The sequence below is a fragment of the Leptodactylus fuscus genome, chromosome 6 (assembly GCF_031893055.1).
Source record: "Leptodactylus fuscus isolate aLepFus1 chromosome 6, aLepFus1.hap2, whole genome shotgun sequence".
NCBI classification, from domain to species: Eukaryota; Metazoa; Chordata; class Amphibia; order Anura; family Leptodactylidae; genus Leptodactylus; species Leptodactylus fuscus.
The window spans coordinates 86,180,371-86,324,549 of record NC_134270.1 but is presented as its reverse complement, the minus strand read 5'-3'; the positions used below and the strand labels follow the sequence as shown (position 1 = coordinate 86,324,549).

The following is a 144,179-nucleotide window of genomic DNA, read 5'->3' as shown; positions in this document are numbered from 1 at the left end:
ATCCGTGTATTTGTATTTTATGCAGTCTGGGGTCTGACCAGTGACCCCGGGCTGCTAGGAACCCTTAATACCTGGTTGATCCTGCCAAGATCCGAGGAAGTCAGCCTATGCGTTTGCATAGGCTGACTTCCTCTATAGACTGCAGTACACGTGTCCTAGAGGAACATACTAAAAAGTAAAAAAAAAAAAAAATGTTGAAAAAAAAAGTGAACTGTTTGAAAAAAAATTGAATAAATAAATAAATAAAGCCCCAAATTCCCCTTTCCTATATAAAAGGAATTACATAAACAGAAAACCCTAAAAGTTAATAAAAACAATACATATTTGTTATTGCTGCTTCTGTAACAATCCATACAATAAGACTGAAACATTGTTTAACCAAAACGGTGACCATCAGGAAAAAAAAAGGAAAAAAAAACGATAAAGATTTTTTGGCCATCCCATCTTACAAACAAAAGTCATATGTCCCCCAAAACAGTACTAAGAAAAAGCACAGGTCACGCACAAAAAAAAAAAATCTGTCAACCAACTCTGCCATCCGAAAAATAAAAATGTTACGCATCTCAGAAGATGCTGATGCAAAAATAATTGATTGATGTTCCCAAAAAGGTTTTTGCTCTGCAAAATTAGCAAGACATAAAAAATAATAAACATTAGTTATCGCCGTAATCGTCCCAACCCACAGAATAAATAAATAAATAAATAAATAAATGTTGTTTATGCTGTGCATTGAATGGCAAAAAATTTAAAAGGTGAAAAACTATGCCAGAATTGCTGGGTTTTTTTTTTTTTTAATACACCAATAAAGAGTTAATAAAATTTAGCCAATAAGTTTTAGGAACCACAAAATGTGGTCATTACAAAATGCAGAAATCATTAGGACGTAACTACCGAAGGAAGCATGAGACAAATGCAAAAATGTATATAAAAAGTATGAAAAATATTTATTGATTACCAAACAGTTAAAAAAAAATCACAGCGAGACATACAAAAATAACTCACTAAAAATAGTGAGTAGACACATAAATCAACCCACTGGAAGTGCAGTACAGTTCCTAGTCATAGGTAAATGCTAGAGTATCTCTGCGCCAAAACATGTGCATATATAACACTCAAACCAGGGAATATAACAATAACAACTAGCCAGCTAAACAACTAGCTAGTTAAATAGCAACATCATATACCAAAAATTGCCTACCCAGAGACATGGTAAAATAGTGTGCAATAGAGTCCACTGCACAGCACCGATGGGAGTAAACTGCCTGATACGCGTTTCGCCTAGGATGGCTTCATCAGGACATAACTGCCTGTGGCAGGAAGGGAATGTATACGTTGTGCCAGTGTATATCAGGATACACTGTCTGGTGAGTTCTTTGGTCTTCACAATGCTGTTTGTTCACTAGTGTTCTATAGCAAACCACTGAGGCCTTCACACAACAGGTGTACTAAATTACACACAACTGGACTCTATTAACTAATTAAGTGACTTCTAAAGGCAATTGATTGCACTGAATTTTATTTAGGGGCATCAGATGCTACGTCACAGACATGCTTTCAGAGGAATTTCTGGTCAAACACATGGTGTTGTGCATTTTCTCATAGCATGGCCATTTTTGTTCCTCTAAAGTAAATCACCAAAATTGAACAAGTTGGAATATTTGGGATGATCTTGGCTCATTACGAACCTATTCGCTCATCTATATTTACCACTAACATGAAGTACAACGTGTTACTAATATAAAGAGTTCTCAAAATCACTTGAGTAAGTTAACGTATCTCATAGGTATTGCAACATAAAGTGACATATGTCAGTTTTAAAAAATGGAGAAGTGACCTTACGGTGGTTTTTGGCCATGTCCTTAAGGGCATCATTACTAAACATGCCCACCCTGCATTCAGTTCATCTGACTTGGAAGTGTGAGGATCAACTGACATTGGGAGGATACAATCACACTGCTCAGGGAGATGAGCTGAATGCAGGATGGGTGTGTTTAGTGATGATGCAGCAGTGCACAATAATAGAAAAAAAACTCCACCAAGATCCTCATTTGAATAAAGAATAAAAGTGCTTTTTTTCACACATCCCTGGGGCTCTGAAACTCAAGAAAGGTATGTTTTTTATTCAGCTAATAGCATCTACAGACCTATGGGAGCGGTTAGTAGCTGGGGGCAATGATAGACTCCCTTTTAAGTTGTCAGTGGAATGATAACATTTACTTTATTATCAGGATCCTATCATACAAACCCTTTTTTTTCTGACTACCACATCGGAATAGCCTTAAGAAAGAAAGATTATGAATGATAATCTGTTTTCCCTTAGCCCAAACAGCAGCACAACTGGGGTATTCCTGCCCCTAATGAGCTGTTAGGACAGGTGGAATTTTTAATTACCTAACAGCTTTTGACCCCTATAAGAGGCCGGAAGACATGCTCCTCCCTTGTGTTAGTAACAAGTATGATATACAGAGAGCAATTTATGCCAAGAGCTACACACACATACACAAAATCTGTACAACAGTACCTCCTAGGGAGGGAGCCTTGTGCTGCTGTTTGGGCTAAGGGAAAACAGATTATCATTCATAATCTTTCTTTCCCCCTACGCCCAACAGAAGCACAACTGGGGATTTAGCAAGTATTGTTTCCCCTAGGGCGGGTCCTACTGGCAAGCTGATGCCAAGACGGAGTGCCCAAATGCTGTAGCATCGGCCGTACGCCAGTCCAATCTGTAGTGTTTGGCAAAAGTCAGCTGTGAGCTCCATGAGGCTGCAGCACATATCTGGTCTAGAGAGAGGAACCGTGTCTCTGCCCATGATGTCGCCACTGCTCGGGTGGCATGGGCTCGTAAGAAATCTGGAACAGGAAGATTCTGGGCCCGAAGGGAACAGCTGATAGCTTCTCTGATCCATCTCGACAGGGTTACCTTTGATGCTTTAGCGCCTCTATTGTGGCCAAACACATTAACCAGAAGATTCTCTGATCTTCGGAATGGTGCTGTACGGTCTAGGTAAATACGTAGTGCTCTTACCAGATCCAGTGTGTGTAGCTTCTCCTCCTGCTCCGTAGCAGGAGAGGGAAAGAAGCCCGGTAGGGTGATCACTTGGTTGGTGTTCTGAAGTGTTGGTACCTTTGGCAAAAATCCCGGAACGAACCTTAGCTGTACCCTGTCAGGGAAGAAGGTTATGAAAGGTTTGGAGGCCGTTAGGGCCTGCAATTCGCCAACCCTCTTGGCGGAGGTTATTGCCAGCAGGAAAGTCACCTTAAATGACAGGTACTTCCAGTCCACTTCAGTTAATGGTTCGAAGGGGGGCACACATAGCCCTTGTAGAACCGCGGCCAGGTCTCACCTGGGGGCGGAGCCTGGCAGCCCCCCTAAGGAACTGTTTGACAAGAGGATCTTGTGATAACCGTGTCTCCAGGAGAGCAGATAGAGCTGACACTTGAACCTTGAGGGTGGCAGGTGCTAGTCCTCTCTCCAGGCCGTTCTGTAAGAACTCTAGGACTGCATCTCTGTCTGGATCGCGGTGGCTGCCTGTACACCAATCTCGGAATATCCGGGCGATCCTTTGGTAGCTCTGATTGGTTGCCTCTACTCTTGAATGGGCTAAGGTACTTAGCACTCCCTGGGACAATCCTCTGTCTGCGCGTATGGCGCGGTAAACCTCCAGGAAGTGAGGTTGAATTTGTCTAGGCCCAGGCACGGCTGACTGTTCAGTGACACCAGGTTCCTGACTGGTGGAAGCCTCCAGTAGTTCCCCCGACTCATAAGGATAAGGTCGGTGAACCATGCCATTTTTGGCCAGAACGGCATGATCACTATTGCCGAAGTCTGGTCCTGCCTGAGTTTTGCCAATACCTTTCGCATCATTGGGATGGGAGGGAACATGTATGCCAGTTCGAACCTCCATGGTATTGACAGGGCATCCACAGCCAAAGGGTTGTCTTCCCGGTACAGGGAGCAAAACCTTTCTACTTTGGCATTGTGTTGGGTGGCCATCAGATCCACCTCGGGGAGACCCCACCTCCTGGTCAGGTAGTGGAAGATGTCCTGATTCAAGGAACATTCGCCTGCAGTCAGGCGGCCTCTGCTGAGTTGATCCGCTAGGATGTTCAGGTGGCCCTGGATATGTACCGCGGCCAGCTGGGAGAGGTTCCGTTCTGCCCGGGAGAAGATCAGGTTGGTCACTTGCAGGAGTGAGGGGGACCTGGTTACTCCCTGCTTGTTGATATAGTGGACTGTTGTCAGATTGTCTGATCTTACTTTGACCGCTTTTCCTCGTAGAAGTGGTGCAAATGACAGAAGGGCTCGATGAACTGCGGTAAGCTCGCGCCAGTTGGATGAGTGCATCCTCTCCCGCTGATTCCATGTACCTTGAACCGGGGTCTCCCCCAGATGAGCTCCCCAGCCTGTGAGGGAGGCATCTGTAGTCAACAGCGTCCAGGCGAGCTGGACCGAGGACTTCCCATCTCGCAGATGGGTCCACCAGGGCAAGGTTTGCCGGGTGCTGATGGTTAACTGGATTGGCTTCTGTAAACCTGAAGGACTGTGATTCCAGACTCTCAAGATCTCGTTCTGTAGAGGGCGCATATGCCATAGGGCCCAAGGAACTGCATCTAGGGTAGCGGACATCAATCCAAGGACCTTCATAGCCGTCCTGATGGTGACCTTCCGTGTAGAAGACAAATGATGTGCTGCCCGAGCAATTTTCCTTTTGCGAGGAGAGGGTAGAGAGACCGTCATGTTGAGAGTCTAGAATAAGTCCCAGGAACTGAACTCGTGTTGATGGCACCATTACTGACTTCTGCCAGTTTACCAGCCACCCCAGCTTGTCTAGTAGAACTACGATGGTCTGCACCTGCGTGGTAAGAACCTCCTTTGAATGAGCCTTCAGAAGCCAGTCGTCCAGGTACGGGACTATGAATATGCCTTGAAGGCGCAGGGCGGCAGCGACCGGAGCTATGACCTTTGTGAAGGTGTGGGGGGCAGAGGATATGCCGAACGGGAGGGCTGCGAACTGGAAGTTTGCCTCTTTCCCTTCTATGTATACGGCAATCCTTAGGAACTTTCGGTGTGCCGGAAAGATGGGTACGTGGAGGTAGGCATCCTTCAGGTCCAGAGTGACTAAGTGATCTCCAGGGCGCATGAAAGGTAGCACTGACCTGATGGTCTCCATGCGAAACCGCAGCCTGCGGATAAAGCGATTCAGATACCTGAGATCGATGATCATACGCCACTCGCCTGATGACTTGGGGACCAAGAAGACTGGAGAATAGATGCCTGTGCCTTGATCTGCGCGAGGAACCACCTCCAGTGCGGCTTTGTCCACGTACTCCTGAATCAATTTCTCCAGATGAAGTTGTTTGGAGCCCTGAAGAGGGCAGGTTCTTACCATCTTCTCTGGCGGCTGGGCAACAAAATTAATTTTATAGCCTTCCTGGATCGTCTGGATGACCCAGGGGTCCCGAATATTCTGGCGCCAGGCATCCACATAGTGGGAAAGACGGCCGCCCACCCCGGGGGCGAGGAGAGGGGAGATAGGGTGGAAGGATTAGAAGGAGGTGCCCTTATGTTTACGAGAGGAGCCCCGACCTCTACCTCTGCCGGATCGTCGCTGGCCTCTAGTTCCTCTTCTGGAGGTGACTCTTCCTCGAAAGGAGGGACTACGACCTTCAAGGGGCTGTGGCAAATTCTTGCCTTTGGAGTTGGCCAGAGATTCCATAATCCGGTCGAGCTCCCTCCTGAACAGCCGTCCCGGCTAAAAGGGGAGACCACACAGGCTATTCTTAAAGGTGAGGTCAACCTTCCAGGGCTTCAGCCAGAAGGGCCGGTGAGCAGCAGTAGCCAGTGCCATAGATCTGGCGGCCAGACGGGTCTGAAAATGGGTCGCCTCCGTCAGATGATCCACCAGCAGAGAGATGTCCGACATTGTTGCCAGGAGGTCATCTCGATCCACTCCGGAATCTATGTCCTTGGCAAGTGACGAGAGCTCTGCCCGCAGACCAGTGGCCACCTCGTTCGCAACCATGCCCAGGGAGGCCTGGGCCGAGGAGGCCGAATAGACTCGTCTCAGTGATCCTTCCACCCGACGATCCATCGGATCCTTGAGATTCGACCCGTCCTCTGTCGGGAGGACAGTGCGCCTTGACAGCTTCACCACAGCGATGTCAACCTTCGGCGGAGGACCCCACGCCTTTAGCTGACCCTCAGGGACCGGGAATAAGGTCTTAAATCGCTTGGATGGCGCAAAGGGTTTTTCCGGGTGCCTCCATTCGCTCTCCATCAGGCGAAGCATTTCCAAGGATGGTCTGAATGTACGAGACCTTCGACTTGGGCCTTCACCACCTTCCCGGTCTCTGATCCTAAGTGTCTTGAACACCCTGGACATCTTCTCTAAGGGGAAGATCTCCTTTTCCTCCTCAGAATCGAATGATGACTCCACGTCCCTAAAGCGCAGGTTCTCCAGGGGCGGAAGGGACAACTTGCAGTCCAGCCGTGGTCTTTTGGCTGAGGACTCCATCCTTTTCATGGAGTCCTGGACGAAGCCCTTCACCCAGGATACCATCTCCCGCATGGGGGTTGCCTCAGAAGGGGGGGCTTTACATCCTGGACAAAAACGAAACTGGGAGTCGTCAGGCAGTGGGACTCTGCAGGTAGAGCATGAAAGATGTTTCCTCTTTGCCACGGCCTTCCTCCGAGGAGGAACAGTAGAGGAGGAAGAAGAAGACATTCTGAGAAGGAACAAAGAAAAAGAGTACTAACAACCTTTGCCCTCCCATAGTGGGAACCGCTACCACCCCTTCCCCCTGGCCGCCTCCCCCAAACCTGAATCAATGGAGTTGCTTTCTAGGACAAATTGACCAAGGAGCTTCTCTAGTTGAGGTGCCAGTAACCGGAGCAACAGGCACTGAAAGATGGTTTTGAAGGGGATATATAGGCCAGGGGACGGGACTAAAAAAGGGCACGCCCCTTCCTTCTTTGGGGCAATCTTTTTGGGGGGCAAAGGCAAACTCTCAGAGGGGGGGCCCCTCAATACTGACAGGATCCCCAGAAACTGAAAGATCCCCCCCCTCAGGAACCCCGGCATCCGCTCGTCTCCAGGGGGTTTCGTTCGCCCGCCGCGCGAACCACATACCGCGCATGCACGGCAGACGAGTAGGGCGGCGGACCCGGGAAACCAAAAAACAGTTCCCAGGAGAGAGGGTCCTAGCCGCGCCCTGGCGGGGGAGGAAGCAGCAGAGGCTCAGAAGAGCAAAAAGAAAGGAAAAATATAGCAAAGTCTTCTGCTTGTCAGGTAAGAAGGTGGGGGGAGAGAGAGTAGCAGACCCCAGGAATACCCCAGTTGTGCTGCTGTTGGGCGTAGGGGGAAAGGCTATTCTTCTCCTACCTTTCGTTGTCTTCTCCGCGCTGCCATTCCATAGGAATCCCGATTCTTGTCAGTATGCAAAATAGTTCTCTCGCAGCACTGGGGGCGGGACCCAGTGCTCAAACAGCACTGGGGGCGTCCCCAATGCTGCATGAGAACTCTCTTCAGTGCCATCTCCATTGTGGTCATCAGCGTCCTCTTCGTCCTCTTTTTCCGGCGGTGGCTTGTATCTTCTAGGCCTCGGGCCTTGGGCAGAGCAGACTGTGCATGGCCACAGAAAATGTCCGCTTGCACAGTATTGTAAGGGGCCCCACCATTCCTAGTTACGCCACTGCTTTCTACTTTATAACAGATAACTGCTTTACAATAGCTGCTTTATAACAGATAATTCTGGAGTTTTGCTATGTTTTCTGTTTCTAACACTCTCTTTAGCACCTGCTCATTTCTCCCTGATTTAAGTATTTTTGTTTTTTAACACTTTCCCTAGCGCATGCTCACATCTCTATTCGCAGTAAGCATGATGTGAAATGCCTGAACCTAAAATGGCGACGGGTATTTATAGGTCTGTGACATCACAAAGCCAGCTGCACACATGGCATTGTGGGTGATCCCGCGTTCCCAGAGTTCCTTGTCCCATTACTTAACATGTGCAGCTGCTATTTTAGAAAAAATGTGATTTTGACTTTGAGAAAATTAGATTGGTCCCTTTCCGCAAACTAAGGAAGATCTCAAATTTATATCATCTCTACATGGTCCAGCAGGAGTCCTCAGGTCCTGCCTACATCCTCTACTGGGAAAGGGAACTGGGCATAACCCTCACTGACAGAGAGAAGTCCTCCGTTCTAGCCACTTTGCACGGCTTTTCTCCATGTACAGTATTAGAATACAGGAGAATCATTATAAATTATTAACTAGGTGGTATAAAACTCCAGAATTTAAACAAATTTAAAGTAGTGCAGGTGAAATCAATGCAGACAAATAAATCAAATCAAATCAGACCAAGCAAATCAAATCAGAAACTGCAGCTGTCCAAAATCGGTGAAAGAACTTACCTGTCTTCTCCAAGCCGAATGGAATAAAATACCACTAGCCATCATACAATTATTTGTGGAAAGCAGGCCCCGGATGGTTGAGGCTGTAATTGTCGCTCCTGGAGGCTCAACCAACTATTGAATATTAATAAATGTTGTTTTTCTATTCTACCACAGGTGTCCAAATACGTATTGGTAGACTGTGTATAGCTCCTTAATTATTCTTACTAATGCTCCTAAGCCTCATCCCTGATATTTCTCTGAACCTACTCCATCCTATCCAATCTTATAAGATAAGATAATCCTTTAATAGTCTCATCATGGAGAAATTTTGGTGTGTTACAGCAGCATGATAATATGGATACAGGATAATAACAGTAATATATTAGAGTTGAGACTCACATAATCTCAGAATAGCAGATTGGAGAAAAATACTAGGAATCATAGCAGCTAAAGAACAAAGAAGACTTCAGGATCATTTAGTTCTCTATGCAGACTGCTCTTCGCTTGGCCTGATGTAGATTATGTAGCTTGACCACGGTTGGGAGGAAAGACCACCGGTAGTGCTTCTTCTCACACTTGGGGTGAAGCAGTCGGTCACTGACAGTGCTGCCAATTGGTGTCAAGGTCTCATACATGGGGTGGGATTTATTCTAAAGCATGGAGCTTCTGTCACAACCATCTGTACTGGGTCCAGGGGGCTCCTCAGGACAGGGCTGGCCCTTCTAATCAACCTGTCAAGTCTATTTCTGTCCCAGGCTGGTATACTATTCCTCCAGCAGGCCACCACGAAGAAGATGGCTGAAGCAACCACAAAGTTGAAGAAGGCCCTAATAAGTGGCCCCTGGACTCCAAAGGCCCTCAGCCTTCCCCCCAGTCCAGTTTATTATTGAGGAGCACACCCAGGTGTTTATAGGTCTGGAGTATCTAAATGTCTGTCCCCTGGATCTCCACCAGAATCAGAGCATTTCTCCGCTTACTGAAGTCCACTACCATCTCCAACATCTTTCCAGCATTATTCCTGAGGTGGATCCGCTGGCACTAGTCCACAAAATCTCAGTTTAGGTCTCTGTACTCTATTTCGTCTCTGTCAGTGATGAGCCCTACTATTATGGAGTCATCAGAGTACTTTTGTAAGTAACAGCTAGATGAGTTGCACCTATAGTCAGCAATGTACAGTGTGAAGAGGAAAGGGCTATAGATCACAGTGTCCAAGACACAGTCCTGGTTTCTCAGATACTGAAGTTGGTTTGTAAGGACGTCAAGTATCCAGTTGGACAGATGATAGTCTACTCCAACAAGGTCCAGCTTGTCGCTCAGTAGCCCTGGCTGAATGGTGTTGAACACACTGGAGAAATCAAAGAACATTATTCTCACAGTGTTCCCTGGTTTCTCCAGGTGAGAGAGAGCTCTGTGAAGAAAGTTGATGATGGCACCATCCACTCCAATGCCCGGCCAATAGGCAAAGGGAAAGGGGTCCATAGCAGAACTCACAAACTCAGAACTCATGATGTCATGACGTTCGGTGTGCCCATGTCACCACTGAACCCCAATCACAGGCCTCCAACTATTATACTATTATTAGTTCCCTCCCAGTTCTATAAGAACAGGTTCAGACTAAGACAAACCTGGAGTTTGCTTCATTAGCATATAGGGTTCACCCATAATTAACTCTAATGTAAAAAACATGACAGATGTTTTGTTATTCTATCACCATTTAAGTCCATTATTTTTACCTTATGATGGATAACAGAAAAGACTGTAGTAACAGTTATATGAACGTAGGCCAACATTGCAGAAACACAGAAAAAAAATTGTATTTTACAGTACTAGAATTTTTTGTGTTTTTTCTTCAGTATTTTTTACTTGTGTTTTTATATGTTTTTAGCATAAACCTGTTTCTTATAAAGGTTTTTTTTAAAAAAAAAAAAAAAAAACATTCATAGTGTTTTACTCTTGTTAAATTTACTTTCTAGTTACACACTGCATTCTACCATATTACATAGTTTCTTTGATTATTATTCTTGGATGATATTATACTGTGAGGCTGCCAAGATATTTTCTCCTGCATTTCACTTCTTTGCCAATTAAATACAAATTATTTGATGTCATTGACATAAGAATGCAGTATAATTTTTTCAATACCTCTATTTATGTTGGACGGAAAGTAACATACACAGTTGGTCCTGTGTGTCACAAGATACTGAATTTGTATAGACATTCGGTAAATCAATCTCATGTCTGTTATTGGTCTTAAGATTTTTTGGTACAATGTAAAAAATGCATTTATACTATTAACTAAGACTTTGTGAACTGACCCATGAATCCTTTCCAGAAACAGAAACAAGAAAGTTTTTTTTTTGTTGTGGTTGGTGGTCTACATCTAATGATTTTAGGGTACAAATGGAATATGCAATACTCCTACATACAATAAGGAAAAATCATTTGCTTTGAATATCAAATTTCTTATAACTCAGTCTATCATTGAGTGTTGTGAAATCCAGCAGTACAATTAAAATTAGGTATATATCGCTTTTAGTTTCTGTGTCCATTTTAGAGAATTTACTTTTTGACAAGCACAAAAAATCATTCTTGTTCCCCTCGTGACAAAGCTGTCTGTGTTTATTTTATAACATCTCATGCATGTAAAACATTATCCTGTTCCTTTCCTTTAAACCATTTTGGTATGGAGCAGATGTTCTGATTTGTTAGGATATGAGTGACTTATAAACATACCATGAAACTGAAAATTAATGTAAAGTTTAATAAGATATTTTAGTTTTCATCTCTCTGGGTCTATTGTCTTTTTTTAAAAAAAAAAAAAATATATATATATATATATATAATTTGTAGTCTTTTTAGGTCACACATACAAATTATATGTCACATTCATTATATGTGCCCACAAATGTAGTTTGAAAATTCTTCAAACAAGCAAAAAAATTATTATTCTTTGTTGACAAAGTAGAAAAGTTGTGTTATAGAAACATAGTTTGTCCTTATTTGTTCTATATATAGAATACTATTTCAGTAGGTAACTGGGGAAGGATGTGTTATCTCTATTAAACTTACTAAATGATGTTTAGTTAATAGCATATTAGTCCAATTAAACAGATATAAAAATATTCTATGGACTGCAATTAACATCTCTTCTAGAACTTGCAGATACATGGAGTATTGATTTTAGCATGGTTAATATCAATAAAAACAATAGGCATAAGAATGGCAGATGTTATAGCACCGACTAAACAGCACTAAAATATAAAATGCAGCATGAGCTGTCCAAATGATAAATTGATAAATTAGTTATAAAGAAATAATGTTGAATATAAAGAGACTCAAATCAATGGTCGTCATCTCGTACTAAATAGTAGTATTACTAATAGGGGTAGAAATAAAAAAAATACTAATATTAATTTAGATCATAATATAGAATTTCAAATATATATTTGCCATACAAAACCCCACTATTTACTAACATTTTATACATGTTTTTCCAACGACAACAGGCAAAATGCAGGTTTTTATAGGAAACTGGAATGTTTAAGTGTTAGGATTATAACAATTGATAATGTAGACTGCAATTATATTATACAAATAAGCATTTAAAGCATTAAAAATAAACACATGCAAACAGCTTGTGCTAGCACTGTATGTGTTTGAACATAAGCATATTGATATTTATTTTATAATATACATTAAGTATTTCCTATAGGCATGATATTTTTTACCCTATTGACTAGAGGGTAGGATTTTGGAGCCACTGAACAGAAGTAATGTACTCCCTATGTTATATATAAGAGATCATCAATTTACAATTTAAACTCAATCATATTTTTTTCATAAATATTTGATTACATTCAATTTATAAAATAATTGTTAATTTTGTATGATTTAGTATAAATGTAATACATACATTAGAAGAAATCTAATCTCAATTGATATAACGGATTGCATAATTGTTTTCAAATTCAAAACCTGACAAATATACTTTAAAAATACAGTTTTTTTATCATCCTTTTCAAAGATTAAGATTTTTTTGTAGTTGATTTAGCATGTAAGGTAAACTATTGTCAATATCAGATAATTATCTGTAAATGTAGGTTTGCATTTGGTCTCATGGTATAAATGGAAGATCCATTAGGCTAAGCATGATATTAGCCTGAGAATACTTTTTGACAACCATATTCATACAATTGAGTAGAGTTGTTTGTCTTTTATCTAGTGTCATTAACTCATGTAATTGGTTATCTTTTATCAATAAGTGTCATTGACTCATAAAATTGTTTATCTATATTAAGCAGATCATAATCTCAAATTATATTAATTTTGCAGTTATTTAAAAACATATTACTCATAACTTCATGAGCTCTTTTCAGATGAACATTATAGCTTTCCTTTACTACAGAGATGTAATATCTACAGTATGTCGATGTTCTTTCCAAACAGATTCTGACCAATCCTACTGGATCCCATTGCATCACAATGGGGTCAGTCAGGTGCCTTTAAAGGATATGACATTTTTGACAGTAAATATAGTGATGTCGACTGCAATACTATTGTCAAAATGATCAGAATCTTTGAATACACCCAATGTTCACATTGCTTAGTAAATATTAAGTTATTTCTTAAATCGATATGCCTCTCTGCTCTGATACTTTCTAACACTGTAATTAATGTTATAGCAATATAAATAGAAGTGAACATCATTATATAGTTAAAACTATTATTCCTTGTTGACAACGTAGAAAAGTTGTGTTTTAGAAACATAGTTTGTCCTTATTTGTTCTATATATTGTTCGCTATTTGTTTTACACATACCAAAAATAATAAGTAGAGGCAGACAATGAAATTGACTGCCTGCCAGCTACCTACTGTGGCACACGTTTCTTCAGAAACACTATACAGAATACAAGTCATCATGCTGCCAAACTAGGTTACTTTATATGATGGCAGTTTTCAAATGATCATTTGTTAATGTACTTTCTGATACAGCACAATTGTCTCATAGCAGAAATATAGCGTATAATATTCAGTGAAGTTATATGTATATTTTAATGTGCTCGAGGACTGTTTTGTATTGTGATCTTCCTATTCTCTGTGTAAAATTACACAGAGGCTTGTCTGAAGGAATCATAAAAACAACACTTAAAGCTTTGTATTCTGAGCATCAATGTGTGTGGCTTAGCAGCACTAAGGCACTAAAGAATTTTGAAGCCCACCATATGGACTATATTTATGAACTGGATGTTTCAATGCTTTCATAAACACAAAGAGTTAACCTTTGAACATTTGCAGTGTATTTTAGCTCAGACCATTTTTCTTCCTCTCTTGGTGGTTGTCGGCTCTCTGGAATTCACTTGTTGAAATCAGTTGTCTGGTTGCATGAATTTTCTGATCTCTCTGTATAGTGTGATTCTTTCTTCTCTTCTTTTTAACTTTCTGAAGCTACATATTTGTTATATTCACCAAAATAAAGTTGTATTTAATGTGTGCTTGACTGGCACATTACCAATATATTACAGAGATATAAGCCAGAAATGAACCAATAAAATAATTTGAGTGCCAGTGTCAGACAGTGATATTTAACTCATCTGAGAAAAGATTAACAAATTCCTCATGGAGGTTTTTTTTTCCTCTCTGCACTTATGTGAATGTGTGAGTTCTGTGATTAGAGTGTAACTACTGCTCTGCTCTAGTAGATATATTGGCTGCTATGGGGCCTACAACCTTTGTTGGTCCAGCTAGCCCCTGCTGATTTATTTATTTTTTCAAATAGGCTGGATTACTTCAGCAGGTAATGGAGGATTTTAACTCTCCTATCTGTGCATTTTACATCCTTAATATGTAGCGCTCCCCAGAAGCCTAAGTAGAGATGGCCATGGACAGAAATGGCGTAATCCAGTACCGTACCTCTGTGGGGCCCAATATACCATATGAAGGTCTGTAATGGGGACAGTATACTGTATGGGGGCTGATAAAGAATGTAATGTATTGTAGGAAGGCCAATAAAGTGGCAATTTGCTTTAAAGTGGGATCAGTAAAGAGGTCATTATACTGTTGGAGGACCAGTAAAGTGGGTCTTATTCCATAGGGGGCAATTAAAAGCTTACTGGGGTCTGGTCTTTCCTAGTTATACCCCTGCTCCATGATGATTATGGACAACACATCACCCTGCTTTGGTGATGTGCTTTCTGTGGTTGTTCCGTTTTTTTTTTACATCAGTGAAAAAATGATATATATATATATTTTTTCCTTTGCGTAATATGTATCTGGGTTGTACAAAAATGGATGATACATGGATGTCATCTGTTTGTTTTTGTTTTTTTATTGCAGACCCGTAGACCTATGCAAGGTAAGCCATTCCTACTTCAGCAGCTGGTGGATAAAGACCTTATTCTCTTGCAGCTCAGATAAATTAATATTAAAATGCTATTATTAACTTGTGGTACAGGAGTCAGTTGTTCCAGGGCTTTACCACAATCCACAAATAGTGCATCCTTACTAGGTCAGGATGCTGCTATATATGGGAAAATATGGTGCACAGGCTGTCTGAAAACTGTACATAGTCTCAGGAGCTAAATACTGTAATATCTAAAGATTTTTATGTACATAGAAAGTATTCAAAGTCAAAAAATAACCATGCAAAGATTTAGGACAATCTCAATAACAATGTATAGCAATAAATAATAGTAAGAAAAAAAATTCTTAGTGAATAGTTTTAGGTCTCTGGTGTCTCTGACACTGGTATAACACATATGCTTGGAATAAAAAATATCATTATTATAGAAGAAATTCTTGGAGCACAATTATTCTTTGTAGTACACATACAGCTGGAAAAAATTTCTCTTTAAGTGACAAATATATGTTATGGTGTGAATGTTCCATATATCATATTGACATACTGCATTAAAGACATACCATTTGTAAGATGTCATTTTCCTAGATATTATGAAGTGGAATTTACCACTTGTCAGAATGGGAAAAAGTGGCAGAATTTATTTAGTCATAGCACACATCTTGTTTTACATGGTTTGTGCATGTTGCAGTAATATATTGTACAATATATACTAACCAAAATTATCAATGTCCTCTAACAATCAATGCCATAATGCTACAATAAATAATTTATTGCACAATTGAACACTGTATACACAGATGTGTATACAATAATTTTATGTAATTTTTTGTCAGGTTTTGAGAATGTTATACGGACATTAAAATCACCTTTGATGTTCTATACTTCATTATACTTTTGAAGTTGTCCTAATCCTTTTTTCTCGGCCTTTGAGTCTTTGCCATCAAAGATTTTTTCACTGTATTTATGTATCTTTAATAAATTATTAATTTATCCCAGAAAGCACTAAATCATTAATATATTAGTATAAAAATAATAAATAACAAAACCCTTATAAAAAGTATAAGGCTTAAAATATAATAAAGACATAGAACATAGATGTTTCAGGCTTTCAAGTTTCACCAGCTAGTAATCTATGCATCAAAGGGAAATTTGAGTTAAAGGCATATTTATTCCTTGCACATGGTTATACAAGGCTATATTGTTTGTAGGTTATGAATTATTTCAGAACCTAAGAGGATATATTTCCTGAAATATTAAAGTTGATAAACTATAAGAGAACAATCTATTTATTTAAAGAATCTAGAAAAGAAGACTGGGCTAATAAAATAACAACAAAAATTGAAATATAATATATGTATATATATGAGCACATAATGCATTGCAGCTTATTTAACTATGATTCAATACTATATTTTTATTTTTTAAATTATAAGCATAAACTTAAAGCAAATCGCTGTCAAAATCAGAATGGCTGTAAATCCCAACCATCAGGACAAGGTTTATGAGAACTTCTGTGAAATGCTGTACTTTGCTGTAGCCATACCACACATGGAGGAGAATGGGGACTATGGGAACAACATAGAACATTATGAGAACAAAGTGAGCCTAAGGCCACATGTTGTAGAAAAAAACACTGTGTTTTACAGTACCAGCAAAGTGAATGAGATTACGGTTAATCCATTCACATATTGTGGAAGAAAAACGCTGCAGAAAAGTTGAAAAATGCAATTATGCCTCCAGAAACTCCAGCCTTTTACTGCAGAGAAAAATGCAGTGAAAAAGGCTGCAGAAAAAATGCAATGGTTTTCCAGTACCGCTTGGCTGTCCACATAAATCTTGCTTGCCCTTCAGGTCGGGACATAGGAATGGTTATTCCTATTTTAGCGTCGATTTCCTGAAATGGAAATACCCTCTACTCTATGTAAACTATAGTGTATATTTGTTGTTTATATTTACATATGTATATAATATACTTTATATTTATATTTTATATTACTTTTAGATGTAAGCAGCTTTGTACATGAACTTTATAGGGTTTCCCAACAATAAACATTGCTGAATCAGTGTTCCAGAAATATTCAGTTTCTTGGCTTCCATCAAACAATTGTTAATGTAACATCATAATTCCTAATTTATCAATGCTGTGGATTTCCAACACAGCCCCATTTACTGTTTAAGGTGGTGATATTTTTTCACTGCCACTGATATAATAATTGAGGCTGGATTAATTGATATACAAATACCATTAATGTTTATTGTTAGTGATCCCCTTTAAATGTCAATCTGATATAAAACCAATGTAATAAATCTGTAGAAGTCTTATATAGAAGTATTACTCAGCAATTTTTTGAGGTGAACAATCAATAATTCATGGAAAGGCTAATTATAATTCTTCATTTCAGTTTGTTAGAACAGCTCCTGATGATTTTATATTATATTTTCACATTAAACAAATCTTTTAGTCTAGGAAACATGGCTAATTTTCTACTCTGAATAGATTTCTACTTTTCCTAACAGTAAAAAAAAAACAAGGTGAAATGAGATGTTGGCGTAACTGATTAACTCTGAAAGTAGTACATGATACTGATCTAAGTATAGTTAGAATGTAATTAAGATGGAATGACCTATGACAATAAACATTTTTGGCCTGTGTAACATTATTTCATGTGATTGACGCAAGTTAAAGAAAAAAAAAGCTAAAATGAAAGTAATGACTTGATTTACTGACAAGTCATATTGTTCTATGTTACATTTAGCTTCTGTTTGAAGATTTCCATGTTTGGTATACAACTTATCCTGTACATATTAACAATAAACCCCAAAATCCAAAGAGACCAAAAACCCATTGCAGTGAATGTTTATGTGCATAAGAAATACCAAGGTGGTCCTTGCCCCTGGTACATGTGGTATTTTACTATATGTATTTTATTGTCTCTATGACTTGAAATCTCTAGTCTGAAACTTTATAAAAAACAAACATGGTTTTGCAGTTGTTAGTAACCAAGTGTACAATAGTCATATTTGAAAAGACTTACTAGACTTTAGTACTAACTAAAGTTACTAAAGTATCATGTTATTACATATGATGAAAACTTTCTGGCAATAACATAATTTGCAAAGAAAAGTGGTTTGTATAGTCTTTTCTCTATTTTTGTTAGCTATTTGTAGCCATGTTTAACACAAGAAAAGAACTAAGGTTGATAGCTTTCAAGATTATTTACAATAAGTTGGTTGCAGAATGCCTGTTTATATTACTCGTGCAATGAATATTTGGTGAATTATTATAATTTCTCCATTGGCCTGTTGTGTTATACTGACTCGATTGTGCTTTACATTCTAACAGTTTTTGATGGAATAGTATTATGTATTGAAAATACTAGATCAATGATACGTTTTCCATGTGTCATTACTGGTTTTATATATTCTATACAACTATTCATATATTTTTAAATAATCACTGATGTTCAGTAAAAAATTCACAGATGGCCCACTAACACCACAATAATCTGATATTGCCAAATCCAGAGCAATACTGTATGACTACATTGTCTGGTACAATTTTTTGGTCACAGAGATTGTTCATTTAATCTAAATGCATTAAGCCATATATTTCATTCTATATGTGTTCTGGTCACATAGTCCAAGAACATTGTCTAGTTGTGTCACTTTATATATGACTCTTCCTATTTGACTATGAATATGTCTATTTCTGAAACTGGGTATACCAATGCATGAATCTCTTGAAAGCTAATAGAATATGGCCAGCTTACTAGCATGAATTTCAAATGCAGATCTAGCACTTAGTTATACAATAATTCAATGTAAAATATATCAAAATGTTATTAAATCACAGACTTTGTAATATTGTTAGATGTTATAAGGTTTTAACAATATTATTTCCATGTAGTCACATATAGCTATAGATGCATGTAAAACATTTATTACAGAAATTTTCATTTGACAGTAATTGCTTCCATTGTAATTGAAGTGAATCTGATGTTATATGTTTATGTCATCAGACTAAGCAAATTATGGTGTCACCTACAGAAATTTCTAAGTCTTTTTCAGTACAGGCATGAATGAATAAGCTTATGAAGTCATTTTTTTTCTAAATATGTAATTAGTTTACAAAGTACTTGTAAATCATTGTAAGCACTCCTTGTACAGTCATGCATAATCATAACAATGATCGGATCATCACAGAATGGTAACATGTAATTCTCGACATTCTCTCTATGGTAGAACCTAGTAACTAAAGTCGTCATTATGTTTTCATGTAAAAGGGGTCAGTGCCTGAATTTCAAAAATCACTTGATAGATTTGGACAGGTTGCCAACCCAGGACACAAAAAAATGTTGAATTTAGATTAGTTTCCCCTTTTATAGTACTGTACAGTTTCTCAGGCAGGAAACAAATGTGCAGACATGCAAAAGACATTTATATGCAGGGAAACAGAACCATTTCTGAGAACCTTTTAGTGTTACTAAGTTACAGAACATTGTTCTAAGTGAACAACTGTGAAATCACAGTGTAACTGGGCATGCTTCACACAACCACAATACAAGATCAGAGCACATCTTTAAAAGCATTCTCTTTAATAATTTATTCTGTTTTGCATCACTGATTGTTTATGCTGATTTACAAATGTTTTTTCCATTGTTTGAATAAAAATTAAAATAGCATGTGAACCAGACAAATGCTATGTATATCTATTTATAGGCAAGACAGCTAGATTAAATAGATGGATGCATAGACAGATGATAGATAGATAGATAGATAGATAGATAGATAGATAGATAGATAGGAGATAGATAGATAGATAGATAGATAGATAGATAGATAGATGGATAGATAGGAGATAGATAGATAGATAGATAGATAGATAGATAGATAGATAGATAGATACAGCATGTACCTAAATTAGAGTAGTGATTCCATAAGCCTAGTCTTGCATACAAAAATCTTACACATTTTATCCATAGCATGTCTGAGTAGGTAGCAGTTCACCCTTTACAAACATTACTCTATGGCTGTATAGTGTGGCTTGGATTCTGCTCTTTATATTGCTGTCAATATGTAAACTAGTCGGATCAAGCTGTCTAAAACTTTTGGTTTTAAAGGAGAGGATTAAACAAAGTTTTACAGGAGTTCAAAATTTAGCCCCTGTCATGCTTGTAAAAGAACTGCTACGAATACTCTATCAAACACATATATCTGAGATCTAAATCCATGGGGTTATATGAAAGCTGTTAGTCAAATAAAATAATAATAAGAAAACACCTGTTCATTAGTAAAATCTTCTACAGGTAGATCTGTTGGAAATAGAAACTTTGTTGTTACAACTCTGAGAAGAACATGCTGGGCATAGGGCATTTTATGTATAATAAGAGAGATATTCAATTTCAATGCAGATTTGACTTGATAAATTAAAAGAAACATTCAATTCCAAATCTATTGCAAATATTAGTATTAGTATCACATACAGTATACTATTAGACAGCATTATGACAACATCAATTATCATATTACGCGGAATATAACATATAACATGACAGCATTACATAAAGATCCAAAACAGTTGTATAATGTGAATATATTATTCACAATAATTTGCTATATACTTTCCAATATTTTTAATAAATGGGAATACTGTAACAAAGTACCATACACCTTCTAATTACAGGTAACCCATCACACTATGATGTCATATATAGTTACTTCAAATATTGTCAATACTGTTACTGTATAGATGGACATTGAACACAGATCACTGGCATCTGCTCTATATAGTTATGTATTTGGTGTTATATTATTTTACAATTCTTGTGAGAAGTACCACCAATTACTGAATAAATGTCACTCACATTAAAATGAATATAAAGATAATTAGGTAAGCTAATTAACACGTGTCTAGAGTGATGTTTGTATACTCACTACACTACATAACTTATATTAGAGAAAGAAATCTAGCAATATCATTTTGTTCTTCCTTCTCAATCTGCTATATGTTTTACCTATACTCCTGTAGGTTTATTTTATATGCAGCACATTTGTCATAAATTCTCAAATTTAATTCCATATCATTATTGGTTGTTGGTAAAAGATATATACAATGCTAGAAGTTAGACATGAAGGAGTTAAGTGCAACAGGCAGGAAAATGTTTAGCAAATAAACACAGTTAAATAGGATAGGTCTGGAAGATAACATCATCACAGAGCTGCATCTGTCACTTACCATGTTGTTGACATCTGCTTTCATTGAAGACTCCAATTTTAGTGGATTTGATTTTCTCTCATTTGGTTTAAATCACTCTTTTCTATAGCTAAGGACAGAAAGTTTACCAATTCTGGAAGTGTGTCGCACAGAGACTAAGCTTTAAGTGGAAAGGATTTAGACTTGTGTGAATTCCTTTTCTAGGCAGAAATGTTTCAAGAGTTCAACCTATTGAGGAAGGTTTGTTTTATTTGATACTGGGGTTGGATGGTAGCACCAACCAGAAACACAAACTTATTACATCACTAGAGGGAGTGGGTGGAGCTATAGCACACTCTGTCTATGCAGGGGGGGTGTTAGTGAAAGAGTAAGACAGATGGAAAAAAACAGCATAGGTGATTGTTTAGTAAATACACTGGTGGGAGAATGAGCTCATGTGAGCGTCATAATTCCCAGTTGACTGAGCCATATGCCTGTCAGACCAGACACTGTTAATCTAATTTGCATTTTTTTTGGAAACAAGTAATGGGTAATTTTAGATAACGTTCTTTGATGACAGTTTGTATGAATAATATCTATTGTTTAAAATGTAGAATAATTGTATGTAAATGTATTTTTATCAGCACTTTCAATAGTACAGTTGTACAGATTGCCTTGTCCTTTTGTACATTCACAGTCATGCTTTTCATTTCTGAACATTTGTTTATAAAGTATTCAGCAAAGGTTTGGACAAATTACTTTTGCTTAATCATCTTCTACAATGTGGAAAAATCAGAGTTAACACCCATAAATACAGGGAGATGATGTGCTTATGTGTGTATGAGAAAACCTATTTTTAAATCAATAGTAGAACCAAACAAAGTTCGCAATATATGTTATTACAGAAGAATATGCCTGTTTCTGCATTTGTTAACTTCTTTCTCCTACCCCCTCCTAAACTGTTCACTCTCTCTGAATTCACTGTTAAATCTATACACACAAGATCATACAGAGGCAGCAGCTCATAGCAATCTAAGGAAGTGGGAGGAGAAGCAGGGGAAAGTTCATGAAGGGAGAGATTAACAGAGACACATATAGACAAAGCTTCAGTTTTTAGTCACTGTAGTGCTTGAGTCACATAAATATAAGTTATACTGCCCATTGCTGCTCTACTATCTGCTTCATGCTCCTGCTGTTCCTTCTTATTGATAAGAGTTATAGAAGCAGAATCTCCTGTTTCTCCAGGTGCTGTAGCATGACATTGTAGCAACTAGACAAGATGAATGAAGTGAAACAGATTACTACCATCTGCTCTATATATTTATGTATTTGGTGTTCTATTATTGTACAATTATTGTGAAAACTACCACCAATTTCATAACATCAAGTGGGGTAAAAGAGGTCTGGAACAGGACTATGGTTGAATTTTAGGTGAGCACAGAAGGAAAGGCTGGGTTGCGAGTCAATGGAGTGAAGGTGCCAGAAGCATCTCCAAGAGTTTTTGGGTTATGGCGTGTTCCAGTATGAGTCAGAGTTTAGAGTGTTTGGAGTGATGCCAATCCAAGATATGGGTGACAGAGGCCATATGGTATTAGAGGCAGCCCCCCCCCCCCTTGGAGTTTAGGTCTGAAGAGAGTGGCTCTTTGTAGTCTTGGGAGTTCTGAGGTCCAATCTATAGGCCCTGTTTGAGAAATGATTTAGGAACGATGATAGGGATCAACTGAAATAGATAAAGGAGTGTAGATAACACATTCATTCATATTCTTGGTCCATCCATAGGAAGCCCTGTGGGCTCTGGCGATCCAGGTTCGAGGAGGGCCTTTACTAAGGGGAGGAAGTTGAAAGGGTACGAATCTGATGGAAGGGCTTAAATATGAATATATAATATGAACTATAAAGGACTTGATTGATTTAGGTGATCTTGAGAATGAGAAATAGGAACATACAGCTTGAGCAGTGGTAGGTCTAGGAGTATACTGAGGACAGTTCTTTCAGATATGTTTATTTATAGTTTCTGTAATAGATATAGGTTGCGATCTCAGATATGAGGGAGGGGAAAGAAATCAGGGGTGATGTAGAGGATAACATAATCCAGAAAGGTCTCTGATATGTTAGGGTTGCAGTATATCACAATGAGGAGGCCTTCCATTACTAGTGGCCATAATGTAGAAGTTTTACTGCCGTTACTGGATGCATGGGTCAAATATTGTCCCAATTTGTTGCCCCACTCATAGAATAACAAGCCTTTTTAATGTGATTGCTGTTTTTTATGGTCAAGTAAAGTCAAGATTTCTATATATGTGACAGTTATGGTATTTAACACATAGACTTGTATAGGCTGGCTTTGCTTGTGCTGCAGTTCCAGGGCATCTAAACATCGATAGCAACTTCTTTAGTTCAGCACTAGCCCCTTTATTCTTACAGAAGCCATGTTTAATCTACCCTCCCGCCCCCCCCCCCCCGCCCCCAAGGATGCATTTTAGTGTTTCTCATTGGTTTTAGCGAGAAGTGGGGTCATGGAGATGGTGCTGTCAGAAATGAAAGATTCTGTCTAAGCGTAAAGGACACTGGGCCGTGGTCCAATAACTAAATGTTACCTATGTCAGAGTAGATTACCTGAGGCATAAAACAATGTCACAAGAGAATACATCCCAATCTGCTGTAGCAGCCCTGTGCGTGAGATAAACGAAATGCATCATAAAGTTGCATGGTGTGCAACTTCTTACATAACTTGTTTAACTTGTTATAGGCTATGCTGAACTTTCCAATGGAAGAGTCAATGAGGGGTTCAATGTTAAGCTGAAATCCCCACAGAGAATAAGATGACCCTGAGAGAAAGATTGCAATTTAGTCAGAATGTGTAAGAGAAAGGTGACTTGGTCTAAATTTGGAGAGCAAATGTTTGTGATGATGTATATTGAGTTTTGGAATTAACATTTACATTTAATAAAAAGGTATTTGGCATTGATAGCTGTAGCGGCCTATGACATAATGTAACTGAAAACAAGCAATATAAAGTAGGGGAACACAATACTGACAACAATGTCACTTGTGAAAGTCAAAGATAAGGTAGAGAACCTATGTGAGGATATAACAAAGCAGTTCGGTTCAACAGGTCACCTGTGGATAGGTGTTTTTGGTGCATCGTGCAGTGTTCCGGCAGCAAGGACATTGGAGTTGAGGTGAACTTGGAGTACTGTCATCAGTTTTGCCTGCTGGATAATGGTGAGTAGGATGAGGAGAGTCCTTTTTTAATAGGCCGTTACCTGATGGAGTAACTCCAGCAGGTAACAGACCCTATTGACTTACTGATCCTCCACGAGTATAATGATTGGAGGGCCAGTAGAGGTGAGGGAACATAAAAAACACTGTTACTTACCTCTCCTGCGATCCAGAAGGCTCCAGGCCTATTTGGTGACGTCCCAGACGTTAAATGTGCCAGGTCTGCGTTACAATGCATCTCGACGCAAACCTGGTCCACATGACGTCTGGTCATCATTGAAAATTGCCGACATCAACAGAGAGTGTGCCAGAGCCAGGGAGAGGTAAGCAACAATGTTTTTTTTATGTTTGTATTCTCCCCTGGGTCTCCAATCATTATACTCTGGGGTCTGAAAAGACCCCAGAGTATAATAATTGTTCATGGGTGGTCCACAATTGTGCATTATTGTGCACAGGGGCCACTATAGGGCATAATACTTTGTGCAGGGACCACTATGGGGCATAATAATGTGTGAAAGGCCATTATAGGGCTTAACACTGTATGTAGGGGCCTCTATGGGGCATAATAGTTTGTGTAGGAGCCATTATGGGATGAGTGAGCAGGAATGCGGGTTGTGTGCACGCAGGTGATGGGATTTTGGGGGGTTGGGTCAGTTGGGATTGGGGGTCCATGTCAAATGTTCACCTTGGGGTCCAGCTATTCCTAAGTTACGCCACTGGGCAAGAAGGTTATCTGTAGCCATAAGGGTGATGAGGCCAGTGTGAGATCTAACTTGAAGGGAGAAGGGGAAGCCCCATTGATATAAGATTCCATGATTTTGTAGGATTGAGAGGAGGGGATTTAGAGCTGCTCTCTGGCTGAGCATGAGATGCGAAAGGTCAGGGAACAGGATAAGCTTGGCACTGTCAAAATTGCATTAGCACATCTTTAATGGCAAAATAACGAATCTTCCAGATTAAATCTCTGGGTTCACCTTGTCACAGGTAGATTGTCTATATATGGTCACACATCTTCTGTTGTGTGTCATTACAGTTTTATCACTCTTTTTTAGTGATTCTTATTCAAAGTTATGCTTTAGGATGTTTTTCTCCTTGCTCTTCCTCATTGAATTTGCTACTTAAGTAAGGCTGGGTTCACACCAGTGCTGGCTCTATGGGGTCTGCACTTAATTGCTTTTTTAAGCGGATTAGGTTTCCGTTAAGGGGAGTCCTCAAGCGTACTCCCCGAATGAAAATCCAAATGCAGGTGTGACACTAGCATAAGGAGTGAACTGATTTAATTAATATAGCATTGTGATTTTTTGCAAAAATGTTTTACTTTTAATTGTCCACAAATTTAAATATGGTTATGTTCATGGGAAACCCCCTTCACACATAGTCTTTCCATGGTCTTTAAAAATAAAATAAAATAATGAAATGTCTGTATTGCTTTGTGCTTTAGCATTATATTCCAAATCTATTATATTTATATAATCTGCATTATTTCTCCTGGCATTTTTTCTATAATTGAATCAATAGGAACACACCTAAAAAACAACATATTCAGACCATACTCCATTTTGAAAATAAATAATTCAAATAGGGAGAAAACAAAAAACAAAACAGCCGTGTACGTAATATTATTTATAATTTCTTATTGAATGATCTGTAACAACTGGCCAAAGTGTTAAGAAGTGACAAATCTCTAAATTTTTTTGCAGGGTAATTTTTGCAGGTTTGCGGGCCGAGGACAGAGATATCAAGCAGTGAAATGATTTTTTTCAAAAATAAAACTGGAAGGTGTATATGAACTTGTATAATTTATTATCAGCCTTCTACATTGATGTATGGCTTTAAAGTGACAAAGAAAGGCTGCGGACTTGGCGTGGGGGAGGGTTGGAAAACACTGTATGTCTGTAGTAGTGTTGTCAATTTATCTTGTACATCCTAATATCTCCAGTGTTAATTGTGAGATGGACATCGTTGTATACATCATTGTATTTTTTAATTAATGAAGACATTAAAGTAAGTGAAATAAAAGAAATGACAAATGATGAAGCAGCTCTGTTAAACAGTGACGATTTCATAAAAATGTACACATCGTAACTGATGGAGTGATTGCGCTTATGTTAATGCTCCTGATGAACTTTAGGAACGAAAAACGAGGAGAAACGTGTAGGGAGATTAAGCAATGTTTGAGGGTGGTTGGGAGAAGAATATACCTTACCTCCACCAGATACTTTATCTAGAGCAGAGATTTTGAGACCGTGCACACTAATCAACTTTGTGCATGGTCAGAGTTGTGGCGGGTTATGCAGAATATTAGTGTAATACCTGCAGCTGTTATTTAATATAGGAGTCGTGAACATCTCCCAATAGGGATTTTGTGTGCATGTCTGATATTAATGTAGTGAGGGACTGACTTACTATACAAACTATTTCAAGCACCCAGTGGGTGTTCATTGTGTTAAGTCTTACTATATCAGAATACATTCAATTTTGTTAACTGGGTGGTGTATTCCCGTATTAAGACATGTCAGTGGTTTGAATACCCCGGTTCATGTAAGTGGAATAGCACTTTTAAATACACAATTTTTAGACATTCCAATTGGCATTTTAAATGATAATTTATTAAATGTTAAGTTTTAGTAGCACCATCAATCTGTGAAGTTTTTCAATTGGATGGCTTAGTGACCCACTGTAAAGTGACAAATCCTTGTCTTATAAGAGATACTGGACATAAAATTGAAATTTCTGCAATGCTAAAAAATTTATATTAACCACTCCGGTATAAAGGGGGATGGGCTAAAGTACTAAGCATAGCTTTCCTAGTTTACACATCACTCTGTGAGTCAATCTGCCTGTGTAAACACTAAGGGGTCACAGTGCTTGTAAATTCCAGAAGCTAGGCCATTATTGTTTACAGTAAGATCCAGAGATCCTTTTCAAAACTTTTTTTACATCCATTACAAATTATGCCATAATTACCCCCCAAATGTTACTTTCAATGAACAAATAATATAGAGAAAATTGAAGGTCTACAATTAAATGGTTTATGTCTTAGTTTTAACTTGCAAGTGTTTAAAAAAGGCTTAAATGAAACATTGCGTACGGTTGTACACTTGAAAATGTTTTGACCAGATGTTGCAGTTCCTTGACTTCTTTTGGAATCCGACAATTTCAAATTCAATATGTTTATTAAGAAGCACCTTAATAAATTAAAAGCATTTCTTGCCTGCTACCCTCTACAATTTTTATTGGTGCAAATCATGGCATTTTTAACAAATGTGGGTCAGTAGCTGACTTTATTTATTACATCACATGCACAGAGGATTGAAATGACAGATTTGTGAATTATATGCAATGAAGAGACATTAGGCCACATGTGTGCATTTGTGTGGTGATGCACAGGTTGTTGCTGGGTATCTATTGAAGAGTACCACCAATGTAGGGTGAGTGTTTGGCTCTGTGTCCATAAGTTAAAGTGCACAGAGCTACTGCAGGTTGGCTCATCAATGAGTGTTAGGTCAGCATGGTCTGCATCCACATGCCTCACATCTCAAAGTAAATATAAAGAAAGAGACTTTTCTGGCAGTGGGAGTTGAGACGAGCTGATGGTGCAGATAGGAAAAAAAGATAATTGTGAGCACCGGCTTAATATGCTATAGTTAGCCTAGTTACTTACGCTAGGTTCACACTAGTGTTTGGATCTCTGTCGTTCGGGTCCACATGGGTCCCTGTCCGTTTGGAAATCAGTTACTTGCGGAAAGCCTCATAACTCATAGACTATAACAATGTCCACCTGGTTTCCACCTGTTTTATACTGATACTGCCAGAGAGAAAAGTCCTCCTTGCAGGACTTTTTTCTCTGACAATTTTAGAGGAATCAGCAGCAGAGATTTAGAGACATGGAGATGTGAATCCAGCCTTAGCAAGTGGTGATGAGTAGCACTCACTATTAAAGTGTACCACCCCAGGGCTTTCTAGGATAAAATTATTAATGACCTATCCTAAGAATAGGTAATTTACATAAGATAGGTAATGGTCCAACACTCAGCACCCCCAACAATCAGCTGTTCTCAGCAACTGAAATACAGAGACTGAAGCAGGAAAAAGACCACTCTGTTCTCTGTGCAGTGACTGAATGAAATTACACACATTAGGAAGAGTGTGTGCCTACATAGGCATACGGAGACTTACAAGTCATTCCTGCTCCGCTAGGGATTCTGGGTAAATTACTACAGTTTAGCTCCCATTCAAGTGAATGGAAGCTGATCTGGAATAAGCTGGTCACAGAGAACAGAGCTATCATCTTCCTGTATCAGCTCATTAATGGGAGTGCCAGGTGTCAGTCCCTCACCGATTTGATATTGATGACCTATCCTTAGAATAGATCATCAATATTTTTGCATGGAGAACCCTTTAAATAGGGTTGAAGAGGAATAATAAAGCTTCAGCCTAAGCTTCAGTCATGAATGTGTACCAGATGGATGGGACCACACACCTGGCGCAATATAGAAACAACATCTGCTATTAAAGTGAAGTAAGTTCATCTTTAAAGGGTAAAATGCAGACCTCAAGAGGTCCGCATCTTCTGCCTATCAGAGGTGTTAGCCAAGGAAGACCTACTCTAAGTGTGTAATTTCTTAAGAATTGCCAACCATACTGGCACAGCTTCTTCTTAAATCAGTCAGATATCCCTTCTCCAGAGAGGAAACCTATACCAGGTATGAACTGTTTTAGATTTCCATTCTAACTCACACTAGAAAGCTGTTGTCAGTTATAATAAATCTGTTAGGCTAAGGCATCCCCTCCTCAGCTTTCCCTGATCACTGCAATACTCCTCCCACATTTGCACAATGTGGCAGGGGAGGTATGAATTGGCGCTTGTCGCACACATTTTTAGCAAGAAGGAGTATTTTCATCCAGAAAACTGGCATAGAGGGGATGATGAATTCTCAAATGGTAAACAGTAGAGTTAACTGCTTGAAACAGAATGTTAAAAACACAATTTATGTTCGTCAACATTCTACAGGCTATACTATAGCACAGAACCCCCCAAATCAGGCTACTAGTAAGTGTATATGTGTATATCTCCATATTCCACTCAATCAGACAAATCCACTCTTTTCCCCTGAAAATAAAGATATATAGAGAGCAAGGGCACACCCATCTAGGTAAAATATATAGTAGATATCAACTTTGACTATGCAGCACGTAGCAAGTATGCCTCCATTAATGATGTGTCTATACCAGATTACTTCCATCTGCACAAAAAAATCCACTTAGGGCACACATATATAATTCAGGGTAGATGCTAGACACGCTGGCTGTTCATACTGTAGGGCATGCCCCATCAGCTGAGTCGCGTAAGGGCACTGATGTGCATCCACTCCTCCCTTCCTCTTAGATATCACGACTAGAGATGAGCGAACGGCGTTCGATCCAATAGCTATTCGATCAAATATCAGGCTGTTCGAGGTATTCAATTCCAATTGAATACCACGCAGCAAACGCAGTAAAAATTCGTATCCCCTCCCACCTTCCCTGGTGCTTTTTTTTCCCCAATAACTGTGCAGGGGAGGTGGGACAGGAACTACGACAACGTAGGCATTGAAAAAATAAATGGAAAAAGCCATTGGCTGCCGAAATCAGGTGACCTCGGATTTATAAGAACAGTCACTGCCTTCTTCGTCTCATTTTGCGGCTTGGAGACATAGGGACAGGGATCTGCTGAGAGCTAGATAGGGATTAGATTCTGCTAGGCAGGAAAAATCTGAAGAACAACAGCTCTTTTCAGAGCTATATTGCAGGGAGAGGAGTCGATAGACACTCAATCCAGCTTTACACGCTGTGTACCCCCAAAACCTAACAGGGATACACAGCAATTGTCAGGCTATATACGCTCAATCCAGCTATCCAAGCTGTGTACCCACAAAACCTAACAGGGATACATAGCAATTGTCAGGCTATATATGCTCAATCCAGCTATCCATGCTGTGTACCCCCAAAACCTAACAGGGATACACAGCAATTGTCAGGCTATATACGCTCAATCCAGCTATCTATGCTGTGTACCCCCACAACCTAACAGGGATACACAGCAATTGTCAAGCTATATATGTTCAATCCAGCTATCCACGATGTGTACCCCCAAAACCTAACAGGGATGCACAGCAATTGTCAGGCTATATACGCTCAAATCACATTTCTATACATCAAAAAATGAATAAAGCTAGCACAAAGGGATGGGGACGAGGACGGGTATGAGGACGGGGGCATGCAAATGCAGATGGGGAGCAAGGTTGCAGTCAACCGACAGCGTATTCCGTCCCTACTCCTCTGCGTAAGCAAGCTCTGCGCTTCCCCACAGTCCCCGGCTTGATGGCTACGTTATGTAGGGTGCAGGGTACAACACTAACCAGGCCCGAGCACCAGGAACAGGTGTTACAATGGCTAGCGGATAATGCTTCCAGCACATTCTCCACCAGCCAGTCAGCCTCTACCTCAACCCCTCCTCCTACCCAACAGTCTGGTCCTCCTTCCTCACAACATGCCCAATCTTCCCAGCAGAGTAATCCCACCTTTCCGACCTCCCAGGAGCCGTTTTCAGGTCCTTTCACTGTCTCTCTCTCTCTGTCCCACCACTTCCCGAATAACAGGTGCTAGCAGATGAGTTTCTGTGTCCTGATGCCCAAACACTGGAGCATTCGCCATCTCCTGTTGATTTTGTTGTTGTTGACCAGCAAACCCACCCTCAGTGACGATGATGAGACACAGTTGCCATCAGGGCAGCCGGTTGCCATATGCGGTGTGCAGGAGGAGGAGCCGAGAGAGGAATTGGAAGAAGAGTTGGTGGACGACGAGGACACTGACCCGACCTGGACAGGGGGGATATCAAGTGGGGAAAGCAGTGTAGATGTGAAGGGAAGTTCAGCACCAAAGAGGGTGGCTAGAGGCAGAGGCATGTCCAGAGGCAGAGGACAGCTGCTTCACCGAAGCTAGGCCAAAGCCAGCAAGGCCCAAGATGTACCCTATTCTAGCCAGCCTAGAAAAACTCCCTCATCGAGGCCACGGTCTTCAGTGGTGTGGAGATTTTTCAATGTATGCGCGGAGGACAAATATAGTGCGGTTTGCACACTTTGCAACTCGAAACTGAGCAGGGGCTCTGAAAAGACCTTACAACCACTTCCATGAACCGTCATTTGGAATGCAAGCGCTGGGCTCAGTGGGAGAGAGCAAATGCAGGACAATCATCGTCCGGCGTTGCCGCCATTGTCTCTCCCACTGTTGCCAGTGCTGGCGCTACAGTCCAGACCACCAGCCATGACACCGCCACATCTTCTTCCACTACTTTGGGGACTTCTCCCTCATCCTCCCCTTTTCCTGCCTCAGCTCCTTCTCCTGCACCATCATGCGCCTCTTCCCAGCAACCCACCATCTCCCAGATGTTTGAGCGCAGGCAAAAATACAGCGCTACCCACCCACGTGCACAAGGCTTAAACGCGCACATCTCCAAACTCCTGGCCCAGGAGATGTTGCCGTTCCAACTTGTGGAAACTCAGGCCTTCCATGACCTGATGGCAAGTGCGGCACCTCACTATACCGTCCCTAGCTGTCACTACTTCTCCTGGTGTGCCGTCCCAGCCTTGCACCAGCACGTCATGCAACATCAGGCGGGCCCTAAGTGCATGCGGACAGGGATGCTACATTTCACTGACGGCACACTGGGTGAATTAATAGAGGCTGGGATGGGGTCACAAACTGGGGCGGTCTACCTCATCTCCCCGCCCAATATTCCTGGCAGGGGCTCTGAATTGCCACCCTCCTCCTCCTTCGCTTCCACGGTCACATTGACCCCAGCTACCTGTTGGAAACTCTGCAGCACTAGCGTGGGGAGATGTCAGCAGGCCGTGCTGAAGCTCATCAGCTTGGGGGACAGACAACACACTGCCTCCGAGGTGAGGAATGCCCTCCTCGATGAGAAGTCAACATGGTTCTCGCCACTGCACCTGGGCCCAGGCATGATCATGTGTGATAACACATGTGATAACACATGATCATGCCTGGGCCCAGGAGTTTGGAGATGTGCGCCGTAACCTGGTAGCGGCTCTGGAGCTTGCCAACCTTCAACACGTTCCATGCCTGGCCCACGTTTTCAATTTAGTGGTGCAACGGTTTTTAAAAACGTACCCCAACGTTCATGAGCTACTGGTGAAAGTGCAGCGCTTGTGCGCCCATTTCGCAAGTCTACAGTAGCCACTCCAGAAATGCCTGCATCTGCCAGAACACTGGCTGTTGTGCGACGTCCCCACACACTGGAACTTGGCATACCACATGTTGAGCAGAGTGTGTGAGCAGCAGAGACCCTTGATGGAGTACCATCTCCAAAACCCAAGGGTTCCTCAGAGTCAGCTCCCGCAGTTTCTGCACCATGAATGGCCATCGATGGCAGACTTATGCGAGATCTTGTGTGTCTTTGAGGAGTCCACCAAGAGGGTCAGCTGTGATGACGAACATTGTGAGTGTAACAATCCCGCTCCTTTGTGTGATGCGAGAATCCCTCATCGCCATCAGGGACAGCGCAACTCCTGTTGAGGAGTCGGGCATAGGAGCAGAACAAGCCCAGCAGGATAGTCAGTGCACACTCCTGTCCACTTCACAGCTTATATTGACGGAGGCAGAGGAGGAGAAGGATGACGACAAAGTGGCAGATGATCTCATTGTCACACAGAAAGCTAGCGGGGAAGTTCAGTGCGTCTCATTGCTGTAGCGCGGATGGGGCAAAATGGAGGAGGAGGAAGAGAGGAAATGGAGAGTGATCATTCTGGTGGGGGCAGCGAAGTCATACCAAGTATCACTCTGGCACACATGGCTGAATTCATGTTGGGGTGCTTTTCAAGTGACAAACGCATTGTCAAAATCCTGGAGAGCAACCACTACTGGATTTTTACAATCCTCCCCCCTGTATAAAAATAATATCTCTACTTTTATTCCGGTAGAGGGGATGGCCAGTCGCATTAATGATTGCCACAAGCAACTGGTGCATAATATGCTGGAGATGTTTCCATCAACTCTCGTTGGTGGTAGAGAGGACAGTTCCTCCAACAGGATAACAACTGCCATCCGGTCCACACTCACCAGGGGCACAGTCTCCAAGGTCTGGGACACGTTAATGGCACCCACTCGCCAAACTACCGCCACTGAGAGGCCTAGTGTCACCAGGAGGGACAAGTATAGGCGCATGTTGCGGGAGTACCTGGCCAACCACAGCCCTGTCCTCTCCAATTCCTCTGTGTCCTACACTTATATTGGGTCTCCAAGTTGGATTTGTGGCTGGAACTTGCGCTGTATGCATTGGAGGTCCTTTCCTTCCCTGCTGTATGCGTGCTATCAGAAAGGGTCTTCAGCGCAGCCAGTGGCATAATCACAGATAGGCACAAAATGAACAGCCACTGGATAGACCCATCATTTTCTTATCCACCAGTGTCAAGCACCCCGACATGAAGTTTCATGTGTGTGCTCAACCTCTACAATTCCTCCTCCTCCTCATACTCCTCCACCATCAGCGTTGCACAATTCTGCTCCTACTAGGCTCAATCCACCTTGATTCCCCCAAACTCTGCTGGTTACAGGCTCAATCCACCCTGATTCCCCCAAATTCTGCTGGTAAGAGGCTCAATCCACTCAGATTCCCCCAAACTCTGCTGGTTAGAGGCTCAATCCACCATGATTCCCCCAAACTCTGCTGGTTAGAGGCTCAACTCACCCCAAGGGCCAAAAACACTGCTGGTACAAGGCACTACTCACTCCAAGGGCCAAGAACACTGCTGGTGCAAGGTTCTACTCACTCCAAGGGCCAAAAACACTGCTGGTGCAAGGCTCAACTAACCCTAAGGGACAAAAATATGAACATTAACATTATGAATATGAATCACTCCTAACTAGTTGCCATTATGGTGTAATATAAACATACATCCACCCTTAACAAAATAAAGGCACGCACATCAACAAAAATATTAATGCCCTAAAATATTAATGCCCTCTTATATATGCTGCATTTAACTTATAATGAAAAAGAATTCACCAAATTTAATTTATTCTCATTTAATCTCCATGGTTTCACCATCTTGAGAGTAAATATCCAGGTGTTTCCCTTTGCAAGACTTTGTGAACAAAGCTACTTTGCCTAGGTGACAGCATCTCCGTACCTTGAAAATTTAGGTTTGCCACAACTTCATTATTAATACTCCAAAATATGGTGTGTCACCGTGGCATCTGTTCCACCCATGACCAATAACATTAATGTGATCTCTATTCCTCCTGCAGAATTCCCTGAGGAATTTGCCTACATACTTGGATCCACAGGAGCAAGTGATGAGATAAATGGCACCAGATGTCTAACAGTTGCTAAAACATCTGCTTCTAAATGATCTACCAGTTCTAGAACTCCAAAAAGATCTTCTCATAAGAATAGAACTGCAGGCTTTGCATGTTCCACACCTAACTGTGCCCTCTGTTATAATCATGTATTTTGTGACATATAACTATGAACTAATCTCTCTTAAATTCGGTTCTCTGTAAAACATGATTTCTGGTATACATGTAACCACTCCAGGGTCTTATACGAATGAGTCAATAGTTTATAATGATTCACCTGCATCCTTATGCAGGTGGAGAATCCAGTTGACGTCGACAAAACATGCATGACTTGGTCATCCATAAGGGATATACCAAGTTCTTTCTCCCAAGAGTGCACAAAGTCCAGTCTTGTGAGCTCCCACTTCACAATAAATGAAGGATGTGAGACATTTTCCGGGTGTTCCTGGGGAATGGTCGCGCTGTAGGGTCATCACGAAGTTCGGCCTCAGTCGCCAGGTATCCTGGCTGACGAGCTGGTTGGCATCTTTGGGGTCTCCATGTCCAACCCAGCGCTGCAACGCAGGAGGAAGAGCTCTGGTGAACCGGTCTAGGACCACCTTCTCCACCATCTTTGCAGGGGTATAGGTGTCTGATTCCAGCCACTTTTTCACCAGGTGAATCAGGTCGTACATCTGGGATCTGGCAGGCTTGTCCATCTGGTAGCTCCAGGTATGTACCCACCGGGCACGGACAGCATTGGTCACCCCCAGCCAAGCAAGAATTTCCACCTTTAGTTTATCATAGTCCTGGACATCTTGCTGGCAGAGGTCATAATAGGCCTTCTGGGGTTCACTGGTCAAATAGAGTGCAATGACGTCTGCCCAGTCAGCAGCTGGCAGTTTTTCCCGTTCAGCCACCCTCTTAAACACAGTCAGGAAGGCCTCCACATCATCATCTGGGGTCATCTTTTGCAAAGCTCTTTGCACAGTCCGCTTCTCATCTCTGTGTCGACAGGTCTCTGCAGGCCAGTGACACCAGTCTTTTTAAGGAGCGTAATCTGTTCCAACAGCAAACGATTGGTCTCCTGTTGCTGCACATTGGACTGCACAAGAAGCTTCAGTATCTCCTCCATAGTCCAGGTTTAAGGAGCGTAATCTGTTCCAACAGCAAACGATTGGTCTCCTGTTGCTGCACATTGGACTGCACAAGAAGCTTCAGTATCTCCTCCATAGTCCAGGTTTGTATAGCGGCAGCAGCCTTTACCCAGGACATAAAGAAAAAAATTTCTCCAGCAAGGTGTGGACGTATCTTTTCCCCTAGAAACCGCTGTATGCCTGCATCCTCCACCGATTGTTAGGGTCTGAGGTTGCTAGGTGGGGTGGCATAGACACAAAAGTCCAGATTCTTTAGTCCAAAATAAAGGTGGAGTTTATTTTCACTCAAAAAGGTAGTGCAGCAACAAAAGGAAATAATACAAAAATAAATACCTGGCCAACTAGGCTCTAACTAAACATAGAATAGGTTACCTCATCCAGAATAACAGAAATCAAAAGCCAGTGGAATAATTCAGAAGAACACAGTTCCAAAAATATGACCTCTCTGTTGGCTCTCCAGCCAAGCTCTGCCACAGTCTGCTGCTTGAGCTGACTTCTTAAGCCTCCCTTGATGAGACTCTCTGCAGCTGAGTCGCTGCTAGAACATCCCCAAAGTTTGGACTGGAGGGGGGGTGGAATGACAGGTCCTACTACCAACCTACCTGCCATTCCTAAAAATCCAGCCCAATAATGAGCATTTACCAAAATGCTCAGCAGATGACAGTTGTCTGCTGAGAACAAACATTCCTGGAGTTTTCTCATCTCACCCACCTTAGTAGTCTGGGTGAGATGTACACCCCCTCCATTACCTTACCAGCCATCGGCTTACAGTATGTATAGGACAGATATAGGACCTGCTCTATAATTTTCAGCTCTTCAATTTGGCCCAGATACACAGCCACAAAACGAATGGCGTATATATGGGTCTATTGAAATGTATAGGTCTGTACTTTTATCCACAGTGGTGGATAAAAAGTCTGGTCATGTGCATTACAGTTTAGCAACTCCATGTGCCTCATAGTAACAGCAGTTAACCCCATCATGTCCCTCACATTAACTCCCTGTGTGCCTCACATAAGAGTTAATGATATGTGAGACAAATGGAGGTAATAATTAAATATCTTCATTATATAGGTTCTTTATTAGTACCCCCATATGTCTCACATGTTAGTAACCCTTATGTGAAGCACACAGGGGTTATTTGTGATAGGGTTAATTCCTATTAATGTGAGGCACATGGAGTTACTAAAACGAAATTAATAATCCTGAATGCCTGACATTACTAGCCATAATAACCTCAGCAGATACCTGGTGGTCTTTCACTTTGCTCAACGGAGCTCTCCTCCTTATCTTTGCAGGGCTGCAGACGGCAGGAGCTCCACATGTGTAGCAGCAGGGTCCAGGCAGCTTCTTTGTGCTGTACAGTGAGAGCTCCGCCTCCTGGGCTTTCCTTACCCCCTTTCATTGGTGGGCAGAGAGAGCAGCAAGATAAGGGGAAGTGTCCTTTACTTCAGCTCTAGCAGAAAACTGAATGGACGCTCCGTCTTCATTTACTACATGAAGGTACAGTGCTGGTTGCCGTGCCAGCAAAATATGCCACGTGTGCCAGGGGTTGCCGAACCCTGTGCTAAATCCTAGTGGGCTAAAGGAGCTCTGATGACGTCGTCACCATGTGATCGGACTCTGGTGTGGGAAGAGCTACTAGGATGTAGACGCAACTTTATCTACAGACGCCATTCATAGACCTTAGTGCTGATGACCTGGCCATGTATTTCCATGATAAAATTGATAAGATCCGTCAGGAAATTACTGCCCAAGCCCCAGGTGGCATTGACTCCCACACCTACGATAGTACTGATCCCCTCACCAGCCGCACTTCAGACTGTCCATTCTCATCTTTTGAACCTGTTACAGAAGAGGAAGTCTCCCAGCTACTTTCTTCATCTCGCCCCACAACCTGCAGTAGTGGCCCCTTCCCCTCACACCTTCTCCAATCTCTGTCCCCTGCTGTCACTACTTACCTTACTAAAATATTTAACCTCTCTCTCTCTTCTGGAATCTTCCCATCCTCCTTCAAGTATGCTGTTATAACCCCGCTACTGAAAAAACCCTCCCTGGACCCATCCTGTGCTGCTAACTATCGACCCGTCTCTAACCTCCCCTTCAACTCTAAACTTTTGGAACGCCTGGTTTATTCTCAGTTAATTCGTTATCTCTCTGCTAACTCTCTGCTTGACCCCTTACAATCTGGTTTCCGCGCTCTGCACTCTACTGAAACAGCTCTCACAAAAGTCTCTAATGATCTACTAAAGGCTAAATCCAATGGTGACTTCTCTCTTCTTATTCTTCTGGACCTCTCTGCAGCTTTTGACACTGTTGACCATCAACTTCTCCTCACTATGTTCCGCTCAGTCGGCCTCAATGACACTGCGCTCTCCTGGTTCTCCTCTTATCTCTCAGACCGCACTTTCAGTGTATCATTCGCAGGCTCTGTTTCCTCCCCTCTTTCCCTTGCTGTTGGGGTTCCTCAGGGCTCAGTCCTCGTCCCCCTGCTGTTTTCTCTCTACACAGCCCCCATTGGACAAACCATTGCCAGATTTGGCTTCAGGTACCATCTTTATGCTGATGACACCCAATTATACACATCTTCCCGTGACATCACCCCTGCACTCATACAGAACACCAGTGACTGTCTTTCTGCTGTCTCTAATATCATGTCCTCGCTCTATCTGAAACTAAATCTCTCTAAGACTGAACTACTACTGTTTCCACCATCTAACAGATCTGTCCCTGATATATCCATTGCAGTCTCAGGCCTTACTATAACTCCTAGGCAGCATGCCCGCTGCCTCGGGGTCATATTTGACGCAGACCTTTCCTTCACCCCTCATATTGAATCACTCGCACGTTCATGTCACCTCCACCTCAAAAACATCTCCAGAATACGCCCTTTCCTTACCAGAGATACACTAAAGACACTTACTGTCTCTCTGATTCATTCTCGCCTTGACTACTGTAACTCCTTACTAATCGGTCTTCCCCTCACTAAACTCTCCCCTCTACAATCTATTCTGAATGCAGCGGCCAGGCTCATCTATCAGGCTAGACGCTACAGCGATGCCTCTGGTCTGTGCCAGTCACTACATTGGCTGCCTATTCATTATAGAATAAAATATAAAGTTATTACTCTCATCCACAAGGCTCTCCATAAAGCCGCACCTCCCTACATTTCTTCCCTCATCTCTGTCTACCGCCCAACCCGTGTTCTCCGCTCACTCAATGATCTAACACTTACATCCTCTATTATCAGAACCTCCCACGCTCGTATACAAGACTTCTCCCGAGCTGCACCACTTCTCTGGAATGCTCTACCCCGGACAATAAGATTAACTCCCAACTTCTACAGTTTCAAACGCAAACTAAAGACGCATCTTTTCAGACAAGCCTATCACAATTCCTAATGCACAAAATTGTCTGAACACTGTATAAGCAATGCTGCCCCTGCTACCTCTTGTGTCACCCCCTCTACCTCATAGATTGTAAGCTCTTTTGAGCAGGGCCCTCAGTCCCATTGTGTGAAATGACGTTCTTTGTTATGTATGTCTGTATCTGAACCCTATAAATTGTACAGCGCTGCGGAATATGTTGGCGCTATATAAATAAAATGTATTATTATTATTATTATTATTATTATTATTATTATCGGCAGATGTTACATACCGGTGGCTGCAGGACTTTTGACGACATCACAGTCATGTGACCTAATGACAAGCCAATCACAGGGTAGTAGCACTAAAGGACCTCCCCTTCATTTAATTAATGCAGGTCCTTCCAGTTTTCTGTGCTGAGTTGGACCGTGACTCGATTATAAGCCAAGGGAGGTTTTTTTCAGCATGAAAAATGTGCTGAAAAAGTCAGCTTATACTCGAGTATATACAGTATTTTAGATTGGCATCACTTTCAAAACACCAAACTCGTGGTTGCCCTATAGAGATGTCTCTGCCTCTTTTGACATAGATGCCATTTTACAGACAAATCTGCATCCTTATATCCAAAAATAATACACTTCATACATCAGAGAGAAACTTTACTTTCTATTCCAATACTGGCAAGTCGTACTATCGTTTGGACTATTTGTTGCTCTCCAAGACTCTTCTTCAAAGTATTTCATAGGCTACTATTGGAAACATTGCATTTTCTGACCATGCCCCTGTCGCACTCAAGATGGTGCTGCGACAAGTCCCCAAGCCCCAGTGGTCATGGAAGCTGAACAAATCGCTCTTAGATTCTGATGAAAATGCCCAATGGATTGGGGACAAACTCATAGACTTTTTTGCATTGAATTCTACGCCTAACTGCAATCCTACAATTTTATGGGAGGCCCACAAAGCCTATGTTAGAGGTTTCCTAATCTCCCTAGCCACAAAAAGTAAAAGAGACAAGCAGAAAAATTTAGAAGCTACACAAGCACTCTCTTGCAGACACGACTCAAAACGAACTAGCAAGCTTAAGAGAAAAGCGGAGGGAAAATCTCAACTATCAGTCAGCTAAACAACACCTGCACTATAGGAAGTTAATTTACGCCCATGGTGATAAAGGCAGTAGGATTATGACAAATCTTCTACGGAAGGAAAGGAAGAAGCTCTTCATATCCTCCATCCGGTCCTCCAAGGGCTCTATGGTCACCTCCACTGACAGTATTGCTGATGAATTCTTGTCTTTTTACTCCAAACTCTATAATCTTGCTGATGAACCGTCTAATATGTCCGTGGAGGAGATAACCATTAAAATCGAACGCTTTCTTGACTCTTTGAACTTACCGTCCTTCCCACCTGATGCTGATCTACTAGCCCCTGTCACCCAAGACGAGTTGCTGGAGGTGATGGTCAGTTTCCTTGTTGGCAAGAGCCCAGATGGCCTCCTCTTGCAATATTATAAAAAGTTCCGTGACATTCTAACCCCACACCTCACCCGATGGTGCAATGCTCTCTTTGAAGGCTCTCCACTGCCACATCAAGCACAGGAGGCTCATATTACATTGATCCATAAGGAGGGCAAAGACCTTTCTGACTGCGGGAGTTACAGGCCCATTTCTCTGTTGAATATGGACATAAAAATCTGGGCAAAGATCTTACCCAGGAGACTGCAACCTTTTATCCCTAACTTGATATTTGATGAACAATCAGAATTTGTGATCGGGAGAGAGGGCTGCCATAACATGATAAAACTGTTACCAGCTATCCATGTGGCACATTCCACTAAACAACCTTTAGTTCTTCTCAGCGTCAATGCTGAGAAAGCATTCCACAGAGTCGACTGGACTTTCATAAAAGCCTCCCTTGTCAAATTTTATCTTCCCTAAAAATTTATATCAGCTGTTTTCTCCTTATACGATCATTCATTGGCCTGTCTATGTATAAATGGAACAATCTCTAACAGCTTTAAGAATGCAAACGGCACGAGACAGGGGTGCCCTTTGTCCCCTACCTTATTTATACACACCCTTGAAACCCTTCTCCAAGCGGTATGTCAGGATCCGAGAATAAGGGGCATCCCAATGCAAGACACGGAGTTAAGCGCTACAGCCTTTGCGGATGATATTTTGTTCACTATCTCTAATCCCGAAGATGGGTTACCTGCATTAATTGATAGACTATCCGAATTTGGCAATATTTATATCGGGATATAAAAATAGGTTCTCGAAATCTGAAGTTTTGACCATCACACTGTCTAAATCTATGGTCAATACACTTCGAACTCGTACTCCTTTTGCCTGGGCTACTTCAGAAATAAAATATCTCAGAATTTGTCTTACAGCTGATCCTACGTCTCTGTATGCCCAGAACTTTCCTCCTCTGCTGGAAGACATGAAACGGACGTTTTCTTCCTATGAGACGCTTCCAGTATCATGGTTTGGTCGCAAAACTATAATTCAGGCATACTTACTGCCTAAGATATAAACTGTCGATGCTCCCTATAATGGTCCCAAAGACCTTCTTCAAATCCCTTAGATCCATATTCTCAAAATGTATTTGGCTTAATAAGTCTCCCAGGTTGGCATGGTCTCTCATGACACAACGCAAGTCAGAAGGTGGTTTTGGCTTGCCTGATGTCTACAATTATTACGTCTACTCTGCTAAGCTGGTGGTTGAAGTTGGCAGCTGCCCTGCATTCCCCTATGTCTTCACAGTTGTTCTCACATTTGTATGGCTCCTCGTACCTACATCATCTATGGCTGCCAAACAGTGCTCCCTCAAAGCCTGACAAGACCATTTTCTTGATAGTGCCCCATCTATATGGTCGATCTTAGGAGAACAATTGGCACCCAAGCCATCTCCGTTAATGCCTTGTTCCAGATATCCTGGGTCAAAATGTGGAGGCTTACCGGTCTCTTTGGGACAGACTCAATTGCCATATGTTAAGAGATGTCTCACGTGACGGTGTCTAGCTCCCTGTAGAGGACATCCTTAACTGCATCCTAAATCTCTCAGTCTCCTTTCTCCATAGGCACCACCTGGTCAACACCTTTACAAAGTTCAGCGGGAAATTTCAGCTTCACCCTGACCTCACTACTTTTAAAAAGATTTTGCTCTCTCCCACTAAGATGTTCAAAAAATATCCCACCTACTACACTTCCACATCTCTTCGAAGTCTTTCTATAAACCCGCTTACTTGACGTCATGGGAACTGAAACTGAAATTGCAACTATCATCAGATGATGTGGACTTCATTTTAGCGAATTCTCATGGTATATCACCTTGTGTTCGCATCCAAGAGAATCAATACAAACTAATCATCAGATGGTACCGAACACCTGACTGGCTATACCATAAACGATTGACAAATATCAATACCTGTTGGAGATGTTCTCAACCGGTCATATACCTGTATATTTGGTGGGATTGTCCCTTGATACGACCTTTCTGGGCTGCAATCCATTCCTGGATTAGAGACATTTATTGTAAATCATTCACTATCACCCCACCCATGATATTCCTAAACATGCCTTCTCCTGGATACAAACCCAAAAAGAACAAACTCATCAACCATCTTCTCTCAGCGGCAAAGTTAATCATCCCATTATATTGGCTACAAAAAATTGCTCCACCTGTGTCTGCAAGGGAAGAAAAAGTTTCACAAATAGATAATTTTGAGGAACTCTTAAGCTGTGCTCTAAGGACTAATGAAGCTTACAGAAAAATGTGGTCACCCTGCTTGCTGAGGAATCTCATCGGAAACTGTTGACCTTTTATGTTGCTCTTCACCTTGGGACGTTAGTGGAACTCTCTTTTTTGTGATTCTCTTTTGTCTTCTCTTTCTATTCCTCTTTATCTTTCTGACTTCTCTTGTTCTTGTTCTCTTCTTGTCTCTTCCCTCCCCGTTCTTGCCCTCTTTCCCCTCCCTCCAGATGTTGTCTTGTGTTAATCACCTAGAGGTACTCTTCAATAATTTGTTGAAATTTGATGCCTATAGCATTGCTTCTTATATTTGACGTTATATTTCTGTTGAAATGTCATGTACTCTTATATTGTTCATATAAATTTTTTCAATAAACTTCTGAATTTAAAAAAAAAAAAAAAATCATATCCAATAAAAAGTGCAAGGATATATGAAGACAAAAAAATGCTTAAATAGCATACAATAAGTGGGAGACTAGAAAGTCTAGATACCAGAAATACCAAGATAGTGTAGGCAGTATATATGTATATGAAAAAATGGAACTTTACAATCTTGTGCATGAGCCCTTAACATAACACTATTGTAATACACTGTTTACATTACATTATTGCTACTTAACTTTTAAAAATTTGTTTTTATGTCTATAATGCTAAGCAAGAATTTATTAACACATTTGTAAAATGAAAAACAGAGATGTTTTTCATTACATGACTTTTTCATTTAGGTAAATAATTTACCCTGAAGTCTTTCTTGCAGACTAGCCTTCTGTTCTCAACATCTTCATGCATGTTTTTCTCCCACCTGTAAAGGAAACATCTTGTTTTAGTCATGGTACAAAATTCATACTAGCTAATAAATTTTTATTTTACAACTTTACTTGAATATCATTTACTTCCCACTGTATGCTGAAAAAAAAGATCACAGTTTAATTAATTGAATGCAGACCGTGTCAGAATTCCTGTGTTGCCAATTCCTTGGTCTTTGGCAGCAGGCAGACCTTGAAATCAGAATAGGTGTCATCAGATATCACTAACGATTTTCTTTGATATTTCATAGACTAGAATTGATTAGGTTAATAGTTTTTCTCCCTAGGGAATGGTATAGTCCCCTAGACACCTTGGTAATGGTATAGTCCTCTAGTGGTTTAGTTAACCTCGATCACTCACGTCGTACAGGGTTCAGGACTATTTTGATATATATGTTCTCTTTTCTTGTTCTGATTTGCATATATTTTTCTGCTCCCAATAGTCATTGCTCTTATTATTACCTGACATTGGTGAAGTATAGAGGCTGTGTTACTTGGTGGTTCATGTAATATGGCACTTTTTTTTAACTGTATTGCTTTTTGCGTATATTACTTGTATGAAATTTGTATTTTGTAAATTTTTAAAATGAACAAACTAAAATGAAATGAGATTGATAATATACAAAAAGTCGCCATACTCTGACACCAACTGTTTTATTTTCCCTTTTACGAGGAGGGTAAGGGAGGGTTACTCCCGAAACATGTAGGCTGCTTTTTGTGTGGGCACATGATGTGCTTTTAATTCTCTATTAAAAGCTGTGTCTTACTTTATAAGAAGATTTTCATCTTGATTTGGTGCTGGAATCATAATTTTCTTAATGTCTGTTACCTTCGAGCCTTGGTTCGTGGCTCAGTCTCCATGTACATGCATTTATCCATTGCTACATAGTGTTGAGCTGTTGGAACTTTTTTGTTATACCTTAAGGACATTTTAACTTATCAGTGATTCTGAGAGTTATTTCAGGATAAATTGTACATTGTTTACCAAATAAAGAGAATTATATTTACGTGACTGTGAATCCTGCCTATTGAAGTGTGTGTATTGTCCTTCCATTTTCGCGGGTACCTCACCCAGGCCAGTTGCATTTTCGGACATCTGTTGTGCTGACATAGGACAAGATCGCTGTCACCCATCACTGGGCCTGTTTTGAAAGCTTTATTGTCTGTTGTGAATTTTTCATAACAACATAAGGTGAGAGGCCCATCTAGCCTTCTACTGATATATTGAATTTGGTGTGAACTTATCACACGATGTGCCGCTTGTCAATTTATGTTTTGTGTTTATGAAAAAATAAGAAATGAGGTAGAAATTTAGAAAACAAATGCAGTTTTCAAATGTTTAAATTACAAATCTTTCATATACAGTAGATATTCATACTACCCAAAATACTTCATAGATATAATTTACAAAATCTCTTCTTTTTGCTGGCATCAGATTTTAATTACCCTTTAATTTTTTTTCTAGATATTATAAGGCTTATATGTGAAATGGAAAACCTCCAAAATGACCCCCTTTTTTAGAAATTAGACCCCTCAAGGAATTTATTAAGGGGTATAGTGAGTACTTTAACATTACTTGTGTTTCACCGAATTGGGCCATGAAAATGGAAAGTGACATTTTTTTATATAAAAAAAATTTCTACACAAGGGTAAAGGATAAAATGCACTATCGTGACTATGGAAATGTCCCATATGTGGATGTAAACTGCTGAATGGGAACACAGTGGGACAGAACACTTTTTGGAGAGCTTATTTTTGGAGATTTATTTATTCTACAGAAATTAATCAAAGAGTATAATGAGCAGGTCCAGGTCTATAATCTCTTTGTTGCAAGGTGATGCTCAGCAATGGGCGTATTCTTAGCTTCCAAATGAACCTTGGGTTAATTTATTCTGAACCTGACACTGAAGGTGTTGCTGAACATGCTATCATTAATTTACAGCAGGGTTCTGATAATGTGGAGTTAAATTATCAAAAATGTAGATAATGCGCTGTTCAGACTACTTGGAATGACTCCACATATGGGGTATTGCCATGTTCAGTAGAAATTGTTTAACAAACTGTGGGGTGCTTGCTCTCCTTTTACCCCTTGTAAAAATGAAAATTTTTGGGATAAAGTCATGTTTTAGTAACTATTCCAGGACAATCTGCTTTTCAAACGTCTAATGTCACTCCTTCCCTTCTATGCGCTTCTGTATGCCCAAACATCAGTTTACACCCACATGTGGAGTATTCCTGTGCTCGGGAGAAATTGTATAACAAACTGTCAGATGCATTTTCTCCTTTAACTCTTTGTGAATGTCTTAACTTTAGGTCTAAATAAATGTATTAGTGAAAAAAAATAAAATGTCTAAATTTCACCTCCATATCATTTTTATTCTTACGAAATGCTTAAAGGGTTAACAAACATCCCAAATATTGTTTTGAATTATTTCAGGGAAAAAAACAGTCCATTCATTTCTATGGAGAGCGTTCGCATGCCGGCTCCCATAGAAATGAATGGGAAGTGTCCGGCAGCCCTGCAAAACCCTGAAACAGAATGTGAAACTTACCGAGCGGTGCAGGGTGGGCGGGCATTCAGGCCTCCTCTTCCTCCGATGTCCTGACAACTTCCTCCGGCACTCGCGAACTGATAATGGCCTGGGCGCATGCGCAATATCATGCCTCTACTACGGCTACTGCGCATGCGCCCAGGCCATTATCAGTTCGCGAGCGCCGAAGGAGGAGGACGGAACATCGGAGGAAGAGGAGGGCTGAATGCCCGCCCACCCTGCACCGCTCGGTAAGTTTCACATTCTGTTTCAGGGTTTTATTTTAAAACGGGGGGGTAGTTTAATGTAACTTTTACGGTTGGGCTCTATCAGCATGATTTTGCTGATAGAGCCCCTTTAACTCCTCGCCTGCCGAGCGCTTCCAATAGAAGCGGCTGGCACGTGGGGGGTTAAGCGGCCGCTGGCAAAGTCTGCGTACCGCTGCTTTCAATAACATATAATGCGCACCGGACTGCGGCTTATAGTCCGGTGCGCCTTATATATGAACCGAGACGGACTATAAGGCGCTCATGGGCAATGCGCCTTATAGTCCAGTGCGCCTTATAATCCGTAAAATACGGTATATCATAATGAAAACTAAAGGGAAAGAGATACAGATTAGACATTAGGAAAAACTTTCTGACAGTGAGGGTAGTGAGAGAGTGGAATAGGCTGCCACGGGAGGTGGTGGGCGCTCCATCAATGGAAATCTTCAAGCGGAATCTGGATAAACATATAGCTGGGATGATTTAGGAAAACCTGCACTCGCAGGGGGTTGGACCCGATGGCCCTTGAGGTCCCTTCCAACTCTACCATAAAAAAAAATAAAAATAAAATAAAAAAATAATGATGGCCAAATAGAATAATTTGCTTACCGTCAGAACTGAAGAAAACATGGACAAAAAGGGTCAGGTAAGTATACACTTAGAATAAATACGTCAGAAAGACAGATGTTAATATCAAAAATACAAAAGCCAAATTTATGATGAAGGCTTGCACCCCTGACGAAGTCTTGCGCCGAAACGTGCGTCGGGTCCGTTGCCCTGATCTTGTGTTCCCCTACTTTTCTGTACCATGGGTAAGCTCTTATCCTCACATAGTTGACCGGTCTCTATGGAGGAGAAGTGTTGTTATTTACCAATATGTTTGCAATAAATGCCGTACTGTGAATCCTAGGCACATAGCGATACTTACCATAGCCACATTCTAGGATATTTATTTAAATAATATATATTGTGCTTTTTTCACATTTCTCTACATTTAGTATATGTGGTTATTATGGATTACATACTTTAGCCTGCCATTATATCATTGAGGACATATGGTGCGTTTTTCACTATACACATTTGTCTCCCATGGACATTAAATATTGTGGTTTCATTGGTATTGTACACACTTTGTGATTATGATTGGGGTTGAGCCGATCTTGACTTTTCAGGATCGATTTTAAAATCCGATTTCCGATCATTTTTCATTCGAACCCGTTCTCGATCCCAATGCAAATCAATGGGATTTTTTTATTAATCGGAGATCGGATTTTAAAAGCAATCCTATTCACTATACGGCATGGAATCTAACAATTGTTAGAATCCACGCTGTGTAGTGAATCACTAAAGTAGCCAGAGGATTTTTTTTTAATCCTCTGGCTACTTAGTCCCCCCTGGTGTCCACTTACCTCCGGAGTTGGCTGGTCCGGTGCCTTCCTTCTTCTTGTCCTCGCTGCCGCTCCACACTTCTCTTCTCCCTTCACTGCCCACTCCCTGCCAGGTTAGGAGAGTGTGGGCGGGTTAGGAGAGTGTGTCATGTCTCCCCGCCCTGTACCTGCCCACACTCTCCTAAGCCACAAGCCCCGCCTACCTAGCGCTTTAAACACTAACCTGGGAGGCGGGGCAGCGAGGCAAGAAGAAGGAGGGCACCGGAGCAGCCATCTCTAGAGGTAAGTAGCTGCTAGAGATGTTTAGTTTAGCCTTCCATTCGAATGAATGGAGGCAGCCGTCGCACAGGGGGTTAAGGCTGTATGCCGGCTGCTTCCATTCATTCCTATGGAACTGCAGCGGAGCCTTCACACTGAGTATACAGTGTGGGAAAAGATCACCAATCTCGATCCCACATAAAAAGATCATGTTCGGAATTCCAATGGCGATCGTGAAATTTTCTCGATCGCCGATCGGAATCTGATCTTTTCCGAACACAATCACTCAACCCTAATTATGATCGATTTACCTATGTAACTATACTCTTCATTGTCATTTTCGGTGGTCATTGGTTAAGTGGCCATAGTTATATGGTTACTGTCTTTTTACAGGTTCTTGGTGTGTTTTTTACATTGTTATTGGTGTTCTATTAATAAAATTTTCTTTTGTATTTTTGATATTAACATCTGTCTTTCTGACGTATTTATTATAAGTATATACTTACCTGACCCTTTGGGTGCATGTTTTTTTCTTTTGTGTCCGTAAGGGGTAAATCTCCAAAGATATCTGTAATAACAACTTTTCAAGATGTTTTAAGGGGTTGTCCCATCACAAGGATCCTATCTATACTGCTTGTTAATGTGGATGTACGACTTTTCCTAAATACATTGCTTCAGCAAAACTGCTTTGTTTGTCCACTATCATACTTTATTCATTTTTTTTTTTTTTTTACACAACCCTTGACTTATCTGGTCATAAGTCAAGTGATGTATCTGCTGCTCTCAGGGGAGAGGGAGGAGGGGCTAAGTGCACAGGAGCGAGCCTGTGTATCTAGCTATTCCTGTGTCTATACGATCTGACCTAGCTTCCTGTTAGCAGATAGGGGAGAGGAGCTGCTTTCATTTCTTCTGTTCTCCCAGTTATCAGGCTAGCTAATTCATTTGTGTTCATTATGGCAGAGACAGGCAGTCTCTGTATGTAACACAGAATGGAGTTGCTGCTGCCTGTACTTCATAGTCCAATATGGGTGGGCGGAGCTACACGATAATTTGGGGGCGGGGCTAAACGACAGGTTGTGTGTGAAACCCCGCCGACCAAATGATGCAAGAAACCAGGAAGAAAGAAGATTTTACAGCAGTAAAGACTGGTGAGTATGCGAGGTGGGAATACCCCTTTGATAGCAGGGAAACAAAAAAGGAGCTTATTTTTTGTTGTCTTGAAGGTAAAAAATTACAAGACCATGCACTATTGGCAAAAAAAAAAAAAAATTGTTATCCATTAAAAGGCTTTTATTAGTGGGGAAACTAATAAGGGGCTTATTCTCCGTTGTCTTGAAAGTAGAAAAATATGAGCCTTTATTGCTGTGCCCTAGTGGCAAAAAAAAAAAAAAGAATTCTTATCCATTAATCTCCGCAGTAATCTGTTATAATACCTTTTCAAGGTGTTTTTTATGTGGGGAAACAAATAATGGTTTTTTTCACTGTTGTATTAAAGTTAGAAAATTACAAACCTTTTTTCTGTAAAGTAGTGGTAAAAAAAGAATTCTTATCCATTAATCTTCACAGTTATTCTGTAATAATGCCTTTTCTGGGGGTTTATTAGTGGGGAAAAAATAAGTGGCTTATTCGCCGTTGTCTTGGAATTGGAAAATGAAATCCTTATTGCCGTGCCATAGTGGCAAAAAAAAAAGAATTCTTATCCAGTAATCTCCGCAGTTAACTGTTGTAATGTGTTTACAAGGTGTTTATAAGTGGGGAAACACATAAGGGTCTTACTCGCCATTATCTTGAAGGTAGAAAATTAGAGGCCTTTTTTGCTGTTGAGTATGTCCATGTCACCAGTATTCTATGCAATTACGGGGATACCAATTTTAAATTATTTTATTTAACTTTTAATTCCTTAACAAAAATCCAAAACTTTGCAAAAAAACCCAAAAACAAACCCAAAACACTGTTTGTTAAAGTAGTCTCCATTCTGATATTCGTAACTTTAAAAAAAATATATTTCTATGTATGGGGATGTGTAGGTTTTTTTTTTTGTTTGTTTGGGGTTTTTTTTTTGTAGGACCAGGTGTAATTTTTAGTTATACCATTTTTGGGGAATATCTGTTGCTTTGATCACTTTTGGTGAAGTCACCCTTGTACTTTCTGTATAAGTTCCTCATTATTCTAGATCTCACCTTGCTATCATTCATTCTCTTTACTTCCAATGGATAGAACTCAGTCCACGGTCACGTGATATATAGTCCATGGTCATGTGTTGCACACACAGGTGCACAGTTTGTTACAAGATAGATGTTTGATACTGTGCTGTGCACCTGTGTGTCCATCACATGGCCACGGACCGTATGTCACAATGACTGTGGACTGATTTTATCCACTGATAGTAAGGCTACATTTACATCAGTGCTGAAGTTTCCATTGGAGACTCTCTTGTATTATTCACCTGAAAATCAACAGAGAAAAATGTCCTGCATAGAGATAAGTGAATAGTATTCGATTGAATAGCAGTATTCGATCGAATAGTAGTATTCGATCGAATACCTACCTTTGCATAGTTATTGGTGTACTCGGTCTAATATCACGCAGGAAAAATTTGAATCCGCTTCCAACTTCCCTGGCGCTTTTTTTTGCAACAATAACCTATGCTGGGGAGGTATTCGATTGAATATACTTGCTCATCTCTAGTTCTGCATGATGTATTATTTTGTCCACTGGTTTCAGTTTATTTAATAGAGTCCGTTGGACTCTGTATGTTATCACTACTTTGGCAGTCTACCTCTTCCTTGTTCTGATCCTCTAGTGTGAACCTAGGCTAAGCAGAATGAATGACAGCCAGTGGAGATCTAGAGAGCCATGAGGAATTGGTACAAAAAGTATATTGGAACATTATATCGAAATAAACATAACAAAAACAATAACTTTTGTCTCTCACTACTTGTCTGAAACTGGACAACCCCTATAATTACTTTTAATTATATTATACAATTATTAATATTGTATAATTAGATGTATGGCTTGTTACATATTTACTTCCACAGGAATTCAGTCTCTGACTTACCATGGCTGTCAGCCATTTATGAAGGACCAGGAGTCAGAGTGGGGAGGTGGAAAAATAGAAGAGTCGGAGTCAGTGGTGAATGGGAATATGGTAATAACATGTGAAAGCCCATTTGTATACTCATTAATACATCTAGAGCTAAATAGTGTCAGAAAAACGCAGTGGAATACCAATGCTCTGCTTACGTATTCCGCCATGGGTAGAAAGATTAAAAGCAGATGAGCTACTTAGGACCTAATGCAAAATTTGTAATGGAGCCACTACCTACATAGTAGCATTTAGAATAGTGGTATATTGTATATGGCAGAGGGACATTAGGGTCCCCATCACGGTCCAGGACCCCATAGCGACTGCTACATCTGCACCCCCTATGTGCCCCTGCTGAAATGGAATCTGAGAAGGATGTTCAAATTCCTCTTCATTTTCCAAGGTATGAATGGGCACTCACATGCTTTTTTATCAGAAGAATTTTTGAATATGTATAACGCATCAAACTGCACCTCAAGCATACACACAAAGTCACTGACCTACCTCACATGCCAGTCAGATAATAAATGGAAGGACATCAGAACTACAAACATCAGAAAGACCATATAGCAATGGTGGTAAATTCTTCCTTCTGTCACTCAAATATTGACCGTTGTTGTATATAAATTTAATAAAAAAAATATTAAGGCTAGGTTCACATCCGTTAGACACTCCACAGCAGAAACCACTGAAAACTGGTGGAGCAAAAAGTCATGAAACAACATACCGGTACTTAATGCATTGTAATGGTGCTGAAATAACACTAGATGGCAGCAGAGTACTATTAGGATATATTCACATGGCGGAAAAGGTGGCGGAAACCTTTTCCGTATTGTGAACTTTCCGCATGGCTAGCTGCGACAGGATGCCGATGCAGCATCGGTATTCCATCGCAGCATCCCGCTCCTGATTAGCCCTGAATGAATGGGACTAAACAGGAGCATGTCTCGAGCTGCGGACACCATGGCTGACTCAGCTGCGGAATCCAAGGCAAGATATGTCATCTCGCTTCTTTTTTCCGCTACTAGCTAGCGGAAAAAAAAGCGAGTGGCTCCCAATGGAGTCAATGGGAGCCATTTTTGCAGGTGGATTTTGAGGCGGATTCCGCGTCAAAATCCGCCTGCAAAAAACTCTTTGTGAACATACCCCTAGGGAGTCAAAGCATAGGGGATCAAGACTACACTGAGACTAGAGGATGCTAAGAGTACAACACAGTTGTTCATTCTTTTGATGCTAGATGTAGCAGTTACTATATATATGAGTACCAACCTCTGTAGTCTCAATTCTGTCCCCTAAGTGTTGACTCGTTAATGGTTCTCTGATGCTGTCTAGCAGCATTACAAAGGTAATGTATCAAACATGTTGCTTTAGAAATTTACACTACACCGCTTATTTATTGCATAAGTTACTCACTAATGATACTCTGCTACCATCTAGCCTTGTTTTACCACCATTACAACCATGATAGATTAAGTAGGTTTCTTCAGACAGTGGCACTGGTGCCTGTATGTGAACAATGAACTTAAATAATAACATTTTAGTCACACAAAAGCTTTAGGAAATTTTTATGACTAGGTTGACAAAGGGGTTTTTAATACAAAAATCATGAAAGAGCAGATATCTCTAATAAAGTGGACATGCAGGGAAATTTACTTGCATAAAGGTTTTGTAATCTCATGTGGAATTATATGGATATGCTCTATAATGGTCTATTCCTAGCAGGGTTGCCACTGGCAATAGCTGCAGAAACTCCGCTGTAACTTTTTTTTTTTATCTGCTGATACCAATATTATTTACTATCGCTTTACAGTGTCATCGATAGGCTATAATGTCATGTTTCCTTTATTACAGATCACAGGAAGTGTGTGAGAAGGTAACAGGGGAAAGTGGGAAATCAATTGTAGGCGCACAACATCAGAGATGGATCACACTAACACAATGCACCTATCATGTTAATACATACATCTGTATATGTGGCACACAGTGGCATAAATAGGAATGGCGAGGCCCCGTGGCAAACTTTTGATATGGCCCCTCTCCAAGACCACCTCCCCCACCCCCGCGCATTCCTGCATGCACTATTATGACCCATAGTGACCCCTGCACACAGTATTATGACCCATAGTGGCCCCTGAACACAGTATTATGACCCATAGTGGCCTCTGCACACAGTATTATGACCCATAGTGGCCCATGCACACATTATTATGCCCCATAGTGGCCCCTGAACACAGAATTATGACCCATAGTGGTCCCGGCACACAGTATTATGACCCATAGTGACCCCTGCACACAGTATTATGCCTCATAGTGGCCCCTGCATACAGTATTATGCCCCACAGTGGCCTCTGCACACAGTATTATCCCCCATAGGGGCCCCTGCACACAGTATTATGCCCCATAGTGGCCCCTGCACACAGTATTATGCCCCATAGTGGCCCCTGCACACAGTATTATACCCCATAGTGGCCCCTGCACACAGTATTATGCCTCATAGTGGAGCTTGCACACAGTAATATACCCCATTGTGGACAACCCATGTACAAGTATTATCCTCTGGGGTAATTCCTCTGGGGTATTATCCTCTGGGGATAATAATCAGAGACCCAGGGTAGGATACAAACATAAAAAACACTTTTATTTACCTCTCCTGGGATCCGGCGTACTTCCCGCTGCTGTCATCCATCTTCAATGATGGACCAGACGTAATTTGAGCTGGAATTTGCGCTAGGGATGCAAGCCCGGCCCATGTGACGTCTGGGATGTCACACAAGTAGGCCTGAAGCCTTCCGAAGTCAGGGGAGGTAAGTAACACTGTTTTTTATGTTAACCTCACCTCCCCTGGGCCTCCAATCATTATACTTGGGGGTCTAAAAAGACCCCCGAGTATACTGATAGTGTTTGTGGGGATCACAGGCCTGTGGCCTTACATACTGATCATAGCCGCCTCCGCAGAAGAGGAATCACTGGTTTCCAGTAGCTAACAGCCTATTAAAAATATTTTTTTAAAATCCCCCTAATGTTCCAGGCCCTGTGTAGCTACTATAGCAGCTACCCTGGTAGTTACGCCACTGGTGACACAAAAATCATAACAATCTAATAATCCTGATTTAGGATGTTGTCATTCTGATGATGTTGGCCCCTCCGGTCATCAGTAGCATCAGTAGATGTCGCTAACACTTAAAGCAAGTTGGGTTGTGGTCATATAAGCAGAAAGGTCCAGCAATTGTACTAGAAGACATGGTTTCTTAGAATAGAAAGACACATTTTGTGTAAACGCTTCTTAAGGTTCTCAAAACAACAAACCACAACACCCATTTAAAAACGGAAAAGAGCAGAAGGACCAGGGTTCAAAGGTCACCACCCCCAAGTGTTAATATATACATGGCAGTTATATATTAGTATTATCATTTAATGTTAAAAATAGATATATTGTATTTTTATACATACAGCAGCACATATATAAAACCCAATTAACATAATTAGTATATAAAATTTCTCATAATATATTAAAGGGGCTCTATCACTAGGAAAAGTCATTTTTAACTAATCACATCCTTGCATAGGCTTTAGAAAGTCTATTCCACACCTTTAGTATATAAATTGCCTCAGTGGTTTCTGAATAAGTCCGTTTTTATTCACATGCTAATTAGACTGGTGCACGATAGATGGTGCACACCTCTCCTATTGTTTTCTATGGGAGGCTGCAGCTGATAATGATGATGACTCAGCTTCCTGTTTGCCTCACACACATAGGAGATAATAGGAGAGAGAAGGCTGCTGGGAACTTCCTGTACTGGCTGAAAGCTCATTAGCATACTAATAAAAACAGACTTATTCAGAAACCACTGAGGCAATCTACATACTAAAGGTAAGTGTGATATAGCATTTCAAAAGGCTATGCAAGCATGTGTTAAGATAAAAATGACTTTTCCCAGTGATAGAGCCCCTTTAAATAATGCATAAAATATCAGATAATGAATGAATGCTAAATGAATAATAATAGTGCTAGTAAGATATAAAGTAATGAACAACACAGTATCTTCTGAAACTGAAGACAAAATAGGCACTACAGAGAACAGTACACATATAAGGGCGGGTTCACATCTACGCCCCAGTCTCCGCTTTCAGGTTTCCGTTTTCTGCCCGAGAAACTGGACAGGAGACAGAAACCGGCAGTCACTGTTCAAGCCAATTCATTTGAATGAGTTTGCAAAGTGTCCGCCCATGAGCGTCTTCTGGTCTTCACAGTGAAACCGTTTTTTTTTTAACCGAAAACAAAGTCGAACACGCAGGACTTTGTGTCCGGTTAAAAAATAAACAGTTTCGCCGCGGAGACCACAAAACGCTCACGGCGGACATTGTCTGCCGGCAGAACACGGAAACCCACAAAGCGGAGACCGGGCGCAGGTTTGAACCTGCCCTAAGTGATATATTGTAACTGTTTGAAGCAACATAAAAGTACTTAAAGGGGTTGTCCACTTTCAAACCAACATTAAGATACAAATGTTATTGTTTCTAAAATAAAAAGATATACAATTTCCCAATATACTTTCTATATCAATTCCTCACGGTTTTCTAGATCTCTGCTTGCTGTCATTCATTCTGTTACTTCTAGTGGATAAAAGTCTGACCATGGTCATGTGATTTACGGTCCATGGTCATGTGATGAGTACACAGGTGCACAGCTGATTATCAGGCAGGTGTCTGATTACTGTGCTCTGACTATAACGAGCAGCACCTGTGTGCTCATCACATGACCATGGACCGTAAATCACATGACCATGTTCAGACTTTTATCCACTAGAAGTAACAGAATGAATGACAGCAAGCAGAGATCTAGAAAACCGTGAGGAATTGATACAGAAAGTATATTGGAAAATTGTATATATTTTTATTATACAAACAATAACATTTGTTTCTCAATATTGGTCTGAAAGTGGCCAACCCCTTTAAGGGCCCCTTCACACGGCGTAAGCCGGCTGTATGAGCGCTCCCATTGAAGTGAATGGAAAGTGTTTAGAAGCGCTTGCGTGTACGGCTCGGAATGAGCCAAGTGCTTACGCCATGAGAAGGGGCCCTAATACGTTACCATTGTAATGCAGTTGAAGCACACTAGATGACAGCAGAGTACTATTAGTGGGTCAACAGTTAGGGGACAGAATTTAGACTACAGAGGACAGTACATATAACATTGGGTTAGCACTAGCATGGGGTGTCCATTCTTGCTGTAAATTGAAGGACTAGAAGATTGAACAGCTGAGCGCTGAAATAGCAGACTCCAACAGAGCCCATTGACTATAATGGGGTTGTCAGGTGTTCATCATGTATGTCCTTTTTAATGGAAAACTCTGAATGAAAAACTTGAGCATAAAGGACTTTTTAGTCTGGCATTTTTAGGGCTCGTTCACACGTGAACAAAGGGGCGGATTTTGACAGCGGATTTCGCTTCAAAATCCACTCCTTTACAATGGTGGTCTATGCAGACCGCCGGGCTTCTTTTTTCCACTAGCGGCAGGCTGCTGCTAGCGGAGAAAAGAAGTGACATGTCCTTTCTTCAGGCGGAAGCCGCGGCGTGCTGGACAGCGGCTTCCGCCTAGCGGCAGCACTCTCCTATGTCGGCTCATTCATTTGAGCCGACATAGTAGGGGAAAGCCGCGACTGCGATGGTCGTGGCAGGCGGGTTTTGACCAGAGAGAGATGGGGCTCGTCGCGTCTCTTTCTGTGTCAAAACCCGCGCAGGCGTCCCACGTCTGAACTAGCCCTTAGACAGATCAGTGCCAGACACAAACAGCATATGACACAGATGTGAACCCAGCCTATGTGATTCTTTACTTCTACTACTACCTGTAGCAACATACATGAAATATTACTATGGAAATACTGCTGAAATGCTAGATGGCAGCAGTGACCATATATCACTTACAAGTGTACCATCCCCTGTAGTCTCAGTTCTGTCCTCTAAGGTTTGACTCACTAATGACTCTCTGCTGCCATCTAGCGTTGTTTTACCAGCATTACAACAATATATAAAGGATGATTTTTCAGACACATCTGCGCCCGATCTCCGTTCTGCAGGTTTCCGTTTCCTGCACAAAACAGAGGCAGGAGACGGAAACCTGCAGGACTCTTTCAAACCCATTCAAATTTGGGTTTGAAACATGTCCGGCCGTGAGCGCCGGTGAGCGTTTTATGCTCTCCGCCGTGAAACCGTTTTTTTTAAATCGGACACAGAGTCGGACATGCAGTACTCTGTGTCTGATTGTAAAAAAACCAGTTTCGCGGCGGAGAGCATAAAACGCTCACCGCCGCTCACGGCCGGACCCGGTCTGACAGCTTTCCGTCTTCTGCATGCAGAAGACGGAAAGCTGAGAACAGAGACCTGAACGCTAGTGTGAACCTAGAGTAACACTGGTGCACATGAATATGGCCTAAAATAATCACATTTTAGGCATACAATTTAGCTTTAGGAAATGTTTAGCTTTGCAAAGGGATTTATGATTCAAAAATTGTGAACGTGCAGATGTCTCTAATAAAGTGGCCATTAAGTGAAAGTTGTGTAAAGGTTGGATATACCTCCCAAATTTTGAAGAACAGAATGAGGAACAAAATGTGCTCCGCCCACTTTCATGTTGACTCCGCACATTCTCATTCATTTCTCATGTGCCCCCACATAGTATAATCCTCCTACAGTCACCCGTTCACTATATGTTCCCACATTATAATGTTCCCTTCCAACTGCCCCACAGTATTAAGTCCCTCTTCTGGTACCCCAGTTTAACCTGGGAGAAACTAGAGGGGACATGGAACTGGGGCAGCTGGAGGGGGACATTAAACTGGGGGCAACTAGAAGGGGAGATTAAACTCAGACAGCTAGAAGCAGACATTAAACTGTAGGGGTAGCTGGACGGTGACATTAAACTGGGGGTATTAGAGGCGGACATGTCCCCTCCACCTCCACGGTTTAATGCGCCCTATAGTTGTCCCCTGTTTAAGTGCCCCCTTCATCTACCCCTAGTTTCATGTCCAAAAAACACACTACATTGCTCTTAAACCACACTAAAAATTGTACATACTTTGAGCAGAGATCAGCTGCACGGAGAGGTTCCTGGACCGTCAGACGAGGCTTGAATTGTATGCAAAAAGTGAAAAAACTCCAGCTTGCTGATATAAATAAAATATAACTTTTACTAGAAAATGATTAAAATCTTTTACATAAGTATGGTTCCATATATGAAAAGAAGGATCAGCTTACGCATTTCGGGCAGTGTAGAACGAGCCCTTAGTCATAGCATGTCAATGCACTGCCCGAAACGCGTAAGCTGCTCCTTCTTTTCATATATGCAACCATACTTATGTAAAAGATTTTAATCATTTTCTAGTAAAAGTTATATTTTATTTATATCAGCAAGCTGGAGTTTTTTCACTTTTTGCATACTAGTTTCATGTCCCTCCTCCATTTCTCCCCCAGTTTCATATCCCCCTCCATCTGTCCCCAATTTCCTCTACCCCTCCATCTCTCCTCCAGTTTCATATCCAGGTTTATCTGCCCCCCCTGTTTCATGCCCCCCCTCCATCGCCCCCCCCGTTTCATGCCCCCTTCCATCTGCCCCCCCCCCGTTTCATGCCCCCCCTCCATCTGCCCCCAGTTTCATGTCCCCCTCATCTCTGTCCTCAGTATAACGTTCCCCTTCCATCTCTGCCCCTAAGTTACTATTGACGCACACACCTTATACTGCTAGTCACATCCAAAGCAGCATATACATGTCTTACACTAGTCACATCCAGAGCTGGATTCATGTGTCATACAATAGTCACATCCAAAGAAGCATATACATGTCTTACACTAGTCATATCCAGAGCTGTATTCACAGGCCTTGCACTAGTCATATCCATAGTGGAATTCCCTTGACATGTCTTACCCTAGTCTCATCCAGAGCTGGATTCACATGTCATACATTAGTCACATCCAGGGCAGTATTTACATACCTTACATTAGTCACATCCAGAGCAGCATTTACATATCTCACACTAGTCACATCCAGAGCAGCATTTACGTATCTTACACTAGTCACATTAAGAGTTGCAGTCAGGTATGTTACACTAATCACATGTAGAGCAGCATTAAAGGGGTATTCCCATGTACATAATCATATCTAGATTTGTAGATAATTAAAAGTGAAACATTTTTGCAAATATAAGTAATTAAAAATTCTGCAAAGTTTTAAAGATTTTCTCTAACTTTCTTAGTGGTGACAGTCTGTTGTCTTGATCGGTTGCCAATGGTTACGACCACTAATGCAGAAACTTTCTATGGTCTGGGACTTGTCAGGAACTCAGCCATGATTTCCTTATTGTAGCTGGGTTATCAGACAGGGACACTACATGTATCAGAAGATATCCCGGCCACAATAAGGAAATCATGGCTGATTTTCTGACCTTAGAAAGTTTCTACATTGGTGGTCGTATCCATGGCAACCGATCAAGATAACAGACTGTCACCACTAAGAAAGTTAGAGAAAATCTTTAAAACTCTGCAGAATTTTTAATTACTTATATTTGCAAAAATGTTTAACTTTTAATTATCTACAAATTTAAAAATAATTATGTAGATGGGAATACCCCTTTAATTTATCTTATACTAATCATATCCAGAGTTGTATTAACATACACAGGCACACACATGCACACGCACACACACCTCACACACTCACTCTCACTCTCCACTCTGCATCTCACATAACCCCTCTCCCTCAGTACCTTAGACGGCACATCTGTCCTCCTCTTCCAGCATTGCGCGGGATACTAAGACACACCCACCTAATCACGTGATGTCTGATGTCACACAAGGTCCTTCATCTTTCTCCCGATTACCCCGGCTCTTATCCCACTTACAACTTTGCATCTGTTATGGGGGGTGATCGGGGAAAGCATGTGAATAAGTAAAACACCTCAGGGCAGAGTGGGACGGTTGGGAGGTATGGTTGTATAATCTCACGTGAAGTTATATGCATATACTATATAATAGTTTATGAGGTTTTACAATGGAATTTTTTTTATGTTTTGTGACCTTGAGGATACACTGCTTTAAAGTGGTATGTGAGGTCAGAGGTGTAACTTGAAATTTGTAGGCTCCAGTAGAAAATTGGAACCTGGACCCCTACTTACTACACACTACCTATAATACTAATGTCTTCTTATATTGTACAAAAGCCTTTGGGCCACCTCAAGCTTCAGGGTCTGGTAGTCATTGTTACTTCTACCTCTAGAGCTATGCCCCTGTGTGATGTTATATAGAAATATACCAGCTGTATGGTGTTATGTGAGGCTATGTGGGTATGCAATATGATTATGGATAAGGTCTTATGGAGGTATAGTGCTATATAATGGTATGTTAGTTTATATCACTATACTGCTATATGATAATTTGTAAACTTATAGATAAGTTTTAAAAGCATAGAATAAAATAATGAATAAAGTAACACCAAAGTGATCATAATATTGATTTGCAGTTTTAAAACTGCAATTATCATGTTTTGGCATCTTCTGTTTGTCCACTAACTTATGAATAAGCTTAAATGGGTTCTCCAGGACAAAGACAAAACCCGTGGGAGGATAGGGTGGGTATGTAATAAAATAAAAAGTCATACCTATTTCCAGCACATTGCATAGTTCCTAGTTCCTATTCTTTCTGTTACTGATCCCACCAAGACCAGGAGTGGAGAGGCTCAAGTGGTTGCTGATGAGGGATTGGTGTTAGGTCAAGCTGATGTGACTGATCCCTCACCAGTGGATGCTGAGGTCAGGGTCAGGCTGCAACAGTCGCGTGTGCTTTCCTGTTTTATACAAAAGAGCACCAGGGATAAATGAGTATGACTTTTGTTTTAAAAGAAATGCCATCCCACACCATTACTGACCCACTGCCAAATGAGTCATGCTGAAGGATGTTGCAGGCAGCAGATCGCTCTCCACGGCGTCTCCAGAGTCTGTCATGTCTGTCACATGTACTCAGTATGAACCTGCTTTCATCTGTGAAGAGCACAGGGCACCAGTGGCGAAGTTGCCAATCCTCGTGTTCTGTGGCAAATGCCAAGCATCCTACACGGTTTTGGGCTGTGAGAACAACTCCATCTGTGGACGTTGGGCCCTCATACCATGCTCATGGAGTCGGTTTCTAACCATTTGTGCAGACACATGCACATTTGTGGCTTGCTGCAGGGCTCTGGCAGTGTTCCTCCTGTTCCTCCTTGCACAAAGTCGGAGGTAGCATTCCTGCTGCTGGGTTGTTGCCCTCCTACGGCCCCCTCCACGTCTCCTGGTGTACTGATCTATCTCCTGGTAGTGCCTCCAGCCTCTGGACACTACGCTGACAGACACAGCAAACCTTCTTGCCACAGCTCACATAGATGTGCCATCCTGCATGAGCTGCACTACCTAAGCCACTTGTGTGTGTTGTAGAGTCCATCTCACACTACCACGACTGTGAAAGCACGACCAACGTTCAAAAGTCACCAAAACATCAGCCACAAAGCATTGGTACTGGCTGAGTGTGTCTCGATAATTGCCAATAATTTCCATCTGTTGTCTATTCCATTTGCACAACAGCATGTGAAATTGATTTTCAATCAGTTTTACTTGGAGTTACATTGTGCTGCTTAGGGCTCGTTCACATCTGCGGCCCGGCACTCCGTACTTAGGTTTCCGTTTCCTGCCTAAAACACAGGCAGGATACGGAAACCTGCAGGAGTCTCTCTCACCCATTCATTTGAATGGGTAAGAGAGATGTCTGGCCGTGCGCGGCGGTGAGCGTTTTAGGCTCTCCGCCGCAAAACCGGGTTTTATAATCCGGACACAGAGTCGGACATGCAGTACTCTGTGTCCAGATAAAAAAATCCGGTTTCGCGGCGGAGAGCCTAAAACGCTCACCGCCGCGCACGGCCGGACCCGGTCTATGGTTTCCGTCTTCTGGCATGCAGAAGACGGAAACCATAGAACGGAGACCCCAAACGCAGGTGTGAACCCAGCGTTAAGTGTTTCCTTTATTTTTTTGAGCAGTGTATATAAAGGGAATCTGCCCCATGCTCGATTGGCAAGGAGAAATGTCAATCAAATAGCCACTAACATTAATTCCTTAGTAACCAGAGGACAAATAGCACTGGCTGAACTGACACACAGCAACAAAACACAGAATTCTCTCTAGGCTGCGCTGATGAAGTCCAGCCAGACAGAAACGGTGCCGTCCGTAGCTGAGAAATTGATTTGGTTATAACCCTGCATTATTCAGTAAAGACTTCTGGGAAAGTCAAGTATGATGTTTAGGGTGCTTCCCAATAGAGGGCAGCATAACAGAGGCACTGTCTCCCTGTTTACATCTTGGGAGACAGATTTACATATTCCTTCCATGTTCCCTTGCAGTGGAGCAACTATGGCTGTATAAGTCTCCACACACCTGAAAAGGTGGTCTCTCCCTAAGGATGGACGTTATCCCCATAATCTAGTTTGTTTTATACAGATGTGGTGATATCAAATATGTTCTGCTTTCCCGATTACAGAATTACTTTGTATATTACTAGAGATGAGAGAACAGCGAAATATTCGATATTCGATTAGAATAGCCCCTCAATATTCGACTATTCGAACGAATATCGAATCCCATTATAATCTATGGGGAAAAAAAGTTCATTTCAGGGGAAACCACTATTCGACTCAGGAGGGTCACCAAGTCCACTATGACACCTCAGCAAATGATGACAACACTTCTGGAATGCAACTGGGACAGCAGGGGAAGCATGTCTGGGGGCATCTAACATGCCCAAGTCACAGTTTTACCCCAACATCACAGCCTATCAACTACACACTTTCCACACTCAAAACAACCTCTATGAAAGTGAAAAAAATACCTGGAAACCTTCTTTCCTCTCCAATTGTATGGACAGAAACCCAAATTTTATGCTAATGAAACCTTAACAAGCACCCTTTTAAATCACGTTGCCCATCACATCCACAGATGGAATAGGAAATGGGAAATCCATCTACCCTTAACTGTCATTGTGTGTGCGTGTGTGTGTGGAGTTCATCACAAGGCTGACAGACCCAACTCCAAATGTTGCAGCACAAGCAACCAGCAGTCAGCCTAAAATTGTCTCTTTTTCCAGTAAGACATGGACAACCTAACGTAGAAGATCCTCATGCTGAGCTGGCCTCCTTACTAAACAAGATCAACCAGGATAATCAAGGCTGGAAACAGCCATCACATCTTACCGAAAGGAATCACCCTCGGTTTGGAAAGAAGCCATCTAAACGTTGCACCTTTAATTGAGTTGAGCATTGCACGAGCAGAATGTTAGGCCCTTGGGGTGAGCGGAGGCTTTAACCAGCAGATATTTCGTTTTTGGCCCTTTGGGTGAGTTGAGCCTTGCACCAGTAGTGTTTTTGGCCCTTGGAGTGAGTTGAGCCTTGCACAAGCAGTGTTTTTGGCCCTTGGAGTGAGTTGAGCCTTGCACAAGCAGTGTTTTTGGCCCTTGGAGTGAGTTGAGCCTTGCACCAGAAGTGTTTTTGACTTGAGGTGAGTTTAGCCTTGCACCAGCAGAGTATTAGGCCCTTAAATTGAGTTGAGCCTTGTAGCAGTAGAGTTTTATGCCTTTTGGGTGACCCCTAAAAAATTAGATTTCAGGCCCTTGGGGGGAGCCCTAATACATTAATGGGGTCTTTTAAGTATTAAATTACTATTACATTAATTAATTAATTAAATTAAATTATGAAATTAAATGGTCTTGGAGGAGGAGGACGAGTAAATTGTGTGCTGGCAGCACTACACTCTGCACCCTACTTGATGTTGTGGCACTGCTGGCTGCCCCTCTCAAGTATATAATTGGAATCGAGGTACTGTGGACTGGATGCCCAGCTGGATTTCCACGTCCTCGCCCCCTTGTGCTACTGGCGAGGGGCACTGCTGGCAGCCCCTCTCCAGTAGCTGGACTGTGGATTGGATGCCCAGCTGGATTTCCATGTCCACGACAAACCACGAAAAACCCGACGTAGGTTTTTGCTGTCCGCTTGAAAAGTTGGACATCTTTACAAGTGGACAGTGAAGGACAGGCACAGAGTGCAAAAGAACGCACCCGATCGCCATTTAAATGAATGACAAGTGTAACATCTCTGCCTGTTCGGGCGTCTGCGCCACCCTCTGCTCGCATGCTGCAGTGCCGGAGGCGTGTGCAGTTTGACAATCTGCTTAAGGTTTTTAGTTGCACTGTGTGAACACGGCTCTAGTCCTTAATTGGATTTGCACCACACCCGTCTTCTGCCAAGGTTGCCTCTGTTCATTAAGTGGTTAATCTGTCTTGCCTGTGATTGACAGCTTTTCTTCCTGTCAGGTTCTGGGCGGGTTCTTCCTTCCCTATTTAGTCTTGGCTCACAGTCACACTGGTGCCAGTTATTGCCCTAGCTTTCTGGTTTTTCTTGCTGTTATATTACTTGTACTCTAATCCTTGACCTCTGGCTTTCCTACTGACTATTCTCTTGACTCCGATTTGGCACTGCATCGCTCTCTTGTTACCGAACCCTGGCTACCTGACCTCCCTTTGTTGTTGTACGTCTTGTCTGCGTTTTGTGTTTCACGTATTCAGGGAGGGATTGTCTTCGTGGTTGTCGCCTATTACTTAGGATAGGGTCTGGCAATAGGAAGGGCAAGCGGGGGGCTTCAGTTTAGGGCTCACTGTCCCTTGTGCCCCTCCCTCCAGGGTTCACCAGCAGCTTCTGGGGAATTATCATCTGGCTATTCCCTAACAGAATAACCGGCCTGAAAAAACCTACATCCATTGCTTCCCTACAGATAGCATGGATCCTATCCAGTGCCTTGCAGCAAAGTTGGAGGGATTGACAGGCCTGGTAGCTGAGCTTGCTAAACAGGTTCAGACTAGAGATGAGCGAACAGTGTTCTATCGAACTCATGTTCGATCGGATATTAGGCTGTTCGGCATGTTCGAATCGAATCGAACACCGCGTGGTAAAGTGCGCCATTACTCGATTCCCCTCCCACCTTCCCTGGCGCCTTTTTTGCTCCAATAACAGCGCAGGGTAGGTGGGACAGGAACTACGACACCGGTGACGTTGAAAAAAGTAGGCAAAACCCATTGGCTGCCGAAAACATGTGACCTCTAATTTAAAAGAACAGCGCCGCCCAGCTTCGCGTCATTCTGAGCTTGCAATTCACCGAGGACGGAGGTTTCCGTCCAGCTAGCTAGGGCTTAGATTCTGGGTAGGCAGGGACAGGCTAGGATAGGAAGGAGAAGACAACCAACAGCTCTTGTAAGAGCTAAATTCCAGGGAGAAGCTTGTCAGTGTAACGTGGCACTGACGGGCTCAATCGCCGCAACCCAGCTTTCCCAGGATCCTGAATGGAATACACTGTCAGTGTATTCCCGTATACCCGATATATACCCCGATACCCGTTCCAACGGTGTGCCCCCCCACCTTCACCCCAGAAATACCCTGCAAGTCCCCTAGCAATAGAATTGGGGCTATATACACCCACAATTTTTACTACTGGTATACAGTGCCATTGTCTGACTGGGAATTCAAAGAATATATTGGGAATACAAATACCCTCATTTCTTGCTACTGCCATATAGTGCCAGTTTCTGACTGGTAATTCAAAGAATATATTGGGGTTACGTGCACCCACAATTTTTACTACTGGTATACAGTGCCATTGTCTGACTGGGAATTCAAAGAGTATATTGGGAATACAAATACCCTTATTTCTTGCTACTGCCATATAGTGCCAGTTTCTGACTGGGAATTCAAAGAATATATTGGGGTTACGTGCACCCACAATTTTTACTACTGGTATACAGTGCCATTGTCTGACTGGGAATTCAAAGAATATATTGGGGTTATAAATACCCTCATTTCTTGCTACTGCCATATAGTGCCAGTTTCTGACTGGTAATTCAAAGAATATATTGGGGTTACGTGCACCCACAATTTTTACTACTGGTATACAGTGCCATTGTCTGACTGGGAATTCAAAGAATATATTGGGAATACAAATACCCTCATTTCTTGCTACTGCCATATAGTGCCAGTTTCTGACTGGGAATTCAAAGAATATATTGGGGTTACGTGCACCCACAATTTTTACTACTGGTATACAGTGCCATTGTCTGACTGGGAATTCAAAGAATATATTGGGGTTATAAATACCCTCATTTCTTGCTACTGCCATATAGTGCCAGTTTCTGACTGGTAATTCAAAGAATATATTGGGGTTACGTGCACCCACAATTTTTACTACTGGTATACAGTGCCATTGTCTGACTGGGAATTCAAAGAGTATATTGGGAATACAAATACCCTCATTTCTTGCTACTGCCATATAGTGCCAGTTTCTGACTGGGAATTCAAAGAATATATTGGGGTTACGTGCACCCACAATTTTTACTACTGGTATACAGTGCCATTGTCTGACTGGGAATTCAAAGAATATATTGGGATTATAAATACCCTCATTTCTTGCTACTGCCATATAGTGCCAGTTTCTGACTGGTAATTCAAAGAATATATTGGGGTTACGTGCACCCACAATTTTTACTACTGGTATACAGTGCCATTGTCTGACTGGGAATTCAAAGAATATATTGGGAATACAAATACCCTCATTTCTTGCTACTGCCATATAGTGCCAGTTTCTGACTGGGAATTCAAAGAATATATTGGGGTTACGTGCACCCACAATTTTTACTACTGGTATACAGTGCCATTGTCTGACTGGGAATTCAAAGAATATATTGGGGTTATAAATACCCTCATTTCTTGCTACTGCCATATAGTGCCAGTTTCTGACTGGTAATTCAAAGAATATATTGGGGTTACGTGCACCCACAATTTTTACTACTGGTATACAGTGCCATTGTCTGACTGGGAATTCAAAGAGTATATTGGGAATACAAATACCCTCATTTCTTGCTACTGCCATATAGTGCCAGTTTCTGACTGGGAATTCAAAGAATATATTGGGGTTACGTGCACCCACAATTTTTACTACTGGTATACAGTGCCATTGTCTGACTGGGAATTCAAAGAATATATTGGGGTTATAAATACCCTCATTTCTTGCTACTGCCATATAGTGCCAGTTTCTGACTGGTAATTCAAAGAATATATTGGGGTTACGTGCACCCACAATTTTTACTACTGGTATACAGTGCCATTGTCTGACTGGGAATTCAAAGAGTATATTGGGAATACAAATACCCTCATTTCTTGCTACTGCCATATAGTGCCAGTTTCTGACTGGTAATTCAAAGAATATATTGGGGTTACGTGCACCCACAATTTTTACTACTGGTATACAGTGCCATTGTCTGACTGGGAATTCAAAGAATATATTGGGGTTATAAATACCCTCATTTCTTGCTACTGCCATATAGTGCCAGTTTCTGACTGGTAATTCAAAGAATATATTGGGGTTACGTGCTCCCACAATTTTTACTACTGGTATACAGTGCCATTGTCTGACTGGGAATTCAAAGAGTATATTGGGAATACAAATACCCTCATTTCTTGCTACTGCCATATAGTGCCAGTGTCTGACTGGGAATTCAAAGAATATATTGGGGTTACGTGCACCCACAATTTTTACTACTGGTATACAGTGCCATTGTCTGACTGGGAATTCAAAGAATATATTGGGGTTATAAATACCCTCATTTCTTGCTACTGCCATATAGTGCCAGTTTCTGACTGGTAATTCAAAGAATATATTGGGGTTACGTGCACCCACAATTTTTACTACTGGTATACAGTGCCATTGTCTGACTGGGAATTCAAAGAATATATTGGGAATACAAATACCCTCATTTCTTGCTACTGCCATATAGTGCCAGTTTCTGACTGGGAATTCAAAGAATATATTGGGGTTACGTGCACCCACAATTTTTACTACTGGTATACAGTGCCATTGTCTGACTGGGAATTCAAAGAATATATTGGGGTTATAAATACCCTCATTTCTTGCTACTGCCATATAGTGCCAGTTTCTGACTGGTAATTCAAAGAATATATTGGGGTTACGTGCACCCACAATTTTTACTACTGGTATACAGTGCCATTGTCTGACTGGGAATTCAAAGAGTATATTGGGAATACAAATACCCTCATTTCTTGCTACTGCCATATAGTGCCAGTTTCTGACTGGGAATTCAAAGAATATATTGGGGTTACGTGCACCCACAATTTTTACTACTGGTATACAGTGCCATTGTCTGACTGGGAATTCAAAGAATATATTGGGGTTATAAATACCCTCATTTCTTGCTACTGCCATATAGTGCCAGTTTCTGACTGGTAATTCAAAGAATATATTGGGGTTACGTGCACCCACAATTTTTACTACTGGTATACAGTGCCATTGTCTGACTGGGAATTCAAAGAGTATATTGGGAATACAAATACCCTCATTTCTTGCTACTGCCATATAGTGCCAGTTTCTGACTGGTAATTCAAAGAATATATTGGGGTTACGTGCACCCACAATTTTTACTACTGGTATACAGTGCCATTGTCTGACTGGGAATTCAAAGAATATATTGGGGTTATAAATACCCTCATTTCTTGCTACTGCCATATAGTGCCAGTTTCTGACTGGTAATTCAAAGAATATATTGGGGTTACGTGCACCCACAATTTTTACTACTGGTATACAGTGCCATTGTCTGACTGGGAATTCAAAGAGTATATTGGGAATACAAATACCCTCATTTCTTGCTACTGCCATATAGTGCCAGTGTCTGACTGGGAATTCAAAGAATATATTGGGGTTACGTGCACCCACAATTTTTACTACTGGTATACAGTGCCATTGTCTGACTGGGAATTCAAAGAATATATTGGGGTTATAAATACCCTCATTTCTTGCTACTGCCATATAGTGCCAGTTTCTGACTGGTAATTCAAAGAATATATTGGGGTTACGTGCACCCACAATTTTTACTACTGGTATACAGTGCCATTGTCTGACTGGGAATTCAAAGAGTATATTGGGAATACAAATACCCTCATTTCTTGCTACTGCCATATAGTGCCAGTGTCTGACTGGGAATTCAAAGAATATATTGGGGTTACGTGCACCCACAATTTTTACTACTGGTATACAGTGCCATTGTCTGACTGGGAATTCAAAGAATATATTGGGGTTATAAATACCCTCATTTCTTGCTACTGCCATATAGTGCCAGTTTCTGACTGGTAATTCAAAGAATATATTGGGGTTACGTGCACCCACAATTTTTACTACTGGTATACAGTGCCATTGTCTGACTGGGAATTCAAAGAGTATATTGGGAATACAAATACCCTCATTTCTTGCTACTGCCATATAGTGCCAGTGTCTGACTGGGAATTCAAAGAATATATTGGGGTTACGTGCACCCACAATTTTTACTACTGGTATACAGTGCCATTGTCTGACTGGGAATTCAAAGAGTATATTGGGAATACAAATACCCTCATTTCTTGCTACTGCCATATAGTGCCAGTGTCTGACTGGGAATTCAAAGAATATATTGGGGTTACGTGCACCCACAATTTTTACTACTGGTATACAGTGCCAATTTCTAACTAGGAATTCAAAATGCGCAAGGCTCCCGGAAAGGGACGTGGACGAGGCCGTGGGCGAGGTCGGGGGAATGGTTCTGGGGAGCAAGGTAGCAGTGAAGCCACAGGGCGTCCCGTGCCTACTCCTGTGGGGCAGCAAGCATTGCGCCACTCCACAGTGCCAGGGTTGCTTGCCACATTAACTAAACTGCAGGGTACAAACCTTAGTAGGCCCGAGAACCAGGAACAGGTCTTGCAATGGCTGTCAGAGAACGCTTACAGCACATTGTCCAGCAGCCAGTCAGACTCTGCCTCCTCTCCTCCTATTACCCAACAGTCTTGTCTTCCTTCCTCCCAAAATTCCGAAGCTTTACAGAACAATAACCCAAACTGTCCCTGCTCCCCAGAGCTGTTCTCCGCTCCTTTCATTGTCCCTCAACCTGCCTCTCCACGTCACGATTCCACGAACCTAACAGAGGAGCATCTGTGTCCAGATGCTCAAACACTAGAGTCTCCTCCATCTCCGTTCGATTTGGTGGTGGATGACCAGCAACCCACCCTCATCGACGATGATGTGACGCAGTTGCCGTCAGGGCATCCAGTTGACTGGCGCATTGTGCGGGAGGAGGAGATGAGACAGGAGTTGGAAGAGGAAGTGGTGGATGATGAGGACACTGACCCGACCTGGACAGGGGGGATGTCAAGCGGGGAAAGTAGTGTGGATGTTGAGGCAGGTGCAGCACCAAAAAGGGTAGCTAGAGGCAGAGGCAGAGGTCAGCAGCTTAGGCGAAGCCAGGCCACACCCGGAATCTCCCAAGATGTTCCAGTTCGTACCCAGCCCCGAAAAACTCCCACCTCGAGGGCACGTTTCTCGAAGGTGTGGAGTTTTTTCAAGGAATGCGCCGAGGACAGATATAGTGTTGTCTGCACAATTTGCCTCTCGAAATTGATTAGGGGCTCTGAGAAGAGCAACCTGTCCACCACTTCAATGCGCCGTCATTTGGAATCCAAGCACTGGAATCAGTGGCAGGCAGCAACGGCAGGACAAAGGCCGCCTGCCGTTCACGCCACTGCCACTGCCTCTGCCTCTGCCACTGCCACTGCTGACTGTGCTGGCGATGCACTCCAGAGGACGAGCCAGGACACCACTTCATCTGCCTCCGCCACTTTGTTGACTTCTACCTCATCCTCCCCTGGTCCTGTCTTATCTCCTTCTCCTGCACCATCAAAGGCACCATCAGGCGTTTCTTTACAACAACCCACCATCTCTCAGACATTGGAGCGGCGGCAGAAATACACTGCTAACCACCCACACGCGCAAGCCTTGAACGCCAACATCGCTAAACTGCTGGCCCAGGAGATGTTGGCGTTCCGGCTTGTTGAAACTCCCGCCTTCCTGGACCTGATGGCAACTGCGGCACCTCGCTATGCCGTCCCTAGCCGTCACTACTTCTCCCGGTGTGCCGTCCCCGCCTTGCACCAGCACGTGTCACTCAACATCAGGCGGGCCCTTAGTTCCGCGCTTTGCACAAAGGTCCACTTGACCACCGACGCGTGGACAAGTGCATGCGGACAGGGACGCTACATTTCACTGACGGCACACTGGGTGAATGTAGTTGAGGCTGGGACTGCTTCCCAAACTGGCCCGGTGTACCTCGTCTCCCCGCCTAACATTCCTGGCAGGGACACGAGAAGAACACCCCCCTCCTCCTCCTCCTCTACCGCCTCCTCCTCCGCCACCGCCTCCTCCTCCGCCACCGCCTCCTCCTCCGCTGTTAGATTGACCCCAGCTACGAGTTGGAAACGTTGCAGCACTGGCGTTGGTAGACGTCAGCAGGCTGTGCTGAAGCTGATCAGCTTGGGGGACAGACAGCACACTGCCTCCGAGGTGAGGGATGCCCTCCTCGATGAGACGGCAATATGGTTTGAGCCGCTGCACCTGGGCCCAGGCATGGTCGTTTGTGATAACGGCCGGAACCTGGTAGCAGCTCTGGAGCTTGCCGGACTCCAACATGTTCCATGCCTGGCCCACGTCTTCAACCTAGTGGTGCAACGTTTCCTAAAGAGCTACCCCAATGTTCCAGAGCTACTGGTGAAAGTGCGGCGCATGTGCGCCCACTTTCGCAAGTCGACAGTAGCCGCTGCTAGCTTAAAATCTCTCCAGCAACGCCTGCATGTGCCACAACACCGGCTTTTGTGCGACGTCCCCACACGCTGGAACTCAACGTTTCAGATGTTGAATAGAGTGGTTGAGCAGCAGAGACCTTTGATGGAATACCAGCTACAAAACCCTAGGGTGCCACAAAGTCAGCTGCCTCAGTTTCACATCCATGAGTGGCCATGGATGAGAGACCTTTGTGACATCCTACGGGTCTTTGAGGAGTCCACAAGGAGGGTGAGCTCTGAGGATGCGATGGTGAGCCTTACAATCCCGCTCTTGTGTGTTCTGAGAGAATCCCTGATTGACATCAGGGATAACTCAGATCACACAGAGGAGTTAGGGATAGCATCCGATCCGTCACAGCTGGAGAGTAGGTCCACACATCTGTCCGCTTCACTGCGTTTAATGGAGGAGGAGGAGGAGGAGGAGGAGGAGGAAGAAGAGTTGTCCGATGATGTGATGGTGATACAGGAGGCTTCCGGGCAACTTCGAATCGTCCCATTGTTGCAGCGCGGATGGGTAGACATGGAGGATGAGGAGGAAATGGAGATTGAACTTTCCGGTGGGGCCAGAGGAGTCATGCCAACTAACACTGTGGCAGACATGGCTGAGTTCATGTTGGGGTGCTTTACAACCGACAAGCGTATTGTCAAAATCATGGAGGACAACCAGTACTGGATCTTTGCTATCCTTGACCCCCGGTATAAAAACAACATCTCGTCTTTTATTCCGGTAGAGGGGAGGGCCAATCGCATCAATGCTTGCCACAGGCAATTGGTGCAGAATATGATGGAGATGTTTCCAGCATGTGACAGTGGCGGCAGGGAGGGCAGTTCCTCCAGTAGGCAACCAAGTTCTCACCGGTCCACACAAACGAGGGGCACACTGTCTAAGGTCTGGGACACCTTGATGGCACCCCCTCGCCAAAGTGCCGCCACGGAGGGTCCTAGTGTCACCAGGCGTGAGAAGTATAGGCGCATGTTGCGGGAATACCTTTCCGACCACAGCCCTGTCCTCTCCGACCCCTCTGCGCCCTACACGTATTGGGTGTCGAAGTTGGACCTGTGGCTTGAACTTGCCCTATATGCCTTGGAGGTGCTGTCCTGTCCTGCCGCCAGCGTCCTATCTGAGAGGGTGTTCAGTGCAGCCGGTGGCATCATCACTGACAAGCGCACCCGTCTGTCAGCTGAGAGTGCCGACCGGCTCACTTTGATAAAAATGAACCACCACTGGATAGAGCCTTCATTTTTGTGCCCACCTGTGTAAAGCACCCCAACATGAAACTCCATGTCTGTACTCAACCTCTCCAATTCCTCCGCATCCTCATACTCATCCACCATAAGCGTTGCACAATTCTGCTAATACTAGGCTCCCTCCAACATGATTTCCCCCAACTCTGCTGGTTAGAGGCTCCCTCCACCCTGATTTCCACCAACTCTGCTGGTTAGAGGCTCCCTCCACCCTGCTTTCCCACAACTCTGCTGGTTAGAGGCTCCTTCCACCATGAATTTGCCCAAACTGGGCTGTTTAGAGGCTCCCTCCACCATGAATTGGTCCAAACTGGGCTGGTTAGAGGCTCCCTCCACCATGAATTGGTCCAAACTGGGGTGGTTAGAGGCTCCCTCCACCATTAATTGGTCCAAACTGGGCTGGTTAGAGGCTCCCTCCACCATGAATTGGTCCAAACTGGGCTGGTTAGAGGCTCCCTCCACCATGAATTGGTCCAAACTGGGGTGGTTAGAGGCTCCCTCCACCATTAATTGGTCCAAACTGGGCTGGTTAGAGGCTCCCTCCACCATTAATTGGTCCAAACTGGGCTGTTTAGAGGCTCCCTCCACCATGAATTTGCCCAAACTGGGCTGTTTAGAGGCTCCCTCCACCATTAATTGGTCCAAACTGGGCTGGTTAGAGGCTCCCTCCACAATTAATTGGTCCAAACTGGGCTAATTAGAGGCTCCCTCCACCATGAATTGGTCCAAACTGGGTTTTTTAGAGGCTCCCTCCACCATGAATTTGCCCAAACTGGGCTGTTTAGAGGCTCCCTCCACCATGAATTGGTCCAAACTGGGCTGGTTAGAGGCTCCCTCCACCATGAATTTCCCAAAACTTGGCTGTTTAGAGGCTCCCTCCACCATTAATTGGTCCAAACTGGGCTGGTTAGAGGCTCCCTCCACCATGAATTGGTCCAAACTGGGGTTTTTAGAGGCTCCCTCCACCATGAATTGGTCCAAACTTGGCTGTTTAGAGGCTCCCTCCACCATGAATTGGTCCAAACTGGGCTGGTTAGAGGCTCCCTCCACCATGAATTGGTCCAAACTGGGTTTTTTAGAGGCTCCCTCCACCATGAATTTGCCCAAACTGGGCTGTTTAGAGGCTCCCTCCACCATGAATTGGTCCAAACTGGGTTTTTTAGAGGCTCCCTCCACCATGAATTGGTCCAAACTGGGCTGGTTAGAGGCTCCCTCCACCATGAATTGGTCCAAACTGGGGTGGTTAGAGGCTCCCTCCACCATTAATTGGTCCAAACTGGGCTGGTTAGAGGCTCCCTCCACCATTAATTGGTCCAAACTGGGCTGGTTAGAGGCTCCCTCCACCATGAATTTGCCCAAACTGGGCTGTTTAGAGGCTCCCTCCACCATTAATTGGTCCAAACTGGGCTGGTTAGAGGCTCCCTCCACAATTAATTGGTCCAAACTGGGCTAATTAGAGGCTCCCTCCACCATGAATTGGTCCAAACTGGGTTTTTTAGAGGCTCCCTCCACCATGAATTTGCCCAAACTGGGCTGTTTAGAGGCTCCCTCCACCATGAATTGGTCCAAACTGGGCTGGTTAGAGGCTCCCTCCACCATGAATTTCCCAAAACTTGGCTGTTTAGAGGCTCCCTCCACCATTAATTGGTCCAAACTGGGCTGGTTAGAGGCTCCCTCCACCATGAATTGGTCCAAACTGGGCTGGTTAGAGGCTCCCTCCACCATTAATTGGTCCAAACTGGGCTGGTTAGAGGCTCCCTCCACCATGAATTTGCCCAAACTGGGCTGGTTAGAGGCTCCCTCCACCATGAATTGGTCCAAACTGGGTTTTTTAGAGGCTACCTCCACCATGAATTTGCCCAAACTGGGCTGGTTAGAGGCTCCCTCCACCATGAATTGGTCCAAACTGGGCTGGTTAGAGGCTCCCTCCACCATGAATTTGCCCAAACTGGGCTGTTTAGAGGCTCCCTCCACCATTAATTGGTCCAAACTGGGCTGGTTAGAGGCTCCCTCCACCATGAATTTGCCCAAACTGGGCTGTTTAGAGGCTCCCTCCACCATGAATTGGTCCAAACTGGGTTTTTTAGAGGCTCCCTCCACCATGAATTGGTCCAAACTGGGCTGGTTAGAGGCTCCCTCCACCATGAATTTCCCAAAACTTGGCTGTTTAGAGGCTCCCTCCACCATGAATTGGTCCAAACTGGGCTGGTTAGAGGCTCCCTCCACCATGAATTTCCCAAAACTTGGCTGTTTAGAGGCTCCCTCCACCATGAATTGGTCCAAACTGGGCTGGTTAGAGGCTCCCTCCACCATTAATTGGTCCAAACTGGGCTGGTTAGAGGCTCCCTCCACCATGAATTGGTCCAAACTGGGTTTTTTAGAGGCTCCCTCCACCATGAATTTGCCCAAACTGGGCTGTTTAGAGGCTCCCTCCACCATGAATTGGTTCAAACTGGGCTGGTTAGAGGCTCCCTCCACCATTAATTGGTCCAAACTGGGCTGGTTAGAGGCTCCCTCCACCATTAATTGGTCCAAACTGGGCTGGTTAGAGGCTCCCTCCACCATGAATTTGCCCAAACTGGGCTGGTTAGAGGCTCCCTCCACCATGAATTGGTCCAAACTGGGTTTTTTAGAGGCTCCCTCCACCATGAATTTGCCCAAACTGGGCTGGTTAGAGGCTCCCTCCACCATGAATTGGTCCAAACTGGGGTTTTTAGAGGCTCCCTCCACCATGAATTTGCCCAAACTGGGGTGTTTAGAGGCTCCCTCCACCATGAATTTGCCCAAACTCTGCTGGTTAGAGGCTCAATCCACCCTGATTTTCAAAACAAATGTTGGTGCCAACCTCAACTTACTACAAGGGCCAAATTCACTGCTGGTGACAAGCTCTCCTCACTGCAAGTGCCAAATACACATGTTTCAAGGTGTTTTCCTACTGTCAGAGAGGTGGTATTGAGTGTGTAAAGTGTGTAGTTGTTAGGCTGTGATGTTGGGGTAATAGAGGGTCTTTGGTGTGTTAGATGCCCCCAGACATGCTTCCCCTGCTGTCCCAGTGTCATTCCAGAGGTGTTGGCATCATTTCCTGGGGTGTCATAGTGGACTTGGTGACCCTCCAGACACGGATTTGGGTTTCCCCCTTAACGAGTATCTGTTCCCCATAGACTATAATGGGGTTCGAAACCCGTTCGAACACACGAACATTGAGCGGCTGTTCGAATCGAATTTCGAACCTCGAACATTTTAGTGTTCGCTCATCTCTAGTTCAGACCCTAACTGAGGCTGCTGCACCATCCCCAGCTGTTTTGGCACCTTATAAGGTCAAGATGCTACTCCCAGACCGTTTCTCAGGGGACCGTGCAAAATTTGAAACTTTCAGGGAGTCTTGTCGCCTGTACTTCCGTGTGAATCCACATGTTACTCAGGCCCAAATGGTGGGAGTGGTTATATCTCTTTTACAGGGGGACCCACAAGCTTGGGCCCTTAAACTCCCTGCTGAGGCTGAGGAGTGGGTTGATCTGGAAAAAAATTTTAAGTCCCTGGGCTCTATTTATGCTGAACCAGACCACATTGCGCTTGCGGAAACTCAACTCCTCACCATGCGGAGGGGCAAACGCTCTGCAGAGGAGTATTGCTCTGAGTTCCGTAAGTACAGTGTAACCGCAGGTTGGTGTGAGTCAGCTCTAAAGGCTCACTTTAAGCAAGGCTTGTGTGACCGTGTTAAGGAGCTCTGGGTTGGTCACCCAGATCCCCCGACTCTTGAGAAGGCCATGACTTTGGCGGTCCGTATTGACCGCAAGATCCGAGAAAATTTAAAAGAGAGAGTAGGGTCTGTTGCCTCCAAGTTTTCTGTCTCTTCCTCTCTCTCCTCTGATAAACCTACCTTTCCTCCCATCACTTCTGGTGAGGAACCCATGCAACTGGGAGCTGTGGACGCCAGAACACGACGAGAACATCGTCTCAGGAATAACCTGTGCCTGTACTGTGGTTCCTCTGGTCATGTCATCCGAGACTGCTCTATCAGACCCTTGTCACCTGCGAATAAACTTCAGTGCCTGAGTGGTAATCAGAAGAACCACTCAGGCTTCCAGGTATTTGGTGGAAATAACAATAAGATGATGTTATCTGTGTCTCTGTCCTCTGGGGACAGATCTGTTTCTGGCAAGGCCCTAGTTGACTCTGGGTCTGCAGCAAATTTTATTAAATATTCAGTTGTTGAATCTTTGGGCATTGAGCTTTTGCCACTTGACACACCTATGTCTGTTGCTGGAGCGGATTCTACTCCACTGGCCAGGGGTAAAGTCAGTTTTTAAACCCCCTTGATCTCTTTGCAAGTGGGCTCTTCACATTCAGAGGTCATAAGCCTTTTTGTTATGGAGAATCTCTCTGCTGATGTTATTTTGGGGTTCCCCTGGCTGAAGCTCCATAACCCTATTTTGGATTGGGGTAAAAAGGAGTTGGTAAAGTGGGGAGATCAGTGCTCATCCCACTGTATTGCTTTACATTCTGTTGATTGTGTCAAGGAGGAGAAGGTCTCAGCTACTAAAAGTTGGGAACGCCCCTCTGGTATTAAAACCTGGTGGTATCAGAAGCGCCAGGTGAATAAAAAATGTTTGCCTGGTTCTCAAGCATCTGTGGTTCAAGCAGAACCAAAATACAAGGCAGGGAAAACTCAGAATCCCTCTAGAACTGGTTTGTCTGGTGAGGGTCCGGTGGCCCCTCATAAAAGGGAGGGTACTGTAACATCTCTGCCTGTTCGGGCCTCTGCGCCACCCTCTGCTCGCATGCTGCGGCGCCGGAGGCGTGTGCAGTTTGACAATCTGCTTAAGGTTTTTAGTTGCACTGTGTGAACACGGCTCTAGTCCTTAATTGGATTTGCACCACACCCGTCTTCTGCCAAGGTTGCCTCTGTTCATTAAGTGGTTAATCTGTCTTGCCTGTGATTGACAGCTTTTCTTCCTGTCAGGTTCTGGGCGGGTTCTTCCTTCCCTATTTAGTCTTGGCTCACAGTCACACTGGTGCCGGTTATTGCCCTTGCTTTCTGGTATCTCTTGCTGTTATATTACTTGTACTCTAATCCTTGACCTCTGGCTTTCCTACTGACTATTCTCTTGACTCCGATTTGACACTGCATCGCTCTCTTGTTACCGAAACCTGGCTAGCTGACCTCCCTTTGTTGTTGTACGTCTTGTCTGCGTTTTGTGTTTCACGTATTCAGGGAGGGATTGTCTTCGTGGTTGTCGCCTATTACTTAGGATAGGGTCTGGCAATAGGAAGGGCAAGCGGGGGGCTTCAGTTTAGGGCTCACTGTCCCTTGTGCCCCTCCCTCCAGGGTTCACCAGCAGCTTCTGGGGAATTATCATCTGGCTATTCCCTAACAACAAGTGTCACGGACACAGCTAGTGTCCACTCCTAATGTCCGTGCGAGATTTTGAACGGACACTAGGAGCGGACGCTACCTGTCGGACACTGACAGTAGTGTGAACGCTCCCTTAGCCAGCTTCCCTGGGCCCTTCAAAAGCATATCTGTAATTAAAGGGGCTCTATCAGCAAAATTTTCAGGCACCGCTAATCTTATTTTAAACCCCGCTCTCGTTTTAAAATAAAACTATAAAAACATATATGTAAATCATACCTTTGCATGCACAGGGGGCGGTCGTGCACGATCCAACGTCATCTTCGGTGTCGCCTTCCTCTTCTTTCTTCTTCCAGCGACATCCTCCTCTCCTGGCTCTTCTCGGCCTTCATCTTCTGTTCTTCTGGCGGGTTGCATACAAATCCCGCACATGTTTGCCATTTTTGTTGTAGTTCTAAGTATTCCTTAGAACTACGCAAGCATGTGCAGTACGCTCGTGAACGACTTCACTCCGGAAGAACAGAAGATGAAGGCGGAAAAGAGCCAGGACAGGAGGACGCCGCTGGAAGAAGAAAGAAGAGGAAGGTGGGACCGAAGATGAAGTCGGATCGTGCACGACGACCCCCTGTGCATGCAAAGGTATGATTTACATATATGTTTTTATAGTTTAATTTTAAAACGGGAGCGGGGTTTAAAATAAGATTAGTGGTGCCTGAATGGCCTTTTTAATGGCTATTCATACATATGTAGGGCTCATACAGCAAAACATTGCTGATAGAGCCCCTTTAAACAGTTACAGGACTAGGAGGGAGGCTTATTTAGCTATATTTAGTACTCAGCAGTATCTATTACAGCATTAGCTGGCATGTTACACTGCTTTAATGGGACCCAGAAAGGAAAACCTGGTAAGTATGGCACAAAATGGAGTGGGATTTATTTAAATAAATAAATATAGTATTCAGTATTCCCTCTTTCAGCTCCATGTGCTATGCCACCCAGTCTTTCCAGAATTTTGAAAATCTAAAAGGCAAATCCTTGCAAACTATGGTGCAAGGAGATACATTTATTTAGGCAAATATAGTATTTAGTATTTCCTATTACAGCTTCACATGCATGTTACCCAGCTTTCCCCGAATCCTCAAAGCAAATCTAGCAAACTCTGGCATGATTTCAAACAAAGGATGGAGATCTATTTAGGTATATTTAGTCTTCAGCAGTCGCAATTACAATAGCTTTGCTGGGACCCAGGAAAGCAAATCTGCCATGGTATGGTGCAATGAACTATGTATTGTACTGTGTAGTTTTGAGTTTTCTTTGTGGTTATGTATAGTTGTGTGTCTAATGTGTAAGGTAATTCCAGCTCCATTCCTCATCCCAGGATGCAGACGGTGAATTAAGTTCAGCATGTTTATTAATGGGTTATTTTCAATTTAATTGAACTTAATTTAAGTCACTGTAAAGAGCACAGGGTCTTTGTGTGGAGGGGGTATACCAGACATCTTCAGTCTGGAAGCATACCCGATCAAAACTCTGTATATGGAACAAAGCATAAGACTAAAGCCATGTTTGTCACAATTCATGTTTCATAACCATCTGCATACAGAACTATGATTGTGGAACCCAGACAAATTTCTGACGTCAAGCCTGGGGAGTGGGAATGTTGACAAACACCACAAATTACAAAAAAAAGAAATAGTACATGGAAAAAGTACGGTTTCTGTTTTTTTTATTGTATAATATTTTTATGCTTTTTATAACTTTTAATTACTCATATAATAATAACGGCAAATTATTATGGTTGTTAGCTTCAAAATTTACAGCCGGGATGTTAGGACCTAATGAGGGGTTAATGATAGCAATGCCAGAGGCTTATATCAAGCTCATAGAACCCCTTAGATGCTGTAGTCAGTTATCTCTGACTAATGGTGTTGCTACTGAAACCCCCCCATGTCCATAATGTCATAGTAAACCATGGTGCACCAACCTTCTGCTTATCATCACATAGTATTACGTTTAGATTTGGGAAAGGGTTAAGGGACCTTATTCTGACACCCCATGTTTTTGCGGAGATATAGAATACGGTTACATTGGTGACCTGTGCCTCTCTAAACTGAATGTTCAGTTTGTCTCATGACAACCAGGTTAAAGTTTAAGTTTTATGATCTCTGAACTCTGCTGTTCAATCCTTTGATCACCACAGTTGAATGTGGTATGATAAACCATGGCAGAGAATAGCAGCACCAGAACAAATTGCACAATGCCAAGGCCTCATAAAACCTCTTTAATATGTAAGGTGTGGCAAAGTCCTCCTTTGGACAGTTTAGATTGAAATAGGATGCAGTGGCACAATTTGACCATTAGATGGTGCTGCTGCACCACAGATGAACTATGTGAGTCCTAATATGCCTAGGGACCGTCAGTATGAAGTTCCAGCCCTCCTTGGGGTCTCTGCTGATTCCAAGACCTGAGAGATCCTGTATATAAGGACTCAAGCATCCATCTGGGCCAGTGGTTGTGATATCTGCATGTAAGGCAAACACTCACAGGTAAGTTTTAACAGTTACTACTTTTATCTAAACTTCCACAGCTTCATCTCCTAGTTCTGTCAGCCACTCCCCTACTTCCTGTATTCTGTGCCATATGGTCTCAGGGAAGCATACTGTATAATACTGTATATACTGTATTTTGCATCACCTTCCCTTTTATACAAATAACACTGGTTCGAAACTAAACAATTCTACATAATTTTCCCAATGTCACAGTCAATGATAGTCTGAGCAACAGGCAGGATCCAAAGAGTCGCACCTCTGCCATCTCAATCAGTCTCTAAGGTTTTCTTTACCTCACTGGATAGTTTTTGGAACACTATTTTCAGAAGAGAGATCCAAGTCTTCTTACAAACGGCTTCTCTCAGTAATCGCTCCATTAATCTCAACATTTTCTGCTGGTAGTACTCTGAAATTCGAGACATTCCTTATTTTCATACTGATGTCCATCTCGCTTGGATGAAAGCATATTTCCTTTCTTGGTCCTTACATAGTACTTGGTAAGAGCATATAGAGATGTCTTCTTGTTTTGCCTCTGACTCACATTTTCTTATCTCTATTATCTCATGTCTGCATTCTGGTTCAGTTTTTCTTGTTATTTGAGCCTGCTGGTTGCACAATGGACTCCGCTGGTAATGTGTGGGTAGTCACATCACAAGAGATGAGCGAACACTATTCGATCAGTTTCAGATCAGTCTCAGATGATGTCCAACTCAGGTGAAGGTGAAGTTGAAGAGATGAATCAAAGTGCAGAGTATTTTGAATATTTAAAGGGGCTCTATCCGCAAAATCATGCTGATAGAGCCCCACATATGCGTGAATAGCCTTTAAAAAGGTTATTCAGGCACCGTAAATGTTATATTAAACTCCCCCCCGTTTTAAACTAAAACCCTAAAAAAGAATGTTATCTACTTACGCATCGCGCACGCTGGGCGGGCATTCAGGGTACGCCGTCTTCTTCATCCACGCCTCCTCTTCCTCCGATGTCCTCGGGTCCCATCCTCCTCCGGCGCTCGCGAACTGACACTGATATAAAAAAATGGCCTGGGCGCATGTGCAGTAGCATGCGGCTTCTACTATGGCTACTGCGCAGGCACCCAGGCCATTTTTTTTTATGAGTGTTAGTTCGCGAGCGCCGGAGGACAGGACCCGAGGACATCGGAGGAAGAAGAGGCGTGGATGAAGTAGAAGACACACCCTGAATGCCCGCCCACCGTGCACGATGCGTAAGTAGATCATATTCTTTTTTAGGGTATTATTTTAAAACGGGGGGGGGGGGTAGTTTAATATAACATTTACGGTGCCTGAATAGCCTTTTTAAAGGCTATTCACGCATATGTGGGGCTCTATCAGCATGATTTTGCTGATAGAGCCCCTTTATTTCCACTAGATGATGGGCAACCAGTCGGCATGTTGAACAATGGCTGATCACGTCCTCCACTGGCTGATACATGTTTGGGCTTTATATTTTTCCCTCAAGCAGCTTTTTTGTACCTTAAGTTTCTAGATCTGTTTTGCTGATTTCCACAAGGCCTGAAGAATTACTGACAGTTCCGCTCTAACAACTGAGGTTTATATCAAGATCTTTTCTCTCTAAATCTAATGTAATTCTCCATTCTGGATAATTTGCCATTTGTGGTTGCTGCCATAGATTGTTATAATTTGTGCAGTAATAGATACTTTCAGCAGATCAAAGTTGATGTACACTTCTAGATACCGGATCAATTTTTTGTTGCATACTTTAAGCCACGTTTCTGGGATGTGTTCACATTACGTTAACTTGATTTCAGCATTTTCCTGGTCTGTGAAAAATTTGGATTTTATCAATATTATAAAAAAAATTTAAAAAATGCAATATACCGTATTTTTCGGACTATAAGACGCACTTTTTTTCCCCAAAATTTTGGGGGGAAAAGAAGGGTGCGTCTTATAGTCTGAAGGTGGTGCCTGGCATCCGCTGTAATAGAGAGGCGGAAGCCGGCAAGTGATAGACGCCATTACAGGTGCCGGGGCCTGAGACATCGCTGCGCTCCTCTGCCCTGCATGAAGCCAGCAGCGGGAGGAGTGATGCTATTCCGCTCCTCCGTGCCCCTGCCGCTGGCTTCATGCATGGCAGAGGATCGTAGCGATGTCTCAGGCCCCGGCGTCTATCCCTCCCCGACATCCGCCTCTCTAGTACAGCGGATGCCGGGTCAGTATCCGTGGCCCCTTCTCCCCCGGGGCCGGTCCCCACCGGCCCCGTACCTGTAAAGTTGCAGGCCGGCTCCTGCGCGGCGATATCGCAGGAGCCGACCTGTTCGGGTGACAGCCGGGAGCCTAATGAGGCTCCCGGCCTGTCACTGCTATATTAGTATTGCGGCTGGTCTCTATGACCAGCCGTAATACTAATAGACAGAATGTCCCATAGACGGCAATACAGTTGTATTGCCGTCTATGGGACTTGCGATCAAGTGACCGCAGGCTCAAGCCCCGGGGGGGGGGAATAAAATAGTAAAAAAAAAAAAGCTTTAAAAATATGAAATAAATAAAAGTTCTAAATCACCTCCTGTTTTTTTTTTTCAATACAAGGTGATCTAAGCAATAGATATCCCCCAAAATGGTATAACTAAAAATTACAGCTGGCCCCGCAAAAAAAACGCTCTATGCATCTCCGTACAGCTGCAGGGTCACCTGTCAATGTGGCCTTGCAGCTGTTGCAAAACTACAACTCCCATATATTAAATATTTTACCAGTTTTTGCTTCAAAAATTTTTTTCCCTATTTTCCTCCTCTAAAACCTAGGTGCGTGTTATAGTCCGAAAAATACGGTAAGCCATGAGAACCCCACAATTCTGCTGCTACAGATATGTTGAGCAGCAGAGATGAGCGAGTAGTATTCGCTCAAATACCTAGCCTGCATAGATATTGGTATAAAAAAAGCGCCAGGGAAGGTGGGAGGGGCATCAAGTTTTTACTGCGTTTACCACGTGGTATTCGACTGAGTACACCAATATCTATGCAGGGGAGGTATTCGATTGAATATTACTCGCTCATCTCTATTGAGCAGCAAGGGTAATGTGTGTGTATTCAAAAATAGAAGCATTAAATGGGTATTCCCATCACAAAGAGCTTATCAACCTATGGTATGATTATCGTTCAGGGAGATACACTTATTTAGGCAAATGCAGTATTCAGTATTTCCTATTATAGCTTCACATGCATGTTACCCAGCTTTCCCAGAGTCCTCAAAGCAACTCTATTAGGGTCCATTCACACGGAGGAAAGTGGCGCTGATTCTGGCATGGTAACTCACGTAAAAATCAGCACTGAAAAAAAGACTCCCATTGACTTCAATGGGTTCCATTTTCCACGTGGAACCCATTGAAATCAATGAGAAAAAAAGACTCCCATTGACTTCAATGGGTTCCATTTTCTGTGCAGAAACCATTGAAGTCAATGGGAGTCTTTTTTTTCAGCGCTGATTCTTACGCGAGTTATCATGTCAGAATCATAGTTACTAGAGGTGAGCGAACAGTAAAATGTTCGATATTCGTTTCGAGTAGCCGCTCAATATTCGACTACTCGAATCGAATATCGAATCCTATTATAGTCTATGGGGGGAAAATGCTTGTTTCAGCGGTAGGCAACACTCGATCAAATTACACTTACCAAGTCCACGAGTGAGGGTCGGGCTGGATACTCCAAGAAGTCTTCTCCGTGCAGCGTCTGTAGTATTCGATCGAATACCTACTCGATCGAATACTACTCGCTCATCTCTAATACTTACATAGTTACATAGTAGATGAGGTTGGATAAAGACATTAGTCCATCAAGTCCAACCTATAACCCTACAATCCCCCTACAGTGTTGATCCAGGGGAAGGCAAAAAACCCCATGAGGCTCATGCCAATTGCCCTATTTCAGGGGGAAAAATTCCATCCCGACTCCAAATCTGGCAGTCAGTATAAAAATCCTGGATCAACGTGTCTTTAAAATCTAGAGTCCATAACCTGTTATATTTTTCTCTTCAAGAAAGGCATCCAGGCCCTCATTGAACTTGTTTAATGAATCCACCATCACCACTTCCTGGGGCAGAGAGTTCCAGAGCCTCACTGTTCTTGAATCAGCGTTACTTTCCTCTGAATGAACCCTTAAACGGGTTTTCCAGGCAGAATCAGTACATGAGGAGGAGGAGGATTCTCATCGGAAGAAGCATGGTGGATATGGGGGGAGTAGTAGTGATGATCCATTTCCCGAAATGGGAAAATGGAGCATCACCAGATAATAAGAAAATGTGGGTAAATATACATTTGTTATTAATTCTGTTATTTAGAAAGTAGGAGAGTGTTTAGATTTGTGTTGGGATTTCCAGTTATCCCAGACAACCCTTTTAAGCTCGGGCATGATTTTGAACCAAGGATGGCGAGTTATTTAGGTATATTTAGCAGTCCTAGTTACAACATTACCTGGTATGTTACCCAACTTTCCTGGTACCTTCAAAAGCAAATCTGCCATGGTATGGTGCAATGAACTGTATATGTATTGTACTGTGTAGTTATACAATTGGTTTAGTGGTTATGTATGGTTGTGTGTCTAATGTATCTGGTAATTCCAATTCCATTCCTTATTCCAGGATGTTTATTAGTTGACTATTTTCAAATTAATTAACAAGTCAATGCAATGAGCATGGGGTCTTTGTGTGGATGGGGTAAGACCAGACACCTTGGTTCCCTTTTCCGCCTGGAAGCATGCCCGATCAAAGAGAAAGTATAACACTAAAGGCATTTGAGTCACAATTCATTTTCATAACCATCTGCATACAGAAATATGGTTGGGGAGCCCAAACAAATTTCTGACATCAAGCATGGGAAACGGTAATGTTGATAAGCACCCCAAATTACGTATTGTGGAAGGGCAAATAATTACATTTTTGCTTGGACTTGTAAAAACGTTAGATATCACTTTTCAGACGTATCATACCTGTCAGAGGTACCCACCCACAATTTCATGCATGTCTCCTGATTTGGTGCTTGTAATTAGCCAGACCCAGTCACAAATGGGAGATTTCAGAAAGGGGGGATGGGTACTGATCTTTATGCTTTTTTATTTTGTATACTGTTTACTTGTTCTAATGTGTTTTTATTGCACCTTTTTTCTGCAAGCATTGTACATTTTTGGGTATATTACATCTTAATATTTTATAAGATTGTTCTTGGCTCTAAACCTACTCACAAGCCCGAAGAGAGAGAAAATACTTCTAAGGGCTCGTTCACATCTGCGTTGCCCTCTCCGTTCTGCAGGTTTCCGTTTCCTGCATAAAACAGAGCAGGATACGGAAACCTGCAGGAGACTTTCTCACCCATTCATTTGAATGGGTGAGAAAGATGTCCGGCAGTGAGCGTTTTGCGCTCTCCGCCGCGAAACCGGGTTTTATAATCCGGACACAGAGTCGGACATGCAGTACTCTGTGTCCGGATTAAAAAATCCGGTTTCGCGGCAGAGAGAGCAAAACGCTCACCGCCGCGCACGGCCGGACCCGGTCTGTGCTTTGCGTCTTCTGGCACGCAGAAGATGGAAAGCACAGAACGGAAGGCTGAACGCAGGTGTGAACCTAGCGTTAGTTTTGTTACCGATGGTATGCCAGTTTGCTAGAGGGTGCAAGTGTGAGTATTCTGGGTGTATTGGTGTCTTGTCTACTGTAAGTGGCAGGTGGTGGCAGCTATTTGTGTGGATGTGCACATGTTGTGTTTGTGATAGGGGAGTGTGGAAGTGAGTATGGAAGCAGAGTGCTTTGCAGGGTCATACTTCCTTCTGTGGTGAGTGGGTGGTCAAATCCCTGTGATATAACACAAACATATAACAAGGAGTTGGATTTATCTAGATGATTTGGAATTCTGTAGTTTTGATATGCTATTTTCCCTTCTTTACCTGTACCCTGAAAGGGATTTTGGTAAGATAAAGTATGAGAATAGAGTAGATAAGGAAAGTTATTATATTTTTCTGGACCATGAATGACAAATCTGCCTAGCTTTATTACATGCAATATGGAGGATTTTTCAGTGTATTTTCACAGGTATTCATACCCAGCTTTTCTAAGACAGGCTATTTTTTGTACATGAAAGTTTGGGGATTCTAGCATAGTAGGCAGATCTGGTATTCTTCAAGCTGGGAATGTTGGATAACAACTTCAGTAGGGCTGTAGCTCCTTAGCGTTGTTACCCAGCTTTCCCAGGATTCAAACTGAAATTTGGTCTACATGGAGATTTATCAATACCTATCTAGGCATATTTGGAATTCAGCAGCCTGGAAACGGTGAGAAATAGAGGCAACACTTTGTATGCACTTTCTGTACACAATAGTCCCCATTCACAATGTAGATCACAAATGTGCAGTCTAGACCCAGCCCTCTCCTCCTCAACTTCCTGACACATGTACAGTATCATTAGAGAGGGAGAGGGACATACATAGCTGCTACCCTAGAGAAGAATACACTGCTTTTCTCATTTATTTTTCTTTGTTATTATAAGGCAAATGACGTTTCATATTTATTATTTATTCTTTTTTTATATCTTATAAGATTTTCGATTTGCTAGTCCTTTAAGTTAGAATTAGTGTGTGGAGAAGGAGGGAATTGGCAGAGATCTACAGCAGTGTGCTGCCCACTCACAGATTAGGAGACCAGAAGTCACACAGTTCAGATTGTTTGTCCAGGAATTGTGACAGGTGAGTACAGGGAAATGCTTTCCCAGGTTTATATGGTTTTATAAACAGTAAGTTTTATATTTGAGCGGTGATATATCCCATTCAAATATATGGAAAAGCTGGGTAACTTGTAGGCACTGCAGTAGTAGCCAGATTGATTGTCACCCATGTTTCCCAGGCACTGATATAACTCAGAAATTGTCAAAAATAATTATTTTTACGTTACTCTTTGGAAACAGGAAAGAGAGGTGATCAATATGACTACTATGATTGTTTGTTACTCTGAATGTTAGATCTGATGATCAGAAGTGTAGAACAGCTGGATGGCAGTCCTGTAAAAAGTATCATGATAGACTGCTTTTCCAGTAAACTGGGTCTATTTTGGTGTTCAGGATGTAACTTTATGCTGATGTTTCGTTTTTTGCTTATAGGAAATTGTATGTTGCATTATGGGATACATATAATCACTGATTAACTTTTATAAAGCCTATAGGAGGAAGAATAAAGCAATTCTGCCATTGTTTTTTGTGTAATAAAATTTGCAATATCAGTTGTGTGATATAATTGTTACCTTTATTCTGGCATTGTAGGTTTATAGTATACCAAACTGAACCATTGCCTGGGTGCAGAGAAACCTAGTAACATCTCTGAGTGGCAACATACCTTTACAGACTAGAGTTTACTAATGTCACAGGCAAGGCGTTTTGTTTTTTTTTTGTTTGTTTTTTATTCTAACCCTTGTTTGTTGACAATTGATCCCCATTAATAATTAATTGGTCCCAACCCTTATTGCCATAGGTGTATTTGAAATGCCATTGACACTGAGCAAACAATAAACAAATAAAGAAATTAAAGAAAGAAAAGGGACTAAAGAATTAAAAATAAAACTATTCTGGCATCAGTAAAAGGGAGGTTTGTGTGCATTGTGTGTAATTCAGTGCAATGCAATTCAATGTGTGCATTGAATGTGAGGAGGTGACAAATCCTCTTTAATGTAAAAAGCGATAGAATTCTTGACACATAATCCTAATTTCACTAAATTACCAGGATGTATTACTCTGTAACTTGATAAAGGATTGTTAGCATGAGGGAACATGATAGGTAAATGATTGCTTCATAAAAGAAATGTTAGAGGAATGTAGAGAAGTTATCTCTATTCTCCTGGACAGAAATTGATCCTACAAAGCGATCTCATGTTTCATTTATACTATCTTGAATTGTGAGCTGTCACTATAAGGTAGATTGAGATGCTATTAAAGCAGCAGTGTTGCTAGTTGCTTATGAGAACAGGAGCTCAACTCTCAAGAACAGGTACATTACTTCAGCAATCAGTGTTGTGGTGCCTCACACCTACAGTCCTATGAAAAAGTTTGGGCACCCCTATTAATCTTAATCTTTTTTTGTTCTAAATATTTTGGTGTTTGCAACAGCCATTTCAGTTTGATATATCTAATAACTGATGGACACAGTAATATTTCAGGATTGAAATGAGGTTTATTGTACTAACAGAAAATGTGCAATATGCATTAAACCAAAATTTGACCGGTGCAAAAGTATGGACACCCTTATCATTTTATTGATTTGAATTCCCCTAACTACTTTTTACTGACTTACTGAAGCACAAAATTGGTTTTGTAACCTCAGTGAGCTTTGAACTTCATAGCCAGATGTATCCAATCATAAGAAAAGGTATTAAGGTGGCCGATTGCAAGTTGATCTCCTATTTGAATCTCCTCTGAAGAGTGGCATCATGGGCTACTCAAAACAACTCTCAAATGATCTGAAAACAAAGATTGTTCAACATAGTTGTTCAGGGGAAGGATACAAAAAGTTGTCTCAGAGATTTAACCTGTCAGTTTCCACTGTGAGGAACATAGTAAGGAAATGGAAGACCACAGGGACAGTTCTTGTTAAGCCCAGAAGTGGCAGGCCAAGAAAAATATCAGAAAGGCAGAGAAGAAGAATGGTGAGAACAGTCAAGGACAATCCACAGACCACCTCCAAAGAGCTGCAGCATCATCTTGCTGCAGATGGTGTCACTGTGCATCGGTCAACTATACAGCGCACTTTGCACAAATAGAAGCTGTATGGGAGAGTGATGAGAAAGAAGCCGTTTCTGCACGTACGCCACAAATAGAGTTGCCTGAGGTATGAAAAAGCACATTTGGACAAGGCAGCTTCATTTTGGAAACAAAAATTGAGTTGTTTGGTTATAAAAAAAAGGCGTTATGCATGGCGTCCAAAAAGAAACAGCATTCCAAGAAAAACACATGCTACCCACTGTAAAATTTGGTGGAGGTTCCATCATGCTTTGGGGCTGTGTGGCCAATGCCGGCATCGGGAATCTTGTTAAAGTTGAGAGTCGCATGGATTCCACTCAGTATCAGCAGATTCTTGAGAATAATGTTCAAGAATCAGTGACGAAGTTGAAGTTACGCCGGGGATGGATATTTCAGCAAGACAATGATCCAAAACACCGCTCCAAATCCTCAGGCATTCATGCAGAGGAACAATTACAATGTTCTGGAATGGCCATCCCAGTCCCCAGACCTGAATATCATTGGACATCTGTGGGATTATTTGAAGCGGGCTGTCCATGCTCGGCGACCATCTAACTTAACTGAACTTGAATTGTTTGTCCAAAATACCTTTATCCAGGATCCAGGAACTGATTAAAAGCTACAGGAAGCGACTAGAGGCTGTTATCTTTGCAAAAGGAGGATCTACTAAATATTAATGTCACTTTTCTGTTGAGGTGCCCATACTTTTGCACCGGTCAAATTTTGGTTTAATGCATATTGCACATTTTCTGTTAGTACAATAAACCTCATTTCAATCCTGAAATATTACTATGTCCATCAGTTATTAGATATATCAAACTGAAATGGCTGTTATAAACACCAAAATATTTAGAACTAAAAATGATTAAGATTAATAGGGGTGCCCAAACTTTTTCATAGGACTGTATATTAGTAGATCACATACTATGAATTTGTCTTTTCAAAAACTGTAATCTATGTATGGCAGTAGACTTCCGAGATAATATATAGTTATTAAATAATAACATTATAATAATGACCACATTTTACCAGTATTAAGCCGCAGCCGTTTCTTACCATGGGGGAAGATTGACTTGATGCAACAGAACAGATGATGGATTTGTGACATACACTATTCATTACTATGAATAGGTGAGATCTGCCTTACCCTGTGTTTTACTCATTCACCTGAACAGGCTTCACTAGAGAGTGCCCCTCCCTTTCTCTTTTTTTAATTAGTTAATAGAGTCCAGTTGTGTGTGAGTTACCTGTTCTGTGAAGGCCTCAGTGGTTTGTTAGGGAACACTAGTGAACAATCAGCATCATGAAGACCAATCAACTCATCATACAGACCAGAGAAAAGTTGTGGAGAAGTTTTAAGAGTTAGGTTATAAAAACATACCCCAAGCTTTGAACATCCGAAGGAGCACTGCTCAATCCATCATCCAAAAATGGAAAACGTATTCTACAACTGCAAACCTACCAAGACATGGCCGTGCAGCTAAACTAAAAGCTTAGGTCAAGCATAGCTAAGATCAAAGAACATTCTTGTGTTAGAATGTCCCAGTCAAAGTCCAGACCTAAGTCCCATTGAGCATTTGTGATAAGACATGAAAATTAATGTTTACAGACACTCTCCATCCAATCTGGCTGAGCTTGAGCTATTTTGCAAAGAAGAATGGGATGGCAGAGACATACCCCAAAAGACTTGTAGCTCTAAGCAGTGATATGGTAGATAATATTTATTAACATATTTGGGTGGTATGACTGTCTGTAAAGCAGGGCATCTCACATTTTGAAAATTGATAATAATTTTTCCAAATTTCCATCATATTTTATTTTTGTTACAAATATAACTGATTAGTGTTTACCACTAATGTGAAGTACAATGTTTTACGAAAAAAAAACCATTCTCAAATCACAGGGGTGAGTTAAAGCATCTCAAACTTATTAACACATGTCAGTTTTGAAAAATGGGTCTTTGTTCTTAAAGGGGTTGTCCAGGATGTAGATTTTTTTTATGTATATTATATTCCCCATGCAAGATTGCAAAATACTTTGTTTGCAGGACTGAGGTTCTCTGAATCTGTGTCATGTGACCACCTCATTCTCAATTATACTATATCTTGTGATGTTGTGGGGTCAATATTTTTAGGAAAGGGACGTCAAAATAGTACAGCCACTCTGCTTAGCTGCAGTCCGCCTACATAGTTCAGAGAGTAGATGTGTGAGTTCCGACCACGGATCACTTTGCCTGTAGGCATGTTATAGCTGAGGGCACTTGCTCCTATGACCTATGACAGGTTATGGACTCTAGATTTTAAGGACACATTGATCTAGGGTTTTTATACTGACTGCCAGATTGGAGTCGGGAAGGAATTTTTTCACCTGAATTGGGGCAATTGGCATGAGCCTCATGGGGTTTTTTGCCTTCCCCAAGATCAACACTGTAGGGGGATTGTAGGGTTATAGGTTGAACTTGATGGACTGATGTCTTTATCCAACCTCATCTACTATGTAACTATGAAAGAGGGAATAGATATATTTGTTGGCACGATATGTGCTAAAAGAAGTGCCAGCATTGATTTACCCCCCACCATATGAGTGGGCCAATTGGAGCCTGGAAAGTGTTAGCACCAGGCCTTAAATTGGTTTAGAATGTTCACCTGAAAGTAAAACTGTAGGTTCGGTGCCCCAAACCCTTCTCTCTCTAGGAGAATACAGGATTTCCAAAGATACTTTTGGGTTTTTCCTTTGCCAAATATAAGATAGCACCTGTTTCTGAAATTTAGACATTATTCCAGAGGGGAGTGGTATTGCAACTGTGCAGAAAAAAATATTATATTTTTAGCAGAAACAGAATTTTGTATAAAACTATCCATCCTATCCAGGATGTCTCTATTTGATCTCTATTGGAGATCATTTAGTTCTTTCTTAACAGTTGCTAATAAAGGAAGGAATTTGGTTATTTCTGACAAGGGGGAACATATTTGACTTTACAAGTACAAAATACTCTTATTTCCATTGAAAAGAAACTCACTACCAATGGCAGTTCTTAGGGAATGAGGGATATGGAATCCTTATATTTGTTCTAATTAATTTTATAGTCAGAGACTCTACCAAAGTAGTCTATAACATTCATAATAACTCCCAGTAAGGGTCAGAGAGTGTTTATATAATGTTGTCTGTGAATATGCCTGGCTTGTATTGCCTTAAACCAGCTTAAACTCCCCAGGTTTGAGTGAATAGTTTCTGCTGGGGTCCATAAATATTATAAATACACAGGCCTCATCACTGACTGAGATGACAGGGAGTACAGAGACTTAAACCGGGATTTTGTGGAATGGTAATGTCAGTGACTGCCTGCGTCATCCCAAGTGTGAGAAGGAGCGTTATCGGAGGTCCCTCCTCTCAACCGTGGTCAGGCTGTATAATCAACTTCAGGCTAAGTGGAGATCATTCCGCACAGAGAACTAAACAATTTTGAGTCTTTCTTTTTCTTCTTAGTTACTATGACTTCTAGTATCTTTTTTTTTTTATCTGCTATGAGCTTGTATGTGTTGTTTCTTCAAATATATTACTGTATTATCCATGCTGCTGTAACACACTGAATTTCCCCATGGTGAAACTATTAATGGATTATCTCTAGAGATGAGCGAACACTAAAGTGTCCGAGGTTCGAAATCCGATTCGAACAGCGCACACTGTTCGACTGTTTGAATGGATTTCGAACCCCATTATAGTCTATGGGGGGGGAATGCTCGTTTCAGGGGTAGGCAACATTTGATAAAATCGTACTTAACAAGTCCACGAGTGATGGTCGGGCTGGATTCTGCTTGAAGTCTTCTCCCGGCGCAGGGTCCCTGCGTCCTCTTCTGGGTGGAATTCACTCTGCCTAGGCATCCGGCCTAGGTAGAGCTCACTGCGCATGCGGCTCTGCCCAGGCCCGACGCCTGAGCAGAGCCGACTGCGCATGCGAGGGCATGCCCGCGCATGCGCAGTCGGCTCTGCCTAGGCCGGATGCCTAGGCAGAGTGAATTCGCGGGGACGCAGCGCAGAGAAGACTTCGGAAAGGTAAGAGAAGAACCAGCGTTGAATAGTAGAATGTATAGCATTCTGCCAATCAACACTGGTTCCGCATCGAACCTTAAACTTGGAACAGCTAGTAGTGTTCGATGGAGTATGATTATTTTGAATACCGTAGTATTCAATCGAACACCTACTCGATCGAACACTACTCACTCATCTCTAATTATCTCATCTTAAATATTAGTTACAAAACAGGACACAACAAAACAAAACAGGTCTTGTCCCATTAGTTATTGAAAATGGGTGGGAAAGAGTATTATTTACCCAAACTTTAGCCAAAGCGGTATAGAGAGCTTGAATACCATTTAAGATATCTCCTTAGGGGGCGTTCAAAAATCTCTGTTTCCGTTCAAAATCTCTCACGGACATTCGGAGCGGACACTAGCTGTGTCCGTGACACTTTTCATTCATTTAAATGGTGATCGGGTGCGTTCTTTTGCACTCCATGCCTATCCTTAGCTGTCCGTTTGTAAAGATGTCTGACTTTTCAAGCGGACAAAAAAAACCTACATGTCGGGTTTTGCTGTCTGCTTGAAAAGTCGGACATCTTTATGTCCTGGCTGAGGGAAGGAGGTGGTCACTCAGGATTTTACGGTACATGGCTCCATCCATTCTCCCATTGATGCAGTGAAGTAGTCCTGTACCCTTAGCAGAAAAACACCCCAAAACATAATGTTTCCACCTTCATGCTTGCCAGTGGGGACAGTGTTCTTTAGGTTGTAGGCATTGCTCTTCCTCCAAACACGGCGAGTTGAGTTAATGCCAAAGAGCGCAATTTTACAACATCTTCTTATACTGCAATGTACTCTGCACAGATTCACCTTTCTTCCTCTATTGTGCAGTAATTTCTAGAAAATGAATTGCCATACCCCTTGATAAATTTTTAAGGGGTTTAATTTCCAAACCAGGGTCATTTCTTGGCGGTTTCCACTGTTCTGGCACTTCAGGGGCACAGCACATGTGACATAGTACCTAAAAACTATTATATCAAAATTCATCCTCCAAATATTGTTCTGTCTCTTCTCAGTCTTTACTCCGACACGTGGGGCATTTTTTTAGTCAGGAGAAATTGCTTAACAAATAATACATGATTTTCACCTTTAACCTCTTGTGAAGATGAAAAATTTAGGGCCAAAGTAACATTTTATTGTAGAACAAAGTAATTATTCATTATCACATCCAAATGGTTAATTCTGTGAAACTTCTGTACATTTTGGAGAGTTTCCACTGTTCTGGCACTTCAAGACCTCTGCAGATGCGACATGGAAACTAAAACCTGTTACAGCAAAATCTGCCCTCCAAATATTGATCTGTCCCACTGTGACCATATTGCAGTTTACACCTGCATGTGTGGCATTTCTTTAGTTGGGAAAAATTGCCTAACTAATAATAGATGCTTCGTCTCTTTTAACCCCTTGTGAAGATGAAAAATTTGGGGTCAAGGTGCCATTTTATTATATAAGAAGTACTTTTTCAAATGGTTAAAAATTCTGTGAAACTCCTGTAATGTGAACACATTTTAGGGGTTTTCACTGTTTAGGCACCTTGAGGACTCTGCAAATGGGACATGGTACCTGAAAACTATTCCTGCAAAATCTGGCCTCCAAAACTCAGTTATGGCCTTTTCCATTCCGAGTGCTGCCATGTGCCAGTACATCAGGGTACCAGCACATATGGGGTATTGTTATGTGCAGAGGTACAAAATATAGGGTGTAATTTCTCCTTTATCCTCTTGTGAAGATGAAAATTTTGGGACATTTTATTGTTTAAAAAAAGTACACGTCTTAATGGTAAAAAAAAAAAATCTATGATACACATGTGCTCACTACACCACGTGATAATTTCCTTGAGGGGTCTAGTTTCCAAAATGGGGCTTCAGGGGCACTTCAGGGTCTCTGCAGATGTGAAATGGTGCCTAAAACAGAATCCAGCAAAATCTGCTCTCCAAAATCCCAATAGTTCTCCTTCTGTTCTGGACCTTACAGCGTGCCCATGGATCATGTTACATCCACATGTGGTGTATTTCTGTCGTTGTTAGAAAATCCTTAAATTGTGGGGAGTGTTTTCTCTTTTAACCCCTTTTGGAAATGCAGAAATTTTGGTTAAAACAACCAAGAGAAAAAAAATATTGCTTGCCATTTTCCTGACCCAATTTTGCATAACACCTGTAGGGTCAAAGTGCTTACTATACTCCTTGATAAATTCCTTCAGGTGTGTAGTTTCCAAAATGGGGTAATTTTGGGGGGTTTCCACTGTTCTATGTATTTGTAGATAATCGTTATGTGTGTTCATAATGTGTGTTTATATACATCTGTATGTGAGTTTTTGTGTGTAATTTGTATATGTATATAAGGCTGTGTAGTTCTAGACACTGTATCAGTATAGTTCTAGACACTAAACCTAAACACCTGCCACGCCCTAGACTTCTCTGTATAGGGCTATATTCACGCACACACTCAGAGGGTAGTAATAAAATATCCCAACATGGGGAGTTAAATGCATCCATCAAACGATAGCTAGGACACGGGAACTATGATTCAAATCCCCTATCTCTAACAGCGTCAGCTCCCACTATTAATACATATATTACAAAGTCAATGAGTAGTAGTACTATGAACAGCAATTCAAAATTTGTATCAACACATCTACATAAGCCCCCCCCCCCCCAACTAAACGTACCAATGCGGGGAAATGGCTGAATAGTCTGGCCAGTGTATAGCATACAAATCACACGCAGGCAGCGGCTATCAGCACTAACACTACTATTAGCTCCTAACACAAAAATGCTATGTTTCTGCCGCTACTAATTGTCCCCATTGACTGAACAAATAAAACATTGTGGTCAAATATTGTGCTCTGTGCTTATGTCATATGCTCAATGCGGCGTTTCAACCTGCATTAGAAAGCAGGTTCATCAGGAGCTATAGAACACCTAAGCTGTCTAAGCAAACTAATAAAATGATGTGTGTCAACAACCACAGTTCCTGGAGCACTGAAGGTGTGCTCCGGTACTTAGTACAGCAACATTGGCTATACTGATGTTTCCCAGAGCAGTATTGCGCATGCCTGAGATTTTAGCTTGAACAGCGCAGCATCAGAGGGCAGTGCTCGGCCCAATTTCTAGAACAGAGAAGGAGAGACAGAGCACAAACTTCCAAGGGGCAGTGTACAAGGCATGACAGGAGGGGTGCTCGGAGCACTGCGGAACACCCCTGGTTCTCTGGATGCTCATTTGTATAAGAAAACAAAGCAGTTTTAGAACAAATGGTTGAGAGAATACAAGAAGGAAAAGTAGCAGTAGACTAGCCTTTCTAAAGGCTATTCCAATGTGTGCTGAGGTAAAAATGACTTTTGGCAAAGATAGACTCCCTTTAGGCCGCTTAAACCCCCACGCAAACCCCTCAAATTTTGTTGAATATTCATGGGGTTCAGCACTCTGAATAGTTTTAATGCTAATACTATACACTGGGGGTCACCTCAGACCCCAGAGTATAATAGTCGGAGGCCCAGGGGAGGTAATGGAAGATAACAACCATTTATACTCACCTTACCTCACCTCCTCTGGGCATCTTCGTTTCATGCGGCTGTCTCCAGCATCCTCTTCGGTCCTCTTTTGCCTGTGACTGAAATCATAAAATCCAGGTGTCACTGCTGGGGCCCAATCACAGGCGTTTCATATCCCCCATTACTGGTAAAGAAAGGAGCTTCACACGATTATGTGCCAACCAAACAAATGTGTTTATTGGTAGAGCGTGGTGGAGCTCCACCACGCTCTACCAATAAACACATTTGTTTGGTTGGCACATAATCGTGTGAAGCTCCTTTCTTTACCATTGATACGGGGTGGGACCCTAGCTTCGACACAGGGACAACGTCTGTATCCCTGCAAAATATCCCCCATTACTATGACCTCATTAACAGGCTGGATAAGCCCTACAGAAGATGCTCTGAGCTGTCGGAGTTCCAGGGGAGGTGAGCTTCCCAGACCAGCTACTATTGGAAAGTAGTACTGGTATACACATTGTTAATGGAAAGGGGGCCAGTGTTATGTGATCACTGTACATGCCATGCCCCTTTCCATTAACAATACGTATAGCAGTTGGGGAAACAACCATTCCCCAATCTCTATCACGGTGCTGTGGGGTTCCAGCCATCTCCAGCGGACTCTGTAATGCATTAGTCAATCGTTACGCTGCGCAATATCAGACCTATTAAAAAAAAGCAGTGGAGTCAGGTGATTCACTGGTTCCCCAGTGGGCCAGTTAATGTTTGATATATAGATTCTTACTTTTTATATATTTCTTTTCAAGGAAAGAAAATGTCTGATCTTTACCATGAATACAAGGGAACTCTTTTCCCTCAGAAGTCAAGCTCTCTAGAAGATCTGGCATTTGTGGAAAATGAATTTCAAGTCCGAGATGATGACATCTTTAATATTACATATCCAAAATCAGGTAAAGGTTGACTAAATATAAGCGGCAGAAAGTGATAACTAAAGGCCTCTGTGCAAGAATCATCCCATAACAACAAATAAGGTCCATTGCACATTTCAGTATTATTTGTAAGGAAGACTTGTCACCAGGTCTGAAAATCCCAATGACACACACAATCTTGTAGTCGCTGTCATCATGATCATTTTGGTGGTTTGCTCATTCAATTCATTGGAGATCTAGGTCATTAAAGCAGACATTTTTAACATATCTGGGGCAGTCCTGCCATATTTAACGAAACTGGCTGGGTCTTTCTTTATGTTTTTTGTCTTTCCTAGATGTACAGTATTTTCTGACTACTCTGTTACACAGAGTAAGGAAATTTGTTCTAGAAATTTCCGATGGCAACAGTAGGCCTCCTCTACCTCTATGCCCTTGTGTAACTGAACAGGCTGCACATGTGGAATATCTACATCTGAAATTCCATTTAATAATTTCAATTAAACTACAGCCCCTCAGCATAGTCAGGTTTTTTGCCTTTTCTTTCTTATTTGTTGTTCTTGGTGCTATGTAGTACTACTCATTTTTTTTGTATGGTATGTGTCCAAGTTCTGATCAATTGTGGCATGATGGGAAGGCTACTTAGTAAATTATTGTATGGGAAAAAAAATTGAAGAGCTAGTATGCACTAAAATTCCTACCATTGTGCTATTCATTATATGATCATTTAACTACATGTAAGTGTTGTAATGTTCCTCTTCATCTCCCCCAATTTAGTGCCCCCTCAATATGCCCCAGTTTAATATCCTCCTTCAGCTGCCCCATTTTAATGCCCCCCATCTAACCCTCTAGTTCAATGTTCTACTTCCTCTCCCCCAGTTTAATGTCCCCCCATTCATCTGCTTTCAGTTTAATGCTCCTTCATCTTCCCCCCCATTTAACATGATAAAACACTGACCTCTCCTCTGTTCAGGGAGCTGCCGTCGTGATGTGAGTGATGTCATCACATCGTGCCTACAGCTCCTGGGGCTGAAGCACACAGGAACTTCACTCCTGTTGTTTAATATGTTAATGATTTTGATACACTGTCACATTTGATACACTGTCTCATACTGTCTGCTCATTTCTGATTTATAAAGTGCAGTTAAATATGTTGGTACACTATAAATAAAATTATTTGTATTATTTAAATGCAAGTGTTTAGATTACAAGATTTTTCTTTCCATTTGTCTTTAATAACAATTAACAGGTACTACTTGGATGATTGAAATTTTAAGTATCATCCAAAAGAATGGAGACCCATCCTGGAACCAGACTGTGCCAAACTGGGATAGAGCACCTTGGATTGAAACCTTGGGAATTGCTCAAAAGCTGAAACTTAGTGATGAACATCCACGTATTATCACTAGCCACTTGCCAAGGCACATTTTTATGAAATCCTTTGAAGGTTCTAAGGCAAAGGTAACACAATAACACAAACAATGCAGTAAATCTCATGCTGGAAATCTACAGTATTATAAAGCCTGTGACAAAATAATGTTGATATTGTTGTGTTCAACAGTTCAATTATAGTTTCAAAATTTATAGTACATAACCAATTTTCTTATAAATAACAAATGTGAATATAGTATACAGTATGCACTAGAAAGTGTTGCAGTACAACCCCCAGTGTATTACTATAAAGGTCATGAAGAGATATGGGTGATCCTCTTAAGATTTATTTAAGTTCAGGTTTGGTCCCAAGGTCCCAGGTTTAGCTTGGTCCCAAGATTAATATCAGGTTGAACAAGTTCAGTACAAACCCCAGCATAAATTGGCTTAAAACATGTTTCCATATACTATACTAGAGGGAGGACCCGGCTTCGCACAGGTATATTACATTTTATATTTGTATAGTGGCCCCATAAGAAATGTCCAATTTTGCACTGGTGTATTTTGTATGTTGTTTGTGTGTATGCCCATAAGCGTCATGTGATTATGTGTATCTCATTTTGGATATCAGTGAAAAACCTGTGATCAGTTGTTATGGATACCTGGAGTAAAGCTGTATCTAATCCTTCCCCATGTAGTACTATGTTTAGACTCAAGTATCTAATCCTTGTTGGTGTGGTACTGTGTGCAGATGCACATATCTAATCCTCCGGCGTGTGGTACTGTGTGCAGATGTGTGTATCTAATCCTCCCCCCGTGTGGTATTGTGTGAAGAGGCATGTATCTAATCCTCCGGTAAGTGAAACTGTGTGCAGACATGCATATCTAATCTTACGGCATGTGGTACTATGTACAGACACACGTATCTAATCTTCTGGCATGTGGTACTGTGTGCAGACAGGTGTATCTAATCCTCTGGCGTGAGGTACTATGTGCAGATGCGTGTATCTAATCCTCCCCAGTGTGGTACTGTGTGCTGAGATGCGTATCTAATTATCTGGCATGTGGTACCGTGTGCAGAGGCATGTATCTAAACCTCCAAAGTGTGGTACTGTGTTCAGACCCACGTATCTAATCCTCCCCTGTGTGGTATTGTGTTAAGAGGCACGTATCTAATCCTACAGCGTGTGGAACTGTGTGTAGACGCGCATATCTAATCCTACAGCATGTGGTACTGTATGCAGACACGTGTATCTAATCCTATGGCGTGTACAACTGTGTGAAGATGTGCATATCTCATCGTCTGGCATGTGGAACTGTAAGCAGACATGTGTATCTAATCCTACGGCATGTGGTACTGTGTGCAGACGTGCTTATCTAATCCTCTGGTGTGTGGAACTGTGTGCCGATGCGTGTATCTAATTCTCCCTTGTGTGGTATTGTGTGAAGAGGCGCGTATCTAATCCTACGGCGTGTGTAACTGTGTGTAGACGCGCGTATCTAATCCTACGGCATGTGGTACTGTGTGCAGATGCGCGTATCTAATCCTCTGGCGTGTGGTGCTGAGTGCTGAGACGCGTATCTAATTCTCTGGCTTGTGGTACTGTGTGCAGAGGCATGTATCTAATCCTCCAAAGTGTGGTTCTGTGTGCAGACACACGTATCTAATCCTGCCCTGTGTGGTATTGTGTGAAGAGGCATGTATCTAATCCTGCGGCGTGTGGTACTGTGTGCAGACGCGCGTATCTAATCCTCCCCGTGTGGTACTGTGTGCTTAGACGCATATCTAATTCTCTGGCTTGTGGTACTGTGTGAAGACACACGTATCTAATCCTCCCCTGTGTGGAACAATGTGTAGATGTGCTTATCTAATCCTACGGCATGTTTTACTGTGTGCAGACGCATGTATCTAATCCTCTGGCGTGTTGTACTGTGTGCAGATGCGTGAATCTAGTCCTCCCTGTGTGGTACTGTGTGCTGAGACGCGTATCTAATTCTCTGGCTTGTGGTACTGTGTGCAGAGGCATGTATCTAATCCTCCAAAGTGTGGTACTGTATGCAGGCACACGTATCTAATCCTCCCCTGTGTGGTATTGTGTGAAGAGGCGTGTATCTAATCCTATGGCGTGTGGAACTGTGTGTAGGCGCGTGTATCTAATCCTACGGCATGTGGTACCGTGTGCAGATGTGCATATCTTATGCTCTGGTGTGTGGAACTGTGTGCAGACACGTGTATCTAATCCTATGGCGTGTACAACTGTCTGCAGATGCGTGTATCTAATCCTCTGGAGTGTGGAACTGTGTGTGGATGCGCGTATCTAATCCGACGACATGTGGTACTGTGTGCAGACGTGCATATCTTATGCTCTGGTGTGTGGAACTGTGTGCAGATGCGTGTATCCAATCCTTTGGCATGTGGTATTGTGTGCAGATGCATGTATCCAATCCCCCGGCGTGTGGTACTTTGTGCAGACATGTGTATCTAATCCTTCGGCATGTGGAACTGTGTGCAGACGCATGTATCAAATCCTTCAGTGTGTGGAACTGTGTGCAGAAGCGCGTATTTAATCCTCTGGTTTGTGGGACTGTGTGCAGACGCGTGTATCTAATCCTCTGGCGTGTGATACTGTGTGCTGATCTGTGTATCTAATCCTCTGATGCGTGTATCTCAGTTTGGATATCAGTGTTGTATTGTGCATGTGTAGTGACCGTGTGTATTGCAGTTGTAATATGAGTGAAAGTCTTGCAGGTTTGTATTGGCTAAGGGGAGGGGGCACTGTGTTTGGAATGCTGTATCTCAGCAACGGTACGTCCGAGCGAGTTGGAGTCTTGTCTTAAACCTTCCCGGATATCTGAAGTATCTCTGTACCAAATTTGGTGAAGATCAGTCCAGTCGTTTGGTTCGCATTAGAGAACAGACAGACAGACAGACAAGAATTCATTTTTATAATATAGAGAGATATATCTTTATTAATAACTAGAGGGAGGACCCGGCCTCGCACGGGTATATTACATTTCATGTTTGTGTAGTGGCCCCATAAGAATTGTCCAATTTTACACTGATTTATTTTGTATGTGATTTGTGTGTATGTCCGTAAGCGTCATGTGATTATGTGTATCTCATTTTGAATGTCAGTGAAAAACCTGTGATCAGTTGTTATGGATACCTGGAGTAAAGCTGTATCTAATCCTTCCCTGTGTAGTACTGTGTTTAGATGCAAGTATCCAATCCTTGTTGGTGTGGTACTTTGTGCAGATGCACATATCTAATCCTCCGGCGTGTGGTATTGTGTGAAGAGGCGTGTATCTAATCCTCCAGTAAGTGAAACTGTGTGCAGACGCGCATATCTAATGACTCTGGCGTGTGATACTGTGTGCAGATGCGCGTATCTAATCCTCCCCATGTGGAACTGTGTGCTGAAACGCGTATCTAATTCTCTGGCATGTGGTACTGTGTGCAGAGGCCTGTATCTAATCCTCCAAAGTGTGGTACTGTGTTCAGATGCACGTATCTAATCCTCCCCTGTGTGGTATTGTGTGAAGAGGCGCGTATCTAATCCTACGGCATGTGGAACTGTGTGTAGACGCGTGTATCTAATCCTACAGCATGTGGTACTGTATGCAGACGTGTGTATCTAATCCTATCGCGTGTACAACTGTGTGAAGATGCATGTATTTATTCCTCTGGCGCGTGGATCTGTAAGCAGACGCACGTATCTAATCCTACGGCATATGGTATTGTGTGCAGACGCATGTATCCAATCCCCCGGCGTATGGTACTGTGTGCAGATGCACGTATCTAATCCTCCGGCGTGTGAAACTGTGTGCAGATGCACGTATCTAATACTACGGCATGTGGTACAGTGTGCAGACGTGCGTTTCTAATCCTCCGGCGTATGGAACTGTGTGCAGATGTGCATATCCAATCCTTTGGCGTGTGGTACTGTGTGCAGAAGCACATATCTAATCCTTCCCCGTGTGATACTGTGTGTAGAAACGCGTATCTAATCCTCTGTGGTGGTGCTATGTGAAGACATGTGTATCTAATCCTCCAGCGTGTTGAACTGTGTGCAGATGTGTGTATCTTATCCTCCCCCGTGTGGTATTGTGTGAAGAGGCATGTATCTAATCCTACGGCGTGTGGAACTGTGTGTAGACGCGTGTATCTAATCTTACGGCATGTGGTACTCTGTGCAGACACATGTATCTAATCCTTCAGCGTGTGTAACTGTGTGCAGACGCGCACATCTAACCCTCGGTCGTGTGGTACTGTGTGCAGATGCACGTATCTAATCCTCCCCTGTGTGGTATTCTGTGAAGAGGCATGAGGTACTGTGTGCAGAAGCATGTATCTAATCCTCTGGAGTGTGGAACTGTGTGTAGACGTGTGTATCTAATCCTACGGCATGTGGTACTCTGTGTAGATGCGTGTATCTAATCCTATGGTGTGTACAAATGTGTGCAGACGCGCGTATCTAATCCTCTGGAGTGTGGAACTGTGTGTAGACGCCTGTATCTAATCCTTCAGCTTGTGGAACCGTGTGCAGATGCACGTATCAAATTCTTCAGTGTGTGGAACTGTGTGCAGACCCGTGTATCTAATCCTCTGGCGTGTGATACTGTGTGCTGATCTGTGTATCTAATCCTCTGATGCGTGTATCTCAGTTTGGATATCAGTGTTGTATTGTGCATGTGGAGTCACCGTGTGTATTGCAGTTGGAATATGAGTGAAAGTCTTGAAGGTTTGTATTGGCTAAGGTGGGGGGGGGGGGCACTGTGTTTGGAATGCTGTATCTCAGCAACGGTACGTCCGAACGAGTTGGAGTCTCGTCTTAAACCTTCCCGGATATCTGAAGTATCTCTGTACCAAATTTGGTGAAGATCGGTCCAGTCGTTTGGTTCGCATTAGAGAACGGACAGACAGACAGACAAGAATTCATTTTTATAATATAGAGATACAGTCCTATGAAAAAGTTTGGGCACCCCTATTAATCTTAATCATTTTTAGTTCTAAATATTTTGGTGTTTGCAGCAGCCATTTCAGTTTGATATATCTAATAACTGATGGACACAGTAATATTTCAGGATTGAAATGAGGTTTATTGTACTAACAGAAAATGTGCAATATGCATTAAACCAAAATTTGACCAGTGCAAAAGTATGGGCACCTCAACAGAAAAGTGACATTAATATTTAGTAGATCCTCCTTTTGCAAAGATAGCAGCCTCTAGTCGCTTCCTGTAGCTTTTAATCAGTTCCTGGATCCTGGATGAAGGTATTTTGGACCATTTCTTTCTACAAAACAATTCAAGTTCAGTTAAGTTTGATGGTCGCCGAACATGGACAGCCCGCTCTCAAATGATCTGAAAACAAAGATTGTTCAACATAGTTGTTCAGGGGAAGGATACAAAACGTTGTCTCAGAGATTTAACCTGTCAGTTTCCACTGTGAGGAACATAGTAAGGAAATGGAAGACCACAGGGACAGTTCTTGTTAAGCCCAGAAGTGGCAGGCCAAGAAAAATATCAGAAAGGCAGAGAAGAAGAATGGTGAGAACAGTCAAGGACAATCCACAGACCACCTCCAAAGAGCTGCAGCATCATCTTGCTGCAGATGGTGTCACTGTGCATCGGTCAACTATACAGCGCACTTTGCACAAATAGAAGCTGTATGGGAGAGTGATGAGAAAGAAGCCGTTTCTGCACGTACGCCACAAATAGAGTTGCCTGAGGTATGAAAAAGCAAATTTGGACAAGGCAGCTTCATTTTGGAAACAAAAATTGAGTTGTTTGGTTATAAAAAAAGGCGTTATGCATGGCGTCCAAAAAGAAACAGCATTCCAAGAAAAACACATGCTACCCACTGTAAAATTTGGTGGAGGTTCCATCATGCTTTGGGGCTGTGTGGCCAATGCCGGCATCGGGAATCTTGTTAAAGTTGAGGGTCGCATGGATTCCACTCAGTATCAGCAGATTCTTGAGAATAATGTTCAAGAATCAGTGACGAAGTTGAAGTTACGCCGGGGATGGATATTTCAGCAAGACAATGATCCAAAACACCACTCCAAATCCTCAGGCATTCATGCAGAGGAACAATTACAATGTTCTGGAATGGCCATCCCAGTCCCCAGACCTGAATATCATTGAACATCTGTGGGATGATTTGAAGCGGGCTGTCCATGCTCGGCGACCATCTAACTTAACTGAACTTGAATTGTTTGTCCAAAATACCTTTATCCAGGATCCAGGAACTGATTAAAAGCTACAGGAAGCGACTAGAGGCTGTTATCTTTGCAAAAGGAGGATGTACTAAATATTAATGTCACTTTTCTGTTGAGGTGCCCATACTTTTGCACCGGTCAAATTTTGGTTTAATGCATATTGCGCATTTTCTGTTAGTACAATAAACCTCATTTCAATCCTGAAATATTACTGTGTCCATCAGTTATTAGATATATCAAACTGAAATGGCTGCTGCAAACACCAAAATATTTAGAACTAAAAATGATTAAGATTAATAGGGGTGCCCAAACTTTTTCATAGGACTGTATATGGAAGCTATTTATAATAAACTAGAGGGAGGACCCGGCTTCGCACGGGTATATTACATTTTATGTTTGTGTACTGGCCCCATAAGAATTGTCCAATTTTGCACTGGTGTATTTTGTATGTGGTTTGTGTGTATGTCCATAAGCGTCATGTGATTGTGTGTATCTCATTTTGGATGTCAGTGAAAAACCTGTGATCAGTTGTTATGGATACCTGGAGTAAAGCTGTATCTAATCCTTCCCCGTGTAGTACTGTGTTTAGATGCAAGTGTCTAATCCTTGTTGGTGTGGTACTTTGTGCAGATGCACATATCTAATCCTCCAGCGTGTGGTACTGTGTGCAGATGCACGTATCTAATCCTTCCCCATGTAGTACTGTGTTTAGATGCAAGTATCTAATCCTACGGCATGTGGTACTGTGTGCAGACGTGTGTATCTAATCCTATGGCGTGTACAACTGTGTGAAGACACGTGTATCTAATCCTCCCCTGTGTGGTATTGTGTGAAGAGGCGCGTATCTAATCCTATGGCATGTGGAACTGTGTGTAGACGCGCGTATCCAATTCCCCAGCATGTGGTACTGTGTGCAGACGTATCTAATCCTATGGCATGTGGTAGTGTGTGTAGATGTGCGTATCTAATCCTCCCCCGTGTGGTACTGTGTGCAGACGCGTGTATCTAATCCTCCCCCGCGTGGTACTGTGTGCGGAGACGCGTATCTAATTCTCTGACTTGTGGTACTGTTTGCAGAGGCATGTATCTAATCCTCCAAAGTGTGGTACTGTGTGCACACACACGTATCTAATCCTCCCCTGTGTGGTATTGTGTGAAGAGGCGCGTATCTAATCCTTCGGCGTATGTAACTATGTGTAGATGCGCGTATCTAATCCTTCGGCGTATGTAACTATGTGTAGATGCGCGTATCTAATCCTTCGGCGTATGTAACTATGTGTAGATGCGCGTATCTAATCCTTCGGCATGTGGAACGTGTGCAGACGCACGTATCAAATCCTTCAGTGTGTGGAACTGTGTGCAGAAGTGCGTATTTAATCCACTGGTGTGTGGGACTGTGTGCAGACCCGTGTATCTAATTCTACGGCATGTGGTACTGTGTGTAGACGCGCGTATCTAATCCTATGGCGTGTACAACTGTGTGAAGACACGTGTATCTAATCCTCCCCTTTATGGTATTGTGTGAAAAGGCACGTATCTAATCCTACGGCATGTGGTACTGTGTGCAGACGCGTGTATCTAATCCTATGGCGTGTACAACTGTGTGAAGACATATGTATCTAATCCTCTCCTGTGTGGTATTGTGTGAAGAGGCGCGTATCTAATCCTACGGCGTGTGGAACTGTGTGCAGACGCGTGTATCCAATCCCCCGGCATGTGGTACTGTGTGCAGACGCGCGTATCTAATCCTATGGCATCTGGTACTGTGTGCAGAGGCATGTATCTAATCCTCCAAAGTGTGGTACTGTGTGCATACACACGTATCTAATCCTCCCCTGTGTGGTATTGTGTGAAGAGGCGCGTATCTAATCCTTCGGCGTGTGGAACTATGTGTAGACGCGCGTATCTAATCCTACTGCATGTGGTACTGTGTGCAGACGCGTGTATCTAATCCTATGGCGTGTACAACTGTGTGCAGACGCGCGTATCTAATCTTCTGGAGTGTGGAACTGTGTGTAGACGCGTGTATCTAATCCTAAGGCCTGTGGTACTCTGTGCAGTCGCGTGTATCTAATCCTATGGCGTGTACAAATATGTGCAGATGTGCGTATCTAATCCTCTGGAGTGTGGAACTGTGTGTAGACGCCTGTATCTAATCCTTCGGCATGTGGAACCATGTGCAGACACACGTATCAAATCCTTCAGTGTGTGGAACTGTGTGGAGAAGTGCGTATTTAATCCTCTGGTGTTTGGGACTGTGTGCAGACGCGTGTATCTAATCCTATGGTGTGTACAACTGTGTGAAGACACGTGTATCTAATCCTCCCCTGTGTGGTAGTGTGAAGAGGCGCGTATCTAATCCTACGGCATATGGTACTGTGTGCAGACGCGTGTATCTAATCCTATGGCGTGTACAACTTGTTAGGAGTATTTAGGTTCTTTACTTTCTATTTTTCTTACCTGGGGAGTTTTTGGCTGCGCGGTGTCTGGGGTGGCATCCTGGCGCTGCGGGGTTGTCCTGTTGTGGGTATTGGTGCACACCTTCTGACTTGCACGCGCGCACTGCTGGTAGGCAGCTTTATCTCCTGGTTGATTAGTCTGTCCTCCCATTTGCACCTGGGAGGAGTGGTCTCTACTCTGTATTTAAACCCATGCCTCCCATGGTTCTGTGCTGAGTGTCGCTTTTACAGAGCTAGGCCTTAGCAGGAGGAGTAGGTGGTTATCTGGGATAGAGGAAGTTCCGTGGTTGGTTTTTGGGAGGTTTGGGTGAACTAGTTGGTTTGTGTGTTTTCCCTTCTGTGTTCACCAATCCTCCCTCTGTGTATAATTGACTGTGTGAGTGAATTGCCTTATCCTTTGATTTCTACTCAGTTTCCCTGTGTTTGTTTCCTAGTGTAAGGTTCCTTCCCATATTGGTTTGGGGGAATCCTTTCCCACATTTTTCCTGTGTGCTGCTTGTGTTGTTAGTCAGCGCACACCCTTGTCAGTCCCTGTCAGTAGCAGCTTCACTTGTTCGTTAGGGGTGACCCCCTTTAGTCTCCAGTCCCTAGAGATCTTATAGGGCATTCCTTCTCCCACTTCCCTCTAGGCCTACGGTATCAGTGAGAGAGGAGCTGTCGGGGTCAGGCTTAGCCTGAGAACAGCCGACCCACACCCGTGAGGCAGGGACCGGGATAGCTAGTGGGAGTAGTGCAGGGCGAGATTCCCTTCTGCTATTCCTTAGCCCCGTTGCAGCTACCTGGACTGACATAACAGTACACTCAGTCGGTAAAAAAAAAAAAAAAAAAAGGTTCGTTTGCATTATGACGGACCTGAAACAGTTGTACCAGCCGGTGCAGCAGATTTCCACTGAGATGGAGGGGATCAAGCTACGAATGGATGCCATCCAAGCTTCTGGCGTATCTCAGTTACAGCAGTTGGCTCAACACACAGCCTCTCAGGTGGAGGGCATACAGAGGCAGGTGAGTAGCGCCCCTGTGGGTCGGCCTCTGGAGCCAAAAGTCAGCTTACCTGAACCCTTCCGAGGTAAGAGGTCAGATTTTTTCCGATTTCAAAAGGACTGTCTTTTGTATTTCCGGCTACGGCCGGTTTCCTCTGGTTCTGAGGTACAGAGAGTTGGGATTATTATTACTTTATTGAGAGATGATCCCCTCATCTGGGCACATTCGTTACCAGCCGACTCAGCTTGCTTACTAACTGTAGAGGCGTTTTTCTCCACAATGGGGTTACTTTATGACGACCCAGACAGGGTACGCACGGCTGAGTATAACCTACGACGTTTGGTGCAAGGGGATCACGCTATAGAGAAATATTGCACAGAGTTTCGTAGGTGGGCAGCAGAAGTACACTGGAATGACCCCGCTCTACTTAGTCAGTTTGAGACAGGGCTCTCAGAACAGGTTAAAGACCATCTAGTTTCTCACCCTGTTCCGGGAGATCTAGATGAGGCCATGCAGCTGGCAATCAGAGTTGGACGGCGCCTCCGGGAGCGTGGAGACAAGAGTCCTGGGGGGCTTAGCCCTCCTCAATTCTCTGTTTTTAGAGAGGACCCGGGGGACCAACCCATGCAGATTGGGGCCACTGTGCGAAGTGCAAGACCCAAGAGTGAAGGGTCCCGCACAGTACGCTGTTTTGTGTGTGGAGGGATGGGACATGTAGCAAGGGTATGCCCCTCCAGAGAATGGTTCGCCAAGGAGAGTAATAACCCCAGGTCTATTGAGGGTAAAGGGAGAAAACCTACTAAGGAGGGAGGTGTGCATATTTCCTGTACTCAGACTGCCGGGTTGACCCTTGAAGGATGGGTAAATGGGCAGAAGTGCCGGATTTTGGTTGATTGTGGTTCGGCAGTCAACCTTATTGACTCAGAGTTTTGTGAGCAATTAAGGGTGAGTCCTTTGGTCTTGGAGTCTCAGATACCGGTGTGGGCTATTGATAAGACCCCTCTACAGCAAGCTGTCATCTCCAAACAGGTGGAGGGTTTGGAGTTTATTGTGGGTGGCCACAGGGAAGAGATTGACTTGTTCTTGTTGTCTAAGTTACCAGCACAAGTAGTTTTGGGGTGGCCCTGGCTGAAGCAGCATAACCCTATTATCAACTGGGAGACCGAGTCAGTAGTTTCTTGGGGGCAGGGGTGTAATGGTCGATGTCTGCCCATATCCGTTATGTCTTTGTCTATAGACAATTTGCCTCAAGAAATATGTGAGTTCAGGGAGGTCTTTGAGGAAAGGGCAGCCAAGACATTACCACCACATCGCACCTATGATTGCTCGATTAAATTTATACCAAATGCAGTGTTACCCAAGACAAGGTTGTACAATCTCACTATTCCGGAGAGGGAGGCGCTCAAAGAGTATATTGAGGGGAGTCTAGAGGTGGGGCATATTCGCCCATCTTAGTCCCCAGTAGCAGTGGGGTTTTTCTTTGTAAAGAAGAAAGATGGTGGGTTGCGCCCTTGTTTGCATTTTAGGGAGATTAACAAAATCACGGTGCGGAATCCCTATCCCATTCCGTTGATCTCGGATCTATTCAGCCAGATTACGGGATCCCGCTGGTTTAGTAAAATAGATTTACGTGGGGCGTATAACTTGCTGAGAATCAAGAAGGGGGATGAGTGGAAAACAGCGTTTAACACACCCCTAGGACACTTTGAGAATCTTGTGATGCCTTTCGGTCTAACCAATGCGCCTGCGTTTTTTCAGAATTTTATTAATGATGTACTAAGTGCCGTCATAGGGAGGGGGGTTGTGGTCTATCTGGACGATATACTCATTTACACCCCGGATTTGGAGACTCATTGGGAGAGAGTAAGAGAGGTTTTAGATCTCCTGAGGGTTAACCAATTAAGTGCTAAGCTGGAGAAATGTGTGTTCGCGGTCAATAAATTATGTTTCCTTGGCTATATCCTATCGGACAAGGGGTTCGAGATGGACCCTGAGAAGGTCAGGGCAGTCTTGGAGTGGCCGCGACCCGAGAACCTAAAGGCGGTCCAACGGTTCTTGGGGTTCTCCAACTATTATCGCCAGTTTATCAAGGGATTTTCTGAGGTTGTGAAACCCATCTCGGACTTGACTAAGAAGGGGGCTGACTGTGCTAAGTGGTCGCCAGAGGCGCTAGCTGTGTTTGAAGAACTGAAGAAGCGATTCTCGTCCGCTCCCATTTTGAGACAGCCGGATGAGAGGTTGGCCTTCCGAGTGGAGGTGGATGCCTCCTCGGTGGGGGTGGGAGCAGTACTTTCTCAGGAGTTCGAGGAGGGTACGCATCCCTGTGCCTTCTTTTCTAAGAAATTCTCTGCCTCTGAACGGAATTATGACATCGGAGATAGGGAACTACTAGCAATAAAACTAGCATTCGAACATTGGCGTCATTTCCTGGAGGGGGCCAGAAGGCCAGTCCAGGTATTTACTGACCACAAGAATTTGATTTATCTTGGGTCGGCGAAGAGATTAAATGCACGGCAGGCCAGATGGGCTCTATTTTTTGCGCGGTTCCATTTTAACGTGACTTATGTGCCGGGTTCAAAGAATGTTAAGGCTGATGCTTTATCCCGGTATATGTCGACTGAGGAGGAACGAGAGACGCCTGCCACTATCCTTGGGGATGGAGTGGTGGTAGCAGTATTGGGCGCGAAATTGGAGAAGGCCTTGATCGAAGCGCAACACGCTGCACCTTCCAAGATACCTAGAAACAAGCTTTTTGTCCCAACTACTCTCCGACAAAGTCTCCTGAGGGAGTGTCACGAGTCGGTTCTTGCTGGTCACCCGGGGGTTTCAGAGACCATGAGATTGGTGTCTAGGAATTTTTGGTGGCCAGGGTGGAGTAAGGAGGTCTTGCAGTTTGTTCAAAATTGTTCGGTCTGTGCAAGAGCCAAGGCGTCGCATACCCGTCCCCACGGTCTTCTACATCCATTGGAACCTCCTAAGGCACCTTGGACTCATCTGTCTATGGATTTCATCACGGGCCTTCCGGTGTCTAAGGGTTTCACGGTCATTTGGGTAGTCGTTGACCGCTTCACGAAAATGTGCCATTTGATCCCGTTTTCCAGGCTGCCATGTGCCAAGACACTATCAGAAGCGTTTATTAAAGAAATTGTAAGGTTGCATGGTCTTCCTGATCGTTTCGGACAGGGGACCGCAATTTGTGGCTAAATTCTGGCGGGCTTTTTGCAGCAGGTTGGGAGTTACACTGTCGTTTTCCTCCGGGTTTCACCCAGAGTCTAACGGACAAACAGAGAGGAAGAATCAGGATGTGGAACAGTTTTTGAGGTGTTTTGTTCGAGAGAACCAGAATAATTGGGCTGCCTTTCTCCCCCTGGCAGAATTTTCCCTAAACAACCATCATTCCAATGCCACAGGTACCACACCTTTTTTTTGCTCCGGTGGTAGACATCCTGTTTTCGGAGTATTTTCTTCCATTTCTTCCCCAGTTCCGGAGGAGGAGCTATTTTCTAAAAAGCTGCAAGGGGTATGGTCCCGTATCCGAGAGAATCTGGTGCGGGCGTCGCACCAGGCTAAGGTCCAGGCGGATCGGAAGAGAGGAGAGTAGCAGTTCTTCCCTGGTGAGATGGTTTGGTTGTCCACCAAGAATATCAGGTTGAAGGTTCCTAGCAAGAAGCTGGGTCCCAGGTTTGTGGGTCCTTTTAAGATCATCAAGATAGTAAATGAAGTGGCGGCGCAGCTGCAACTACCTAAAAGGTGGAAGATAAACCGGGTCTTCCATGTCTCCTTGTTAAAGAAGGCCAAGAAGGGAACGTCTCCAGTTAAGGTTCCACCAGTTTCTGAGTCCGGGGAGTATGAGATATCCCGAGTTCTGGATAGCAAATATGTTCGGGGGAAGCTACGGTATCTGGTGGCATGGAAGGGATACGGTCCTGAGGATAATTCTTGGGTCCTGGAGTCGGATATGTCAGCCCCCAGACTCGTGGAGAAATTCCACAAGGAGTTCCCGAAGAAGGATGCTCCTAGAGAATCCGGAGTCTTCTCCTTGAGGGGAGGATCCTGTTAGGAGTATTTAGGTACTTTACTTTCTATTTTTCTTACCTGGGGAGTTTTTGGCTGCGCAGTGTCTGGGGTGGCATCCTGGTGCTGCGGGGTTGTCCTGTCGTGAGTATTGGTGCACACCTTCTGACTTGCACGTGCGCACTGATGGTAGGCAGCTTTATCTCCTGGTTGATTAGTCTGTCCTCCCATTTGCACCTGGGAGGAGTGGTCTCTACTCTGTATTTAAACCCATGCCTCCCATGGTTCTGTGCTGAGTGTCGCTTTTACAGAGCTAGGCCTTAGCAGGAGGAGTAGGTGGTTATCTGGGATAGAGGAAGTTCCGTGGTTGGTTTTTGGGAGGTTTGGGTGAACGAGTTGGTTTGTGTGTTTTCCCTTCTGTGTTCACCAATCCTCCCTCTGTGTATAATTGACTGTGTGAGTGAATTGCCTTATCCTTTGATTTCTACTCAGTTTCCCTGTGTTTGTTTCCTAGTGTAAGGTTCCTTCCCATATTGGTTTGGGGGAATCCTTTCCCACATTTTTCCTGTGTGCTGCTTGTGTTGTTAGTCAGCGCACACCCTTGTCAGTCCCTGTCAGTAGCAGCTTCACTTGTTCGTTAGGGGTGACCCCCTTTAGTCTCCAGTCCCTAGAGATCTTATAGGGCATTCCTTCTCCCACTTCCCTCTAGGCCTACGGTATCAGTGAGAGAGGAGCTGTCGGGGTCAGGCTTAGCCTGAGTACAGCCGACCCACACCCGTGAGGCAGGGACCGGGATAGCTAGTGGGAGTAGTGCAGGGCGAGATTCCCTACTGCTATCCCTTAGCCCCGTTGCAGCTACCTGGACTGACATAACACAACTGTGTGAAGACACGTGTATCTAATCCTCCCCTGTGTGGTATTGTGTGAAGAGGTGCGTATCTAATCCTACGGCATATGGTACTGTGTGCAGACGCGTGTATCTAATCCTATGGCGTGTACAACTGTGTGAAGACTCGTGTATCTAATCCTCCCCTGTGTGGTATTGTGTGAAGAGGCGCGTATCTAATCCTACGGCATGTGGTACTGTGTGCAGACGCGTGTATCTAATCCTCTGGCGTGTACAACTTTGTGAAGACACATGTATCTAATCCTCCCCTGTGTGGTACTGTGTGCAGACGCGTGTATGTAATCCTATGGCATGTGGTACTGTGTGTAGACATGTGTAGCTAATCCTACGGCATGTGGTACTCTGTGCAGACGTGCGTATCTAATCCTCTGGAGTGTGGAACTGTGTGTAGATGCCTGTACCTAATCCTTCGGTATGTGGAACCGTGTGCAGACGCACTTATCTAATCCTTCAGTGTGTGGAACTGTGTGCAGAAGTGCGTATTTAATTCTCTGGTTTGTGGGACTGTGTGCAGACCCGTGTATCTAATCCTCTAACATGTGGTACTGTGTGCTGATCTGTGTATCTAATCCTCTGATGCGTGTATCTCAGTTTGGATATCAGTGTTGTATTGTGCATGTGGAGTGACCGTGTGTATTGCAGTTGGAATATGAGTGAAAGACTTGCAGGTTTGTATTGGCTAAGGGGGGGCACTGTGTTTGAAATGCTGTATCTCAGCAACGGTATGTCCGAGCGAGTTGGAGTCTCCTCTTAAACCTTCCCGGATATCTGAAGTATCTCTGTACCAAATTTGGTGAAGATCGGTTCAGTCGTTTGGTTCGCATTAGAGCACAGACAGACAGACAGACAGACAGAAATTCATTTTTATAATATAGGGAGATATAGTCTAGGGGAACTATTATATAAGGGGGTATTATATAAAGGAGATATTCATAATAAATGGGGAAAGGTGGTTATGAGGATGATCTATTGTTAATAAAGCTAGGGGAACTATCCCCCTTATATAATAGCTCCCCTAGGGTTATTAACAATAAATCCTCTTATAAGTAGCCCTGAAAGTATTAAAACTAATACCTATTAGTAAATATCGGCCCCCTTTATTAGTAATAAACCCCTATAATTTGTCAGAAAAATAATAAAGCTTTTACTCACCTTACCTGGCTCCCTGCTGAGTCCTGAGGCTAAAGTCTCTCTCCCTGCTGTGGACTCCGCAGAAGGACCTGTGATGACATCACTACAGATCCTTTGTCATCTTCTGTGTAGTGATCTATGTAGAGCAGAGGCTGCAGCTCCCTGTTTCTATCATAGATCTTCATGTACACATCATTGGCGAGCATAGCACGCCAATACATGTGTAACTAGGGCTCCCCTGATCCGGAGCACCAGACCAAACGTCTGGTGCTGCGGATCCCGGAGGCCCCTTTGGAGTTGGGGGACCTGGGCAATTGCCTAGTTTGCCCCCACACCACTAACACCTGCCCTGCCTGTAATTTATTAAATCTGACTAAATCTAACTTTGTTCTACTTCTCCTACTCTCTAGCAATATTGCAAGTTTTGCTGCTGTCAGTGCTTTGTATTGCTTTGGGTCATGCAGTGAGAAATAACACATCCATCCCTTAGTTTCACCATCACTGAAATGCCTTGTGTTCCTGCAGATAGCATCTTATATACTGTAAAAGTGATTAGCATTGTAAGCAGCGCCGCACCTCCCATGAGGCGACCTGAAGTGAGTGCTTCAGACGGTGCTATGCCAGGGCCCCAGGGAGGGCGGCATTTTTGGTTACCTAAGCCAGTCCAGGACAAGCTGTCCTGGACTGACTTAGCACCGAGTGGTGGTTTGGGGAGGCCACTGGAGCAGCGCTGCTCCAGCATCCTTCCCTCACGCTCAGGCAGAGAGCAGGTCGTCTCCGTGCCTGCTCTCTGCCGGCGAACGGCGCTAAGCCCTGCCCCCTGCACTTCACCACGCCCCCTCCACTCCACCAGGAAAGGGGGGGGGGGGGCGGCGTCTTTCTGTAGTTCGCCTCGGGTGGCGAAAGGGGCAGGTTCACCCCTGATTGTAAGGTGTCCACCTACTACTGACTATTGGCTGAGAGGCTGTCAGGTGATTTCAAGTGATGCCAGGACATCACTGTGAATATCAGACACTTGTCTCGTCTCTTTTCTATTTTAACTGAGACAAATCACCAATTATTCTGTTTTGTTCACCCATCTCTAGTCACGAATGACAAAACAACAAACTGATTATCTATTTTATAATCAGCAACAATAAAGATTGTGTTACTTGTATTTTAATGTAAACGGTAATCTTGAACGTATATATATAAATATATACATACATATATATATATATATATATATATATATATATCATATCCCATCGTCAGTCTCTTTTTTAATAATACATTTAGTTTTAATATCCTGTTTTATAAAATTCTTCTTGTATAGGGAAGCATACCCCAGCTGTAAATCATAATTCAGATTTTACTAGATTGAGCCACATGATTAAACCATCTGTATTTTATAAATGTACAAAGAAAAATTTTTATTTATTTTTTTCTGTTTGTAACATCTTTTTTAGGTCATATATACGATCAGAGATCCTAAAGATACTGCTGTCTCTCTATATTATTTTTCCAAAATGAGCGTATTCTATAAAGATCCAGAAAGTATGGATCATTGTCTTAAAGATTTCTTATCAGGAAATAGTAAGTAATTAAAACTTATGCAACCATACATACTGTATGTGTCCCTTAAAAACAAATGATATCAGATTATCATTAGAGATGAGCGAACAGTGTTCTATCGAACACATGTTCGATCGGATATCAGGGTGTTCGCCATGTTCGAATCGAATCGAACACCACGTGGTAAAGTGCGCCAAAATTCGATTCCCCTCCCACCTTCCCTGGCGCCTTTTTTGCACCAATAACAGCGCAGGGGAGGTGGGACAGGAACTACGACACTGGGGGCATTGAAAAAAATTGGAAAAAGTCATTGGCTGCCGAAATCAGGTGACCTCCATTTTAGACGAATAGTGGATTTCAAATCCGGGTCATATGAGAATGTGAACTTTGTGACTATGAGACAGGGATAGCTGTACAGGCAGGGATAGCTAGGGATAACCTTTATTTAGGGGGGAATGTTATTAAAAATAACTTTTTGGGGCTCTATCGGGTGTGTAATTGTGATTTTTGTGAGATAAACTTTTTCCCATAGGGATGCATTGGCCAGCGCTGATTGGCCGAATTCCGTACTCTGGCCAATCAGTGCTGGCCAATGCATTCTATTAGCTTGATGAAGCAGAGTGTGCACAAGGGTTCAAGCGCACCCTCGGCTCTGATGTAGCAGAGCCGAGGCTGCACAAGGGTTCAAGCGCACCCTCGGCTCTGATGTAGGAGAGCCGAGGGTGCACTTGAACCCTTGTGCACCCTCAGCTCTGCTACATCAGAGCCGAGGGTGCGCTTGAACCCTTGTGCACACTCTGCTTCATCAAGCTAATAGAATGCATTGGCCAGCGCTGATTGGCCAATGTATTCTATTAGCCTGATGAAGTAGAGCTGAATGTGTGTGCTAAGCACACACATTCAGCTCTACTTCATCGGGCTAATAGAATGCATTGGCCAGCGCTGATTGGCCAGAGTACGGAACTCGACCAATCAGCGCTGGCTCTGCTGGAGGAGGCGGAGTCTAAGATCGCTCCACACCAGTCTCCATTCAGGTCCGACCTTAGACTCCGCCTCCTCCGGCAGAGCCAGCGCTGATTGGCCGAAGGCTGGCCAATGCATTCCTATGCGAATGCAGAGACTTAGCAGTGCTGAGTCAGTTTTGCTCAACTACACATCTGATGCACACTCGGCACTGCTACATCAGATGTAGCAATCTGATGTAGCAGAGCCGAGGGTGCACTAGAACCCCTGTGCAAACTCAGTTCACGCTAATAGAATGCATTGGCCAGCGCTGATTGGCCAATGCATTCTATTAGCCCGATGAAGTAGAGCTGAATGTGTGTGCTAAGCACACACATTCAGCACTGCTTCATCAAGCCAATACAATGCATTAGCCAGTGCTGATTGGCCAGAGTACGGAATTCGGCCAATCAGCGCTGGCTCTGCTGGAGGAGGCGGAGTCTAAGGTCGCTCCACACCAGTCTCCATTCAGGTCCGACCTTAGACTCCGCCTCCTCCGGCAGAGCCAGCGCTGATTGGCCGAAGGCTGGCCAATGCATTCCTATGCGAATGCATACTTAGCAGTGCTGAGTCAGTTTTGCTCAACTACACATCTGATGCACACTCGGCACTGCTACATCAGATGTAGCAATCTGATGTAGCAGAGCCGAGGGTGCACTAGAACCCCTGTGCAAACTCAGTTCACGCTAATAGAATGCATTGGCCAGCGCTGATTGGCCAATGCATTCTATTAGCCCGATGAAGTAGAGCTGAATGTGTGTGCTAAGCACACACATTCAGCACTGCTTCATCAAGCCAATACAATGCATTAGCCAGTGCTGATTGGCCAGAGTACGGAATTCGGCCAATCAGCGCTGGCTCTGCTGGAGGAGGCGGAGTCTAAGGTCGGACCTGAATGGAGACTGGTGTGGAGCGATCTTAGACTCCGCCTCCTCCAGCAGAGCCAGCGCTGATTGGTCGAGTTCCGTACTCTGGCCAATCAGCGCTGGCCAATGCATTCTATTAGCCCGATGAAGTAGAGCTGAATGTGTGTGCTTAGCACACACATTCAGCTCTACTTCATCAGGCTAATAGAATACATTGGCCAATCAGCGCTGGCCAATGCATTCTATTAGCTTGATGAAGCAGAGTGTGCACAAGGGTTCAAGCGCACCCTCGGCTCTGATGTAGCAGAGCTGAGGGTGCACAAGGGTTCAAGTGCACCCTCGGCTCTCCTACATCAGAGCCGAGGGTGCGCTTGAACCCTTGTGCACACTCTGCTTCATCAAGCTAATAGAATGCATTGGCCAGCACTGATTGGCCAGAGTACGGAATTCGGCCAATCAGCGCTGGCCAATGCATTCTATTAGCCCGATGAAGTAGAGCTGAATGTGTGTGCTAAGCACACACATTCAGCACTGCTTCATCACGCCAATACAATGCATTAGCCAGTGCTGATTGGCCAGAGTACGGAATTCGGCCAATCAGCGCTGGCTCTGCTGGAGGAGGCGGAGTCTAAGATCGCTCCACACCAGTCTCCATTCAGGTCCGACCTTAGACTCCGCCTCCTCCAGCAGAGCCAGCGCTGATTGGTCGAGTTCCGTACTCTGGCCAATCAGCGCTGGCCAATGCATTCTATTAGCCCGATGAAGTAGAGCTGAATGTGTGTGCTTAGCACACACATTCAGCTCTACTTCATCGGGCTAATAGAATGCATTGGCCAGCGCTGATTGGCCGAATTCCGTACTCTGGCCAATCAGCACTGGCTAATGCATTGTATTGGCTTGATGAAGCAGTGCTGAATGTGTGTGCTTAGCACACACATTCAGCTCTACTTCATCGGGCTAATAGAATGCATTGGCCAATCAGCGCTGGCCAATGCATTCTATTAGCGTGAACTGAGTTTGCACAGGGGTTCTAGTGCACCCTCGGCTCTGCTACATCAGATTGCTACATCTGATGTAGCAGTGCCGAGTGTGCATCAGATGTGTAGTTGAGCAAAACTGACTCAGCACTGCTAAGTCTGCATTCGCATAGGAATGCATTGGCCAGCCTTCGGCCAATCAGCGCTGGCTCTGCCGGAGGAGGCGGAGTCTAAGGTCGGACCTGAATGGAGACTGGTGTGGAGCGACCTTAGACTCCGCCTCCTCCAGCAGAGCCAGCGCTGATTGGCCGAATTCCGTACTCTGGCCAATCAGCACTGGCTAATGCATTGTATTGGCTTGATGAAGCAGTGCTGAATGTGTGTGCTTAGCACACACATTCAGCTCTACTTCATCGGGCTAATAGAATGCATTGGCCAGCGCTGATTGGCCGAATTCCGTACTCTGGCCAATCAGCACTGGCTAATGCATTGTATTGGCTTGATGAAGCAGTGCTGAATGTGTGTGCTTAGCACACACATTCAGCTCTACTTCATCGGGCTAATAGAATGCATTGGCCAATCAGCGCTGGCCAATGCATTCTATTAGCGTGAACTGAGTTTGCACAGGGGTTCTAGTGCACCCTCGGCTCTGCTACATCAGATTGCTACATCTGATGTAGCAGTGCCGAGTGTGCATCAGATGTGTAGTTGAGCAAAACTGACTCAGCACTGCTAAGTCTGCATTCGCATAGGAATGCATTGGCCAGCCTTCGGCCAATCAGCGCTGGCTCTGCCGGAGGAGGCGGAGTCTAAGGTCGGACCTGAATGGAGACTGGTGTGGAGCTATCTTAGACTCCGCCTCCTCCAGCAGAGCCAGCGCTGATTGGTCGAGTTCCGTACTCTGGCCAATCAGCACTGGCCAATGCATTTCTATGGGGAAAAGTTAGCTTGCGAAAATCGCAAACTGACAGGGATTTCCATGAAATAAAGTGACTTTTATGCCCCCAGACATGCTTCCCCTGCTGTCCCAGTGTCATTCCAGGGTGTTGGTATCATTTCCTGGGGTGTCATAGTGGACTTGGTGACCCTCCAGACACGAATTTGGGTTTCCCCCTTAACGAGTTTATGTTCCCCATAGACTATAATGGGGTTCGAAACCCATTCGAACACTCGAACAGTGAGCGGCTGTTCGAATCGAATTTCGAACCTCGAACATTTTAGTGTTCGCTCATCTCTAATTATCATATTTTATCTATTCTAGTCCCTTTTGGATCTTGGTTTGATCATGTGAAGGGATGGATGGAAATGCTGGGAAGAGACAACTTTATGTTTCACACCTATGAAGATCTACAGAGGGTAAATACTTGTAATACAGGAAGGAATACTTAATATACTACTATTCTCTTAAGGCACTATTATAGTTAGGCCAATATAAAGAGTTTATTGCAAGTTATCCGTCCTGAAGTGTGTAAGTTTTTTCTCTCTAAACCTGTATAGTATAAAATACATTTACATATTTACATATTATTTGATCTTCATTTATATTAAGTATCAAGTAATGATCATAAATGATCTCTCATGGTAAAGGCAATGTCTTTATATAGTGAGGGACTTCACAGTCAAAGCCCTCCCACCAGCTTGCTGAAGAATCTAGGTAGTGAAATGAAGATAGAGCAGGAAAGTTGGTGATTGGGGAGATGAGAAAACCCCGTTAGGCTAAAGCCCCATGAAGCAGGCCACAGCAAGAATGCTGCGGGGAAAAAAGACAGCGGCAATGCATTGTGGTTTTTCCCGCAGAACTTTTCGCAGAAAGTCCGCAGAAGTTTCCTTTGTCGACTTTCTGCTTCCGTTATACCTATAGGGAAACCACTGGTGTTTTTGTAGATACAATTGACGAAGGGTTTAGGAAATCACATGCATATGCACTGTGCGTATTTTCCCAAAATGTATGGATGGGAATTCGTTGTGGAAAAAAAACTGCAGAAACGTATCACGTTTTTTTTTTCCTTTTAGTTTTACATTTTCTTCTTATGGTGTTCACCATGTGAAAAAATATTATCACAGCTGTACTGCTTGGGTCTTTAGTGTTGCTGCAATACCCATATATTCAATTTTGTTTTATTACAAAATATTTTGGTCAATGAAATGATTTTTTTACATTAAACTTTATTACATTTTTTAACACTAATTATAATCCCCCAGGGGGACTTGAAATACCTAAGACCCTTTATTTGGCCTTCAGCTTCCATATAACGGCATCAGCACCCAGCTATCTTGTTTGTGGGGGGTGCATATCCATGATCCCACTCCTTCCATAGAGTTAAATGCACAGGATCAGAGTTTTCCACTACTGGGTATTGAGAGCAGATTCTGGACCTGCACTGAAGAGAAACTATATTTCCATTGTACAGAACTGACTAGGAGAGTGTTATTAATATGAAGCTAATTTCTGCTTTTTATTGTTTGTGCTAATTTGCTACAGGATCTGCGAGGAAGTGTGATAAAGATTTGCAAATTTCTTGGAAAGGAGTTAGATGACAAAGCAATAGATTCAGTGGTTGAATATGTTTCTTTTAAGAACATGAAAGAGAACAAGATGGTTAATTTCACTCTTCTCCCAACTGGTTACATGGACCATGAGAAAAGCCCGTTTATGAGAAAAGGTAAACACCATGGAACACATTTACTTCTACTACTAATAATAACAACTTTATATAGCGCCAACATATTCCGTAGCACTTTACAAATCAGAGGACATAGTAACAGACAATATGAGACATTATTATGTGACAAATATATAAACATATCAAACAATAGGAGTCAGAACCCTACTCGCAAGAGCTTACATTCTATGAGAATAGCATAAATTAGCAAAATTTAAGTTAGTTTGTAGACAGTTTACAAAAATATGGCAAATTTATCACAGCTTCCATTCACATGGAGGAAAATGGTGAGGAATTTGGTGTGGAATTTCAGCGCTGAAAAAAAAAGCACCCCAATTGACTTCAATGGGTTCCTTTTTTTGCTATACTGCATTTGTTTCCAAATAGATATAATAAGAGAAGAAAAAGTGCAGAAAAAACGCAAAAGACAGAAACGTGATGAAACACCCTGCATTAAAAAATGTTTTCCCTGCGGTTTTTTTCCGTACCGTTTATTTGCTGCGTTCCACAGTGTGAGACCCTGATTTTCCCGACTGACTTTTTCTCTAATTTCATCCTGCAATTGTAAAATCCAATTGCACATAGTACATTAAATCTAGCTAGCTGAAGGGACAGATTGACCACAATATAGGTATTTCACATTTTTCACTTGTAGGTTTACAATAGACAGAATATGCATTGAAAGCGGACATATAACACTGAATATGTATATTCACATGTCAGGTTTTTTATCACTGACCATTTGTCAATGCAGAGAAAATATAAGCATGTTGTAGTTTGATCTGGTTCACATCAGTGATAAAAAACTGACAGTATGAAAAAGCCATCACTATTCAGTCTGTTTTACTAATGGTAGCAATCAACTGAAAAACCGCTATAGTTTTTTTGAGTGAAGGGAAAATCTCATGAAGAACTGATAAAAACTATTGCCATTTGATCAGGGAAAAAAGTAGAACAAAACACTTATGCCAGGTTCCCACCTGTGTTTGGGTTACCGTTCGCAGCGTCTCTTTGGGGACCCCATGAACAGAAGCCTAGTCCACTTCAAAAAGTGGTTAGAATTTAATGGGTTCCACTGGGTTCCCACCTGATTTCCGCACAAAAATGCAGAAAAATTTGGAGAGAACAGTCCTGCTTTTTTAGAGCCTTTTGGCGCTTATTTTGACGCTGAATATGCCTCCAAATCAGCCTCCAAAAATTAAAAAAACTCTATTGGGAGGCATTTTTTGGAGGCTGATTTTGGGGCGGATTCAGCGTCAAAATCAACACTAAAAAAACTCTGTGTGCACTCACCCTTAGGCTGAGGCCCAACGGGACGTAAACGCCGCAATTTGCCCACAGCAGAGACGCTGCTGAAAAAGTTGCGGCATTTTACAGAGCAAGCAGAGGGGATGGGATTCATGTGAATTCCATGCCCACTTTGCGGAAAAAAACTCAGTGCGGACACACTGCGATTTGCAAAGCCTTTGCGGCTTTACAAATCGCAGCATGTCAATTATATCTATGGAAACGCCAGTGGCTTTCCCATAGATACAATTGAGACAGAAAGCGCTGCAAAAAGAACCGCAGTGCGTTCACGCCGCAGTTCTAAAGCGTTGCGATTACGGCCCGTGGGGCCTTAGCCTTAACCGGTTTCAAGGATGGAATCCCCCAGCAGAGATTAGGCGCAGGTGAGAACCTAGCAATGCAATGCTCATGTAAAAAAAGACTAAATCCTCGTTCACATCTGCGTTTGGTAATCTGTTTGGGAAGTCTGCATGGTACCCCCCCCCCCCCCAATGGAATACAAAATGCATTGGCAAGCGGTGTGTGCAGTGAAAACACACCGACCCTAAATGGGGCCGTGTGCTCTCCACGTGGTGTTCACACGGAACATGCGGACAGAAAAGTACTTTGGGGTCCATGTGTTTTCACTGCACACCGCTTGCCAATGCACTTGGTATTCCGTTTGGGGGGATCCCCAGGCAGACTCCCCAAACAGATTACCAAACGCAGATGTGAATGAGGGATTATCTAGATGACCATGGGACTTTCATTCTCACATCCGAGGTGTAAAACGACCATGAAACAATGTATAGATATCAAAATATTGGTCATGTGAATAGTCTCCATTCTCCATGTTAATATACAGTCATGGCTGAAATTTTTTCTGAAAATTAAGTATTTCTCTGAGAATGTTATTGCATTTACACATATTTATTTCCTTTGTGTGTATTGGAACAACATAAAAAAACTGAGAAACTGATGCAAAACTCAAAAAATGGCCAATACAAAATTACTGGCACTCTCATCCTTAATATTTGGTTGTATACCCTTTGGAAAAAATAACATAAACTTGCTTCCTATAATCATCAGCAAGTTCATTACACCTCTTATCTGGAGTTTTGGAGCACATTTCTTTTGTAAACTGCTCCAGTTCTCTCATATTTGAAGGGTGCTTTCTCCCAACAGTAATTATTTCTTAACATTCTACGCCACAACCTTTAATAAATTTCAATGTAGGACACAGTCCTGCAAGACGCTGTGCCTCATTTATGAGGAAGTGAGTAATCAAGTTTTGATAAATCTTCCCCTCTGTGACTCTGCGGAAAAAAAAAAAAAGATCTCCATTTTTCTGACAGATCAATCACATGATAGCCTGTTGGTCCATGAAAAGCACAGACAGCAAATGGATGCCATCTGTTTATTGTAATATGACATCCCATCCATTGTTCACAGATTTAGTATTGAATATTGTTAAAAACTAGAGATGAGCGAGTAGTGTTCGATCGAGTAGGTGTTTGATCGAATGGTATTCGAAATACTTGTACTCGATCGAACACTACGAGCTGTTCGAAGTTTAAGGTTCGATGCAGAACCAGCGTTGATTGGCAGAATGCTATACATTGCCAATCAACGCTCGTTCTTCTCTTTCCTTTCCGAAGTCTACTCCGCGCTGCGTCCCCACGTCTTCTTCCAGGTGGAATTCACTCTACCTAGGCATCCGGCCTAGGCAGAGCCGACTGCGCATGCGCGGGCATGCACATGCATACTCGCGCATGCGCAGTCGGCTCTGCCTAGGCCGGATGCCTAGGCAGAGTGAATCCCACCCGGAAGAAGGCGCGGAGACCCTGCGCCGGGAGAAGACTTCAAGCAGAATCCAGCCCGACCGTCACTCGTGGACTTGGTAAGTATGATTTTATCGAATTTTGCGTACCCCTGAAACAAGCATTTCCCCCCATAGACTATAATGGGGTTCGAAATCCGTTCGAACAGTCGAACAGTGTTCGGCTGTTCGAATCGGATTTCGAACCTCGAACATTTTAGTGTTCACTCATCTCTATTAAAAACGTATTGAAATATTGTGTTAAAAAGGGGCCACACGGTGGCTCAGTGGTTAGCACTGCAGCGTTGCAACGCTGGAGTCCTGGTGTTCAAATCGCACCAAGGGCAAAAATCCATCTACAAGGAGTTTGTATGTTCTCCCCGTGTTTGCATGGATTTCCATCCCATATTCCAAAGACATACTGATAGGGAAAAAATGTACATTGTGAGCTCTATGTAGGGCTCACAATCTACATTTAAAAAAATATATATATTTTTTTTTTTTTGTTAAATGAGGTTTTTTTTTAAATATTGTATTTGAAGTCTTTAAAGAAGCCCTATTGCCATCTCTACCAACTCTAAGCTATCTCTAAGCTAGCAAAATTATGCTATCACATTCCTGAGACAGACTTCTAGGCAAAAAATTGTAGTCTAGATAAAAATGATAGGCTTTTAAAATCCCATTCAGAACTGAAGTGGGTTTGTCAAATTTTCTTGTAAACTTGGAAAATCAACATTAGACTAGTATACCTTCTAACGTCCATAATAAATTGAAGGGCGATTAAAAGTTGATGTCAATATTAGGCCAGGGCCCCACATTGTGAATCTGCAAAGTTTTGGGCGTGGCGGAAACACCGCAAGAAAAACACGTGTATTACAGGACCTGCATAGTGGATGGGATTCTGGCTAATCCGATATACACACTACAGAAAAAAATCCACATCAGAAATGCTGCAATTTCGAGAATAGTTGCAATTTTGTAAATCGTAGTATGTCAGTTATACCTGCGGAAATGCTGTCAGATCCATATAGGTATAATAGGGGCAGAAAGTTCACAGAGGTCTTTTCCACAAGCAATTTTTGCAGCAAATCGCTTCGTGGGGCCTTATCTTCAAAATCACTTGGGTGAGTTAAAGGGGTATTCCCAAGTACATAACAATCTTTAAATTTGTAGATAATATAATTAATATAATATATAATATAATATATGTAATTAAACAACTTGCATAGTTTTAAAGATTTTCTCTAAATATCTAGTGGTGACAAGTTGTTGTCCTGATTGGTTGTCAGTGGATACGACCATGAATGCAGGAACTTTCTAAGGCCAGAAACCCAGCCATGATTTCCTTATTGTAGCTGAGATATCTTCTCATACATGTAGTGTCCCTGCCTGATAACCCAGCTACAGTAAGGAAATCATAGCTGGGTTCCTGACAAGTCCCAGACCATAGAAAGTTTCTGCATTCGTGGTCATATCCATTGGCAACCGATCAAGACAGCAAGTTGTAATCGCAAAATATTTAGAGAAAATCTTTTAAACTCTGCAGAATTTTTAATTACTTATATTTGCAAAAATGTTTAACTTTTAATTATCTACAAATATAGATATGATTATGTACATGGGAATACCGCTTTAAAGCATTTCAACGTTATTGCCACATCAAGTGACACGTCAGTTTTGAAAAATTGGACCATGTCCTTAAGGGTTTATAAAGGAGTGCTAATCCTACCTTAAGGACCAGGCACCATGTTTCAAAACTGACGTGTCATTTTATATGGCAGTATCTTACCTGAGTGCGTTTGAGATTGTTTTTTCTTTACACATTGTACTTTGTGATAGTGAGAAATATTGATTAATATTTTTGTATATTTACCATATCTCTGCTTTATATTGGCATCATCTTTTAATTATCCTTTAATTTATTTTGGATATTAGAAGGCTGCAATTTTCTAGATTTATAAGAAACTTTCCCCCCATTTGTTAGGGACCACTTCAAAAACCAAATAGTGTTCCTTCCCTCCTGTGCCTGGCTGTGTACCAAAACACCAGTTTATACAAATGTATATGTATGAGGTACATATTTTTTAACACTTTTTATATCATATTTTTCAAGATGAGATGGCGAAAAATCACTATTTTCTGACGTTTACCATGTAGGTTATTGTTCAAGTATTAATGTACGGATTGTTACAAACATTGCGATACCAACTGTGTACACTGACGAGCAATAGAGTAACAATGTTTTGAACTTTTGACTTTCAGGCTCCATATCTCACCATCCACTACAGCTTCAAATGTGAGCCTACCATCATTTTATAGACAATCCTTTTGGCTATCTCATACATTATTTTGACTTTCCAACTATTTAGCATATGATTAGTTATGCAGGTTCTGGTCATGCAGCTACATTGTCACTGTTTTGCTCCTGGTGGTTGCCATTCACTTAATCCATGGACACTTAATGCCTGACACTTATTTCTCTAGTTTTTTAATCCATGTTCACTATACCCCAGACACTTAATCCTTTATAAAGCATTGTCTAATGCCTCTACTCACTGATTCTTCTATATTCTTCCATTGTGGATTGCCTTACCTGAGATACAGACAACCAACTAAGACCGCCGACAACCGGCATAGTACTCGATGATGATCATAAGGAACCCAAAATAAATATTTAAATACATTGAGTATTTTTAATTCATGTTATTAGAAGGAAATTTAATAAAAACTGTTTTTAAATCTTTATGAGGTAATTGTTGTTGTTCAATACAACAGGTACGCTAATGATCTTAGGTACAGCAGATGATCCACTGACTCGTATTGCTGTACTGTGTTGGTAATTTTCCTGAATAATGCAGTATACTTCCTCTTTGGTTGTTGCTAACTATGAACTTTAGAGGCATTTCTCTTACGGCTATAACAAAAATAAAATTATAATTATGCATCATCATCACTGGGCAGTGAGGAACACCTCCTCTAACAAGACAATGCTATGGAAGAGTACTGTTGGGGGAGGGGGCATTCCTTACCGCCCACTGCCCAGTGTTGATTTTGAGCATTAAGGTCCACCCTTCAAACAATGAAGAAATATTGGTGCTGAAACTAATGACACTGATATCTCCTGCACCTGGACGCACATCGGGAAAGATAACAGTGCGTTGAATTCAGCACACTGCCAGATTTCCAATGGTATATAATGCTGCCTGTGCTAAAGAACATGAAAGGTCCTCTTTAAATCACTGGGGGTCCCCACTGAGGCATTCCACAATCTTTTAGATAAAATTGTGTTTGGGGATTAAGTGAACAGGGATAAAAAGACTAGAGGATTAAATGTTGGGGATTAAGTGTCTGGGGGTTAAGTGATTGGAAACTTGTTCTCACATTCCCTAATATCTCACAGTGTCACTGGTTCAAATCTCACATTCCCTAATATCTCAGGACTCGTTCACATCTGCGCCCAGGATTCTGTTCTGCAGGTTTCCGTTTCCTGCACAAAACTGGGCAGGAGACGGAAACCTGCCGGCATCTTTTCAAACCCATTCATTTGAATAGGATTGAAAAGTGTCCGGCCGTGAGCGCCGGTGAGCGTTTTATGCTCTCCACAGCTAAACCATTTTTCTTAAACTGGACACAGAGTTGGACATGCAGTACTCTGTGTCTGGTTTTAAAAAAAATGGTTTCGCAGCGGAGAGCATAAAACGCTTACCGGCGCTCACGGCCGGACTCTGCATGACAGGTTTCCGTCCTCTGCATGCAGAAGACGGAAACCTGAGAATGGGGTGCCGAATGCTGGTGTGAACACAGTGTCGCTGGTTCAAATCAAGGATCAGCCATGAAGAAGAATTCCCAAGAAAAGAAATAGCATCATCCAGCTCATCGATGGTGTCTTGGCCAAGAAAATTGCCAAACTACATCGTGACTGCCATGATCGTTGGAAAAATTTGAAATGAAATCTGTCTATTCATTAAAAAGCCAAGAGGTGGATGTCCAGAAAAAATATTGGGAGTCAACAAGTTGGGTTATTACAAGGTCAATCATTTCTGGTACGACACAAGATAGTGTAGGTCGGTTGTATGTTTTGTAATAGTATGATCACAGACATCAATGCAGGCACTGTATGATGTGCGTTACACAAGTATGGAATGGTGTCCTGAAAAAATCATAAGAAGTGTCAGCTTGAGTATGCAAAAAAAGTATGAAAATTACACAGTTGAAGTTTTTTTTCATAGACAAAGGCATTGGATATTCAGGATCAATGGTGGTCTCAATGCTGAGCTATATGTGAGTATCCTACAAGATGAGTTACTTTGCACACGCAAATACTATGGCTATGAAACGGACGACATAGTGTTCTAGCAGGACAACGACCCAAAGCATAAATCAAGATTAGGGAAGAAATGGTTCAATGACAATGTAGAGGTGCTGGAAGGACCCCTCACCCCCAAGACCTCAACCCAACCACTAGTGAGTAGAGTTGAAGAAAAAGTTGTATTCGTACCCAAGTGAGACGACCAGTATGCACCAACATTGAGAACGTGTAGAAGAGACCTGGGATCATATTTCAGTCGAAACATGCCTGAATCTGATCAAGACCATGCCCAGAAGGATTCAGATAGTGTTGAAATATTCACAACATGATAAAAAAAATTTAATTTAGATTTTTAGGAACAAAGCAGTAACAATGCAGTTACATGGCAAGAATCTACATAATTAATCATATGCTAAATAGTTGCAAGTCAAATTAATGTATGACATAGCCAAGATGATTGTCTATAAAATGATGGTAGGCTCACATTTGAAGCTGTAGTGGATGGTGTGATATGGAGCCTGAAAGTCAAAAGTTTAAAACATTGGTACCCTTTTGCTTGCCAGTATTGTTTTTAATAGTTTTTATCTTTTTTTTTTTAGAATTCATCTTATCATACTACCACTGGTGACCGTCAGTAGTATTTGTTGCTATTGTCCGTTACAAAATTTTAGCAATGACTCTAGCAGATCGGTCACAAATCCATTAAAATCTCCATTCATTTCAATGGGATTTTATTTTGTGTCTGTCGGTGTTCATTATACACAAAATCTGTCACATGTCTGTTTTTTTCATGGACAAAAAATCAAGACTTTTGTGTTCATCAAAAAATGTTTTTTAACATTAAAGTGTTATGGTAACAGACAGGTGTCCGTTATACTGTTCGTCACTACTGTCTATTTTTTTCTGCACATGCTCAAAAAGCAGATACTAAAAACCCCAAAATGGACAGTATAAAAACGGACACTAAAAGATACTAACTGATGCTAATGTGTCTGTTTTTTTTTTTTTTTTTTTAATAATCCATTAAATGTATCAGTTAAAAAAACAAACATCAGTTAGTGTCCATTAACGGCTGTTATGATAGGAGTCCTTTTTTTTTTTTTTTTTTTAATGGACACTATCATAATGGATATTCAACTGTAGTGTGGAACCCAGCCTAAGAGGGTTTTATTAATTCTTGGAAGGGTGCAGTTTTTAAAATGGGGTCACTCCCTAGGGGATCCCAGTTTTCTGGCATCTTAGGGTATGTTCACACATCAGTATGCCATCTGTCCGTTTGAATTCAGTTTGACACTTCAAAACGGACTGATGCACATACTGATTGTATACTGACACCTTTTTATGCTGATAGCATCTGTCCCCTAGAGGAGAGATAAGGGGATTAAAAGTAGCAATTGTAAACAGAGTAGAAATAAGGAGGACATAAGGACATTTATTATATGTCCTTATCTCTACTTTGTTTACAGTTGCTACTTTTAATCCCCTTTTATCTGTCCTCTAGAGGATGGAGAACGTTTGCTATCAGCATAAAAAGGTGTCAGTATACAATCAGTATGTGCATCAGTCCGTTTTGAAGTGTCAAACTGAATTCAAACGGACGGATGGCATACTGATGTGTGAACACAGCATTAGAGGCTCTGCAATCATGATATGTTGTCCAGATACCAAACACCTGAATCTGTACTCCAAAAGCCACATAGCGCTCCTTCCCTTCTGTGTGCCCAAACTGAAGTTTATGCCCACATGTATGCCTCTGGTGTACCCAGGACAACGTACTTGATGCATTATGTGGTTATAAACTGATATTTGGACACAGTTAGGCACAAAAGGGAAGGAACACTATTTGGTCTTTGGAGCACAAATTTAGATGGTTTGGGTTTTGAACACCATGACCCTTTTGCAGAGCTCTTGAAATACTAATAAAGTGGAATCCCCAGACGTGACACCATTTTGGAAACTACACCACTTAAGGAATTTATCCAGGGGTACATTGAGCATTTTTAACCCTCAAGTATTGCTATAATTTATTATCCATAAATGAATACGCAGCTGATTGTGAAAGGTAAAAATAACAAATTTTCCAGGAATACATCATTTCAGTGTATATGTTGTGCCCGGCTTGTATCAGAGATGAACGCTCCAAAAGCTGTTGTGCCTGGGATACCTGCTTACCAGTTTTTGGAGTGTGTATCTCTGATGAAGCAAGCTGGGCACAACATATCAGGCACTGAAATGGTGTATCTCTAGAAAAATTGCAATTTTTCACTTATTAGCTGCACATTCATTTCTGGAAATGAAATTAATTCAACACTGAAGGGTTAAAAATGCTCACTATCCCACTTGATAAATCCCTTCAGGGATGTAGTTTCCATAATGGGGTCACATGCCAGTGGATTCCACTTTACTGGCAATTCAGCGGCTCTGCAAAAGTGGCATGATATCCAAAAACCAAACTGTACTACGAAAAACAAAATAGTGCTCCTTCCCTTCTGTGCCAGGCTGTGACTTATCAGGAGTTTATAGCCATATATTGCATTATTAAGTATGTGATCTTGGGTACACCAATGTCATACATGTTGGAATAAACTGCAGTTTGGACACACAGCAGGGCGCAGATGTGAAGGATCGCTATGTATTTCTGCATAGGCAGTGGTGAACCTAGCCTCTCTGCTGCCTAAGGCGGATAATCGAAAGACGCTCCCCCCCCTCCCCAGACTGGATACCGGGGACTGGGGGCGAGGGGTACTAGTGGTAATATTACAGTGAAAGTGAATACAGTGCAGTAACATTTTGTGACTTACAGGAGACGTTTTCTCACATTTCTTGTTTCTTCCCTTTGGACCACCATGACCACTTCTTCCAGCTGTGACTTGTCTCTATAAAGTTTGCAACACAGACATCTTTGACTCCACACACTCTTTTAAGACCCAGAGTATAATAATCGGAGACCCAGGTAAGATCAAGAAACATAATAAACACTGTTACTAACTCTCCTCTCCAGGATCCGCTTTTACTCCTAGCAGAGGCTTCAGGCCTTTATGGTAATGTCTCAGACGTCACGTGGAGTGTCACGTGATGTCTGGGACATTACCATAAAGGCCCGAAGCCTGCTAGAAGTAACCATGTATCCAGGAGAGGTGAGTAACAGTGTTTATTATGTTTCTTCATCTCCCCTGGGGCTCTGATTATTATACTTGGGGGTCTGAAAAGACCCCGGAGTATAATAATAGCGGTAGTTGTTGGGGTTCGTGGGGGTAGTGGCCTATAAAACAAAAAGGTATTCTCACTCACCTGCAATCCCAAGATGGAGCTGCTGCTGTCGCCTCCTCCTCTTCCTTCACCTGCGCATAAGACGTCTGTGTCTCAATGCAGGAGGCATTATGACATCTTATCATCGCCGCCTGCACTGAGACACAGCTCTAAGCCATCCCAGGACAGATCTGCTCAGTTTTGTTTTCAGAGCAGCCTGTCTTGGGCTAGTTTAGTAAAAAAAAAAATTAAAATAAAATGGTCAAATTGCCTTTCCACTGAAAGTGCCACCTGGGGCAACTGCGTTACCTCATTAACGGTGCACACCTGAGCGTAGATTGGGAGTTTTTGGACACCATTTAACGTTTGCAGAGAACCTATAATTGCCCCAAGTTACTGGCACCTCCAGGGCTCTGAAAAAAAACATGGCATCCAGAAAGTTCCTCTAAATCTTTACTCCAAAAGCTAAAAAGAGCAGTGCTCCTTCCCTTATGAGTCCTGCTGTGTGTCCAAGTAGCAGTTTACGTCTACATATACAGCTTTTCTGTACCCGGGATAACCCACTTAATAGTTTTACGAGTGTGTCTCTCTGATGAGACAAAGTGGGCCTATCGAGCACTGAAATGGCATATACAATTCGAAAATTGCAATTCTCCTTCTGTACCATTTGCTGTGCATTATCATTTGGAAAAGCCTGTTTGGTCAAAATGCTTACTGTATGCCTAGATGAATACCTAAAGGGGTAACATTTTTAAAATGGGGTCACTTCTTTGGGTTCTCAATTATATTGGTACCACAGGGGCCTTACATACATGTCTTAGCGGAAATTCTTTTATACTGCCAAATCCATGGTACTTTTCCATTCTGAGCAATGCCATGTGGTCAAGCATCACACAACAGTCACATGTAAGGTATTGACATATTCAGGAGAACCCACATTACAATTTATGGCATCTATGTCTATGGTGGCACATGCTGGGCACAAGATTTTGAACTCTGAAATGGTATAAAAGATTTGAAAATTTCAATTCACCTCCTGTAACATCTGCTGTGCAGTGCCATTTTGAAAAGTTTGTGGGGTCAAAATGCTCACTGTACCCTTAGATAAATTCATTAAGGGGCCTAGTTTCCAAAATGGGGTCACTTTGGGGGAATTTTCCACCATTATGGTATGGCTCTGCAAATGTGACATGGATTCCAGTAAAATCAGAGCTCCAAAACAGAAATAACGCTCTTTCACATTTGTGCCCAAACAGCTGTTCTTAACCACAAATGGTCATTGAAATTATGTAACAAGATGGGCTACTTTATTTCCTTGTAAAATGAAAAAAGAAATGATGAAAATGTACATATAAAGCGGCGTTCACACTGCCGCTGCTGTCCGCCCTGCGGTGTCCGCTGTAAACCCTGGGCAATCCAGACAGCAGACAGCTTGCAAGTGATCGATTTTAAAACCCATTCATTTCAATGGGAAGATGACGTTTTCAGCCTCTCCGCCTTGTGTCTGTTTTTTTTCCGTGGACACAAAGTCCTCCATGTAGGATTCTGTGTCCATGGGAAAAAACAGACACCAGACAGAGAGGCTGAAAATGCACACGGGGGGTCACCTTTGAAAATTCCATGAAATTTTCAGTAAATTGTCCATTTTTTTTTAACAAACAAACACAAAGTATAATCACCAAAATTTACCACAAATATAAAATATAATGTGTCAGAGAAAATCATTCTTAGAATCACCTGGATAGGTAAATGCATTATGAAGCTATTCTCACGTAACGTAAAAAAATGTCATATTTGAAAAAATGGGGTCTGAGCATTAAGGCTCAAGCTACCCTAAGGGCTAAAGAATTGTAAAGGTTGTACTGTTTATGTATCTCCCATTCACGTCTAATGGAATTATGGAAACATCTTAAAGAAACACAGCTTGAGCGTATTTTTCGGACTATAAGACGCACCTAGGTTTTAGAGGAGGAAAATAGGGAAAAAAAATTTTGAAGCAAAAAATGGTAAAATATTTAATATATGGGAGTTGTAGTTTTGCAACAGCTGCAAGGCCACATTGACAGGTGACCCTGCAGCTGTACAGGGACACATAGAGCATTTTTTTTTTTGCATGGCCAAATGTACTTTTTAGTTATACCATTTTGGTGAATGTTTATTGCTTAGATCACCTTTTATTTAAATCAGAGGCAAAACGGTAAAAAAAAAAACCCGGCGGTTTGGCACATTTGATCTTGACGTTCACCGTACAGGAAAACTATTAGTAGACCGGGCATTTTCGGACACAGGGATACCTAATGTGTATGTGTTTCACAGTAATTTTCTACTTTTATATGTATTCTAGGGAAAGGAGGTGATTTAGAACTTTATTTATTTTATTTTTTTTATGATATATTGTTAAAGCTTTTCTTTTTAACTATTTTATTAGTCCCCGCCCCTCCCCCCCCAGGGGGCTTGAGCCTGCCGTCATTTGATTGCAAGTCCCATAGACGGCAATACAACTGTATTGCCGTCTATGGGACATTCTGTATATTACTATTGCCGAAGGTCATAGACTAGCCGCAATGGTAATATAGCAATGACAGGCCTGGGAGCCCGGCTGTCACCAGAACAGGTTGGCTCCTGTGATATCGCCACTCAGGAGCCGGCCTGTAACTTTACAGGTATGGGGCCAGGTATGGGGACTGGCCCGGGGGGGGGGGGGGGGGGGTATTTTACACTTTGGGGGGAAGGGGGGTTCTGTTTTTATGCCCGCAATTAGAATGCATTCTGATTGCAGGCATTAGCTTTGGGCCTCCACATATAGCGGAAGCCCGGTTGCTATGGCAGCCACTCTGCAGTCCGCCAATGCAGACCCAGCATCCGCTGTAATAGAAAGGCGGATGCCGGAGAGGGTTACACGCTAGCACAGGTGCCAGGGCCTGCGGCATCGCTACACTCCTGTCCTGCAGGAAGCCAGCAGCGGCAGGAGCGATGCTGCTATTCCGCTGCTCCGCACCCCCCCACCACCACCACATTCGGACTGTAAGATGAACCCTTAAAAAGTGCGTCTAATAGTCCGAAAGTAAGTTCCAACCTCACTTGATCTGCAACTTATCCGCTATACTCCGGAAAGAGCATAAGTTGTTCAATATGTTCTCATAGTTTCACTGATGAAAAACTGATATCAAAGTGAAAATAAACATTCTTCCATTTTCCTGCTGTGTGTGGTAATAATATTTTAAGGTTTTAATATATGCAAATCACAGATCTCTTAATATATTTTGTTCCACTTTTGATCCCCTACAGGAATAGTCGGAGATTGGAAAAATCATTTTACTGTGACTCAAAATGAATATTTTGACAAGATTTACAACTCAGAAATGAAGGACTTCAAGGTGAAGTTTCCTTGGGATTCAAGTATAAAAAAGTAACACTGCTTTGGCGGCAGGCATTGCAACAGTCAAAGGTCTACAATATTTTGTAAAATGTAAATGATCATTCATTAAAATTTGCATATTTTAACCAATCATTTGTATACTCCCAAGTAAAATACAGCAGTATAGCTATAAAATTGTCAGACTTGTTTTATATAAATAATACGAACTATATTTTAAAAGTATATTGATCATTTTGTGAATGAATTGAATAAAATAAATTCTGTGATATAATAGGTATGTTTTTGGGATCTATGTTTGTACTGTTAAATTTTCTGGGGAACAATGAACAGATTGATTACTAGTGATGGTAGAAAGTGATGGCGTCATATTTACTCTACTGGTTAGACATGGTACCTGACGGCAGAACTAGATGTACAGTATTGATGGCATATATGTTAGAAAAGTAATGTACCAATTAGCATATGCTTAGTCTCTTCCTGTCTGCAGAAAGCTATGCGCAGTTTTGTAGCTCAGCCTCGTTAATGTGAATAGAGTTGAGCTTTATTAACCCTTTAGTCATATCAAGGGAATTAAGACAATATATAGCTAAATGTATACAATTTTTTTTTCAATAATACACTCATTTATTCCTAAAATTTACAAATTCATAAGGGATTAAATAAGAAAATGCAATATACAATTGGGGATGCAGTTTCTCCCGAGCATGGAAATACCATATATGTGGATACAAACTGCTTTTTGGGCACACATCAGTGTGCAGAATTTTCACACTGGTCATGTGAAAAATAGACTTTGCTGGAATTGTTTTCAGGTTTCCAGTTTGCAGAGCCCATAACTTACCAATACAATGGAAACCCCACAAAAGTTAACCCATTTTGTAAACTAAACACTCAAGGAATTTATCTAGGGATGTAGAGAGCATTTTGACCCTATCAGTTTCACAAATGTTATTAACATTGGCATGTGAAAATTAATAATGACTTTTTTTCATTATAAGTTTAGTCCCAATTTTTTTCATTTTCAAAATGGGTAAAAGGAAAAAAGTACAAACATTTCATTACACAATTTTTCCTGCACATGGCAATACCCCATATGTGGTTGCAAACTACTGTATGTATATATGGTGGGGCTGAGAATAGAAAGAGTGCAAATAGGCTTTTGGAGGACAGATTTTGCTGGAATAGTTTTCAGGTGCATTGTCACATTTGCCAAGCTCCTAAAGTAACAATATAGTGGAAACCCACAAAAAGTGACCCCATTTTGGAAACTTACACTCCTTACATTTTTCAAAGGGTATAGTGCACATTTTGAACCCACAACTGTTTCAAGTGAAAATGAAAAATTACTTTTTCACAACAAACTTTAGATCCAAATTTAAAATTTTCACAAGGGGTTAAAGGAGAAACTGCCCACAAGTTGATATGTGATTTCCCTCAAGTACAGAAATACCCCACATGTGGTTGAAAACTGCTGGGCACACAACTGGCCACAGAAGTTAAGGGATACCATTTGTATAGCCCCTTAGGTGCCAGTGTAATGGAAAGTACCAAGAAGTGATCTTGGAAATTGCACCACTCAAAAAAAAAATATTAAGGGGTATAGTGAACATTTTGACCCAAGAGATGGTTTCCAAAAAATGTGCCATTTTAGTGCCCTATATGTGGTGCCCACATTGTGTCAACAGAAAAACGGTCTTCTCAAATTTTAAGTGGGTTTATCTGGGTACAAAAAAAGTACATGTGTATATGTGGGCGTAAACTGCTGTTTGGCATAAGTAGAGCTCAGAAGTAAAAAAAAATACTGTGCTTTTCAGCTTTTGTTGTGTAGATTTAGAAAGACAGGGTTTTTTTATGCCATGTTGCTTTTGCAAAGCCCCAGATTTGCCAGTAAAGTGGAACAGTGGTACAATAGTGTCATATATGTGGGAATAAACTGCTGTTTGGGTAACAGCACAGCACAGAAGGAAAAAAGCGCTGTTTGGTTTATAGTGCTGATTTAGATGTATAGTATTTGGATGCCATATCATGTTTGCAGAGCTCCTGAGGTGCCGGTAAAGTGGAATCCCTCAGAAAGTGACTCCATGAAAAACTGAAAACCGCATTTCAACTCCGTTGAAAACTGCACTGATTCGAGTTTACCCTGGGGATCACTTCTGGTGTTTTTACCTCATAAACTATAAATCTGGAGTATATCTTGATATATGCTTGTAAGGCTTGTACATTAACCATCCCGCTGAAGCCAGCTTTGACCTAAAGATGTGGCAATTTGTTGTTTTTTTGTACAAGCTATAATTCTGGTGATTTAGCCATATGAGAGTTTGATCTTTGCAGGATGACATATATTTTAACCCCTTCCTGCACTGCAGTGTACTATTATATTGCACTAAGCATTAAGTTAGCACTCAGCACTGTAATAGTACTGAACAGTAATGCCGCAGGCACAGAACCTGTGTCCGTGACATTATTCCCGACTCTTGGCTGTGTTACACAGCTGAAAATTGGGTACAGCTGTGTTAGGATTGTGCAGTAACTGCGGCCATGATATGGGCGCCGCTGCCTGTTACTCTGAACAATCCAGGGTTGCAGGGGTTAATCTACCTTGCAGCAGCCGGGCGTGGTCGACTGGGTGATTGACATAGGAGTCGACCAATAGGGCTATTTGCTGGTGACCGCCCCTTGCCTATATAAGGGGGCTGGTCTGTACGCCTGGCGCTCTATGATTGCATTCCAAACCTGAAGTGATGTGTGTTGTGTGTGTGCTTGGGTTCCTGCCTGAAATATTATTAGTTTGCCCTAGTTAGCAAATGACCCCTGAGCTAGCAATTCCACAGTTAGTCAGTCAGCATGCTGCCTTGTATGTGTGGTACAACTCTGTAGGGGCAGCTAGAAATACTTCCCAGACAGGGTTACTGGGAGTGGGCTTGGCAGTGGGTGGTTGGGTGGAACTACCACACACAGGGTTTCCTTGGTCTCTGGCTAGTCCTGGAGTTCAGGCTAGCCAGTTTGTTTATTTGTGCGGCTGCTCTGACTGCATGCCTCTGTGAATGTTAACAGAGCGCACCTGGTCCTTTATTTTAGCTGGCAGTGACAGGAACTGTTAGTCTGTATTCACACCAGGTTTTTAGTAGTCAGTGGCCCAGAGGGCTCCGTAGGGTTTCATTTGTTTGTTTTTTTAATAAACCCTGCTGACCATAACAAGCTGCCCCATTAATCCCAGGGTGGAGCTCTGCTCTGATTGGGGGTTTTAACCCCTTGGATGCCACAGTCAAACATGGCCACGGCATCCAAGGGGTTGCACACCTCCCACGGCCAATCGAGGGTTGCCCATATCTATTATCTGCACCCCAGGCTGCCTGAAGGCCACGCTATCTGGTTGATCCTGGCTGCGATGGAGGAAGTCAGCCTATGCGTCTACATAGGCTAACTTCCTCCATAGACTGCAATACAAGTGTATAATCGTGAACTGCAGTCTATAGTACTGAACCAGCTATAAGAGCGTCACTTGTTCAGTTGTCCTAATGGGACATTAAAAACAAAGTTTAAAAAGTACAAAACAAAATTAATAAAGTGTGTGAAAAAATAAATAAATCAATAAAGCCCCAAAATGCCCATTTCCTACATCAAATGAATTATACAAAATAAAAAAACCTAAACATTTATTAAAACAAAAAAATATGCAAAAAAGGCTAGGTTAAATACACATCCAAATAAATGAAATTAAAATAGTGTCTAAAAAAGACAGGATGATAACGAATACAATAAATATTTATTAAAAATACAAAATACAACAACAGTTGTCGCAAATAATTTCACATAAATAAAAACAGGAGGAACAACCTCAGACAAATATTAATAATAGTAACAACCAGGTAGTGGGTGGCAAATATATATAAGTAAGGCATTAAATAAACTTAACCAAGCAAGGTAAAAATGTGGCAATAACAAAATACAAATAAACACTCAGTGCAAAATATGTGAGCAAGGGCACATAGTGCTGAACAATTATTATAATATACCCCAAAAGAAAACACCACTATGCATCATGGTATATAATACATAACAAAAGAATCCACCAGTGTAAACAATAAATATAGTCAACATGGAACCAAACTGGAAAGAGTTAATGAGTAAAAAATAGCCAATGCCTACCCACAGGACCTGGACACCCGACGCGCGTTTCGCCTCGCACAGGCTTCGTCAGGGGATATTATTTACCCTGTCATAGTGGGCTTTATATAGTGTAAGTCCAACTTACTAATTGGCCATTGTGGCAAATTAATCATTGGTGTCAGTGGTGCTGCCGAATAGAATGCGTGCGCACGCATGCGCGATACTCAGAAAAGCATCGCGAGAATCATTGGTGTCAGCGGCGCTGCCGGATCAAAATGAATGCGCACGCATGCGCGATATTAGAAAAAGGCATCGCGAGAATCCAGAATGTATAATCACGAAAAAGAAATCCACTGCGCATGCGCGCATCGCAGAAGGAACGATCAAGACCAAGACGGCTGAGGAACAAATGCGCATGTGCGCCTACGGCAGTAAAATAGAATGATGCCGCCAAATGGGCAAACACGTCCACATATGACCAATACAAGCCGTGATGGTAGTATATTACAAAAAGGGGGACAAGACTTATATGATGTCTCAATGAGATATATACTATATGACCTAAAAAGCACACTGGAAAGGTGCTAATATAAGGACATAGGTATATAAAATAAGGCCAAACCCACATATAACATAAAAAAACAGAGAAAAAGACGCACAGTGTGAATAGTGACATAAATAAAGACAAATACTTATGGACACAAAACAAACAATAGATAATAAATAGAGATGAGCGAACAGTGTTCTATCGAACACATGTTCGATCGGATATCAGGGTGTTCGCCATGTTCGAATCGAATCGAACACTGCGTGGTAAAGTGCGCCAAAATTCGATTCCCCTCCCACCTTCCCTGGCGCCTTTTTTGCACCAATAACAGCGCAGGGGAGGTGGGACAGGAACTACGACATCGGGGGCATTGAAAAAAATTGGAAAAAGTCATTGGCTGCCGAAATCAGGTGACCTCCATTTTAGACGAATAGTGGATTTCAAATCCGGGTCATATGAGAATGTGAACTTTGTGACTATGAGACAGGGATAGCTGTACAGGCAGGGATAGCTAGGGATAACCTTTATTTAGGGGGGAATGTTATTAAAAATAACTTTTTGGGGCTCTATCGGGTGTGTAATTGTGATTTTTGTGAGATAAACTTTTTCCCATAGGGATGCATTGGCCAGCGCTGATTGGCCGAATTCCGTACTCTGGCCAATCAGTGCTGGCCAATGCATTCTATTAGCTTGATGAAGCAGAGTGTGCACAAGGGTTCAAGCGCACCCTCGGCTCTGATGTAGCAGAGCCGAGGCTGCACAAGGGTTCAAGCGCACCCTCGGCTCTGATGTAGGAGAGCCGAGGGTGCACTTGAACCCTTGTGCACCCTCGGCTCTGCTACATCAGAGCCGAGGGTGCGCTTGAACCCTTGTGCACACTCTGCTTCATCAAGCTAATAGAATGCATTGGCCAGCGCTGATTGGCCAGAGTACGGAATTCGGCCAATCAGCGCTGGCTCTGCTGGAGGAGGCGGAGTCTAAGATCGCTCCACACCAGTCTCCATTCAGGTCCGACCTTAGGGCTAGTTCACACGTGAGTATAAGGGGAGGTTTTTGACAGTGGATTTCGCGTCCAAAACCTCCCCTTATAATGGTGGTCTATGGAGACCGCCGGGCTTCTGTTCTCCGCTAGCGGCGAGCTGCTGCTAGCGGAGAAAAGAAAGGACATGTCCTTTCTTCAGGCGGAAGCCGCGCTGTCTCAGTCGCGCGGCTTCCGCCCCCCGCAGCTCCCTCCTATGTCGGCTCATTCATTTGAGCCGACAGCAGAGGGTTAAGCCGTGACAGCGATGGTCGCGGCGGGCGGGTTTTGACAAGAGAGAGACGCGGCTCGCCGCGTCTCTCTCTGTGTCAAAACCCGCGCGGGCAGTTCACGTGTGAACTAGCCCTTAGACTCCGCCTCCTCCAGCAGAGCCAGCGCTGATTGGCCGAATTCCGTACTCTGGCCAATCAGCACTGGCTAATGCATTGTATTGGCGTGATGAAGCAGTGCTGAATGTGTGTGCTTAGCACACACATTCAGCTCTACTTCATCGGGCTAATAGAATGCATTGGCCAATCAGCGCTGGCCAATGCATTCTATTAGCGTGAACTGAGTTTGCACAGGGGTTCTAGTGCACCCTCGGCTCTGCTACATCAGATTGCTACATCTGATGTAGCAGTGCCGAGTGTGCATCAGATGTGTAGTTGAGCAAAACTGACTCAGCACTGCTAAGTCTCTGCATTCGCATAGGAATGCATTGGCCAGCCTTCGGCCAATCAGCGCTGGCTCTGCCGGAGGAGGCGGAGTCTAAGGTCGGACCTGAATGGAGACTGGTGTGGAGCGATCTTAGACTCCGCCTCCTCCAGCAGAGCCAGCGCTGATTGGTCGAGTTCCGTACTCTGGCCAATCAGCACTGGCCAATGCATTTCTATGGGGAAAAGTTAGCTTGCGAAAATCGCAAACTGACAGGGATTTCCATGAAATAAAGTGACTTTTATGCCCCCAGACATGCTTCCCCTGCTGTCCCAGTGTCATTCCAGGGTGTTGGTATCATTTCCTGGGGTGTCATAGTGGACTTGGTGACCCTCCAGACACGAATTTGGGTTTCCCCCTTAACGAGTTTATGTTCCCCATAGACTATAATGGGGTTCGAAACCCATTCGAACACTCGAACAGTGAGCGGCTGTTCGAATCGAATTTCGAACCTCGAACATTTTAGTGTTCGCTCATCTCTAATAATAAATAATGAAGGTGTGAAGTGAAAAAGGTGAATAAAAGTGCATAGTGCAAAGTGACAAAGAATGTAAAAAAATTAATTTACATATATTAGGACAAGGAATTCCATAAGTGAATCTGTAATAAATAAAGTGTCAAATATGCAAATAATGATAAAACACATGTGTAATCCAAATAGAGAATAAACACTGTGAAAAAGTAGAGTACAGGGTAAAAATAGAAATCCTATTAATATTATAAATGTGAAAGTTTGTGGGTTTGTGAGTTTGGATGTTCGGATGTTTGTTCCTCAATCACAGAAAAACCGCTTCACCGATTTGGCTGAAATTTTCCACAAACATAGTTAATACACCCGATTGTGCAATAGGCTACTTCTTGTCACAATAGCACACATACGTTTGTGCCAGGACCCCCACAAAACCCAAACTCGCACCACCATTTCTGCAATCTCACACACTTTGGACCATAGCAAGCCACAAAATTCCTATTGCCCTCTTCAGCCTCGCCCCTAACCCCACACAATCACATATACATATACTTTACCACTTTGCCCCTCACCTTAACGATACTCCAGGAGGCTCTCTTTAACGCTCCGGAGCAGCCATGTTTGCCGACCCCCACCGCTCTGACAATCCGCGACACCGCCCACCCATGTCAATACCCCTAGGCGGTCTAATAAATGCAAAAAAAAAAGTTTACAAAAAGTAAAAAAAATATAAAAAAAATAAATAAAAAGGATTAAAAATTCAAATCACCCCCCTTTCCCTAGAACACATATAAAAGTAGTCAAATACTGCGAAACACATACACGTTAGGTATCCCCACGTCCGAAATCGCCCGCTTTACAAAGATATACAAATATTTTTCCTGTTCGGT

General features: G+C 42.7%; 1 protein-coding gene across 3 annotated transcripts; it reads left to right on the top strand.

The window, feature by feature from the left end:
- The first annotated feature begins 79,348 nt into the window (after positions 1-79,348).
- On the top strand, positions 79,349-136,632 carry LOC142208353 (sulfotransferase 2B1-like). Of its 3 annotated transcripts, none has more exons than XM_075276805.1 (7): positions 79,349-79,384; positions 98,145-98,288; positions 99,514-99,725; positions 116,796-116,922; positions 121,008-121,102; positions 122,229-122,409; positions 136,341-136,632. In XM_075276805.1, exons 2-7 carry the CDS (start codon positions 98,153-98,155, stop codon positions 136,463-136,465), a joined length of 876 nt encoding a protein of 291 aa, XP_075132906.1. In that variant the 5' UTR covers positions 79,349-79,384; positions 98,145-98,152; the 3' UTR covers positions 136,466-136,632. The 3 variants fall into 3 exon arrangements, with proteins under 3 accessions (XP_075132906.1, XP_075132905.1, XP_075132904.1); XM_075276804.1 differs by lacking the exon at positions 79,349-79,384 and adding an exon at positions 80,945-81,025; XM_075276803.1 differs by lacking the exon at positions 79,349-79,384 and adding an exon at positions 87,600-87,727.
- The last annotated feature ends 7,547 nt before the right edge of the window (positions 136,633-144,179 follow it).

Excerpts from the sequence above, each read along its gene's own strand:
- LOC142208353 (XM_075276805.1), top strand. The coding sequence starts at position 98,153 with ATGTCTGATCTTTACCATGAATACAAGGGAACTCTTTTCCCTCAGAAG. Across the intron at positions 116,923-121,007 it reads AGATTTCTTATCAGGAAATA|TCCCTTTTGGATCTTGGTTT; the intron begins GTAAGTAATTAA and ends TATCTATTCTAG. Across the intron at positions 122,410-136,340 it reads AAGCCCGTTTATGAGAAAAG|GAATAGTCGGAGATTGGAAA; the intron begins GTAAACACCATG and ends GATCCCCTACAG.